The sequence below is a fragment of the Tamandua tetradactyla genome, chromosome X (genome assembly GCF_023851605.1).
Source record: "Tamandua tetradactyla isolate mTamTet1 chromosome X, mTamTet1.pri, whole genome shotgun sequence".
NCBI lineage: Eukaryota > Metazoa > Chordata > Mammalia > Pilosa > Myrmecophagidae > Tamandua > Tamandua tetradactyla.
The window spans coordinates 161,566,843-161,711,021 of record NC_135353.1 but is presented as its reverse complement, the minus strand read 5'-3'; the positions used below and the strand labels follow the sequence as shown (position 1 = coordinate 161,711,021).

Here is a 144,179-nt window from a genome sequence, read left to right as displayed (position 1 = left end):
TGGATGGATTGTATGGTATGTGAATATATCTCAATAAAATTACATTTAAAAATTTCTACCAAACAGTGGCAAAGTATGCCCCACAATTTAAACTCCAAGTGGAGTTTAGGTCTCTTCCAACTCTTCATCCAAGGTGAAAATTGACATGGTTAAAACAAAGTGGAGTTTTCAAATCATACATTGCAGCTACTCCTCCAAGATGTGGAGTTTGCAATGGGAGAAATGAAGAGTGCATAAACTGTTCTTCTCCCCAGAGCAGAGGCCAGTAAATGATGGCTCCCAGGCTAAATCCAGCCCATAGCCTGTTTTGGTATGGCCTAGGAGCTAAGAATGGTTTTTATATTTTTAAATGGTTGGAAATAATCAAAAGAAGAATACAATTTAGTGGTACATAAGAAGTATATGATAGTTCAGGGTTCATAAATAAAGTTTTATCGGAACATAGCCACACTCAACATTTTATATATCATCTGTGGCGGCTTGTGTGCTGTAATGGCAGAGTCAGGTAGCTGTGACAGAGACTGTATGGCCCACAAAGCTGAAAATATTTACTATCGGACCCTTTACAGAAAAAATTTGCCAACCACTGCTCCATAGGATCTTCTTTTCATTCACTCTTTTCCTCTCTTATAATCTCTTGGCCAGAACCCTGAGGCATCTCCCTCTCAGAAGATACACAAAACACATTCTCCTTGGAGGTGGCATTGTGTGGGTCTGCAATAGTCTAGATCTTAAACAAAAGGAGTTCTTGAGGATTAGATAGTCCCAGACCAGAGGAGGAGCTAGCCCTAGCCAGTGGTAAAGAGACAAGGCCTAGACTTTTGCCTGAGATGCTTTGAGTAGCCCATTTCTTTTAGAAAAATGGCCAGGGGGAAAGGTTAAGTAGGGGCAGGTAGTCATAAAAGATACAGGTTTGCAGCTTTGTGATCCTGTGCACCTTGGTTTGGCTACAAAAAGCATCCTAGCTGAGCCCATAGGTGATAAACAGAAACTCTCTGGAAAAATCTATAACCCCAGAGAGTGGGGATGTGAGCACTGCTGAGAAAAGTCCACATGGGCAGAAGGCCGTGCAGCAGGCTGTATTTTCAGCATTGTGGCATTGGGTGGGAGTTGTTGTAGAACATCAGAGCAATCATGGCGAGACCAGAGGTTTGCCTGTTGAAGATGTCTGTATGTTTCTGTGGCCCAATTGTCTCCAGATGCTCCAGCTTTGGGGGATAACTCTTCCCTTGAATACTCAAAGTACTTGAAAGTAAATCTAGTATTGCCCACTTGAATGGCAAGGAGTCCAATCTAACCAGGTACCCCTCCTAATGGAGGAACTGAATTTTTGGGCATTATGAAGCTTTTGCACGTTCTCCCTGTCCTTCCTGATTGCTGCTTGTCTCTTGCACACAAAGAGCATCAGGCTTCTCTGCTTGTCACCTCTTGCTTTCTGGTCTTCGGATCTCTGTGAAGCTACTGCCCTCTGTGAAGCTACTGCCCAAGACATTATCCCCCCCCCACGTATAAGTATCCCTTAAGTAGTAGATACAGATAGTGATTCACCCCATCCCCCTTGATCCCTTTACATTTGGGAACATGGTGCCCTCCAGGGTGATTTCACTCTCCATAGCTGGCACCTACGTCTCTTTGTAGGTGGGCCAGCCACAAGCTGCCTGAACCCATTTTGCCTGCATATGGAAATTTATGAATTCTCTAAGAACAGCCCTTAACCTAAGACTGATGAACAGAGAGGTATAAATACCCCAGCTCCCTCATACTCTAAGTGGGACAACTCTGAGCTACAACTCTTAATTATCTCCAGAGCCCCCCTGTGGGCATGAAACTTTTCTTGATATTGCATCCTTGACTACCTGCCTTCCTTTTCTGGTCCTTCTCCCCATTTCCTTATTGATTTTCTATGGTAACACTTTCCAAGAAAACGTTTGCTCAGGCTCTACTTCTGCAGACCCAATCTTAGTTGTACCCTCCCAAAGTACAGCTGCTCATAGGAGCTAGGCAGAAAAGGTGAGCTAATGTAACATAAAACAAGAGAAGATAAGTTAAAGTGAGTTAAATGCATGGGTGGAGGAACATTTGCATATTAGGTAGAAGTGTCCCTTATACAAAGACATCCACTCTCTCCCATTTTTCTTGAAAATTTTCACCTTGACGTTTTCTTTTTCATTTTCCTACTTTGGGGGGTGGGGGTGGGGAGTGAACCTGGATACAAATAGATACTTGTCCTCTATAAGAAAAACAGGACTTCACACTCACTGATAAACAGGACTTCACACTCACTCGCAGAACTGGTGGTGGCCCTGGTGAGGGTGTAGACCTGGAGAAACTGTGCCAAGTCCAAAGGCACGGACTCTCTTTAGTCCCAGCCAAATGGTGCCGTGGCAGAGGTCAGGTCCAATGTGGCCGTATTTTCTGATTTTGACAGAGAAGCCAGAAAAACAGATTTAGAGGTAAGTGTTACTAATTTTCCAAAGATGGTTTAAACCTGTATGTTTAGCACTTTGAAAGTCAAACAAGCCACAGCCGCAGGCCAAATTGGGCAGTTCCCAATGATATTGAACCAAATGTTTGGTGGTATTTACCAAAGCTTTGCTGAAGGATTGGAGCCCACTGTTCCAAATTATGAAACAAAAAGAGAAAATTTTAAAGTGGTGACTAGACGGGGCTGCTTCTAGAGTCTACGATAGCCCCCTCTGGCTTGGACCACAGCCAGGCTCGGTATTGGAAGGATCAGCTCAGCTCTGCCATGGTCTAGGACCATCCCCCACCCAGGGCCCAGGCTCCCCGCCCTTCACGGGAGCCCATGGTGGGGGGCCCCTCACCCCCAGGGGGCTGCATGGAGCATAGCCATGTTCTCCAGAAAGGCCATTTGGCTCGTGTAAAGACGACCTTGTACAATAGTGCACAGAGCAGACTAGCTTCCCCATGCCCCAAACTTATTCCTGCTTAAAAGAAATGCAAAAGATCTATTTTTGTGGTGCTTCCCAGAATAAAAGAATTGGGATTAATTTTCTTTCATCTCTTAAATAAATTGGAAAAAAAAATGTGGGCAGCCTCAATGTAGCTTTTAGTCTCTCCCCCTCCCATTTATTTATTATAGTAACTACATTGTTCATTTTGTAGGATTTCCACATTCTGGATTTGACTGACTGATCTCATGCTGGTGGGGTTGCTTCACATGTTCCTCTACCACATTTCCTGTAACTGCTAGCTAGATTTCAAAGCATGATTGGATTCAGGTTCAAATTTTCTTGGAGGGGGGTGGCAAGAAAACTTCATAGATGCAATGTACTTCCTGTACCTCCTAAGAGGAAGCTAGGATGTCTGCTTTTCCTAATTTCAGTGATGTTAAGATTGGGATGTGGACTCTGGTGTGGTCAGCCTTTTCCCTCCACTATAAAATCCTCATCAATTTCTCATAATGGTTTTAGCATCTACTGATAATCACTACCTAGATCCATTATTTCATTAGGGGTTGCAACACGGCAGTTGCCTAGTGCTGTTACTCCTGCATCTACAGGCTGTGATTCTTCTACAAAGAACATTCCCTCATCCCTCATTTGGTAACCCTGAAATGCATTCTCTACAAGAAATGCTTACATAGATGGAAAGACACAAAATACATATTGACCAAAACAAATCTGTGGATCTGGGCAGGAACTGTCTATAAAAAGGCATTTTTGAGGCAACTTGGGAGAAATGAATATAGACTGAAAGGTGATATTAAGAATGATTGCTGATTTGTGTTGACTTGATAATTGAATCATTGTCTTCTTTGTTTTTAGTTAAAGAAGTTGTAAGTTTACAAGAAAACCATGCAGAAAATACAGAGTTCTTATGTACACCCCCCCATGCATTTTCCCCATTAACACTGAATTAGTGCGATACCTCTCTTACAATTGATGAAACAATATCATTACTGTTATGCTATTATATATAGTTCATAGTTTACATTTGGGTTCACTGGGTCGTACAGTACTATGTTTTCTTTAAATTTTTATTCTAGTAACATATATAACCTAAAAATTCCCCTTTTAACCTCATTCAAATATATAGTTCAGGGGGGTTACGTACATTCACACTGTTCTGCTACCATCAGCACCATCCATTACCACAATTATCCATCACCCCAAGCAGAAACCGTATCAGTGAGCACTAATTCCCCATTCCCTCCTCCCAGCCCAGCCCCTGGTAACTTGTATTCTTGTTCCTGACTCTATGAATTTGCTTATTCTAATTATTTCATGTCAATGAGATCATACAATATTTGTCCTTTTGTGTCTGGCTCATTTCACTCAACCTGATAACTTCAGGGTTCATCCATGTTGTCACATGTATCACAACTTTATTCCCCATTCATGGCAAAGTAATATTCCATCGTGGGTATATACCGCATTTTGTTTTTCCATTCATGTGTTGATGGACACTTAGGCTGCATCCGTCATTTGGCAATTATGAATCATGTTGCTATGAACATTGGTGTGCAAATATCTGTTCGAGACCCTGCTTTCAATTCTTTGGGGTATATACCTAGAAGTGGGGCTGCCCAGTCATATGGTAATTCTATACCATACTTAACTTTCTGAGAAACAGCCAAATTTTCTTCCAAGGCAGCTCCACCATTTTACATTCCCACCAACAATGAACAAGTGTTTCTATTTCTCCACATCTTATCCAATAAAACTTGTTATTTTCTGTTTTCTGAATTGTAGCCATTCTGATGTGTGTGAAATGTTATCTCAGTGTAGTTTTGATTTGCATTTCCCTAATGACTAATGATGTTGAACATAATTTCATGTGCTTTTGGCCATCTGTATATCTTCTTTGGAGAAGTGTCTTTTCAAGTCTTTTGCCCATTTTTAAATTAGGTTGCTTATTTTTTTCTGTTAAGTTGTATTCCTTTATATATTCTGAATATTTAACCCTTACCTGATATGTGGTTTCCAAGTATTTTCTCCCATTCTATAGGTTGTCTTTTTACTTTCATGATGAAGTCCTTTGACACACTAAAGTTTTAATATTGGTGGAGTCCTATTTATCTCTTTTTTCTTTTATCTCCTGTGCTTTGGGTATAAAGTCTAAGAAACCATTGCCTAACACAAGGTCCTGAAGATGTTTTCTTCTAGGAGTTTTATAGTTTGGTTCTTATATTTAGGTCTTTGAACTGTTTTGAATTAATTTTTGAATATGGTATACAATAGGCAGTCCACTTTCATTGTTTTGCACATGGACATCTAGTTCTTCCTAGCACCATTTGTTGAAGAGACTATTCTTTCCCCTATTGAGTGGTCTTGGCACCCTTGTCAAAACTCAAATGGCCATAGATGAGAGTGTTTATTTCTGAACTCTCAATTCAATTCCATTGGTCTTTTTGTCTGTCCTTTTGCCAGTACCATACTGTTTTGATTACTGTCTTTGTAATGAGTTTTAAAGTCAGAAAGTGTGAACCCTTGAACTTCATTCTTCTTTTCAAAATGGTTTTAACTGTTTGGGGCCCTCAATTCTTCCATATAAATTTGATGATTGGCTTTCCCATTTCTACAAAGAAGGCTATTAGAATTCTGATCAGTATTGTGTTGAATCTGTAACTCACTTTGGATAGAATTAACATCTTAACAATATTTAGTTTTCTAATCCATGAACACACACAGTGACTTTCCATTTATTTAGGTTTCCTTTGAGGTCTTTTAGCAAGTTTTACAGTTTTTATTGACATTTTCTAAAGGTCTTATCTGTTAAGAGACACATACTGAAGTATTTAATAGTGAAAGTATATGATTTCTGAGATTTGCTTTAAAATTCTCCACCAAAAAAAGGGGGGGGGAAGAAAAAAAGTAGAAGCAGTAGATGAAACAATAGTGGCAGAATGACAGTAATAGTTGAAGCTGGCTGATGGGCTCATGTGGCTTCATTATGCTGTCTATTTTTGCAACTGTTTAAAAATTTCCAAAATAAAAATATAACACTATTTCTGCTTTAAGCCATCAAGTTTTGGGAAATGAAGTTGTCCTTTCTCAAAGCACCCCATTACATTTTCCTTATATATATAAGTTTCTATTTGCTACATCACTCTCCAAGATCAGGTAGTTTGGAGAGCTGATGCCATGGTCTGTCTCAGAAAGCTTTTCTAGGGGTTCTCTAGAATCCCCAAGAAATGGCCCAGGCTGCTCAAACCCAGAGCATAGCAGATACAAGGGCTGCATTCTTGAATTATACCAGGCAGCTGGGTGCAAAGAGATCCTTTTACACAATGTTCACATTTCCTTGGGACCTCCAGACACTAGCAGGGACTCCTGGGAAATACCTCCAACACTGTGGCAGGAGGTTCCAACCCTGTCCACACAGTTTATTACACTAGCACCGAGTTCCCAGACACTGGTTTTCCTCTCTGAAGGCAGTCCCACCTGTTCACAGATGTTCTTTGTTCTTTGGGAGATGGGAGGAGGAAGGCATAGAGGGAAATGTAGGAAGTCATATGTGGGACCACAATCTATCTGGAGAGAAAAGGGGAACATGTAAAAGGGAAATTAACAACATAAGTCATACTCAGCGGCAGACTGGTGATAGACACGCCTTTCCTCCTGCCTGTAAACGTACCCCACTCCCTAAGAACCTGAAAATGACATAATTTGTATTGATCTGGCTACCTGGGTTTCTCCTGATTTCTCTGCTTACCAGCAAGGTGAATTGGGCAGGCTTCTGGTCTTCGCTGGCCCTGTTTCCTGATGAGGAAATCATCAACTGATGGGGGCTGTCAGGTTCCTGATGGGGCAACTGGGAAGGATAATAGCCCCTGTGCCACCACTTGTTATGATGATCACATGTGAACGTGTATATAGAGGGCTCAGGAGAGAGTTGGGTACAGAGTAGGAGCTCATCGTGGTGGTTACTATTCTTATCCTACAAGTTGTCTTTCTCCTTCCTTGAAACTTATTCACAGAGTACAGCTTTGCCTTCACTTTCCCCTACCCATTGCCCTTACTGATCTCAGTGATATGGTAGTACATGAGAATCACCTGGGGTGGGGGGCTTTTAGAAAAATACTAAAGCCAGGAAGCCACCTCAGGCCAATTTACTCAGAAGCCCTGGAGGCAAGTCCTAGGGTCTAAACCATATTTTGGTAAAATTTTCTGGGTGGTTCTAATAGACAGGCAGAATGGTGAACTTGCCCTTACCCACGCCTAACCTGGGTCCTGAGCTCCCCTGGATCTGCTCTGGAGAGCCTCCAGGGGCCTACCTGCAAAGTCTGATGCCTTTTACTCATCACCCTTGATCTCCTGGAATTTGTTGACATGGTTGGCCACTTTCTTGAAACTCTCCCTTTCCTTTTATTTTTATGAGATTTCCTTCCCTGATCTTTCCTACTGGGTCTCCTTTGCTCCTTCTCATCCTCTCCTGCCCTCCTGCATGTAGTTGTTGCATGAAAATCACTCAGTTCATGAGTCCTAGTTCTGACCTCTCTTGTGAGCCTACTGTTGGCATTTCTTGCCATCTGTTAGACACACCAAGGGCCTCTCCAATTTAACCCAGCCCCAGTCTCATGATCAGAATCCTGGCTCTGCCTTTTATGAGTAGTGAGACCTTGGAGAAGTCACTTAACCTCTCTGTACCTCAGTTTCCTCATCTGTAAAATGGGTTTGTTCCAACCCAGCTCTTGTAGGGCTTGGGTCAGGGCAGCCTAAAGACCGAAGTACATGTCAGGCACAGAGTTAGACATGAATTTTATTAGGACTTACAGACAAGAGAAGATTCTTCCCGATGCAGCCAGTGGGAAATGAAAGTTAATGCTCCACAAAGGGGGTGGGAAGCAGGGTGGGGTGTGTGTGTAGGGGGTGGTACAAGGGCTTATAAGTATTTAGGACAAAGGTGTGAAAAAAGAGTTTCAGCAGGGTCTCCTGACACAGGAGTGTGGAGGTTTGTTATCAACAGTGATCAAGGGAGGGGAATTTTAATGCTTTGTTTATAATACCATCTGTACATTTCTCACAAACACCCCCACCAGGAGATCTGATGATCTTTCATTTTGGTCCCAGTCATTGCAGGCGGCTATGTGCAGTAACTTATTCTTAATATGGAGGGGGGGCCTGGGCCCTGGGTCTCCACAGGGGTTAACAACTGTATCTACCTATTGGGGTTGCTGTGAGAATGAGGATTAAGTTATTAATTCAGATAAAGGACTCAGACTTGTACCCGGCCCATAGTACTCCACTCGTGTTAGCTCCTGCTATTGTTGGTGTAAAGAAGGATTTTATAAAGCTTAACAGTAGCTAACTTTTCTTAGGTAAAGAAGGATTTTATAAAGCTTAACAGTAGCTAACTTTTCTTATGTAAAGAAGGATTTTATAAAACTTAGCAGTAGCTAACTTTTCTTGCCTAATTTAGCTATTTACATGTACTTTAGCTTCTGAATGATAGAAATATCTAGCAAAAGGATTTGTGTCCTTTTATATTCACTATTATGCATTTGGTGTGAGTTAAGGATTGTAAAGGAAAGAGTTATGGGCCCCATCAGGCTAAGAAAAACAACTTGGGACCTTCCGGGGTGGTTATCTGCCTCTCCCAACCGCCATGACTCCTTGCACCAGAAATGCTTGTTGTAAAAATGATCGTTACCTGCTTCTTGCATGAAGCAACACCTGTGACCCATGCTCAACCCCCACCCCCCTCCTCCTCCCCCCTAAAAAGCTTCCCCAAACCCAGGCTAGGGGCTCTCTGTTCCTGCATGTTCTGTGAGCCCCACTCATGTGTGGTAAATAAACCCCTTGCATGTTGCATGAGAGAACGTCTCTTGGAGTCCTCCTTTGCGTGGAAAAACTCTCGAATTCTTACATTTGGAGGTCCCACCGAGATCGGCTCTTAGTAAGGGGAGGCTCCAACAGCTCTTTCTCTCGGGGTAAGTGAGGCCGTTTTGTCTGAAGTACAATCGCTTAGTCTGTCAGACTGGCAGTGACTGTCGGAGAGTCGTGTGAGCACTCCCCAACCGCAACCGGCAGACGTGTCCAGGGGTTGCAGGTCACTCTCCCGAGGGACGCCTCGGGATTGGGGGACCTCCGGGGACGCCTGGAGGCTTCCTACAGGGCCGACTCTGATTCTGTTTCCCTTCTGACGGGGGGAGACTCGATCATAGTCATCAGGCCAGTCTGAGCTGTGTCTCTGAAACCGTGTAAACGTGGTGTGCCGGCTCTGTGTGTGTCTGTCTGTATTTGTGTGTTGGGAATTGTTTTTGTTTTACCGAAGATGGGTCAGGGAATGTCGACTCCACTTTCTCTGACCTTAAGACACTGGTCGGAGGTCAGGGAAAGAGGTCAGAATCTATCTTTTATTGTAAAGAAAGGCAAATGGCAGACCTTCTGCTCGGCCGAGTGGCCCTCCTTTAACGTGGAATGGCCTCGTGAAGGAGCTTTTCATCTCCCCTTGATTCGGGCCGTCAAGTCAGTCATCTTCCGCCCTGACCCGTATGGCCACCCGGACCAGCAGCCCTACATCATGGTTTGGCAGGACCTGTGTGAAAACCCATCTCCATGGGTAAAGCCGTTTCTTACTCCTCTTGGTCAACATGACTCTCCCTCTGTACTCCCAATCAAGGAGCTGGGTCCTTCTCAAGCTCCGAAACTCTATCCTTCTTTGCCTCCTGCAGTCCTACCGGAATCCCAATTGGATCTACTCCTCTTCGACGCAGGTCCTTCTTCCCCTCCTCCCTACCTGTTCTAGTTTGCTAGCTGCTGGAATGCAATATACCAGAAACGGAATGGCTTTTAAAAAGGGGAATTTAATGAGTTGCTAGTTTACAGTTCTAAGGCCGAGAATTAAAACAAGTCTATAGAAAAGTCCAATCAAAGGCATCCAGGGAAAGATACCTTGGTTCAAGAAGGCCGATGAAGTTCAGGGTTTCTCTCTCATCTGGAAAGGCACATGGCGAACACAGTCAGGGCTTCTCTCTCAGCTGGAAGGGCACATGGCGAATATGGCATCATCTGCTAGCTTACTCTCCTGGCTTCTGGTTTCATGAAGCTCCCCGGGAGGCGTTTTCCTTCTTCATCTCCAATGGACTCTCCACTTCGTGGTGCTGCAGCATTCTCTGCTCTCTCTGAGTCTCCAAAATATTTCCTCTTTATAGGACTCCAGTAAACCAATCAAGACCCACTCAAATGGGTGGAGACGTCATCCCTAATCCAGTTAAACAACCATTCTTGACTAAATCACATCACCTAGGAGATGATCTCATTAGAGTTTCAAACATACAGTATTGAATAGAGATTATTCTACCTTTAAGAAACGGGATTTATATCAAAACATGGCTTTTCTTAGGGGGCATATATCCTTTCAAACCAGCACACTACCCTTCAGCTCTGGTACAGGACTCCCCTTCTCTTAGCTCACCTTCTCCCTCCTCTAGTTCTCTCTCCCCACCCTCTTCCATTTCCTCTCTGCAGGTTCACCAAGAGACGATCCCAGATGAACCAGGACCGGCACATAGTACATGAAGCAGACGAGCACTAAGCCCATCTGATGTGGCGGTCACTCTCCCCCTCAGACCGTACGGGCCTCCAGTGGATGATGGACACAGGGGAGAAATGCCCGCTCTACAATACTGGCCCTTTTCCTCCTCTGACTTATATAACTGGAAAAATAATAACCCTCCTTTTTCCGAGGCTCCCACTAGGCTGACTGGATTGGTGGAGTCCCTTTTGTTCTCTCACCAGCCCACTTGGGATGATTGTCAACAACTCCTGGGGACTCTCTTCACCACAGAGGAGCGAGATCGGATCCTACTGGAAGCCAGGAAGCAAGTTCCTGGACAAGACGGGAGACCCACCCAACTCCAGCATGTCATTGATGATTGGTTCCCGCTGCGCCGCCCTAATTGGGACCCGAACACCTCTGAAGGTAGGGAGCATCTGTCCATCTATCGCCAGACTCTAGTAGTGGGTCTCCGAGCAGCCGCACGCAGGCCCACCAATTTGGCCAAGGTCAGAGGGGTTATTCAGGGAGCGGACGAATCGCCCTCAGTCTTTTTAGAAAAACTAATGGAAGCATACCGTAGGTATACTCCCTTTGACCCTCAATCAGAGGATCAAAGAGCCTCAGTGGCCATGGCCTTTATCGGCCAATCAGCTCCAGACATTAGACGCAAGCTGCAGCGCTTAGAGGGGTTGCAGGACCTAGCCTTGCGAGATTTAGTCAAAGAAGCTGAAAAAGTGTTTTATAAGAGAGAAACAGAGGAGGAAAAAGAACAAAGGAGAGAGAGAGACAGAGAGAGAGAGAGAGAGAGAGAGAGAGAGGAAAAAGAGTTGGTAAGAGAGAAAAGGAGAACGAAAGAATTAACAAAGATCCTGGCCACAGTAGTTGAAAGAAACACTGAAGGTAGAGGACGAGCTGGAGAAAATCCCTCGGGTCGGCGTTATCGTACCCCTCTTAGTCCAGACCAGTGCGCCTACTGCAAAGAAACTGGGCACTGGGCCAAAAACTGTCCGAAAATACGGAGGGGTACTAGGCCCCCAAATTGGCAACAACTGGCCACGTTGGCTCTAGAAAATGAAGACTAGGGGAGTCAGGGCTCGGCACCCCTCCCTGAGCTCAGGGTAAACTTTAATGTGGAGGGGGTACCAATTAATTTTGAAGTCGACACAGGAGCAGTAGTGTCGGCCCTCCAAGAACCTATAGGCCCACTCTCTACAAAAAGGTCCTTAGTGCGGGGAGCAAATGGCAGTCGCTACCGCACCTGGACTACCAAAAGAACCATGGACCTGGGGAAGGGGAAGGTTCAACACTCCTTCCTAGTTATTCCTGAGTGCCCTGTCCCGCTTATGGGAAGAGACTTCTTAACTAAACTAAGGGCGAGAATCACCTTCAATCCTAAGGGGCCAAAGGTGAAATTTTTAAACCCACTAGTAAGCCAACCTGTAATAACTGCCCTCACCTTGCCAGTCGAAGAAGAATATCAGCTGTACGTAAAACCAGAACAGCTCCACAGTTCTATTCCTCAGGCCTGGCTTGAAGAATTCCCTAATTCCTGGGCAGAAGTTGCCGGGTTAGGGTTGGCAGTCAATCAGCCCCCAGTAGTAGTGACCCTAAAGGCCACCGCCTCTCCAATTCGGGTAAAACAATACTACTTAAGCAAGGAAGCCCGGGAAGGAATCAAGCCCCATATAGAGAAATTCCTTGGCTTGGGAGTACTTAAGCCCTGTCAATCAGCCTGGAACACTCCCTTATTGCCGGTCAAAAAGCCAGGGACTAGAGACTATAGACCGGTGCAAGACTTACGGGAAGTAAATAGCAGAGTGCAGGATATACATCCTACGGTGCCAAATCCCTATAACCTGCTCAGCACTCTCCATCCTGAAAAGACTTGGTATACTGTGCTTGATCTAAAAGATGCTTTCTTCTGCCTGCCCTTGCATAAGGACAGTCAACCCTTGTTCGCTTTCGAGTGGATCGATCCAGAGACGGGATCCTCGAACCAACTGACTTGGACACGCTTGCCCCAGGGGTTCAAAAACTCCCCCACCATTTTTGACGAAGCTCTTCATAAAGACTTAAGCTCCTTCAGAATTCAGCATCCCAGAGTCACCTTGCTACAATATGTGGACGACTTACTGTTGGCAGCAGACACTAAGGAGGACTGTGAGTATGGAACCCGAAAACTGTTAAGTAAGCTAGCCACACTGGGGTACCGAGCCTCGGCCAAAAAGGCCCAAATCTGTAAAAGGGAAGTAATCTTCCTTGGATATATTCTTAAGAATGGAAAGCGATGGCTCACCGAGGCTAGAAAGAAAACTGTAACACAGATACCCCCACCCACGACCCGAAAGCAGCTACGAGAGTTCTTAGGGACAGCGGGATTCTGCCGGTTGTGAATCCCAGGGTTTGCAGCCCTTGCTGCCCCATCATACCCCTTGCTCAAAGGGAGCGCTGATTTCCAGTGGGGAATAGAACAGCAGGAAGCCTTTGACAGCATTAAGAAAGCGCTCCTGTCGGCTCCAGCTTTAACCCTCCCAGACGTGAATAAACCTTTCACGCTCTATATAGAAGAAAGGAGAGGCGTGGCTAGAGGGGTCCTAACACAGGCTTTAGGCCCCTGGAGGAGACCGGTGGCCTATCTGTCCAAGCGATGAGATTCAGTTGCCAGCGGATGGCCACGCTGTCTCAAGGCCATCGCGGCAGCTGCCCTCCTGGCAAAAGACGCAGACAAACTCACTCTAGGACAGAAGCTGACCATAATAGCCCCTCACACCCTGGAGAGCATAATCCGCCAGCCTCCAGATAGATGGATGTCAAATGCCAGAACTACCCAGTATCAGAGCATCCTCCTAGACAAAGACAGGGTGACTTTCGGGGCCCCGTCAGCTTTAAACCTGGCTACCCTGCTCCCGGACGAGACCGCGGGACCTGTGCTGCACACTTGCCAAGAGATATTAGCTGAAGAGACCGGAATCCGCAGAGACTTAAAAGACCAACCATTACCTAACTCGGAGGTAACCTGGTTTTCGGACGGAAGCAGTTTTCTCCAACACGGTAAGAGGCGAGCGGGAGCAGCGGTGGTCAGTGGGACAAAAGTTATTTGGTCTTCTAGCCTCCCGGAGGGAACATCTGCTCAAAAAGCTGAACTAACTGCCTTCACAAAAGCTCTAGAATTAGTAAAAGAAAAACGAGCGACTATCTATACAGATAGCCGTTATGCCTTTGCTACTGCCCACGTACATGGGGCAATTTACCAACAAAGAGGGCTATTAACCTCAGCTGGTAAAGAAATCAAACACAAAGAGGCTCAGACCCAATAACCATGGGTAATAAGCGAGCAGATGAAGAAGCAAAAGCGGCAGCATTAAGGGACCCTGCAAACTTGGTCCTAATAACCAAAGAAAACCAGCAACCCCCTGAAACACTATCGGAGGTTACACCCCAAGGAGAATCGGAAGCCCTAGCTTACATACAGCAGGTCCACCAGCTCACTCACCTGGGGACAGGGAAACTACAGCAGCTCCTGCAAGACCAGAGGGAATTGTACCCTCTGGCAGCCTCAAAAAGGAAAGAACTGGCAGATCGTGTAGCTAGAGAATGTCAGGCGTGTCAAATTGTGAACGCCTACCCCACCAAAGCTCCTAACGGAAAAAGACTAAGGGGAACTCGACCTGGGCAGTTCTGGGAAGTCGACTTTACTGAAATTAAACCTGCAAAATATGGACTTAAATACTTACTAGTTTTTATAGACACCTTTTCAGGATGGGTTGAAGCCTACCCAACTAAGAGAGAAATGGCCCAGGTCGTAGTCAAGAAGATTATGGAAGAAATTTTTCCCCGGTTCGGACTACCAAAGGTAATAGGGTCAGATAACGGACCCGCATTTGTAGCCCAGGTAAGTCAGGGTGTGGCCACGATATTGGGGATTGATTGGAAATTGCATTGCGCATACAGACCCCAAAGTTCAGGACAGGTAGAAAGAATGAACAGGACAATTAAAGAGACCCTAACCAAATTAGCTATAGAGACTGGCTTGAAGGATTGGACCATGCTCCTGCCTTATGCCCTGTTCAGGGCCCGGAATACCCCCTCTGCTCTCATGTGTAATCTAACCCCTTATGAAATCTTGTATGGAGCGCCAACTCCAGTCAAAGACATGTCCTCCATTCTAGAGATTAATAGTTCCCTCCATACCCCCTTGCTTGACAGGCTGCGAGCCTTGGAAAAAGCCCAGCGGTTCCTGTGGCGGCAGCTCTCCACCTCCTACCAGCCAGGAGACAACAGAACTCCGCATCAATATCAGGTGGGAGACTTCGTCTACGTCCGCCGCCACCAGGTACAGACTCTTGAACCTCGCTGGAAAGGACCGTATCAGGTACTCTTGACCACCCCCACCGCAGTCAAGGTCGATGGCATCGCATCCTGGATCCATGCGTCTCATCTCAAACCTGCGCCTTCGCCCTCTGAGTCCCAATGGAAACTGGAAAGGACTGATAATCCTCTCAAGCTGCGGGTTCGCAGGGTTACTACTCCTTCTCCTCCTTCCCCTAGGGGAACCCAATTCCAACCCGTATAAGCCTTGGAAATGGACAATAACCAGATGGGATGATGGGAAGACTATAAAAACTTGGGAGGGAGCAGGGGAGCCTTCTTTTCTACTGACCCCTTGTAATCTTACCACTCTGGGGAATGAGCCCTGTTGCGACCTGACCCCCATCTACCTATGTCCCACATCCAATCAGGGAAAAAGTTACTGTAACAGCCCAGGACACCATTATTGTGCCTACTGGGGCTGTGAGACTTTAGCTTCAAAATGGACAACCTTAGGCGACCCCTTCCTCAAAATAGGGTACCAGAAAACCTGTTCTAATCCTGGAAGCTTTGGGTCTGATGGATGGCCCGGGGCCCACCATGGAACTCATGACTGGCGATAGGCCTACAACAGATTTCTCACAAAACCCTTGCACTAAAATTTGGCTTAATATCACTAACCCCTCAGATAATAGTTGGATGTGTGTTGGTTTCTATATACCCCCGAATTCTCTATCATTCAGGGACAGAATTAAAAACTATACTATTAAGCCAAACCAGATACAGAAGGGAACCAATCTCAATAACCCTGGCAGTTCTTATGGGGGTAACCGCCGCTGCCGGTATAGGCACAGGGACTGCCGCCATTGTACATAGCAATCAACAAACCAGTCAATTACAGGCCGCGATAGATCAAGACTTAAACGAAATAGAAAGATCTGTCTCAGCCCTTCAGAACTCTCTAACCTCCCTTTCAGAAGTAGTTCTGCAAAATAGGCGAGGACTTGACTTTTCCTTAAAGAGGGGGGACTATGTGCAGCTTTAAAAGAACAGCGCTGTTTCTATGCGGATCACTCTGGTGTTGTTAAAGAGTCCATGACAAAACTCAGAGAGCGCCTTCGTGAAAGACAAAAAGAACGAGAGGCGCAACAGGGGTGGTTTGAATCTTGGTTTACTAAGGCCCCCTGGTTGACAACGCTATTATCTGCTCTCGCTGGGCCTTTAATTGTGTTACTTTTAATAATAACTATAGGACCATATATTCTAAATAGAACTATACAGTTTTTACAAAGGCAGATTGGAAGTGTCAAATTAATGCTCATCAGAGAACAGTACTCAATATTAAATAACCCAGAAAATCTCTAGGATTAGAGATATGTACAACAAGGAGTGGGGAATGTAAAGAAGGATTTTATAAAGCTTAACAGTAGCTAACTTTTCTTAGGTAAAGAAGAATTTTATAAAGCTTAACAGTAGCTAACTTTTCTTAGGTAAAGAAGGATTTTATAAAGCTTAACAGTAGCTAACTTTTCTTATGTAAAGAAGGATTTTATAAAACTTAGCAGTAGCTAACTTTTCTTGCCTAATTTAGCTATTTACATGTATTTTAGCTTCTGAATGATAGAAATATCTAGCAAAAGGATTTGTGTCCTTTTATATTCACTACTATGCATTTGGTGTGAGTTAAGGATTGTAAAGGAAAGAGTTATGGGCCCCATCAGGCTAAGAAAAACAACTCGGGACCTTCCGGGGTGGTTATCTGCCTCTCCCAACCGCCATGACTCCTTGCACCAGAAATGCTTGTTGTAAAAATGATCGTTACCTGCTTCTTGCATGAAGCAACACCTGTGACCCATGCTCGACCCCCACCCCCCTCCTCCTCCCCCCTAAAAAGCTTCCCCAAACCCAGGCTAGGGGCTCTCTGTTCCTGCGTGTTCTGTGAGCCCCACTCATGTGTGGTAAATAAACCCCTTGCATGTTGCATGAGAGAACGTCTCTTGGAGTCCTCCTTTGCGTGGAAAAACTCTCAAATTCTTACATTGGTTGTCATATTGTTATCTTCATCATTGTTGCTAGCCTCTTCATAGTGCCCTGCCTCTCCCACACCCAGCACCATAGTCAGATGCTCCACTAGGTTTATTCAGTGAAATGCAATATAAATTCAGAAGGCACATACCCAAATAGTTTATCATGAGACACAGAATTGGGTGAAGGGCGAGGGAATGAACATGTTTGGAGCCCATGCATTAATTCTCACAACCATTTTGGGAGTCAGGTAGTGTCATCCTCTGAAACTCAAGCACTAGAAAGATAAAGAAATTTGCCTAAGGTCACACAGCTGCTAAACAGCAGGGCCAAAATTCAATCCCAATTCAGATTCCAAAGTCCATGCTCTTTCTACTATAAAACAAAGATAAATGAAAACTCAATATGATTATAATCAGCATAGTTAGCCTTTTTTGGTAATTCAAACCTAGGATGACCAACCATCCAGTTTGCTCTGGGCTGAAAGGGTTTCCCAGGACACAGGACTTTCAGTGCTAAAACCAGAAGTTCCCAGGCAAAGCAAGATGAGCTGGTCACCCTATATAGTCAGACCCAGCCCTTCTGCCCCTCACCTCCAAAAAAGTACTCTTGGTCTAAATGACCTAAATATTACCTGACTTCGTCCACAGGAACGCAACCATGGGTAACTGCTAATTAGAGCAAATTAGTCATTTCTAGCTTCTCCAGGGAGAAAACGGTCTAAACCCACCATTGCCATTGAATTTTTTAACAGCTCTCCAGTCTCAACATGGGTGGGCCCTATATATAATCACTGTTTAATTAAACTTCCTTCTTGCTATTTGAATAAATTGGATGTGGGAGTGGATGCAATGCCATTGGAAATATGTGGAAATAAATCATGGCCATAAAAGAAAAAAGTGGTTGGAAATTCATGTGGTTGAAAGTAATAAAGACCAGAGCAATAGCAACTGGGAATGCTTTAGTTATTAAGCCAGTGCCCCATAGATAAAGAAAAACAACACTTTAAGAATATATTTTATACTATATATATATAATATTAAATATATTTCAAATATTTTAAGTAGTGGGTTTTTTAAGGGATTTTTAATAGGAAAAACTAAAACGTAAAGAGGCAAAAGTGTGTCAGTAGCAGGAAAAAATGCAAATTAATAAAGTTAATGCAAAAAGGAATTTTGTCACAGATTTACCTTATACTCAAGAGTGTTTCTAACAAAGCACATAAGAATTTTAACATGATATTCTTTGCACCTATCAAGTAAGATTCAGAAGTATTCACTTCCATCAAAGTACTCATTATTATTAACTAGTGTTTTTGAAAAACTTTTTATCAGTTAGCTCTGATCTTTCAATGTTAAAAGTTAATTTTCAAAAAAAGTACGATCACGACTCTTAGAAAGATATAAAATGAATGCAAGTTAAAGATTTTAGTTATCTCATCAATGAGGGAACTAGTAAGATGTTGCAAACTGCTCAAAGGAGAATCCAAAGAACAGGCACATTTGTCGATCTAGAATACTGAAATGGTATATAAAGGGTGGCAAAAGGGGCCTCTTCCAACAGTGGGGGAGGGAACTTCATTTCAACCAGGATGAATTTACATGTGTATAGACAGAAAGTGGTTCTGCATTGCTGCCAGAGAGTAAACTAGCTCAAAGACAATGAAAGGAAAGTATCAGAAAACTGCCAAGCTTGAGTTCTAAACAATGCATTGCTCTCCATTGAAGCACAAATTTTTCCTTACACCACCAAACCATAAAAGTATTTTTTGACAGTTTTCACAGGTACACAGTTGTGAGGGTGTTGGGGATCCCATGTCCCTGGCCAGTAAAGCCTTAGTTAGTTTATAATAGAAAATTGAACACCTTTGATCTTAGAGAGACAGGTTGTGGGTTTACAGATCATGCATAAAATACAAGATTCCCATATACCTCTCTATGATGAATACTCTGCATTTGATACTGATCAAAAGCAGTGTGTTCTCTGCCCAATGTGCGCAAATGGCAATTCCTGAGACACTGGGATTTCAAAGAGAGAAAGAGTTTATCCCTAGGCAGGAAGCAGGAGATCAAACTACTCTTCGGCCTAAAACTCTGTCTCCCTACACTGCAATAACTCTGATAGTTTTCTAGTATCAAAAGATGGCCGGGTTTTAAGTTATGAGCACCATGGCTCGAGATGAGGGTGTTAGAGATGATTTGGAATTGGATTGGGTTACACCTCTCACGAGATTGCCAAACCAAAGCACACATGAGTGTGCTGAAACCCCATTGTAACCATATCTTGCAGAACTCTGTCAAACTCTATAAGTGGCCAGCTTGGCATGCCCTTGGGGCAGAGCGCTGGCTTTCATTTCCCAGCTGCCTGCTATTGGGAAATATCTTCCTCTTGTCCAGAAGCCCCTATTTAAAACTCATGGATAAATATCTTCTGTCTGGCATGTTCTTTGCTCTCGGAATTCTGCTGGACTGGAACACTAACATGTCCCCTTTTAACCACATTCAGATATATATTTTTTCATACTGTTAATTATTTTCACAATGTGGTGCTACCATCACCACCACCTATTCCAAAACATTTCCATCATTCCAAATAGGACTCCTGTACATTTTAAGCTTTAACTTTACATTTTCTATCCCCACCCTTGCCCCTGATAACATATTCTAGATTCTGACGCTATGAGTTTGCTTATTCTAATTATTTCTTATCAGTAAGATCATATAATATTAGGACATGCCTTTTTTTAAAGAAGCTTCTTATGTTATAAAGCATTAACTCAATTCTTACAATAAACACCGGCTTTTCTATTTGTCATTGCATAGAAAATTAGATCTTCCGAAATACACACCTCTTTGATATGCTACTCAACAATATAAGTGAGCGATTAACTTTGATTTGACCCTCAAATTCCAAAGATGGGGATAATTTTTAATGTGGTTTATGGTGTATTGTTGTGGGAAAAGTATTGGGCCAGAAGTATGAAAACCTGGTTGATATTCTGATTCTTCAAGTCTTTAGTCCAAGGCCGAGGCTAAAAAAAGAAATTTAGTCTCATAAAAAAGAATTCCAACCCCAGCATCACATGCTCAGTTGGGCGCTTTCGTTGTACTTGGCACTGTGCGAAGGGTTAGGTATAGCGTAAATCATTTAACCTCACAATGACCCTTGGATATATGTTCTCCCTGTTTCATAGCTCAGGAAAGTGAGGAACAGAAATTTAACTTATCCCACATGATGCAGCTAGTAAAAGGTCCACCTTTAACCTCAGGTCCCCATTTGTGAAAATGACCTGGATCATTCACAAAGTCCCAACTAGCATTGAAATTTTGCATCGCCAGCCAAGAGAGTCAAGCCAAAACAAAGATGGGAGATGGCAGATAGTGTGGAATCTACTTCTTTAGAAGTTTGCTTTCCCAAACTCCAGTCTTATAATTCGTCATTTCTCATACCCATATCTCTTGTGAATGAGAATGGAAGCCAAAGTTCTCAGTTGGCCTCAAATAAATTTGAGTTGGCCAGAAAGGGAACGGCATGTGAAGAGAAGCACAGCATGGTGTCACGGGTGGAGGCCTGGCCCCTTCCTTTAAAGGTGGTGTCTCTAGTGTAATTCCCCTTCCACTCCTCTCAGAATACCCACTTTCCAGATGTCTCTTGTCCTGAAAGTATTCTCATCGGCCAGCTCCAACTGGTGAAGAAGTACACCATCCAACGCTTCACCTTTACAAAGAATTAATAGCAGTTTTAGATAAATCGCTCAGTTTCTGAGTCTTAAGAGAAGTGCGGTGATATTGATCTCGTACTTACATGTTTGGGACTTTCTCATTACAAGCAAATACAGCACACAGAATTCAGGGTGATGGGCTAAGCCTGGCTGCACTTCACTGGCACCAGTGATAGCCAGGTGACACCCACTGTCAAATGCAGGTCTGGTTCAACTCATTAAGTTCAGTAGGGAGTAGGAGGTGCTTAGCACCCCAAAACTGGAAGTAAAACGAACCAATACAGCACAGCTACTATAAAGGCATTTTTTCTCCTTTAAGGAGGAGGGATCTCAGGCTGCTGTACTGCCAGTGTTTGCACTTATATTCTTTTTCTGCGTTTCCTGATGTTGAACAGTCCCTTGATAAAGAACGCAGTAATATTAGGATTTGCACAGCTGTTTTGCATAAGCTCCAATGTCACATTTGAAAGACACGCATGGGACAATTAATACCCTTCCCCCATTTCTCAAAAGGAGACCAAACGGATGTTTGCTGTTAAAAAACAAAACAAAACAGTAAAAAATGCAGCTTTGAAAAGCATGTTTTTGAAAGCAGATGTTATTTAACAAAAATGATCCTAAAAGCTAACCTGGACCAGGGAATTCACTAAAGTCTCCAGTGCTTGTCTTTGTGTAATTAAATAAAGCCAAATTAAAATACAAGGCCTATTGTGTATCAGAAAGTTTGACTTAAAAAGATATTTTTACAACTAACAGTGTAGGTTCCATAGGTTTCCCTGCTTGTTTATTGTGTGTTTTCCCTTACTATAATGTCAGCTCCATTAAGCAGGACTCATTCTCCCCTCATATGCCTGCCTCGCCCAGTACTCTATAGATGTTGAATGACTAGCAAGCAATACCAATCATTAAAATCAACCGATAACAGTAAGCTTCAAACACAGCTAAATATTGCCGTCAGTCTTTGGCTAAATTGTTAATGCCTGAATACATGTCTGAAGCAATCACCTAAAATGTTTCCATGATTACTTCATCTTGAATGGAGCCCAGTAGCAAATATGGGCATTTTCTTTTCGGAGTCTGGAGAAGACTATTTAACCTCAACAAAAGGCTAATACATATTCTTTTTTCTGTTTAAACGAGAAAACTGTATCTAAGAAATAAACTGTATCATATTGTGTTCCTATTATAAGCTCTTTGTTGCATAAATCCTTGTCCCTGGCATACAAGCCATGTAATGTGTTTGATAGAAGAATGAAATTCTAGAATTATATACATCATGAGTCTGTCATTTAGGGAATTTATAGTGTACTCTGTTGTACTGAGAACAAAATGTAAAAGACAGGGTTTCCTCATTTTCACACCATACTAATTATAGATGTTTACAGGTTCGGTAAAATGAAAGGTGTGGGGCCAAGTAACCAGCTAGGATTAGACTTGTGGGTTTTAGCCTCTTGGTTGTGGTCAGTCTAGGATAAATGGGTAAGCCACATTGAAATGACCAGCTCTCCATCCAAAGAAGAGCCAATTTCTCCTGCTGTTCTCAAATCGGCTGAGGAAACCTTGGTGCTCATGCACCCAATAGAATTTATTTTAAATGAATTTAAAAATGAATGTTCTGAAGACTAAGATTATTTCCACACTAAAAAAAAGAATTCAACAGTGAGTATCCCCTTTCCAAATCTTCTATAAGATATAATTCAAGATTCAGATAGGAATTGTTCTTCTAGAATATAAGGGAGTCTTGTTTGGGGTTTGCCCCTAAATAGATGCTGAGCAAGGATGTAAGTGCCAGTAGGTTATTTGGAAAGTAATCCCGGGAAATAGTGTCAGGGGAATGGGGAAATGAGACAGGAAAGGGAAGGGAGCTAATAAAGCATGAATTATCAAGCGGTTTTCACTGTGGGCAACTGGGGGCTCAGTCTCACTGGGAAACTCTGTTAGTGCATGCTCGAGATCTCTCAGAACCAAGGGATAAGCTAGCTGGGGCGGTTCCCCACCAAATCCCTGTTCACCATTTGTGAAGGGCTGCTTCTGGGAATGAAAAACCTCAGTCAAAGAGTTTTGCAGTTGCTCCAGTTAAGCAGCCTTTGGCAATTAGTGGAGAATACAAAAAAGATATGGGTGCAGCACTAATGGCCTCTGCTACCGTGGGTTTTAAAAATTGGGATGGCAGAAAGAGCCCTGATCTGGTGCTCTTGTTCTACCCTCATCTCTATATCTCATTCCCACCAACACCTCAAGGCAGAGTCCAGGCTGGGGCTGGGTCATGTCTGGCCGTCAGTTTTGTCGTCTCCTGAACCCCATGATTGCGAGCCTTCCCTTCATCTCACATGCTAGTGGGCCTCTTCCTTCCTTTGCTTGAAATGGTCAGCGCAGGCAGCCAGCCTGTGCAAGAGGGCACAAGCGGAATGGGACCCTATTTCAGTGGGGGCCATTTTGGATGCAAGAAACAGAAACTCACTCAAACTTGCTCCAGTACAATGGATGTGTATTAAAAGGATCCAAATGCTCTCACAGAGGTGGAGGACAGCACGTAGATCCAGGCTTTCATGGAACAGAAGAATCATAAAATCAACTCAACGTTGAGCTGAAAAAGAGAGCTAGGGAGAGATGCAGCGATAGAGGGAGTTCTAGGTATATAAAGGCAGTTACAGTTATAGAGCACTATAGGTATACATATACAGCTACAGATGTGATAGCGATGGATAGAGGTAGACACATAGGAGATGGTATAGATACAATTATAGAGGTAGAGATACAATTATACAAATAGTGTATAGAGTTAAAGATATATGGGTAGATATGAAAAATACAGAGAGAGATGGAGTTATAGTTTTATCAATGTACCAATAGTTATAGAGAGACATAATTATCAATAATACAGATGTAGATACAGTGACCAGAAATAAATAGAAAGACAATAGATAAAAGAGATATGGACAAATATGGATATAGTTGCAGAGACAGAAATATTATTATGGATATAGTGATAAAAATAGAGTGATAGGGTTAAAGATACAGAGAAAGAGAGGTAGACATACAGATACACCTGGGGCCACACGGTCCTTGGGCATGTGCTGCCCCCTCAGTGTTTGTCCTTGCTCCTCCTGTGCCCCGTCGGTCACCCGCTGTAACTTCCGCTTGGGATATGCCTTTTTTGACTCATCACACCACCACCCTACAGCCCCCTGGAGAGGAGTGCCACGGCGCCATCACAGGCACAAGCTTCACTTCCTAATCCACTACTTCGGTGGGCCTGTGGGAGCTGCCTAACAAGGCAGGCGTCAGGAGATCAGCCGGGCAGCCCAAAATGGGTCTACTCCTAACCCCCAAGGAGCGGTAGAGGCCTCGTTCCGTATCTAAAGAGAAGGGCATGTTTGCACCTAAAAGCAGCAGCAAAGAAAAATACCCCCACAATAAAAAGGAGAAAGAGCCGCTGAGGTGTGAACATGAATGGAAATCCTTTATGCAGAGGTGATCGCAGGAGACGGCAGAAGAAGAGGCCCAGTGAGACAGAGAAGGGAGGGAAGCCATCAGAAGGGGGTGGATTGAGCAAGTGACCACTTGGCAGCGACAGGAGGGGGCTGGGGGGGGCTGTCCGCCAGCTCTCCCCAGTCAGTGGCTAATGGTTGCTTGGGGATTCTGCTGGGCGTTGGGGACTTTAAATCAGAGTAGCTTAAAATCTATGCTTGCCACGGTCACACAGGCCCAGGCCACAAAGTCCTAGCTCTTAATGATTCCCTCTGCTCTCCCTTTCCTTTCTTTGCTCTCTCTCATTGCCCTCCATCTTCCCCATAACCACTTTGGCCCAGACCCTTATCACCTGCTGCCTGGACCTACCTCCGCCCCCCGATTCTGGTCTCCAATGCACCCTCTTATTCCAGTGTCTTGGTGAGCCAGAACACACAGGATCATGACCCTGCCCTGTGTGAAGTCCCCCTGCATGATGTCGAAGTCCCTTGGCCAGGCCATGGTGGCTCAGCAGGCAGAGCTCTCGTCTGCCGTGCTGGAGACTTGGGTTCGATTCCCAGTACCTGCCCATGCAAAAACAAACAAACAAACAAAATACATGAGCAGTCATTTAAAAAAAAAAAGAATTAAGAGGTACCAAATCCATCTTTAGTAGGAGCGGTGATCAAGCAAATGTCCTGGAGTTTGGAGGGCAGGATTATGTGGTGGAAATACAAGGTCACCCGTAGTGTGTGACCTTGGGAAAGTCATTTCCCAGGCTAGAGCTGCATATTCCATCTGTAAAATGTGGGAATTAGTCCAGATCTGTGGTTCTGAACCTTGACTGCCCATTAGACCTGCTTGGGGAGTTCCTAACAGCTCCAGGCCCAAACCGTACCCCAGACATTAGAATCTCTCGGAGTGGGGTCCAGGCATCCTCCGTTTCAAAGCTTCCCGAGTGACCCATGTGCAGGCGAACTTGAGACCTACTGACTCAGGTGATCTCTGTATCCTCGCTACTCCGTGCCACTGCAGCCCAGTAGCAGGACATCACTTGGGGCCTTTTTAGAAATGCAGAAGCACAGGTCTCAACCGAGACCTATAAAATCAGAATCTGAAGAAGATCCTCAGGTAATTCGTAGTGATTACCGTTTGATAACCCCAGTCTAGAACCTTTTCCACCCAGCTCTTTCATGAAACAATATATTGCTTCTGAAAGTATTGATATTTCAATATAATTTCTGCTCTCAGCACCAGGCATATAAATGTCCCATCACATCTGTCCCATGAAGGGGAGTCTGAGTGGAAATAGGTTGTGTGTGTGTGTGTTTTGTAAGTAGTCTTATAAAAGGCACAGACGATTTTATGGGATTCCGAGCAAGGATTGCCTTTCCTTTGTACAAGGAGTCGGGTTCCTAGAGAGCAGCTGCCCGGGTCCTCTTCAAAGTCAGCGGCACCAGTGGGGTTCTTAAAAACACCTGCTGCACAAAACAAAACCAAACCAAATGAATCCCACCTGCCTCAGCATGGCCACTTGTATTTGACATTTTCTCACCTGGTCACACATTATTTCCAGGGTCCTTCTCTGTTTCTTACAGTACCTGGCAGTTCCTTGGTCCACAGTCTGCCCCCCACCCCGGGAATAACAGTTGGTTTGGCTGGGGAGTGTTTGAAGCTCCCTCTGAAGTCTCTTGTTCTAATGTTCATCACCTCCCTTACGTTACAGAAGAAGAGTAGTCGGCTCCTAAAAACGAAAGGGGAAACAGCACCAAAATGCTGCAACTAGTGCCATAAAGTGACAGAAAAATGTTAATCCAAGATGCTATCATGACCTTTATTAAGGTAGGGGTAAGAAGGCAGGACGGGCCCTCATGTTTTAGACAAATCATGTTTCATTAGGACTTTTTGCAATAATGATTTATTTGGAAGAGGGCATGGTTTGTATCTGAATATTTAGGGTGAAGAGGCATGTGCAAAGGCTCTAATAAATTTCTAGATATTAGGCTGCAGCCACTGTGGGGCCAGGACCATATCACCTCAGGGCTTACCAGCTGAGTAGGACTTTGAATGGCCAGCACCTCCAGCCCTTTGGCTGTAAGAACCTACTATGCCCTCAGCACGGTAGGCAGAAGTCCCAGGTATCAGGAGTCTGGTAGAAGCCTTCAGGCAATGACTGAAAAGACATGGTGTACAAACACCCCAGCTCCCTCGCCCTTGGGCTGAGTTCATTTGGGAGACACATGTTCTACTCCTGGCTCTGGGAGGTCCCCAGCAGCATGATGCTCCATCTCTCCACAATGATAACTTCATACACATCCCCTGCTGTCTTCCTTCACTTCCCTTATTCACCACCTCACACTCCTACAGGTGTTCTCTGCGGCTCGGGAATAAACTACTTCTACTTGAATCCTTGCTTCAGAGCCGGTGTGTGGGAAAATTCACACCAAGAAAAATTTTAGATTCCGTTTTCTCTAAGCTACTCACAAGAATAGTGTTCACACCATATACTCTTTCCTTCTGAATTTAGTATTTCCAGCAAATAAAACAAAGTTATGGAATGAAGGGTTCAAAGAGTTTTGATGGTGAACTTGAAGCGATCATCATATTACCTTATTTGTGAGAATCATTTGGCATGTGAAGTCACCAAGGGGTAAGAAGATGAGAAAGGGGATTTATGTAGCCACACCAGAGCCCAGTGGAGAAGGGCCCTGGTTCCTAAGCCTGGGTCTGCCACTTGTTAGCTGCGTGACCTTAGGCAAGGCCCTTGACCTCTCAGTTTCTTGATGGGACTAAAACGTCGGACCAGATGGTCCCTATGCATAGCGTATTTATAAGATAATGTATATAATGTATGTAGGATACTGCATATCACTGTTAGCTATAAACAGCTCAATGGCCTAACTGGTTATTGACAAAGGATACCGAATCCATTAGGAAGTCTTCAACTATAAAACAGTATCTTATGCAATAGTAACATCTGCTATGGCATACAGGAAGAATCTGCAGCAGGAATCTCCCCCATCCCACTTCTTCTCTCATCTCATTAGCTAGAAAGGTGTATGCCCATTATATAACCACAAAGTAAGCTTATAATCACAACAAATTTCCTTTCTGTCCGTACTCTTCTTCTTCATCATTGTATTTCTAGCCCTGATTCATAGGTGTATCAGCTAGCTGTTGCTGAGTAACAAACAATCACAATAAGCTTGGCATTGCTAATCTCAGGTGTCTATGGGTTGGCTAATATACTCTGGGCTCAGCTGAGTGGCTCTACTTCAAGCTGTAGGTCTGCAAATCAGGTTGCTCTGTTGCACCTATCCCTCATGGCCCTGGGACCCCCAGGCTAACTGGGGCTTGGTCTTCTCAGGTCCACAATAGAAGCTCAGTGTCTTAACACCTAGGCTTGCAATTGGCACATTGCAACTTCCACCCACATGCAAGCGGTCAAAGACACACACAACCAGGTCCGAAGACAAAGGATGAGGCCACTAGCTTTGCTCAACTTGTACCCAAAGGATGTGGCTGTAGGGAGTGGGCAAAAGGGAACCAATTGCTCATTCTGCCATAGTAAGTTGGGCTGTCAGAACAAAGAACATCTAAGTACCACAATGAATTCTCTGAACTTGTATAGCTTCACGTTTCTGCCATTAGTTTCTAATGTTTCAATGCCAATATCATCTCTCGGGCACCTGTAAATAAACTGGTGCAAATGACACGAGAGATGGTGTGTGGACCAAAGGAGCTGCCCAAGGCTGCGGAGACCTTCCATGATTTGAAGTTTGTGGAGGAAACCCCGGCAGAGCAGGAAAAAGCCAAACAGAAGTAAGGCACTGGCAAGATGAACTGCCTGCTGGGTCCCTGCTTTGACTTCTCAACTAAAGTTTTCAGTTCTGGACAGCAGGTTTCCCCGAAACCAGTCGCGGGCCTGAAATCAAGACGGCTCTTGATGACCGACAGGAGGAGAACGAAGCTGAGCCTGGGGGCGGATTCGCAGGGGCACAGGGAAGCGCGACTCGCCGAGAGCCGGGAGGACGGGGGGGTTGGGCTGGAGGCGGGTCCCGGGCCCCCGAGCCGCCCCTCCGCCCCCGCTCGCCCGGGTCTAGCTTCCCGGACAGAGGAGCGCCTCGCCCCTGGCCGCCAGCGCCCCCCGCCGCAGTGCCGGGCCTCCCCTGCCCATCCCGCGGGGGCCGCGCCCGGGAGCCCCGGGAGGAGCCGGAGCCCCGAGGGCCGAGGAGGGAGCAGGCAGCGGCTCCGCTGCGCCCCGGCGGCGTGGACCCAGCGAGGCCCCGCGCGAAGATGCCGCCGCCCTGGGGCCTCGCGCTGCCGCTGCTGCTCCCCTGGCTGGCAGGTGGACTAGAGAGTGCGACCAGGTGAGCGTCTGGCTGGAGACCCCTTCTTTTGGCACCCTTCCCCCCCCCCCACCCCGGGCCCTCTGGGCACCCCTGCGTGGGTGTGGGTGTGCGCGCTCGCGTGGCTGTGCGCTCCGGGACGGGATTTAAAGGCAGGATGAGGCTCGGGGCGCGCGCGGGCTCTCCTCCCGCGGCCCCTCGGCGGGGCTTTGCGCCCAGGTCCCTTCGCATCAGTGCGCCCCACCTGGCTCTGTCCCGGGGAGTCACAGGAGGAGGGAGGCGCGCACACCTGCCGGAACGTGTCTGCTTGGTGGTCTGCGGGTTTAGGGTCGGGCGCATGTGTGAGTGGGTGTGTGTGTGGAGGGGGTGAGTGGGTGAGGGGGGTGAGCGGGTGGACAGGTTAGGTGCCTGTGCGTTTTTGTTTTTTCCACTCTATGCGAAGGATGCCAACTGATCGTCAGTAGCTAGTTTTGCAGTGGAGGGAGGGAAAGAAACTGAAGGATGAATACAGACTAGATGAGCCTTTATCCGTGCCTGAACCTAATCCATGCTGGTTGATGAACTAGAAAGAAAGAAAGAAGCAGCTGTCAGATACAACTGACTCCTTCTAGCTGCTGTGGCAATTCAGAATCTGAAGCCATTTCCTTACCGTCTCTAAGCCCTGAAACCTGTTTTTGCAGAGGTCAGCAGATCCCTTAGTAGACACCCACCCACATAGGATTCCTGTGGGCCTGGCACTGTTCTAAGCACGTTGGCTATACTAGCCCATTTCCACTTCTTGACAACTGTGTAGAAGGCAGATGATCATATGAGGCACAGAGAGGCCCAGTAACTGGCCCATGGTAGCACAGCCAGTAAGTGGAGGAACTGGCCTTCCAACCCAGGCAGCCTTTTGGGAAATGCCCACTGGAAAAGATATCCTGCTTCTCAGGTTGTCATGTCTTACTTTCTGCTGAGGTGTCTGCTAGGGCAAAGTTTTAGCCACCTATTCCTGGGGAAAGCAGCATAAGACCCCTGGTTTGGTTCAGGCTTCTTCTACAGGAGAGCCTGACTCTCTTTGCTTGACTTACAGGAAAAATATTTCATCAGAGTCAGGCAAGGTATTAAGGGATTTTGAAATTCAAACAGAAGGAATCTCAAACCAGGTCCTCAGAATGAATGTATGATCGTCCGTTTCAATTTCCTTTTCGTGATAAAAGTGTGAGCAGATGCAATGTGCTCCTAATCACATTTTCCTTGAATGTTGTATTGCTAGAAAGCCCACATAAGACAGCTCAAGTGCCACTGGATGCCAGTATTAATAGTTCTTTAGCTGCCAGCAAACAGACAACCAGGAGCTTCACTTTCAAAATGCTACAAAATTAGGGTGGGCCACAGTGGCTCAGCAGGCAGATTTCTCACCTGCCATGCCGGAGACCTGGGTTCGATTCCTGGTGCCTGCCCATGTGAAAAAAAAAAAAGAAAGTTACAAAATTAAATTAAAAGCAGAAAAGTGCCCCCAAGCAGACCAAAGGATATTAAACTGGAGAATCCATGTCTGGGTTCTACGATCCTATAGTTTTCAAGATGTGAAACATGGTTTCCTTGCACATCAGACGATTTCTGAGCTGGGCTGTTTATTATCTGCTCCAGCACATCAGGGATGGTCAAGTTGCTCTCCAAGAACTGGCCAGGAATTGCGCTTCATCAACTCCAGATTCCCAGTTATGGACAGCACGTTTGCAGAGAAGGCAAGCCACCCATTGCAGAGGTTTACGCCTACTGGTTAACCCCGAGGTTTCACAATTCGTGGTAAAAAGCTGTGGCCGCTCTATAAAGGTTTCTAATGTGAGCCCCAATTTTTCTTTTCAATTGAAACCCTGCACTGTAATACTAGGGACCTTGAAGAGTATCCTCCTCTAAAATGGTGCTTGGTGCATGGCAGACACCCAGTTAGCACTCACTGAATGAATAAGTCGTTCTAGCAGCATGCGTTTGCCTGTTCTTATGCAGCAGAATTTGGCTTGAAGCTTAAACTGGACCTAGTCTGTCCAGTACGGAGCCCACAGTCACATGTGGCAATGGAGCATTTGAAATCTGGTCACTCCAAAATGAGATGTGCTGTAAGAGTAAGACAAACACTGGATTTTGAAGACTTAGTCTGAAAAAAAATTGAATGTAAGATCGCTCATTAATCATTTTGCATTGTTTCTGGGCTGAAATGATAATATTGTAGATATACTGCATTAGATAAAATATGTTGCTAAAATTAATTTCACCTGTTTCTTTTGCTTTTTTTTTTAATGTGACTACTAGAAACTTGAACATGTCATATGTACCTATTCTATTTCTATTGGCCAGAGCTGGTTAGAATATTTATTGATCTGAAATCCATCTCATTCATATGTTCCAGGTCCTGACCCCGGGATCTTTTTTCCTTGGGATAAATATGTTCTTAACGTTCCTATTCTTACGATTAAAGTTTGGAATAACTCCCTACCTACTGCACATCTCTGTTACACGTTATTTTTTTATGTTGAATTCAAGGAAAAATAAGGTGACAGATGGAGGAATGACTGAGGTCATGTTAGATATGCAACATGCGAAGGGGCCTGTGAACTGCAGAGCACAAGCTGTTGGGAATTGTTTCTTCTCCCAGCCCTGTTTCAGTTTCCTGTTGCGGCTGTAACAGATTACAACAAACTTAGTAGTTGAAAACAACACAGATTTAGTCTCTGATAGTTCTGGTAGTTAGAAATCCCCAGGGAGATTCGTGGGGCTAAAATCGATGTGTCGGTAGAGCCAGTACTCTCTGAGTTCCAGATCCTTGATTCTTCTAACTTCTAGAAGCTGCTGGCAGTCGTTGGCTTGGGACTCCGTCATGCCAGGCCCTGCTTCTGTGGCAGCAGTGCTTTCTCTCTGAGCCTGATTCATCCTGAGGTGCCTCTTACAAGGATTTTTGTGTTATTATCAGGCCCACCCAGATAATGCAGGCTAATCTCAGGCAGGGTCCTTAATTAACCACAATGGCAAGTCCTCTTTGCATATTAGGTATTCACAGGTTCCCGAGGTTAGCAGGTGAACGCTATTATTCAGCCCCTCACAGGAAGCCTAAGCGTTGAGTCTTTTGTTCTTGGCTTTATGGGCTACCTCTTAGTTTTTAACGTGATTTAATGATTCTGAGTTGGCGTATCATTCATTTCCTTATTTTTTTTTTTTTTTTTTTAACTTTTTTTTTTTTACTAATTAAAAAAAGAATTAACAAAACAATTAGAAATCATTTCAATCTACATGTACAATCAGTAATTCTTAATAACATCACATAGTTGCATATTCATCATTTCTTAGTACATTTGCATCGATTTAGAAAAAGAAATAAAAAGACAACAGAATAAGAATTAAAACAATAATAGAAAGAAAAAAAAAACAAAAAAAACAAAAACAAAAAACCTATACCTCACATGCAGCTTCATTCAGTGTTTTAACATAATTGTATTACAATTGGGTAGTATTGTGCTGTCCATTTCTGAGTTTTTATATCCAGTCCCGTTGTACAGTCTGTATCCCTTCATCTCCAATTATCCCTTCTCTCTTTTTTTTTTTTTTCTTTAATTAACGGAAAAAAGAAATTAACCCAACATTTAGAGATCATACCATTCTACACATGCAATCATTAATTCTTAACATCATCACATAGCTGCATGATCATCATTTCTTAGTACATTTGCATTGGTTTAGAAGAACTAGCAACATAACCGAAAAAGATATAGAATGTTAATATAGAGAAAAAAATAAAAGTAATAATAGTAAAATCAAAACAAAACAACACAAAACAAAACAAAAACCTATAGCTCAGATGCAGCTTCATTCAGTGTTTTAACATGATTACTTTACAATTAGGTATTATTGTGCTGTCCATTTTTGAGTTTTTGTATCTAGTCCTGTTGCACAGTCTGTATCCCTTCAGCTTCAATTACCCATTGTCTTACCCTGTTTCTAACTCCTGCTGAACTCTGTTACCAGTGACATATTTCAAGTTTATTCTCGAATGTCCGTTCACATCAGTGGGACCATACAGTATTTGTCCTTTAGTTTTTGGCTGGATTCACTCAGCATAATATTCTCTAGGTCCATCCATGTTATTACATGGTTCATAAGTTTATCTTGTCTTAAAGCTGCATAATATTCCATCGTATGTATATACCACAGTTTGTTTAGCCACTCTTCTGTTGATGGAGATTTTGGCTGTTTCCATCTCTTTGCAATTGTAAATAATGCTGCTATAAACATTGGTGTGCAAATGTCCGTTTGTGTCTTTGCCCTTAAGTCCTTTGAGTAGATACCTAGCAATGGTATTGCTGGGTCGTATGGCAATTCTATATTCAGCTTTTTGAGGAACCGCCAAACTGCCTTCCACAGTGGTTGCACCCTTTGACATTCCCACCAACAGTGGATAAGTGTGCCTCTTTCTCCGCATCCTCTCCAGCACTTGTCATTTTCTGTTTTGTTGATAATGGCCATTCTGGTGGGTGTGAGATGATATCTCATTGTGGTTTTGATTTGCATTTCTCTAATGGCCAGGGACATTGAGCATCTCTTCATGTGCCTCTTGGCCATCCGTATTTCCTCTTCTGAGAGGTGTCTGTTCAAGTCTTTTTCCCATTTTGTAATTGGGTTGGCTGTCTTTTTGTTGTTGAGATGAACAATCTCTTTATAAATTCTGGATACTAGACCTTTATCTGATATATCATTTCCAAATATTGTCTCCCATTGTGAAGGCTGTCTTTCTACTTTCTTGATGAAGTTCTTTGATGCACAAAAGTGTTTAATTTTGAGGAGTTCCCATTTATTTATTTCCTTCTTCAGTGCTCTTGCTTTAGGTTTAAGGTCCATAAAACCGCCTCCAGTTGTAAGATCCATAAGATATCCCCCAACATTTTCCTCTAACTGTTTTATGGTCTTAGACCTAATGTTTAGATCTTTGATCCATTTTGAGTTAACTTTTGTATAGGGTGTGAGAGATGGGTCTTCTTTCATTCTTTTGCATATGGATATCCAGTTCTCTAGGCACCATTTATTGAAGAGACTGCTCTGTCCCAGGTGAGTTGGCTTGACTGCCTTATCAAAGATCAAATGTCCATAGATGAGAGGGTCTATATCTGAGCACTCTATTCGATTCCATTGGTCGATATATCTATCTTTATGCCAATACCATGCTGTTTTGACCACTGTGGCTTCATAATATGCCTTAAAGTCAGGCAGCGCGAGACCTCCAGCTTCGTTTTTTTTCCTCAAGATGTTTTTAGCAATTCGGGGCACCCTGCCCTTCCAGATAAATTTGCTTATTGGTTTTTCTATTTCTGAAAAATAAGTTGTTGGGATTTTGATTGGTATTGCATTGAATCTGTAAATCAATTTAGGTAGGATTGACATCTTAACTATATTTAGTCTTCCAATCCATGAACACGGTATGCCCTTCCATCTATTTAGGTCTTCTGTGATTTCTTTTAGCAGTTTTTTGTAGTTTTCTTTATATAGGTTTTTTGTCTCTTTAGTTAAATTTATTCCTAGGTATTTTATTCTTTTAGTTGCAATTGTGAATGGGATTCGTTTCTTGATTTCCCCCTCAGCTTGTTCCTTACTAGTGTATAGAAATGCTACAGATTTTTGAATGTTGATCTTGTAACCTGCTACTTTGCTGTACTCATTTATTAGCTCTAGTAGTTTTGTTGTGGATTTTTCCGGGTTTTCGACGTATAGTATCATATCGTCTGCAAACAGTGATAGTTTTACTTCTTCCTTTCCAATTTTGATGCCTTGTATTTCTTTTTCTTGTCTAATTGCTCTGGCTAGAACCTCCAACACAATGTTGAATAATAGTGGTGATAGTGGACATCCTTGTCTTGTTCCTGATCTTAGGGGGAAAGTTTTCAATTTTTCCCCATTGAGGATGATATTAGCTGTGGGTTTTTCATATATTCCCTCTATCATTTTAAGGAAGTTCCCTTGTATTCCTATCTTTTGAAGTGTTTTCAACAGGAAAGGATGTTGAATCTTGTCGAATGCCTTCTCTGCATCAATTGAGATGATCATGTGATTTTTCTGCTTTGATTTGTTGATATGGTGTATTACATTAATTGATTTTCTTATGTTGAACCACCCTTGCATACCTGGGATGAATCCTACTTGGTCATGATGTATAATTCTTTTAATGTGTTGTTGGATACGATTTGCTAGAATTTTATTGAGGATTTTTGCATCTGTATTCATTAGAGAGATTGGTCTGTAGTTTTCTTTTTTTGTAATATCTTTGCCTGGTTTTGGTATGAGGGTGATGTTGGCTTCATAGAATGAATTAGGTAGTTTTCCCTCCACTTCGATTTTTTTGAAGAGTTTGAAGAGAATTGGTACTAATTCTTTCTGGAACGTTTGGTAGAATTCACATGTGAAGCCATCTGGTCCTGGACTTTTCTTTTTAGGAAGCTTTTGAATGACTAATTCAATTTCTTTACTTGTGATTGGTTTGTTGAGGTCATCTATGTCTTCTTGAGTCAAAGTTGGTTGTTCATGTCTTTCCAGAAACCCGTCCATTTCCTCTAAATTGTTGTATTTATTAGCGTAAAGATGTTCATAGTATCCTGTTATTACCTCCTTTATTTCTGTGAGGTCAGTAGTTATGTCTCCTCTTCCATTTCTGATCTTATTTATTTGCATCCTCTCTCTTCTTCTTTTTGTCAATCTTGCTAGGGGCCCATCAATCTTATTGATTTTCTCATAGAACCAACTTCTGGCCTTATTGATTTTCTCTATTGTTTTCATGTTTTCAATTTCATTTATTTGTGCTCTAATCTTTGTTATTTATTTCCTTTTGCTTGCTTTGGGGTTAGCTTGCTGTTCTTTCTCCAGTTCTTCCAAATGGATAGTTAATTCCTGAATTTTTGCCTTTTCTTCTTTTCTGATATAGGCATTTAGAGCAATAAATTTCCCTCTTAGCACTGCCTTTGCTGCGTCCCATAAGTTTTGATATGTTGTGTTTTCATTTTCATTCGCCTCGAGGTATTTGCTAATTTCTCTTGCAATTTCTTCTTTGACCCAGTCATTGTTTAGGAGTGTGTTGTTGAGCCTCCACGTATTTGTGAATTTTCTGGCACTCTGCCTATTATTGATTTCCAACATCATTCCTTTATGGTCCGAGAAAGTGTTGTGTAAGATTTCAATCTTTTTAAATTTGTTAAGACTTGCTTTGTGACCCAGCATATGGTCTATCTTTGAGAATGATCCATGAGCACTTGAGAAAAAGGTGTATCCTGCTGTTGTGGGATGTAATGTCCTATAAATGTCTATTAAGTCTAGTTCATTTATAGTAATATTCAGATTCTCTATTTCTTTGTTGATCCTCTGTCTAGATGTTCTGTCCCTTGATGAGAGTGGTGAGTTGAAGTCTCCAACTATTATGGTATATGAGTCTATTTCCCTTTTCAGTGTTTGCAGTATATTCCTCACGTATTTTGGGGCATTCTGATTCGGTGCGTAAATATTTATGATTGTTATGTCTTCTTGTTTAATTGTTCCTTTTATTAGTATATAGTGTCCTTCTTTGTCTCTTTTAACTGTTTTACATTTGAAGTCTAATTTGTTGGATATTAGTATAGCCACTCCTGCTCTTTTCTGGTTGTTATTTGCATGAAATATCTTTTCCCAACCTTTCACTTTCAACCTATGTTTATCTTTGGGTCTAAGATGTGTTTCTTGTAGACAGCATATAGAAGGATCCTGTTTTTTAATCCATTCTGCCAATCTATGTCTTTTGATTGGGGAATTCAGTCCATTGACATTTAGTGTTATTACTGTTTGGATAATATTTTCCTCTAACATTTTGCCTTTTGTATTATATATATCATATCTGATTTTCCTTCTTTCTACACTCTTTTCCATATCTCTCTCTTCTGTCTTTTTGTATCTGACTCTAGTGCTCCCTTTAGTATTTCTTGCAGAGCTGGTCTCTTGGTCACAAATTCTTTCAGTGACTTTTTGTCTGAGAATGTTTTAATTTCTCCCTCATTTTTGAAGGATAATTTTGCTGGATATAGGAGTCTTGGTTGGCAGTTTTTCTCTTTTAGTATTTTAAATATATCATCCCACTGTCTTCTAGCTTCCATGGTTTCTGCTGAGAAATCTACACAAAGTCTTATTGGGTTTCCCTTGTATGTAATGGATTGTTTTTCTCTTGCTGCTTTCAAGATCTTCTCTTTCTCTTTGACCTCTGACATTCTAACTAGTAAGTGTCTTGGAGAACGCCTATTTGGGTCTAATCTCTTTGGGGTGCGCTGCACTTCTTGGATCTGTAATTTTAGGTCTTTCATAAGAGTTGGGAAATTTTCAGTGAAAATTTCTTCCATTAGTTTTTCTCCTCCTTTTCCCTTCTCTTCTCCTTCTGGGACACCCACAACACGTATATTTGTGCGGTTCATATTGTCCTTGAGTTCCCTGATACCCTGTTCAAATTTTTCCATTCTTTTCCCGATAGTTTCTGTTTCTTTTTGGAATTCAGATGTTCCATCCTCCAAATCACTAATTCTATCTTCTGTCTCTTTAAATCTATCATTGTAGCTATCCATTATTTTTTCTATGTTTGCTACTTTATCCTTCACTTCCATAAGTTCTGCGATTTGTTTTTTCAGTTTTTCTATTTCTTCTTTATGTTCAGCCCATGTCTTCTTCATGTCCTCCCTCAATTTATCGATTTCATTTTTGAAGAGGTTTTCCATTTCTGTTCGTATATTCAGGATTAGTTGTCTCAGCTCTTGTGTCTCATTTGAGCTATTGGTTTGTTCCTTTGACTGGGCCATATTCTCAATCTTTTGAGCGTGGACAGTTATCTTCTGCTGCTGGCGTCTGGGCATTTATTCAGATTTCTCTTGGTGTTGGACCCAGCAAGGTTGTAATATTTTTCTGTGAAATCTCTGGGTTCTGTTTTTCTTATCCTGCCCAGTAGGTGGCGCTCGTGGCACACGTTTGTCTGCGGGTCCCACCAGTAAAAGGTGCTGTGGGACCTTAAACTTTGGAAAACTCTCGCCGTCCTGGGGGTTCGCTAGCCGAAGCGGCTTGAGCCGGCCCTCGGTCCGAACGCAGGGAGGGTTGCTGGTCGCCGCAGCCAGGGAAAGAGCCCGTCCGAATTTCCTAGTCGGCCCTGGGCAACAAGCGTGGCGGGAGGGCGCCAGCGGCAGCGGCCCGCCCGAGAGAGTGCACGTTCCCCGGGAGTCACGGGTTTGGAAGGGGCCTCCCCCACCCGTCACCGTTCTCCGCGGCCTGGGGGTTTCCGATCCAATTCTCTCAGTTGGTCCGGGGGCTGCGCGTGGTGTGGGCGCCAGCCGTCTTTGTTTCAGGGGACCGCCTCTCCAATTCTCCCAGCCGGCCCGGGAAGGGGGAAGGGAGTAACTCCGGCCGCTTGCCACCCCGCCCGGTAAGGCCCGCGCGCCTCGGCGATCTCACCCGAGCTGCTTCTCTCAGGCAGCCAGCCGTTCCAGGATGGGGTACGCTGTCTTTTTTATCTCTGTTGTGGCTTTGGGCGCTTTCTGTATCGTTTCTACTCCCCTAGTAGGTGTCCTGGAGAAGAAACTAAGATCCGCGCGTCTTACTAAGCCGCCATCTTCCAGGAAGTCTCCTTATTTTTAAAGGCAGAATTAATGGGTATCTACCCCAAACTCCAGTGCTGAATAATTCTAGGAAATAATCAGGAAGCATCCAATTGTGACAAAGGAATCATTTCAGAGCAGCTTTATTGCGATGGTTAAGTTTCACTGGCTTAGAAGCTGTCAACGTTCTATTTACACATAATTTATACGTAGACATCAAGGACACACAAACATTAAAATGAGAATACATATATTATATAGTCTTCATAAATCAGACTGGCTTTTCAACTGATATTATTGAGACTGCACTCTATTAGATTTTAAATGTTATTTCAATCAGTGCTCTCAAGAGCCCTAAGAAATAGGTTTTGTGTCTGTTTTAGTTTGTTAATGCTGCTGGAAATGCAATATACCAGAAATGGGTTGACTTGTAGTTTACAGTTCTAAGGCCATAAAAATGTCCAAACTAAGGCATCCAGAAAAAGATACCTTTATTCAAAAAAGGGCTGATGACATTTGGGGTTTCTCTGTCAGCTGGGAAGGCACATGGAGATGTCTGCTAGCTTTCTCTCCTTGCTTCTCATTTCAAATGGCTTCCCTGGGGGTATTTTCTTTTTGCATCTCTAAGCATCTCCATCTGTGTCAGCTCTCAGCTTTTTCCAAAATGGTTCCCTCTTAAAGGACTCCAGTAAATAATCCCACTTTGAATGGGTGGAGACACATCTCAGTGGAGACCACCTAATCAAAAGGTCCCACCCATAATTGGTACATCGCCATGGAAACAACTTAATAAAAAAAATCCCACCTGATCTACTCAGAGGACATGAGGGCAAGGACACAAATGGACATTTGCACACCAATGTTTATAGTAGCATTATTTACAATTGTGAAGAGATGGAAACAGCCAAATCGTCCATCAACAGATGAGTGGCTAAACAAGCTGTGGTATATACATACAACGGAATATTATGCAGCTGTAAGACAGAATAAAGTTATGAAGTATGTAACAACATGGATGGACCTTAAGGACCATGCTGAGTGAGATTAGCCAGAAACAGAAGGACAAATACTGTGTGGTCTCACTGATATGAACTAACATTAATGAATGAACTTAGAGAATTTCAGTTAAGAACAGAGGTCATCAGGAGCTAGAAATAGGGTAGATATTGGGTAACTGGAACTGAAGGGATACAGATTGTGCAATGGGACTGATTGTAAATATTCAGAAATGGATAGCACAATACTACCTAACTATAGCACAATAATGTTAGAACACTGAATGAAGCTGAATGTGAGAATGATAGAGGGAGGAGGGCTGGGGGCACAAATGAAATCAGAAAGAAAGATATAAGATAAAGACTGAGATGGTATAATCGAGGAATGCCTAGAGTGTTTAATCATAATGACTAAATGTACAAATTTAAAAATGTTTTTGCATGAGGAAGAACAAAGGAATGTCAATACTGCAGGGTATTGAAAATAGATGGTAATTAATATTTTAAAACTTTAACTTATGTGTGAGACTAAAGCAAAAAATAATTTGGTACAAAATTTATATTTTGACTAGTGTGTTTCCTAATATAACTTATGTGGACAGCTTAATTCAACACCATAAGTACATGGGACCTTGAGTAGGGCATAAAGTTTTGTAGGTTTGTCCAGAGTGATGCCTCGATAAATCCCAGAGTGATTTGAACAGTGAATAAAAAAGTATTTGCCAAGCCCCCTTGGGGCAATGGCGAGAAAGGGGGAAAACTCAACTTCTCCAAATGGAGAATTCTTGATCTTCTCACAAGCAGTGGGGACAACCAAAGCAATAGGTGGGGCCCTCAATCTGGGGGGTTGTTTATATGAAACTTAACCCCGCAAAGGATAGGCTAAGCCTATTTAAAATTAGGCCTAAGAGTCACCCCCAGAGAACCTCTTTTGTTGCTCAGGTATGGCCTCTCTCTCTGAGCCAACACAACAAGCAAACTCACTGCTCTCCCCCTCCCTACATGGGACATGACTCCCAGGGGTGTGGACCTTCCTGGCAACGTGGGACAGAAATCCTAGAATGAGCTGGGACTCAACATCAAGGGATTGAGAAAACCTTCTCGACCAAAAGAGGGAAGAGTGAAATGAGACAAAATAAAGTGTCAATGGCTGAGAGATTCCCAACAGAGCCGAGAGATTATCCTGGAGGTTATTCTTCCACATTATATAGATATCACCTTTTTAGTTAAGGTATAGTGCACATGTCCCAGGGTTATCCACCCTGAAGGCAAGGAAGCTGGGGTATTTGTACTTCCACCAGTCACTGGTTGAGGGATTCTGAGGGGTGGGTTCTGCCACTTTCAGCTCACGACAGGCAGAGCTGACTCCTGTCACTAGAGAAAGGTCTTGGGCATCTGTAAGTGAGACTGGCTTACACCACAGTGCATCATCATTTGTCAACTGGAAAGATGGGGAAATATCTCTGAGGAACGTGTGTTCCTAGTGACAAGTTCCTGGACACAACCCCACTGGGGACAACAGGGGCAGGACATGCAGGTGTCTTAAAATGAGCTCAGAAAAGAGAGAAACCTCAAGGAACCAAAGAACAAAATGTCTCCTGGTCTTGATTTTCAATTGAATGCAGACTGTGAAAACTAGGCCTCAAAAGCTCTTTCACTTTTGGGGGTTTTAAGCAGGGAATGTCAGAATAGGGGTAACCAGCTTGTAGCAGCTAGTGATCACAGCAGCACTGCTTCTTGATCCTTTAATATTGGTCGCAAGTGATAGAAAATGCAAAAACCTTGGCTTAAACAAGATAGACATGTTTGTCTTTCATGTAGGACTGGGTAGTCCAGGGCTGATATGGCACTCCATGGGCTCAGGGATACAGCCCCCTCCACCTTGTGGTACCACCAGAAGGTTTTCACCTCATGGTCTAAGATGGCTTCTTGAGCTCCAGCAAACACATCCAAATTTCAACCAATAGGAGGAAATAAATTGGAAGGAGAACATCCGTCCATCCTTAAAGCTGTGTTCTAGAAGTTGCACATGGTACTTCTGCCATTGGGCAGAACTTAGCTGCATGGCCACACCTTGCTGAAATGGAAACTGGGAGATGTAGTCTTGATTCTGAGTGACTCAAGGATAGAGTCCTTATTTCTAAGGACAAAAGGGAGAATAGGTATTGGGGGACCACTGACAAGGTCTGCCATGTGTAAAATATAGATTACATCTCCCATTTTACTGATGAGTAAATTGAGTTTTAAAGCAATGAATGATGAAGTGATTTGTCCAGACTCTCTTACATGAGCAAGGGGCACATATAGAGATTATGGTGTCTTCCGAGGGTAATTAAATCACTTTTCATCAACCATTATGACCAAAAAGATGGTGGTACTTCCAGGTTTGTTGGTTAACTTGCCAGGTCCCGGTGCATCGGTTCCAGTATTTAACCTCTTAGAAATCTGAAGGCCTTCTTTATGTCATTCAAATTAATTCAGTTCAGTTCAACAAATATTAATTGAACAGTTGATATGCCCAAACGTTCTCCTGAATGCTGGAGATGCATACCAGTCTGCCACCCCCACTAGATAACTATGTACAGCAAGGAAAATATCCCTTTTCTATGGTGAGGCAGGGCATATGGCTCCAGCTCCTTGCCTAGTGCCTGGCACATAGTAGATGTTTAATAAAAAACTGGTAAATAAATGAATGACCAAGGGAGGGAGGTGGAGCAGCAATTAATATAATATTACTTATATATAAATAGGATATATGTATTTTTTTAGTTGAGTGGAAAGTTTATCGGGAAATCTGTGTCAAACTCCATAATTTTAAAAATTATTTAAAACATTATTTAAAACATTAAAAATTATTTAAAACAAAATAATATAAAAGGTCAGAACATGCAGTGTTTTAAGATAAAACGCTAATTTTAAAAATTGCACCATGGTTATACAAACAATTATGGAAGGCTATACATTTTTAAATTACAGCAAACATTAAAAATGTCTAACAAATAAGTCTTGCTTTTGCTTTGGGGAAAGAGGTGGGGACAGGTATTTATTTTTTATTTTATTTACATATATTTAATAAAATATTTTCTATATGAGAATGCAAATAGTGCCACTTCTCTTGTAATTTGCTATAATACGTAAATTCACACAAAGGAGATGGGATACATAAAATTACAAAGATGCTGGAAAAGTAAGCCACACCACACCTAAATACACACGGACTTTTTGCAAAGACCATAACCACAACAGAAAGAATATCAGTTTTAGAAAAAAGAGCATTGCCCAGCCCCAGATACACACACACACATACACACACACACACGCCAACGCACACACACAAACTCTACTTTATTAATTACAGGAGGCTATAAAATATATCCAAATAATTGGTCTGAGTCTTCGTCAACTTTCCTACGTTAGTTTTAAAGTTCTTTCTCAATTATAATGGAATGTCTTAAGAATGGAAAATTCTTCCTATGTGTGTGGCTCAAACATGATTAGTTTCTTTATATGACATTCTATTTTGTACTTCTTTTATTAGTGTATGTCTATGCCTAAATTTTTAAAATTACAATTTTAAAATTAATTATAAAGATTTTCTATTTCTATGCCACAGTGCAGTATTTACATACTCTGGAGGACTGCTAAATTACAACCTATAGCTTTGGAAGCAAAAAAAAAAAAACTGATATTACTGAATGTATACCGGAATTTTAACAACGCGTTTCATTATATTTACCCTATATACTTTGATATTCTGAAATTTTGGATTAATTCACTGAAGATTTTATTTATTGAAAAAAATGTCCCAAATTTCAGTTCTATTGTTTTGCAAAACTGTTACTATAGCTTTTAGTTTGATTCTGACAGAATTAGTATTATGTAAAGAGTCCATGTGATTGCCAAAATAATATGATATTGTATGCAATACATAAATGTATCCTTCCCCATCACAGCTCTTCTCAATGGCGATGACACATTATATCTGGTAATTATTATGTTATCAAGCCTTCTGCTATTATAATAAGACTAGACCTGCATATATTCCTCTTGATGACAGACAGTAAGTCTATGAATCATTACTTTTACACATGAAAGGGAAAAAGTTAAGCATGATGGAATAGCATCAAAGCTGGTAATTCTTCGTGACTGCATTAAAGATAAGGGTTAATAAACACAGGCATGAAAACTAAAAACGCTTTAAAAACAAGAATTGTGAAGATATTTGCATATGTATAGCATGGCTCAGGTTATTAAAGCACAATGTGAATAATACATTATATTAATTCACAGTATAAACACACTTTGAGGAGTAATTTAAGTCAGGAGAAATAAAAATTCAGATAGAATATCACTTATCGCTATTAATACGTATTTTGTCATGTTATGTATATCAAAATATGTACATTGATGTTGAGCTCTTTTCAACCAAACTTTTTAACATAAATATTCAATGATTTTAAGAAAAGTTGACAGAGGTAGAATCTGTGTCAGTGTTCATGATTTTCAGGAACAAAGTACTTCTAACATTTCCATTACTGTTCTCTCCTTTTCAAAATCCGCATAGCCAACTCCTAGAAAGATTTCTTTCAAAAAGAAGTAAGTCTTTTTTGTTCTCATTCGTATCTTTCAGTTGAAATTTGCCTTTTTGTAACATCAAATTCTCCTTGTAATTGTGCCATTTTGGTTCGCAGTATGGTGTTTCCCTGGCTTTGATTAGCTAGTTTGCTTTCAGAAAGGGTATAAGTTCTCTTCAAGCATCTGAATTTCTGTGTCCTTCTAATGGGAAGTTAAATGAGAATGAAATTCTTTTTCTCTATTTGTAGCTAATAATGAGTCTAGGGTTTTAATTGTGTGTATCTCACTTGACAGTTGTTTTTTAAACAAGTCTGCAACTGAGTTTACATCTTCTAATGCCATTGCAGACCTCTCAAACTCAAGGTTTTGGGAATTCAGTTGTTAAATCATAATATCTTTGCCTGAATCAAGCTTATTGCGGAGCTCTCTAAGAGATGACAAGTCATCTAATACTCCTGCCGTCTTGTCTTCTTGGCCTCTAAGTTCTTCTAATCTAGACATGTCCTTTGCCATCGACAGGATCTGAGAGGCGTAAGCATGATGTGCATTTATGTCCTCCTAAATTTCTTTTCCTAGTAGCTCTTTGCTTTCTCGAAGGTGTCTTCTCTCCATGTCAAGGGAAAGAAGTTCAAGTTCAACTTGGTGGGCTTTGACCTCTCAGTCTTCAGCAGGCTGTGCAGCATCTGAAATCCACCCAACAAATCGTCATTTTCTTGTTCCTTAGCAGCCATTAAGTTCTCCCACCGTGACACTTAGGTGATGTAAATATGAACTCTGCTCTTCATTTCTTCTTTCTCTTGCACCACTACTTCCATTTCCAATGAGATTTCCTGTCTTATCTTGCCATTATAGCACGATCATCCTGTAATCTTCTGTTTTCCTTAAAAGCTGTTTCTCTAGATCTTCCAACATCATCGGGTTCTTTTGTGAGTTGCATCAAGCTGATGCCAGAGGCTGCTTAGCTCAGTCTCGATTATCCAAAGCACCCTTTGCCTGGTACCTAGATGATTCACATTCTGAGACTGTTATCTTCATATGAGCAATAGCTTTTTCTTTATTAGCTAGTTTTTCTTCTAAGTTTGCAATCCTTTCTGTCTTCTCATCTACAGTCTCCCGAAGAATTTCTTTTTCTTCATCAATAAATGACACCACTGGTCTTGTCATTACATTAGCTTCCTCATCCTGTGAAGTCATCTTAAGGTTGAATTTATCTGTTTTTCCTCCCAGTATTGTAATTTGAGCTTGGGCTGATTCAAGTTTACCTCTTTTCACAGAAAGTGGGCGCTGATAATCATCCAGCGACCCCTGGAGATGCTCATTTATTCTTCTAAGTGAGTTCATCTCTGTTTTCTGATGAGATGAGTCACCAGTAGCATGGTCAAGTTTTTGAGCTTGGAATTTGCATTTGTTCTCTAATGACTCTATTGTTTCTTTCATCGGTAACAATTTAAACCTTAATTCACATTTTTTGTTTTCCAGCTGTAATTTAAATTTTAAAAATTAATATATAAGTTATAAATTAGTACTTTTTGCCCTAGGCACTCTAATAATATTTCTGGAAGAAAACTAAAGAAATAAATTATACTTATTTTAAAATATTTTAAAAGTTATGTGTACACATTAGGTTCTAGATGTCAAATTAGGCATACTCATGTATTTTTCCCCCTTGATAACACTGAAATGAAAGAAAAGATACGAAAGGAAAGAGTGTATTTATAACATCAGTGAAAACAGGGAGGGAAAGCATTAGCAGTTAAAAAAATTTGAAGAATGTCTTCAAAATGGCAAGTAGGGGAGTTCCAGGAAGATGGCAGAACAGGACAGGTCAAGCCCACCCCTGCTCCAAGGAAGAGCTAGAGAAGTGACAGGAAAATGACCAGGACAGAGACCCATGGTGCAAGCGACCCGGGAGGGTTCCCCACACTACACAAGGAGGCCCTGGCCGAAAAAGCGGAGACGCAGAGAACCGGACACCGCCTAGCTAGTGCAAGCAGTCCAATGGGCCCCCTCCAGCCGGAGGCCGGAAGCCCTCAGGAGTGCACGGACAAGGAGACGGGGACTAGGAAGTAAGCCAAGCCGCATTCCCCGAACACACCATCCCTACCCATGCCGCCCCCACCCCGGCCCCCCTCCCCACACATCCCTGCCCCCGATATATGTATTTATATGTACATATAGCATTCCAAAAAATGAATATATACACTATATAAACATATAAAACATTCCCATAAAGTGTAAGTCTCCCTAGCAACTTGGGACATGACTCCCAGGGATGAGACTGGCCCTGGCATCCTGGGACTGACAATGCCTTCTTGACAGAAAGGGGGGAAAGAAATGAAACAAAATAAAGTTGCAGTGGCTAAGCAATTTCAAATAGACTTGAGAGGTCATTCTGGAGGTAACTCTTATGCAAGCTTCAGCCAGATATTGTAAATTGCCACAGTATGCCAAGCCCCAATCAACAGTATTCCTGAAAACTTTAAAGAATACCCTGGGCTCTATCCAAGACTCTAGCAAAGTTTTACTTATCAAGTTTATTTTTTCAGAAATGTAAAACCTCCAGATTGTGCCTATGCCAGAAAAGCCCTGAAACCTAGAGGTACCAGTCTGGCCAAGAACATCAACCAGTTTCCTTCCTCTACCCCATAATGTCAACACCCCTTTTCAGCATGGAGACATTAGAATGGTCATTGCCTAGATATCCCTGCAGATTGAGAGAAGGATCAAATGAGAGGGAGGAGTTATAACTGAGAAGTTAGGATATAACAAATGATTATGACTACTGAATCATTATATGGATACTTCTTTTTTAGTTTCTAGTGTACTAGAACAGCCAGAAGGAAATACCTGAAACTATCAAACTGTAATCCAGTAGCTTTGATCTTTGATAAGGATTGTACAACTATATAGCTTTCATCTTGTGATCATGTGATTGGAAAGACCTTGTCAGTGACATCCCCTTTACCCAGTATGTGGGTGGATGAATAATAAAATAAAGATAGCTGGAAGATGGCGGCTTAGTAAGACGCGCGGATCTTAGTTTCTTCTCCAGGACACCTACTAGGGGAGTAGAAACGATACAGAAAGCGCCCAAAGCCACAACAGAGATAAAAAAGACAGCGTACCCCATCCTGGAACGGCTGGCTGGCTGAGAGAAGCAGCTCGGGTGAGATCGCCGAGGCGCACAGGCCTTACCGGGCGGGGTGGCAAGCGGCCGGAGTTACTCCCTTCCCCCTTCCCGGGCCGGCTGGGAGAATTGGAGAGGCGGTCCCCTGAAACGAAGACGGCTGGCGCCCACGCCGCGCGCAGCCCCCGGACCAACTGAGAGAGTTGGATCGGAAACCCCCAGGCCGCGGAGAACGGTGACGGGTGGGGGAGGCCCCTTCCAGGCCCGTGACTCCCGGGGAACGTGCACTCTCTCGGGCGGGCCGCTGCCGCTGGCGCCCTCCCGCCACGCTTGTTGCCCAGGGCCGACTAGGAAATTCAGACGGGCTCTTTCCCTGGCTGCGGCGACCAGCAACCCTCCCTGCGTTCGGACCCCGGGCCGGCTCAAGCCGTTTCGGCTAGCGAACCCCCAGGACGGCGAGAGTTTTCCAAAGTTTAAGGTCCCACAGCACCTTTTACTGGTGGGACCCGCAGACAAACGTGTGCCACGAGCGCCACCTACTGGGCAGGATAAGAAAAACAGAACCCAGAGATTTCACAGAAAAATATTACAACCTTGCTGGGTCCAACACCAAGAGAAATCTGAATAAATGCCCAGACGCCAGCAGCAGAAGATAACTGTCCACGCTCAAAAGATTGAGAATATGGCCCAGTCAAAGGAACAAACCAATAGCTCAAATGAGACACAAGAGCTGAGACAACTAATCCTGAATATACGAACAGAAATGGAAAACCTCTTCAAAAATGAAATCGATAAATTGAGGGAGGACATGAAGAGGACATGGGCTGAACATAAAGAAGAAATAGAAAAACTGAAAAAACAAATCGCAGAACTTATGGAAGTGAAGGATAAAGTAGCAAACATAGAAAAAATAATGGATAGCTACAATGATAGATTTAAAGAGACAGAAGATAGAATTAGTGATTTGGAGGATGGAACATCTGAATCCCAAAAAGAAACAGAAACTATCGGGAAAAGAATGGAAAAATTTGAACAGGGTATCAGGGAACTCAAGGACAATATGAACCGCACAAATATACGTGTTGTGGGTGTCCCAGAAGGAGAAGAGAAGGGAAAAGGAGGAGAAAAACTAATGGAAGAAATTTTCACTGAAAATTTCCCAACTCTTATGAAAGACCTAAAATTACAGATCCAAGAAGTGCAGCGTACCCCAAAGAGATTAGACCCAAATAGGCGTTCTCCAAGACACTTACTAGTTAGAATGTCAGAGGTCAAAGAGAAAGAGAAGATCTTGAAAGCAGCAAGAGAAAAACAATCCATTACATACAAGGGAAACCCAATAAGACTTTGTGTAGATTTCTCAGCAGAAACCATGGAAGCTAGAAGACAGTGGGATGATATATTTAAAATACTAAAAGAGAAAAACTGCCAACCAAGACTCCTATATCCAGCAAAACTGTCCTTCAAAAATGAGGGAGAAATTAAAACATTCTCAGACAGAAAGTCACTGAAAGAATTTGTGACCAAGAGACCAGCTCTGCAAGAAATACTAAAGGGAGCACTAGAGTCAGATACAAAAAGACAGAAGAGAGAGATATGGAAAAGAGTGTAGAAAGAAGGAAAATCAGATATGATATATATAATACAAAAGGCAAAATGTTAGAGGAAAATATTATCCAAACAGTAATAACACTAAATGTCAATGGACTGAATTCCCCAATCAAAAGACATAGATTGGCAGAATGGATTAAAAAACAGGATCCTTCGATATGCTGTCTACAGGAAACACATCTTAGACCCAAAGATAAACATAGGTTGAAAGTGAAAGGTTGGGAAAAGATATTTCATGCAAATAACAACCAGAAAAGAGCAGGAGTGGCTATACTAATATCCAACAAATTAGACTTCAAATGTAAAACAGTTAAAAGAGACAAAGAAGGACACTATATACTAATAAAAGGAACAATTAAACAAGAAGACATAACAATCATAAATATTTATGCACCGAATCAGAATGCCCCAAAATACGTGAGGAATATACTGCAAACACTGAAAAGGGAAATAGACTCATATACCATAATAGTTGGAGACTTCAACTCACCACTCTCATCAAGGGACAGAACATCTAGACAGAGGATCAACAAAGAAATAGAGAATCTGAATATTACTATAAATGAACTAGACTTAATAGACATTTATAGGACATTACATCCCACAACAGCAGGATACACCTTTTTCTCAAGTGCTCATGGATCATTCTCAAAGATAGACCATATGCTGGGTCACAAAGCAAGTCTTAACAAATTTAAAAAGATTGAAATCTTACACAACACTTTCTCGGACCATAAAGGAATGATGTTGGAAATCAATAATAGGCAGAGTGCCAGAAAATTCACAAATACGTGGAGGCTCAACAACACACTCCTAAACAACGACTGGTCAAAGAAGAAATTGCAAGAGAAATTAGCAAATACCTCGAGGCGAATGAAAATGAAAACACAACATATCAAAACTTATGGGACGCAGCAAAGGCAGTGCTAAGAGGGAAATTTATTGCTCTAAATGCCTATATCAGAAAAGAAGAAAAGGCAAAAATTCAGGAATTAACTATCCATTTGGAAGAACTGGAGAAAGAACAGCAAGCTAACCCCAAAGCAAGCAAAAGGAAAGAAATAACAAAGATTAGAGCACAAATAAATGAAATTGAAAACATGAAAACAATAGAGAAAATCAATAAGGCCAGAAGTTGGTTCTATGAGAAAATCAATAAGATTGATGGGCCCTTAGCAAGATTGACAAAAAGAAGAAGAGAGAGGATGCAAATAAATAAGATCAGAAATGGAAGAGGAGACATAACTACTGACCTCACAGAAATAAAGGAGGTAATAACAGGATACTATGAACAACTTTACGCTAATAAATACAACAATTTAGAGGAAATGGACGGGTTCCTGGAAAGACATGAACAACCAACTTTGACTCAAGAAGACATAGATGACCTCAACAAACCAATCACAAGTAAAGAAATTGAATTAGTCATTCAAAAGCTTCCTAAAAAGAAAAGTCCAGGACCAGATGGCTTCACATGTGAATTCTACCAAACGTTCCAGAAAGAATTAGTACCAATTCTCTTCAAACTCTTCAAAAAAATCGAAGTGGAGGGAAAACTACCTAATTCATTCTATGAAGCCAACATCACCCTCATACCAAAACCAGGCAAAGATATTACAAAAAAAGAAAACTACAGACCAATCTCTCTAATGAATACAGATGCAAAAATCCTCAATAAAATTCTAGCAAATCGTATCCAACAACACATTAAAAGAATTATACATCATGACCAAGTAGGATTCATCCCAGGTATGCAAGGATGGTTCAACATAAGAAAATCAATTAATGTAATACACTATATCAACAAATCAAAGCAGAAAAATCACATGATCATCTCAATTGATGCAGAGAAGGCATTCGACAAGATTCAACATCCTTTCCTGTTGAAAACACTTCAAAAGATAGGAATACAAGGGAACTTCCTTAAAATGATAGAGGGAATATATGAAAAACCCACAGCTAATATCATCCTCAATGGGGAAAAATTGAAAACTTTCCCCCTAAGATCAGGAACAAGACAAGGATGTCCACTATCACCACTATTATTCAACATCGTGTTGGAGGTTCTAGCCAGAGCAATTAGACAAGAAAAAGAAATACAAGGCATCAAAATTGGAAAGGAAGAAGTAAAACTATCACTGTTTGCAGACGATATGATACTATACGTCGAAAACCCGGAAAAATCCACAACAAAACTACTAGAGCTAATAAATGAGTACAGCAAAGTAGCAGGTTACAAGATCAACATTCAAAAATCTGTAGCATTTCTATACACTAGTAAGGAACAAGCTGAGGGGGAAATCAAGAAACGAATCCCATTCACAATTGCAACTAAAAGAATAAAATACCTAGGAATAAATTTAACTAAAGAGACAAAAAACCTATATAAAGAAAACTACAAAAAACTGCTAAAAGAAATCACAGAAGACCTAAATAGATGGAAGGGCATACCGTGTTCATGGATTGGAAGACTAAATATAGTTAAGATGTCAATCCTACCTAAATTGATTTACAGATTCAATGCAATACCAATCAAAATCCCAACAACTTATTTTTCAGAAATAGAAAAACCAATAAGCAAATTTATCTGGAAGGGCAGGGTGCCCCGAATTGCTAAAAACATCTTGAGGAAAAAAAACGAAGCTGGAGGTCTCGCGCTGCCTGACTTTAAGGCATATTATGAAGCCACAGTGGTCAAAACAGCATGGTATTGGCATAAAGATAGATATATCGACCAATGGAATCGAATAGAGTGCTCAGATATAGACCCTCTCATCTATGGACATTTGATCTTTGATAAGGCAGTCAAGCCAACTCACCTGGGACAGAGCAGTCTCTTCAATAAATGGTGCCTAGAGAACTGGATATCCATATGCAAAAGAATGAAAGAAGACCCATCTCTCACACCCTATACAAAAGTTAACTCAAAATGGATCAAAGATCTAAACATTAGGTCTAAGACCATAAAACAGTTAGAGGAAAATGTAGGGAGATATCTTATGGATCTTACAACTGGAGGCGGTTTTATGGACCTTAAACCTAAAGCAAGAGCACTGAAGAAGGAAATAAATAAATGGGAACTCCTCAAAATTAAACACTTTTGTGCATCAAAGAACTTCATCAAGAAAGTAGAAAGACAGCCTTCACAATGGGAGACAATATTTGGAAATGATATATCAGATAAAGGTCTAGTATCCAGAATTTATAAAGAGATTGTTCATCTCAACAACAAAAAGACAGCCAACCCAATTACAAAATGGGAAAAAGACTTGAACAGACACCTCTCAGAAGAGGAAATACGGATGGCCAAGAGGCACATGAAGAGATGCTCAATGTCCCTGGCCATTAGAGAAATGCAAATCAAAACCACAATGAGATATCATCTCACACCCACCAGAATGGCCATTATCAACAAAACAGAAAATGACAAGTGCTGGAGAGGATGCGGAGAAAGAGGCACACTTATCCACTGTTGGTGGGAATGTCAAAGGGTGCAACCACTGTGGAAGGCAGTTTGGCGGTTCCTCAAAAAGCTGAATATAGAATTGCCATACGACCCAGCAATACCATTGCTAGGTATCTACTCAAAGGACTTAAGGGCAAAGACACAAACGGACATTTGCACACCAATGTTTATAGCAGCATTATTTACAATTGCAAAGAGATGGAAACAGCCAAAATCTCCATCAACAGAAGAGTGGCTAAACAAACTGTGGTATATACATACGATGGAATATTATGCAGCTTTAAGACAAGATAAACTTATGAACCATGTAATAACATGGATGGACCTAGAGAATATTATGCTGAGTGAATCCAGCCAAAAACTAAAGGACAAATACTGTATGGTCCCACTGATGTGAACGGACATTCGAGAATAAACTTGAAATATGTCATTGGTAACAGAGTTCAGCAGGAGTTAGAAACAGGGTAAGACAATGGGTAATTGAAGCTGAAGGGATACAGACTGTGCAACAGGACTAGATACAAAAACTCAAAAATGGACAGCACAATAATACCTAATTGTAAAGTAATCACGTTAAAACACTGAATGAAGCTGCATCTGAGCTATAGGTTTTTGTTTTATTTTGTGTTGTTTTGTTTTGATTTTACTATTATTACTTTTATTTTTTTCTCTATATTAACATTCTATATCTTTTTCGGTTATGTTGCTAGTTCTTCTAAACCAATGCAAATGTACTAAGAAATGATGATCATGCAGCTATGTGATGATGTTAAGAATTAATGATTGCATATGTAGAATGGTATGATCTCTAAATTTCTGTTAATTAAAAAAAAAAAAAGAGAAGGGATAATTGGAGATGAAGGGATACAGACTGTACAACGGGACTGGATATAAAAACTCAGAAATGGACAGCACAATACTACCCAATTGTAATGCAATTATGTTAAAACACTGAATGAAGCTGCATGTGAGGTATAGGTTTTTTGTTTTTGTTTTTTTTTTCTTTCTATTATTGTTTTAATTCTTATTCTGTTGTCTTTTTATTTCTTTTTCTAAATCGATGCAAATGTACTAAGAAATGATGAATATGCAACTATGTGATGTTATTAAGAATTACTGATTGTACATGTACATTGAAATGATTTCTAATTGTTTTGTTAATTCTTTTTTTAATTAATAAAAAAAAAAAACTGAAAAAAAAAAAAAAAAAAAAAAAGAGGCTCTGGACCAATCCCTGCTCAGCCAGGAGAGACTGCCCAATGCCTGCCTCCCCAGAGGGCTACTGCTTTTGTCTTAGGGAAATGATGCCCGGCTGGAATACCAGGCTGGAATCCTCATAGGACCAAGCCCACAGGGAAGGGAATAGGGGAGGAAGGAGGGTGGGAGTGCACAGATCTTGGGGTAGGCAAGGGACACTGAAGAGGTAGCACTGCCACCATCTCTCCATTCTTACCCATCCCCTTCCTTGCATTTGGGGAGAATTTAGGTATGGGGCAATGCCTGCAGAGGCTGAGGGGAAAGGACTTTCCTTTTGCCTGGTTGGTACAGTAAGGGCTACAATGAGCAGGAGGCTTGAAACCTGGCTGTCTTGCTCCACTGGTTTTGATAAGGAAGATAGCAGTGCAGGCTGTCATTTGTTTGCTTGTTTTGTATGCACTGCTCCCTCCACTCAGTCACTCATTTAGCAAACAGGTGCTGAATACTAGGAAGCAACAAGGCATGGCCCCTGACAGACACATAAGCAAGAGTAAACAAGATGAAAAGTGCCAGGAGAGAAAGCCAGTGTTCAGTGAGTGTATGCTGAGGAGGTCACGGAAAACCCAAGTTTCCACTGAGAAGGAAACAAAATGAGTCTAAACACAGTACAAAATGGATTTACTGTCAATTAAAATCATTCCTAATATTTAAGAAGTCCTTTATTGTTCTATAAACACCAATGAAAAGGGTAAAATAGTTGGAGAAAAGAAATCCATAGCACTAATTTGAAAGATCTCTAAAGTTGGTTATTGGTCACCATAGCCCATGGCTCTTGCGTGTTGCTTGCTTACTTTTCTGAAAGTATTAGATACTGCGTGTTGGCAGAGGTGAGACCCCAGCTGCTGCTCCTAATCCTGCTTCCTGCCCTCACCTAATTCCTGCTCCTATTGGTCGACATCCGCAGCCATGCCCCTGGCCCTGCCCTCTGCCCTGGGAACCAAAGCTCTCTGGAGGGGCTGTGTCTCTGATTGGCAACATAGTATGGGGGCAAATAGTAACCATGAGGTTCGGAGCAGATGATTCCACCTAATACATGCTTTTAAAACGGATTCATGATCATTTAAATTTTCTCACAAATGCAGCCTCTCCCCCACCCCAAGCTTAATCTAAAAAATGATCAATTTGGTCTCAGATAATCAATGGTTTACAGAATGCACTAAACTAATACAGGAGGTGATGGTGGTGGTGTCTTCTGGAAGGAGGTGACTGGTGAGCTGGGAAGGGGACGTGGGGAGGCACGCTGTCTTCTCTCCCACCTCTATGCTCTATACTTCATCAGGGATATGTTTCTGCCCATGGTGATGATTTCCATTCCTAGAAGAAGGTAGAGCATGTGCCATGAGCTTCCCAGGTGCCTTCATTTACTGCATAAGAGGTAGGCCCTGTGCCAGGGTCAAAAAAAAAAAAAATAAAAAAATAAAAAAATAAAAAAAAATAAATAAATAAAGATAAAAACCATTCCCATAAGAATACCAATAAAAGAGAAATTGATTCTACATGAGAGAGTCGGGAAAAATTGAAGGCAAGAAATGACATTTAAGCCATCCTTATATAGTAAATGTGAATGAGTCCACCTGATATGAAAGAGGGGGTAGAAGGCAAGTATTCCAGTGTTTAATATTGTATTAGTTATGGTTCTCTAGAGAAACAGAACCAACAGGGAAATATAAAATTTGCAAATATAAAATTTATGAAAGTGTCTCACGTGACCGTAGGAACGCAGAGTCCAAAATCCACAGGGCAGGCTGCGAAGCCGATGACTCCAATGGATGGCCTGGATGAACTCCACAGGAGAGGCTCACCAGCCAAAGCAGGAATGGCACCTGTCTCCTCTGAGTCCTCCTTAAAAGGCTTCCCATGATTGGATTTAGCATCACTAATTGCAGAAGACACTCCCCTTTGGCTGATTACAAATGGAATCAGCTGTGGATGTAGCTGACGTGATCATGACCTAATCCTATGAAATGTCCTCATTGCAACAGACAGGCCAGCGCTTGCCCAATCAGATGAACACGTACCACAGCTTGGCCAAGTTGACACCTGTCCCTAACCATGACAGTCCACCCCTTGTCAACTTGGCACCTATATATATATATATATATGTCACCTTAGACCATACTTAATTTCCAAATGAAAACAAATAAGCACACATTTTTTCTTTCACCTGACAATACTCAACTGTCCTGCATATAACTGGAAACACATTAAATCTCTCCAGAATAGGGTGCAAATCCTTGGGCAACATTCATTCTTAAACTTGATATCTTACAACTTAAATAGTATAACACAAACAAAACAGCATTACAGTCCTCGTTTCTGCAACTGATCACGTGGTTGAAGTTCATATTTATCACTACCTTCTTCCACTACCCATTCCATGTTCCCTTTCCCCTCAGCAAGCACTTCAGCTGGCCGTGGTTCTTTGCCTGGTGGGGTGACCCAAACCTTCATTCCTGAAGTCTCAGAGCCATTAGTGGTCCTGCCTGGATTGTGTTGTCGCAGTTTTCCATTGATTTTAATCACAGGGCATGGTAGTACTAATAGACGCCCAAGGGGATCTCCTATATTCCAAGAAAACTCTTCTTTACCTCCATTATGTAGTTGCAGTCCTACTTCCTTCTGATAGTCAGGGTCAATTACCCCAGACAATAATGTAATCCCCTTCTTGGTGTGTTGATCCAGAGGCATAAGTAGCCCAAAATGGCCAGGTGGCAATCTTAACTTCCAGTTCAGTGGTATCACTGTTGTTTCTCCTGGAGAAAGCACACCCCATTTTGGAACTAAAACCTGTAGACCAGCAGAACTCAGGGTAGCAGGGACAGGAAGCAAAAATTTTCCTAGTGGATCACTAGGAGTAATAGTGAGTGGCACCACACCCATTTCCACCCCTTCGTTCCTGGACCCATGGATCCTGGCTATGGGAGAAACAGCACCATACAGCGGATGCTGATTCAGAGCATACACAGCTTCCTGGAGAACATTACCCCAGCCTTTCAAGTTTTTGCCACCTAGTTGGCACCGTAATTGAGTTTTCAAAAGGCCATTCCACCGTTCTATCAATCCAGCTGCTTCTGGATGATGGGGAACATGGTAAGACCAGAGAATTCCATGAACATGTGCCCATTCCCGCACTTCATTTGCTGTGAAGTGTGTTCCTTGATCCGAAACAATGCTATGTGGAATACCATGACGATGGATAAGGCATTCTGTAAGCCCACGGGTAGTAGTTTTGGCAGAAGCATTGCGTGCAGGGAAAGCAAACCCATATCCAGAGTATGTGTCTATTCCAGTTAGAACAAATCGCTGCCCCTTCCATGAAGGGAGTGGTCCAATGTAATCAACCTGCCACCATGTAGCTGGCTGGTCACCTCGGGGAATGGTGCCATATCGGGGGCTGAGTGTGGGTCTCTGCTGCTGGCAGATTGGGCACTCAGCAGTGGCTGTAGCCAGGTCAGCCTTGGTGAGTGGAAGTCCATGTTGCTGAGCCCATGCATAACATCCATCCCTACCACCATGACCACTTTGTTCATGAGCCCATTGGGCAATAACAGGAGTTGCTGTGGAAAGAGGCTGACTGGTATCCATAGAACGGGTCATCTTATCCATTTGATTATTAAAATCTTCCTCTGCTGAAGTCACCTTCTGGTGTGCATTCACATGGGACACAAATATCTTCATGTTTTTAGCCCACTCAGAAAGGTCTATCCACATACTTCTTCCCTAGACCTCTCTGTCACCAATTTTCCAATTATGGTCTTTCCAAGTCCCTGACCATCCAGCCAAACCATTAGCAACAGCCCATGAGTCAGTATACAAACGCACCTCTGGCCAGTTTTCCTTCCAAGCAAAATGAACAACCAGGTGCACTGCTCAAAGTTCTGCCCACTGGGAGGATTTCCCCTCACCACTGTCCTTCAAGGACACCCCAGAAAGGGGTTGTAATGCTGCAGCTGTCCACTTTCGGGTGGTACCTGCATATCGTGCTGAACCGTCTGTAAACCAGGCCCGAGTTTTCTCTTCCTCAGTCAATTCACTGTAAGGAACTCCCCAAGAGGCCATAGCTATGGTCTGGGAAAGAGAAGGTAATGTGGCAGCAGGAGTGGAAACCATGGGCATTTGTGCCACTTCTTCATGTAACTTACTTGTGCCTTCAGGACCTACTCTGGCTCTATTTCGTATATACCATTTCCACTTTACAATAGAGTGCTGCTGTGTGCGCCCAACTTTATGGCTTGGTGGGTCAGACAACACCCAATTCATGATAGGCAACTCAGGTCTCATGGTAACTTGGTGGCCCATGGTTAAGCGTTCAGTCTCTACTAAGGCCCAGTAGCAGGCCAAAAGCTGTTTCTCAAAAGGAGAGTAGTTATCTGCAGCAGATGGTAAGGCTTTGCTCCAAAATCCTAAGGGTCTGCGTTGTGATTCTCCTATAGGGGCCTGCCAAAGGCTCCAGACAGCATCTCTATTTGCCACTGACACTTCCAGCACCATTGGATCTGCTGGATCATATGGCCCAAGTGGCAGAGCAGCTTGCACAGCAGCCTGGACCTGTCGCAGAGCCTCCTCTTGTTCAGGTCCCCACTCAAAATTAGCAGCTTTTCTGGTCACTCGATAAATGAGCCGGAGTAGCACACCCAAATGAGGAATATGTTGTCGCCAAAATCCAAAAAGACCCACTAGGCGTTGTGCCTCTTTTTTGGTTGTGGGAGGGGCCAGATGCAGCAACTTATCCTTCACCTTAGAAGGAATATCTCGACATGCCCCACACACTGGACACCTAGAAATTTTACTGAGGTGGAAGGCCCCTGTATTTTTGTTGGATTTATCTCCCATCCTCTGACACGCAAATGCCTTACCAGTAAATCTAGAATAGTTGCTGCTTCTTGTTCACTAGGTCCAATCAACATGATATCATCAATATAATGGACCAGTGTGATGTCTTGTGGGAGGGAGAAACGATCAAGGTCTCTGTGAACAAGATTATGACATAGGGCTGGAGAGTTGATATACCCCTGAGGTAGGACAGTGAAAGTATATTGCTGACCTTGCCAGCTGAAAGCAAACTGTTTCTGGTGGTCCTTACTAATAGCTATTGAGAAAAAAGCATTTGCCAGATCAATAGCTGCATACCAGGTACCAGGGGATGTATTGATTTGCTCAAGCAATGATACTACATCTGGAACAGCAGCTGCAATTGGAGTTACCACCTGGTTGACTTTACGATAATCCACTGTCATTCTCCAAGACCCATCTGTTTTCTGCACAGGCCAAATAGGAGAGTTGAACGGGGATGTGGGGGGAATCACCACCCCTGCATCTTTCAAGTCCTTAAGAGTGGCAGTAATCTCTGCAATCCCTCCAGGAATACGGTATTGCTTTTGATTTACTATTTTGCTTGGTCGGGGCAGTTCTAGTGGCTTCCACTTGGCCTTTCCCACCATAATAGCCCTCACTGCACGAGTTAGAGAACCAATGTGGGGATTCTGCCAGTTGCACAGTATGTCTATGCCAATTATACATTCCGGAACTGGGGAAATAACTACAGGATGGGTCCGGGGGCCCACTGGACCCACTGTGAGACGGACCTGAGCTAAAACTCCATTGATCACCTGGCCTCCATAAGCCCCCACTCTGACTGGTGGTCCAGAGTGACGTTTTGGGTCCCCTGGAATTAATGTCACTTCTGAACCAATGTCTAATAATCCCCGAAATATCTGATCATTTCCTTTTCCCCAATGCACAGTTACCCTGGTAAAAGGCCGTCAGTCTCCTTGGGGAAGACTTAGAGGAAGGTTAACAGTATAAATTTGTGGCAGTGTAACAGGTTTCTCCCCCATAGGGACCTGGCCTCCCCTTCATTCAAGGGGCTCAGGGTCTGTAAACTGTTTCAAGTCTGGAAATTGATTAAGGGGCCGTGACTCTGTGTTTTTGTAATTCAGGTTAGACTTCTGTTCCCTTGACCTAGAACTCTTTTGTTTATACAGCTCCAACAAGAATTTAGTAGACTGCCCTTCTATTGTATTTCTAGGCACCCCATGATTTACTAGCCAATGCCACAAATCTCTGCGTGTCATATAATTTTGATGCCTCCTTTGAGTTTGTGGTCTATTATAATAGCCGCGTCTACCCTGTCTTTGGTGATTAAGTGCTGCCACCTGGCTTCTGCCAAGTCGGGATCCTGTCATCCCCATTGTGTTTAAGGATTCCAGCTCAGTGACAGCAGTTCCCACAGTAATATCTGACCTACAGAGAAGTGCAACCACAGAGCTCTTGAGGGATGATGGTGCTAGTCTCACAAACTTATTTCTCACTGTTCTGGTAAAAGGTGCATCCTCTGGACATTCCTGGGGTGTAAGAGCAGGCTTTGCATGATAAATCCACTCTAACATCCCAATCTCTCTAAGCCTCTGGATCCCCTCATCTACATTATACCAGGGCAGTTCTGGCATTTCAACCTCAGGTAATGTTGGCCACCTTTTGATCCATGTTTCAACCAACCACCCAAACAAGCTGTTAACACCTTTTCTAACTACTCTAGCTATAACATTGAATGCAGAATCTCTGCTTAGTGGGCCCATATCAATAAATTCAGCCTGATCCAGCCTTATATTCCTCCCACCATTATCCCACACTCTTAAAATCCATTGCCACACATATTCCCCTGATTTCTGTCTATATAAATTGGAAAACTCACACAGTTGTTTTGGAGTACAACGTACCTCCTCATGTGTGATACTTTGTACCTCATCTTTAGGGGCCTGTTGGGACTTTAGTCTAGTTATAGGTCTAGAAGAAATGAGGGGTGGTGGGGGTGGGTCATGAAAAGAATTAGAAATATCTTCCAAGCCATTTGCTTCAGGGCTTTCATTTGCAGTTTCATCTGGTGAAACAGGATTAATAACTCTAGGGCTAATCCCTTCAGGAGGAGGTTGGGTGGCCAATTCCTCAAGGCAGGCTGGAGGTGGGGCGGCTATGTCCTCAGGGCAGACTATTACAGGGTTATCTAAAGAAGGCTCAGCATGGTCTAGGGTTTCAACCTCACCCCCAACATCATTATCAATCCATATGTCACCATCCCATTTTTCAGGGTCCCACTCCTTTCCAATCAATGCCCTCACTTTAACGGCAGACACCATGCAAGACTGAGATTTCAGTTTACGTTGTAAAGTTGCTACTCTAACAATAAGATTCTGAGTCTGATTTTCAGAGATCTCAAGTCTACGGCTACAGGAAATAAAATTTTCCTTCAGGATACTCATAGAAACCTCTACATCTTTCAGACGGCACTTAAGCTTCTTGTTTGAAGCCTTAAGCCCATCCCTTTCACCCTTTAATGTAGACAGTGTATCTAACAACAACCAACCAACATCTCTATAACTCTTATTTCTACAAAACTCTATAAAGGTGTCAAAAACGTTATCCCCCAGAGTCTGGCTTCATACAAGCGAAGCATTAGGAGAATCGAATGATGATATTTTGACTATCTCCTTTGCCAACTCAGTCCATGGATTGGGAGTGTCATTCTGATTACGGGAATCAGAGTCCTTAGTGTCTCTGAGCCCAGTCAGAGTAGAAAACCATTCATAAAAACCCATTTTTAAGATTCTGTTCCTTAAGAACCACTCCTGGTACCAAGATGTATTAGTTAGGGTTCTCTAGAGAAACAGAATCAACAGGGAACACTTGCAAATATAAAATTTATGAAAGTGTCTCACGTGACCGTAGGAACGCAGAGTCCAAAATCCACAGGGCAGGCTGCGAAGCCGATGACTCCAATGGATGGCCTGGATGAACTCCACAGGAGAGGCTCACCAGCCAAAGCAGGAATGGCACCTGTCTCCTCTGAGTCCTCCTTAAAAGGCTTCCCATGATTTCATTTAACATCACTAATTGCAGAAGACACTCCCCTTTGGCTGATTACAAATGGAATCAGCTGTGGATGCAGCTGACGTGCTCATGACCTAATCCTATGTAATGTCCTCATTGCAACAAACAGGCCAGCGCTTGCCCAATCAGATGAACAGGTACCACAACTTGGCCAAGTTGACACCTGTCCCTAACCATGACAAATATATAGTAGGCATTGCATAGGAATGAATGAATGGATAGATGGATCGGTAGATGGATGGATGGATTGGTAGATGGATTGATGGAGGGATTGATGGTTCGACGGCGGTAGATTTGCAAAAGGAATTCCATGAGGAAAGGCACTGGCCCAGATGCCTGAATTGGCCAGAATCTGGGGTCATGAATTCAGTGGCTGCCAAGAGGCAAGAAAGGCAAGCTGGCACCAGGCTGTGAGGAGCCTGGTATATCGAGCCAGGGAGCTTGAACTTTATTCTGAGAGCAGCAGAGAATAAATCTGGGCATTGCAGTGTTTGCATGCTTTAAAGCTAACATGGTTACAAACAATTCATGCATGGCCTAGGATTGTCATTAAGGTACTGAGCCATAGTTCAGTTTAATCAGTGGCCTTTGTTCTTTCTTAGTGAACATAATAATAGCATGCTTATAATCAGTGGCATCTCAGACTTGACAAATGAAAAACTAAATATCAGAATAGTAAAAAGCTTTCCAAAGATCATCCATCTTGCTCTTCAACTCTTCTCTGTGCTTGGTTTCTGGGCACCATGTGTAGCAGTTATGAACTGCCACACAACAAAATATTCTAAACCTCGATAGCTTAAAACAGCAACTATTTGTTCTCTCCCATGTTTTCTGTGGGCCAGGAATTCAGGAGCAGCTTAGCTGGGTGGGGCTCAGGGGTTCTTCCAAGGTTGCAGCTAAGCTGTCTGCCCGTGTGGCATAGTCATCAGAAAGCTTGACTCCGCCAGCAGATCCGTTTCTAGTTTCTCAATATGTGGCCCCTCCAGGGGGCTGCTTGAGTGTCCTCATGACAGGTCAGCTGATTTCCCCCATAGCCAGGGATCCAAGAGAGAGAGCAAGGGAGAAGCCACAATGTCACCTACATCCTAAGCTCCAAAGCAACCTGCTGTCACTTCCACTGTATTCTATTTCCTAGAAGCAAGTCACTTTGCACAGCCCACACTGCAGGGCAGGGGAACAAGCTCACAGAAGGGAGGCATATCAAAACATGTGTGGGCATATTTTAAAACCACCGCACCACACATTCTAATTTTCCTTCTCCCACACTGGTTACTCTTTCTCAGCCTTCTTAAAGTTAAAGTGCTGGGTTTCCACCTGTTTCTTCCTCATCTACACTCTCCAATCCTCGCACGTTTGGTGTCATCTGTATGCAGGTGACTTGAAACCGTCACTCTCAGCCCCAGGCTTCCTGCTGCATTCTTGACTTATCCATTGGCATGTGTCACTGAGCTGAGGACATCCAAAACTGACCTCTGAATCATCTCTCCAGAACTTACTCCCCACCCCGCATGTCTTTCTCCCCATCGCAAAGCAAATAGCATGCAAACTGGCTCAAGCCAAAAACCTGGGCGCCCTGCCTGACAACGCCCTCTTTCTCCCCATTCATATTTGGTCTGCGCTAAGTCTTGTCACCAACCAGGTCTCAAGTCCATCTCCTCCTCACCCTCTTGACTGCCACCACCAGGCCACACCATCATCACCTCTCCCCTTTGCTTCCTCTCTTGCCTGCTCTGGTCCATGCCCCAAATTGTTTGTCTTAAAATTGAAATCCAATCATGTCAGCCCTCTCCTTAAAACTTTCCAAGGATTAAGCATAGAATCCATTCTACTTAAAATGACATAATGGGCTCTGTTTGATCTAGCCTTTAACTACTTCTCTAAACTCATCTTGTGTCCTCCTCCATGTTCTCTCTGAATGAATGAATGAATGTGACAGAGAAGAAATGCTTCAGTTCAGTGCTTCAGTTGCCAACAGAGGTAGCTGTCTTGATAACCCTTGCTTTACTGACTGCCATCCCTTCCCTGTCTCACGTCCCCTCTCCCTCATGGATGTCCCCTTCTAAATGAACCACGTGCACTCAAATCCTGGCCTCAAGGTCTGCTTCCTGGGAACCCAAACTAAGGCACTTCTCCTCCCCAGTCTCCACCCCTGGGCTTGGAAGATAAGTGGGAGAGATAGAGAAAGCAATGGAAAGTTCCAAGTTTTGCCTGAGGTCTGCTTCTATCCCTACCAATCATGATGTGGGAGATTTGAAGGCACATCAGCATACTCCGGTATAGGAGAGTGTGAGAGCCTGTGCCAGGTTTTGCTCAAATCTCTACACCTTTGGAAAAATGATGCTGCTTTGGGTCTCCTTGGGCCTGTCAGACTTGGACTCCAACCCTTGAGGGTGGGTGGGAACGCACGGCTAATTGTAACTGCATAAGCACAGTGGGCCTGCCATAGTTGGAGCTATTATGAAAAGAAAACAAAACCAAATGAAAACCCCCTCATGATTGGACCTTGTTATCCTCATTTAGAAAACGTTCATTCTGTCTGCTTGGCAATATTTAAGCATATTTAAACATCAGCAAGAGAAGTTTCGACTTCTCAATTTGTCTTGGAGAATACGATGAAGTTTCCTGGAACCTGACCATAAGCAAGCATCTAGGAATCCTGGCACAGTCTGTTTTTTTGCAGAAATTAAGGAATCCCATGAAGAAATTCTATACTACTTACACAATCCCTGGAATGTTTTCAAATGAATTTCAGATGTGGAACTGGCGATTTTCTCATTAATCTGATCAATGTAGACAGCAAGCTGTATAATGCATTAAAGGACCTCTGGCCAAATTTCAGCATTGAGCTCAGACTCGCACAATTCAGGGCTTCCTCTCCACCGGGACTCGCTCGTCTACATCCCCGCATCCCTGCCTCAGGACTGGGTTCTCTGGGCCATCTATATGGCAGACATTGTCTAGGAAAAGAGACTGAGAGAGAGAGAGAGAGAGAGAGAGAGAGAGAGAAAGCAGCTGGCCATCCCAGCCAGACCTCCCAAGGTAGCAGAGGATGTTGGTAGGATGGATTCAGTCCAAGATTAGGTCATTACCTTCCTAGGCTCATAAATTTCTTTTTACTGATGACCCTGGGTTAAACAGGCTCCGTGGGTTGGGTCTCTCTAGCCAAATGCATGAAAAGTCATTTATAGCCAGAAATCTATTGAATTTCAGTGAAAGATATTACGCCTTCACTATACATCCGTGATATTCCAGAATATACTGGCCCAATTTTAATTTTTAAAAATCAATTGAAAAAGAAACATTGAAATATATACACATGCTTCACTAAATATGGAACTCCATGTAATTCGTCTTGAGAGTGTGGTATGTTTTTTGGAATGAATGGTTCACAAATAAGGAGAAAGCATTGCACACTAGCTTTTCGTTTAGGGAAGGAATGGCTCCAGGAATACTACTGTGTAGGTCAAGCTGGAACTTCTGTACGAGACCGCCTCAGGGCAGGAAGACGGGAAAAGTGGACTTCCTGCCCGCCTCACCGTCCTGGGCCGGTTGGGGCGACTCACTGTGAGCCTTCACACCGGGCACGCTCCATCTTCCTCCAGGGCCGCCACAGAGCCCTGGGCTGCTGGGAAGGGACAGTGCGGAGGCAGTGGGGGCCCGGCCTGCAGGAGGCCCACATCCCGTATGCCCGCACTCCCTTGGCCAAAGCTAACTGGCCCAGCTGACTGGCAGGCGGCTGTGCAACTTTGTGCCCAGTAGACAAAGACATTGTCCTGGGGAGCACTCGGCCTTCTCTTCTACAACTGTTAAGTTGCAGTTAATGAAAATACAGCCCTTGGGCCCTTTTTTTTATTTTAACGCAATTTTATGGATATATATTGTATATTCACATACATGTAGTCATCCAAAGTGTGCAATCAAGGGTTCATAGTATCATCATATAGCTGTGCATTCATCATCACAATCAACTGTTTTTTCTTTTTTGTGAAAAATGACATATATACAAAAAAGCAATAATTTCCGAAGTACATTGCAACAATTAGTTATAGAACAGATTTCAGAACAATTCCACAATTTTAGGTTTTTACTTGTAGCTGCTCTAAGATACTGGAGACTAAAATAAATATCAATATAATGATTCAGCAGTCATACTCATTTGTTAAACCCTACCTTCTCTGTATAACTCCAGCATCACCTTTGATCTTTCTCCACTCTTTAGTGTATTTGGGCTATGCCCATTCTAACTTTTTCATGTTGGAGGGATCTGTCAATCATACGGGGTAGGGAGATGGAACTAATTGATTGATGTTCTGGAAAGCCTGGCCTGTCTGCATTTCAGGACTTATCTGGTCCAGGGACCCATCTGGAGGTTGTAGGTTTCTGAAAATTTACCCTACTGCATGGAACCTTTGTAGAATCTCATATAAAGACCTTGGACCCCTTTTGACATAAAAATGGCAATTTCATATGGCCCACCCTAACAGTTTATGTCCCTTATTCAGGTATCAAAGCAATAGGAATATTGAATTAGGGATGGGAGAGCTAGTTAGCAGGCGTGGAATTAGAGCAAAGGGCAGGTAGAAAGAAAAGCTGCTGGGAAAGCAATCTGGATCATTTATTATCATTCACTTGGAACATCACACAAGAACTGTGTAAAAATGAAAAGCAAACTTTTTTAGCAGGTTTTAAAAGATTTCACGAGCTAATGTGCGTCATTATTAGCAATTCTGTCCACTAGTAATTTTTCCTTTTTAAGCTAGTTTTCATGGCCAGCTGTGGAATTTGATGATTAAATCAAATCCCAGTTGTGGCTGGCCTTTTTGAAGTTGCCTTTTACAACCGGTTGAAACATGGGCGGCACACCTACAAATTAAAAGGCACGTGGCTTGCTGATGCGCTCCTCTGGTTCTCTGATGGGTTTTCCTGCAATGGTTTTCAGGTGGTTTAGTCTCCTTTATTAGGAAATACGCTGCACCCACAGAGAACTGGAGCTGAAGTGAGGTTTTCTGATTTGTCCAAAAATCAGAATCCATTGTATAGTTCTAAATCGTGAGTTGATTCCCAAACAACCATTGTTTCCAGCTTTAAAATGAAAATGAATAAAAAAAAAAAAAGAAAGAAATAGAAACGAGAGTAGGGCTGGATTTGATGACAGACTTCTGTATTGTCTAACAGAGCAGTAATACTAAGATGCACTCATAACTGGGGAAGGAATTCTTGACAGTGGATGAGAAACCTTACTTTATTAACAAGCTTTTGGTGGTCCGAATGTTAGCCATTAATGTTTTGGAGAGTTTTACAAGTGGCACTTTGTACAATGTCAAAAATGATGACTCGGGAGAAATCGACACACCTCAGGTGGTGGGTTCACCTTTTCACCTGAAGGCAAGCATGTGGAAATGATAAAGCTTCTTTCTCTGGAGAGTTGTGGTAATGTGCAAACAGTACATGAATTTCATCTTCTGGTCACTTTCGCCTGTTAGCTAACCCCAAGCAGTATTCTTCTCAATCCAAAGTCATTGACTGACTTTTGAAACAGGTTTGGTCATTTGTACAAAGGATCCTGGGTTCTTTCAACAAAGTTTCTAATTAGGGTTTTTAAGACAAATCACGTTTCAACAAATTTCACTTCATTTTTTGTGTGATTCCCCCCATCTCACATCTCTGAGATCTTGTTCAGTTTTGAGTTCACCCTACTTCCACGGAGATGGTCCCGTGTATATCCTTGATATTCCCAACTGCTGGAAATCCTTCTAGAGCTTGCCAGAGCCTTCAGGATGGACAAAATGTTTTGCCCGGACACATGGCCTTTTCTGTGGGGGCCCTGCTTATCTGCTCACCCTTTCTCCACCTCACCATTCCCCTCTGCTTCCCTGCCCACTCCCTTGCTCCAAACACGTAGCACTTTCTACATTCAAATTTACAGGCCACTAACTCACTGTGATCTTAGCAGCTTCATCCTTAGCAAAGGCTACTTTCTTCACCTGCAATACCCTCCCTACCAAACAGCTCTCTCCCACGACATCTGGTAAGCACCCCTGTCACCAAAACTCATATCCTTCAGGCCCTGTTGTCTCTTGCAAACCTCTTGCCCACCTGTCTCATCCGAGGAGCTCCTGAGAGCTCATTAAGTTGGAGTATAATTATCCGTTCACTTGCCAATCTTTACTCCCAGGATGGAAGTCCTTTATGGGCAGGGGAGGTTCTTCTAGTCTCTGTGCCTAGCAGTGTGCCTGACATGTGGTACCTGATAAAATTTAGGGAGGACAAATGGATAGACGGATGGATGAATAGTTTGGTGACACGTGTTCCCCTGGGGCTTGTAACTGCAAAGAAAAGTCATCCGGTCTTTCTTGGCCTTCGTTTCACGTGTGAAATGATTGGTTGAAACTTGTCGCTATCTAAGGTCACTTTCCTTAAGGTGTAATTCTATGATAATCTCCCCTGGCAGGAAAATTGATTCCCACATACATAAAAAGACTCAAGTGGAAACTGTGGCAGTGATGAGAACGGGACTCGTAGACGTCCAGCTGCAAAAAAGCAAAACTGACCAAGGGCCCAGGGCTCTGGAATCCGCAGGTCATTTGAGTGGAAGCCACGCCTCCCCCGGGCTCCTCCGGCCAATGGCTGAGCGCGGCGGGGCTCGGGAGGCACGCCCCTTTGTGGAAAACGCGGCTCCAGGACTGGACTTCGTGCTCTCCTGGACTATACCGTCTGCCTGTGTCCAGTGGACTGTGAACACGTGAGAAGAAAGACCAGGGCTTTTCCTCACTGTATTTACCTAAGACAGTGCTTGGAACCTAGCAAGTGCTGATAAAGGTTTTGCTCTAAATCAGTGGGTCTCAGCTGGGGTGATTTTTGTCCCCCAAGGGACATTTGGCAAAATCTAGAGATAATTTTCGTTGTGACACCTGGAGAAGGGGGTGCTCCTGGCATCTGGCGGGTGGAGAGCTGGGGGTGCTGCTCAACATGCTCCCACGCACAGGACGGCCCCCCATAACAAAGGATTAAGGGGCGCCAAGTGGCAATAGTGTTGAGGTGGAGAAACCCTGTTGTAAATGGAGTGGATGACCGGAGAATCCCTACAAGTGCTTCCATTGGACGATGAGAAAAAGCCAATAATAAGATCATCCTCATATTAGGTGCTCTCAGTTAACGAAACGTCCAACACCACATCTTTGTAACTCTGAGCCGAATGAATCACCAAGTTCAAAGGAGAGGCAGAGTGCAGGGGGGTGGGGGTGGGTGGTGGGCAGCCTGCACGGCTGTTGAAATGCCCGACCTTGACTAAGATGTGATTAACTTGCATAAAGTTCAGTCCTGCAAAAGAAAGCCTGTGGTAAAACGTGCATTCTTTGTTAAAAGGCCCAGGCAACATTTTGCAGTGTATTTAATATGCAGCCAGCACCCTCACAAAAAGATACAACTGCACAAACGTCTTCCTCCAGAGGCGGATTAGCAGCCCACACTGACCGCAGGGACACATGCAGCCGTCTGTGTCCATTGCCAACACGGCCTAGGAAGCACGGCAGGGCCAGCTATCCATTAGTCCTCTATCAGGCTGCTAGCTCTGAGGGTCGCAAACCGCAGCCTGGGGGCCAATGAGGGCAGTGGTCCACGAACCAAGAACAGTTTTACATTTGTATGTGGTAGCAGAAAAATCCAAAGAAGAAGAATATTTTGCGACATGGTTAAGGTATATGAAGTTCACATTTCAGTGGCCATAAATAGAGTGTTGTTGGCAGCCACACTCATCCTCTTTTGTTTTGTCTCTGGCTGGTTTTATGCTGCAACGGAGTTGAGTAGTTACAACAGAGACCTTATAGTCTGCGAAGCCTAAAATATATGCCATCTGGCTCTTTATGGAAAATGTTTGCCGCCCTCTGCCCAAAGAGTCAAAGAGTTTAGCAAATTGTGTTTCCAGAAGGCCACATGATCCCGGACACCTGGTTCTGGTGAGAATGCCACTCGGCACCATTGGGTTTGAGTTTCCTCTTTTGTAATATGAGCAGGCTTAGTGAAGGGGTCTCTAGGGCCCTCCCATCTCCTAACAGTCCATCCCATGCAGAGATTCCAGTTTGATCAATGGTTCCCAGGTGGCCAAAGGGGTAAAAGTGCAATGCTGTGGGCTGTGACAAAGCTACCAGGCCAGAGAGTAGCCTGCCTGCACTCGGAATTGAAACAGACATAGAACTAGACAGTCACTGTGTCTAAACAATGCAGATTTGAAAATTGGCATTCTAGAAGGTTCCGTAACATACATAAATTTTTAGCCACTTTGACGTACCCTAGTTTTATAGATTCTGTAACCCTTTTTTTTTTTTTAACCCTGGGGAAGAAGGGAGTGGACAAAACCAGTTAGTGGGAAGGCTGGCAAGTGATGGTGGCAGATAAATTCAGGTTTTCAACATCTAAGCTCGCACTTCTGGTGTTCGTGGAAATTAACAGGGTAGTGGTTATTTCTCCTGTTCATTTAGTAGAAAGGAAGAGTCTCAGTTGCCCTTTCTGTTTTCTCAGTACTAACGTGATTCTTTATCTGCAGTCCAAGGAATCTTGGGTTGCCTGTACCTGCCCAACAGCCCGGGATCTGTCACTACGGAGCCAAACTGGCCTGCTGCTACGGCTGGAGAAGGAACAGCAAGGGTGTTTGTGAAGGTAACTCCGTAAAAGCTCAGACCTGCCCTGCCCCCGGGTACTATGTTAGGGTCCTTGGGTTTCTATCTATGACACCACAAGCTAGTGCCAATTGCCAGCAGACTCCCCAGCAGAGGAACATGGAAAACTACGAACACCCAAGGCCTTGGTTTCTAACATGTGAAGTATATTTTAAAAGCCTTGTCAATTATTTCTGTGTTACTGCCTTAATAAGTGTGACTGAGTTATTGTTTTTTTATGTTGTTTTTTAATCTGGAGAAATTTCGATGGGCAAAAATAAGGCCATGGACTTTTCCCCTCTAGTTATAAAGTCAAGCCCCTCAAAAAATGTTTTTTCCAACTGATTTCTAATGTACGTTTTAAACTATGAATGAACTCAACGGTAGGCTTCAGTCACAAACAAACAAGTAAGCATTTTTCACTTGATACTTTTGTTACTTGATTTTTTAAAATGCAGAGTGCCAGTTTCCAAATGCTTTCAAAGGACACTTGCACAAATGCAAAGACTTCAGATATTTTTCTTACTGTTTTTGACAGATTGCAAACTAAGGAGCCGTGGTTTGCCTCGGATATTGTTTCTCAGACTGCGTGTTAGGAACTCAGAGAGAGGCAGCTGATCATTTTCAGGGGGCTCGGGGAGGGCAGAGGTGAACATGGAGTTTTGTGTCATCTGGCATTTCAGTGGATTTCTATAATGACCCACGCTTGCAGTGTAATGGGGTCAAGTCCGCTTTCCTGCTGGCTGCCTGTCTGACTGGGTAAGCATCCCTTCAGGGCAGGAATCTGGTCTCACTGTCCCCGTGTCCCTTGCAGTGGCAGAGGCCAGAACCTCAGTCCCTCATCTGTTAAGTGGGAAAGTACTACTTACTGTGTGTCCCATCTTACCCAGTACTTACTGTATAAGTACTACTTACTGTGTGTTTTAGGCATCGGTGTGGCTCATTTTGGATTTTAAACTGTAGCATTAAACTGTTAGCTCTTTTTAGGAATGACAGCGCTGCCTTCTTTTTGCTGGTCTGTCCCTACCCCCAACCTCTTCTTTAGCAGGTTCAAATATGTCTGAAATCTATATAAGACGCTGATCGAGCCCTCTCCATGGACAATATTAAGTAAAGCTTTCCACCACGACAGTTTTCTTGTGATGAGGTGGTAAGAGCATGAAGATACTAGAACAAAATATCTGAAGATCAACACTACCAAACTAGATGAAGAAAGTTAAACTGTCCCCCTGGGACCTTTGTCAGTTAAGAAAAGGGCTGGGGGTGGCCCTCCTAGTTTTTGATCTGATTTATAACGTCACGATCAAGGGCATTGTGTTGAGAACCAGCCTGGCCTGGCTGACCTTGGGCAAAGTATGTAACCTCATAACCTCATAATCTCACTAAGGCTCCATTTCCTCCTCAGCCACACAGACAGAATGATACCTACTTCAGAGGGCCGGGAGTATAAGCACGCATGTGTGCTCATTACCGGGCATACACAGAAAATAGCTCAGAAATCACTGCAGATTGGGAAAGGACCACTAACTCTCAGGCCAGACTAATGGCAGTGAGACTGCCAGGTGACAAGGGGATTACCTGTAGCTTTGTTTCTTTTCTAAACACAGCAGAACACATTTTTATTTGAAGTCGGTCAGGTGGAAAGAGGCAAAAACCATGTGGCATCCTTGATTTGGGATCTCAACAGTAGCATGATCCTTGGCACTTACTGTCCTAAAACTTGTAAAACCCTGTAGGTGTCTGGTGAATAAATGAGAGCAGGTTTTGGTCTCCTGGAAGGGCTTTCTTGTGACTGGATCAGCGCAGTTAGGCTCCCTTACCCCCAGCCAAACCACATTCCCTGTGCTTTGTGGCCTGTATAATACCATAGGCATTAAACAATTTAAAGCAAAAGGTTAAAAGAGCAAGTGCAGAGAGTGCCAGCAAAATGCTCACCGTGCACGTTTTGCAAGCTGGAGAGATTATCAGCAGCCCCGCTGTCCCAGTCAAACATCCAGATTTTAAATTGCAGTGATTTTTATATCTGAAATCTGTGTCATGTTTTCTCCAATTTGCATGATCCTTCTTGACGGTAAAGTCGCCTGTTCCTTGCAGCACCATATAACGGGATCATTTGTCCTAGATGGCCCAGCCTGATTTCTAAACCAGGGTGTGGTCTGCCTGGTAAGGAGACCAGGATGTAGGCCGTCCTGCCTGAACAGGCAAAGCCAACTCCCAGACACTGAGACCCCAGTTCCCCAGCCCTCTGCCTCCACACTGCCCCTTGGCCCTTCCTTCCCCGTGAGGACCTGCTGCTCTGGCATCCTGCACTGCCCAGACCTGTACCCAGCGCAGGCACGGGTCAATTCGTGTTCATTAACCTTAAAATGTGTGTCACTTAGCGAGATGGAATAAAGAGTGCCTACAAACAAATCCCTAGTGCAAAGCTACAGGTGCAAGAGTTTGACCAGGGGTGGGGGAGGGGGGGATTGAACAAGAGAGCTTTGCTTTGTCTAGAGAATGCTTAAGTCTTAGCACTCAAACTAAATTTCGCTTGGCTGTGGATTGGAGGTTCAAATCACAGATGCAAAGTTAGTATAAATTGAAAACGTCTTTCTGGAGTGTCAGCCTGATATTACAGCAAGGATATTATTCTGAAATTGTCCTGGGTTCTTGGGCATTTACTCTGGGCTCTCCTATCTAGACCACATTGGAAGTCAGTTTCTTCCGTGCTTTAAAAAAAAAAAAGGTGTATTTTCATAACAACTGAACTTAAAGGTGTGTCTCCAAGTACATATCCATAACAAAACAGTTGCTGGAAATCAAATTCTTTCTCCTTTGTCTTCCAAAGTGGAAGAGTATTGCTGGCATCTTTCTCCTACTATCTGTTCAAAAGTTCTACAGCTATTACTTCAGTCATTATTCAAAAATATTTGAGTCGCCAACATGTTCAAAGCGCTTTGTTGCAAAGACAAAGTTTTAAGTCCCTGCCCTAGGAGACACTTAGAATCAAGGAATGGATAGAAATCAAGGAGAGAAACCAAATATATGTCTAATTATTGAATAAGATGGAGACATTCCGCGGGGGCTGAATCTAGTTCACGGACAAATCACTTGCCAGATCTCAAGGGTGGAGACGGAGCCGAGAGGCAGCGGGTGGCCCTGCCCTCCAGAACGGCCCGTGGACTTCTCTGGAAAACCGCAGGCGACCCCTGTGTGCGTGTCACCGTGCTAACTGCTGCTCTTGTATCCTTCCTCAGCCGCGTGTGAGCACGGATGCAAGTTCGGGGAGTGTGTGGGACCCAACACGTGTAGGTGTTTCCCAGGATACACCGGGAAGACCTGCAGTCAAGGTCAGTGCGGCAGGCCGGGGTCGCCTTCCAGACCTCCAGAACCTTCCGCGGCGAGGTTGCTGCTGCGGGGCTTGTGACACAGGACAATGCAGGGCTTCTCAGGGCTTCTTCGAGGGCTAGATGTTTCACTCAGTCTCTTCTCCTTGAAAAACGTGAAGTCTTTCCAGTGTTTTGGTGTGTCTCCATCTTATTCAATAATTAGACATATATTTGGTTTCTCTCCTTGATTTCTATCCATTCCTTGATTCTAAGTGTCTCCTAGGGCAGGGACTTAAAACTTTGTCTTTGCAACAAAGCGCTTTGAACATGTTGGCGACTCAAATATTTTTGAATAATGACTGAAGTAATAGCTGTAGAACTTTTGAACAGATAGTAGGAGAAAGATGCCAGCAATACTCTTTCACTTTGGAAGACAAAGGAGAAAGAATTTGATTTCCAGCAACTGTTTTGTTATGGATATGTACTTGGAGACACACCTTTAAGTTCAGTTGTTATGAAAATACACCTTTTTTTTTTTTAAAGCACGGAAGAAACTGACTTCCAATGTGGTCTAGATAGGAGAGCCCAGAGTAAATGCCCAAGAACCCAGGACAATTTCAGAATAATATCCTTGCTGTAATATCAGGCTGACACTCCAGAAAGACGTTTTCAATTTATACTAACTTTGCATCTGTGATTTGAACCTCCAATCCACAGCCAAGCGAAATTTAGTTTGAGTTTTTTTTTCTTTCAACAAGCTTATCGTGTTTTTTAAATTACCAAAGTTATGTCTGTTGGTTATTTTTTAAAATCCAACAGTGCAAAAAGGACATATATTTTAAAATGAGATTCTCCACCGTGGTCCCTGAAGTAACCACAGTTAGCAGCTTGTTTCACGCCTTCACAGTCCTTTTCTATGAAAAAACCAACGTAAGTATTTCCTATAGGCATCTTTACATGTTAACCCATGCAGACCTACCACGTCCATTTTAAAGCTACACCTTGTTCCATAGTGTGCTTGCTTTAATCAGTTATATAAAAATACCTTCTTTAACCATTGTTGTTTACATTGTCTCCAGTTTTTCACCTTTGTAAACAATGATGAATTGAACATCACTCTATACACACTCCTGCACCTTTGAATGAGTATTTTTATAGGATAAATATCGAACAATGGAGTGGTTGGGTTGAATGACTTGCACATTTTTATTTTATTTGATATAGTTTGAAAGGCAATTTATGACATTTGTCAGAAGCTATTTATCTGAAGGCATTAAAGTTCATTTATAACATCTAGAACAGTGGTTCTCAACCCAGGTGATTTTGTCTCCCAGAAAGAATTGCCGGATAAAATATAGATGCCCAGTTAAATTTCACGTTCATATGAACAACAATTAATTTGTTAGCATACCGATGTCCCAAATGTGGAATGGGCCATGCATGGACTAAAAGAGCATTAGTCATGTCTCAGAAATGTAAATTCAATTGGGCATCCTGTATTTTCATTTGCTCAGTCAGGCATCCTGACCCCAGGGGCCACCAGGTAATATCTGGAGACCCTTGGAGAAGGGGGCTTCTGGCTGCTAAACACCCCCCAATGCACTTGGACCACCCCCCAGCAAAGGATGATAGGGCCCAAATGCCAATATTGCTGAGGTTGAGAAACCCTGCTCTAAATGTTATGTTGAATAAAAATATCTTGTTGGAGTAAAAGGTCTGGTCTTTGCTATAAAGCAGTGGTTCTCAATTGGGATGATTTTACCCCCTAAGACACACTTGACAATGTCTGGGGACATTTTTGGTTGTCATTACTGGGGGGGGATGCTACTGGCATCTAGTGGGTGGGGGCCAGGGACACTGCTAAACAGCCTGCAACACAAAGGACAGGCCCCAACAAAGAATGATCCGACCCAAAATGTTAGCAGTGCTGAGGCTGAGAATCCCTGGCATAAGGAAACCTGCAATAATTAAGAAAGAATACCCAGTCCTATAATGAAGTTGAGCAAAGAGCAGCAAATCAAAATTCCTCTGCCCTTAAGAAAGCTTCTAGGATGCTTGGAGAAGGGCATGTGGAGTGAAGCACTGCAGGCACCTTGAACCGGATCTCTTATCTCCTACCCCCAGCACTGAGGCCAGAGCCCCAGAGGTGCTTCTTAACTCCAAATCCAAACACCTGAATGAGGTACGTTCAAGAAGCCTGCTCTCCTAAGTAATAATCCAGCTGTGCCCCTCCCCAGGGATGGCATGCCAGAAAACTTATTTTTTATAATCTAGAGTTAGTAACGTCCACATAGTTTTGCAAACTTCTTTAAGTTAATGTTTGTCCTGTGAGCGTCTTAGCATGAGATTAAATATAGCCTTACATCTCCATCAATAGCTGACTGGCAGGGCTCCTCCTAGATGGGTGTGAGTTGGGACAGTTGAGCCAGTGCAGGGTCCACCTAAGACAATCACACTTGAAAGGGGGTCGTGCTGTTGGCATCTGTCATGGGCCACTTAAGAGGTCATTAAAGGCAGAAATATCTAAATTGTACATGTCTGCCCTTGGTTTTGAAGTATTATATGCACAGAGCTGTGCATATATTGAAAATGTACAGCTCAGTAAATTTTCACAAGCTGAACGCCCATATAACCAGTGTCCACATCAAGAAACAGAAGCTTAACCCCCTAGAAGACCCTTCCCCCTTTCTAGCCACTCGTTCCCTGCCCACCCCTATCACCCACCCCCACCCCCACCACAGGAGCCATATCTTGACCTCTAACACTGTAGATTAGTTGTGTCTGGTTTTGAACTTCACATACCTGGAAGCAGACTGTAGGTACTTGTTTGTATTCAGCTTCTCCAGCTCAGTATCATGTTGGTGAGATTCATCCATTTTTGTGTGTCGGTGTTTGTTCTCATCACTATATGATATTCCACTGTGTGAATATACAGTTCATTTATCCATCCGTCCTTCAGTTGAGAGATGTTTGGATTGCTGCCAGTTTGGGGCTATTATGAATTGTGCTACTATGGTGATTTTAGTACACCCCTTTTGGTGAGCATATATCTACATTTCTGTTGGGTGTATGCCCAGGAGTGGAATTGCTAGGTCCTGGGTAAATATAGAATGAGTTCCGCTAGATTCTGCTGAACCAGTTTCCAAAGCGATTGCTCCAAGTTACGTTCCCTCTGACAGCGTCTAATTCTGGTTGTCCCACATCCTCCCCAACCCTTCAGAATGGAGTCAGAGCCCAGGGGTGGGTTGACAGCCCAGTGGTCCTTCTGGGTGCTGAAGTCTAGTGTCCCACATCAGGTGACCTTCCTGTGTTCTCTGACTGACCCCTGCAGATGTGAATGAGTGTGGGCAACAGCCCCGGCCCTGCACGCACAGATGTGTGAACACACACGGCAGCTACAAGTGCTTCTGCCTCAGCGGCTACGTGCTGCTGCCAGATGCCACGTGTGCCAGTAAGTTCCAACGTCCGCAGTGGTCTTGGTCAGCCTTTGGGGTTTGGCTTTGACCATTTGATGCTTGGGGAAAAGGTGACGTGAGTAATTTTTAAAAAGTCTCTAAAGTCACCCCACGCTGAAACATCTGTCGGCATTTACTTGCATATGTGTGTGGGGGGGGGGGGTGTTGAAATACACACAATAGGAAAGTCCCATTTCAATGTGTATGTCTCAGTGGAGTTCAGTAAATTCACAAGGTTCTGCAACCAACAGGACTCTCAAGTTCCAAGACATTTTCATTTCCCCCAAAGCAAAGTTTAACCCCCAGAAGACCCTTCCCCATTATCAGTCACTCCCCTTTCCCCTTTCCCACAGCTGCTCATCTGCTTTCTGTCTCTATGGATTTGCCTATTCTGGGCACTTAACTTTTGAAATGCAAGGACTGACTTGGAGGAAAATATGTATATTTTAAAATATTATGTCATGATATGATATATACCTTTAAGTGATATATATATATATGCATTTTATATTAAGGGTGTGTTGGGTTTCTTCATGAAAGTAAGCATACGGAACAAAATAAGCATATTGGCTGAAGGAGCTGATAAAAATCTGTGCAGGGATGCTGCATATATTTGTAACTGTTGCCTCTTATCTGCCTTAATATGCCCTAACATATCCAGACATCTCTCGTTCTTGCAAGCCTTGCTATTCTAACCCCCTGCCTAACAACTCCTGAGCATATATCGCACCACCTTTTCACTTCTTCTTCATTAGACCATGTACACTCCTCACCTCACCACCCATTATAATATTCAACACACCTCCTAACCAATCCACATCCTATACGACACCATACCAGCTGCCCATCAAAGTTTCTTCACCCCTAACTAACTCCCCCTCACCAACCCTATATATTCTTTGTGTGTCCTCCTGTCGGGGTCTTAGCCTGTAAGCCTTGCCAGCCAGCTAAGTCCCGCGAGCCCTATGCAATAAATTACTACTATTATTCTTTAGTCTCGGTTTATTGTGCTCGTGCGCCCTCCAAACCTTCGAGCCCCGTGGTCTCGGCTGACGCCGCTCTCCAGCCGAACCACATCCGAGGACGAGACCCCAGTGCGGTCGGGCTAGGCAAGCCCCAAGCCGCACAGGGACATCAGTTCTTTCCACCAACTACCTTTCTCACGCCCCTTGCCTCAAACCCAAAGAAAGGCTAGAGGCTCTAGTTGGAAATACATTCCAGCTCACATTCCTGAAATGAAAAGCCCTTCTATGATAAAGAAAAGCCCCTGTCCTGTGGGAGGGTAAGAGTCTATATCCTTTCATTTATTGAAAGGGAAGGCTTTTCAGGTTTTCTGTTGCAGTGGAGAGGTGAACCCGCATGCCCAGCCTGCCTCCCCATCTCTCTTTCCCTCCCTCTGCTGCAAACCCTAACAAGCTCGGAGCCCCCCCGTGCCTTCTGCCAGCTTCCTAAGGCTGCAGAGCCGCGTGGACTCTGTGACCCATGTGGGCTTTGCTGCGGTGATAAAATTATATGGTCCGGACAGTGTGACAGTGGCGCAGTGGCAGAATTCTTGCTTGCCATGTCAGAGACCTGGGTTCGGTTCCAAGACTGCCCATGCCAAAAAAATTTATATGGTCCTTGCTCACTGCTGCCCTGACTCCTCCTTCTTCTGTCCCTTCTTGGCAAAGTGCCTCCCATCACCAATCATCCAGATCATCCATTAGCAAGCAAGCTTAAAAGATAACACAGGCATTTGAAGTGTCTTTTTATAAATCCTTATCGCTATAAATTAAGCAGACATCTATACAAAATGAATGCATGGCCTAATGACTTCTTATAAGGCAAGCAACATTGTAACCACCACCAAATAAAAAAAGATGTATGCTAATGGATGTCTGTGGAACATTCCATGAAAGCCTTAACAGTGCCAAAAAAAAAAAAAAAAAAGGAACTTACCCCAAATGGAAAGATAGAATTAGGTTAATTTTGAAGGTTCATTTTAAAAGAAAAAATCTAAAGAAAAGAGGAGAAGAAGGAAGAAGCTAGTATAACCATGAGTAGGTGTTTGTTACATTACCTCGACCTGGGTCTCTATCCCTCTATCCTCTTTGTCTGTTTCTATATCTGTATGGTGCTGTCTGTGCCTCCTGCTTATAGCTCAGAGGTAGTCCTGGCCCTCTCCACTGGCTGCTGATTTTATGCTCTCTGGCTCCTTGAAATCTCTTTCATCCTGCTGGGTGATTGGTAAATTATGGAGAAAAGTAGATGGAAAGAGGATCTCCCTATGTTCCCCTGCAGTGGATATTGGGCAGGAACCAAATGAGCATGTTAAACCCATGTACTTCCGATCCACACAAGCTAGACCCCTGGTAAGGAAATGCATTTAATAAGTATGATATATTCAATAGCAAGTGATAGAAAAATCCAACTAAATTACTCCATTTAACACAAACAAAACAAAACTGGAGGCAGGCCCTTTCAGGTTAGCTCAGCAAAGATGCAGCCTTTGCCATGCTCAGAGTATTGATTTCATTCTCATGCTCATGGCCTCCTGGTTATGCTATAACAATAAGGCTACCCCAGCTCAGGTATTATGCAAGGTAGGCAAGATAAAGGGAGAAAGGCATGATGCCAATCAAGGCCTCTTTCATGCCTGTTCCTTTTGCCATGAAGCAAAATCTTTTCCAGAAACCTTACTCCCTCTGGCAGACCTATCTTTACATCTCTTTGGCCACTCCTTGCTGCAAGGGAGGCTGGGGAGAAGACAAGTGTCTGGCTTTCCAGCTTTAATGGTGGAAAGTGGCAAGAGAAAAGGGGTCCAGAATGGCTTTCAGGCAGCTGATCAGTTGTATCTCCCACCTGTTTTAATACAGACACCTAAAGACCAAGGCTCAGGACTCTGGTGACTCTCATTGAGGCTAAGTATCCGTGGAAAGAGATCCAGAATGGACTCCTCTATCCTCATTACTTGGGCTGATAACCTACATAGGAGGTTGTGTTGTCACCTGTAAAGGCTAGTCAAGTGATAAGGCCAAGTGCTAGAAAGAGATTTCGGTAACTGTGGGGTCCATGCCCTACCTAAAGACAGTCAAATTTAATAATAATAATATTAAATTTAATAATTATTATTAAACAAATTTAGCAGTATTAATATGATAATAATGTTGGCATCAGCCAACAAAAGAGGCCATGGGTGGGATTCAGCCGCAGCCTCTGGTTTACTGCCCCTGCCTTACATAGCTCGAGTTCCATTTGGCCTCCATTCTTGGACTTAAACAATGGTGCTTATCCCACAGTGCCAGTCCACCTGTTACATTTAATGCCCCAGAATTCAAAGACAGTTTCTCAGGAGGCACTTTTTTTTTTTAGCATCTCGGGAGAAAAAAGGCTAATCTTTGGCTGCTCTCTCAGACTCTAGGACGTGCACCATGAGGAACTGCCAGTATGGCTGCGAAGACACGGAGGCAGGGCCACGGTGCCTGTGTCCATCCCCGGGACTCCATCTGGCCCCAGATGGAAGAGTCTGCACAGGTAGAATAGCAGGAATCGCCTCCCCTTCTCTGCCTCTGCCCTTGATGCCCCCAATTACTGAATTCCTCCTTTCCATTCATCAGAGTCTGCTTGTTGATTAGCCACTGCATGCTCCTAAAAGTACAAATTTTTGTCCATTTCTTAGATGACCTTTTTAACCATATATGCTCTAGATACACTTTGAGTGCTGGAAGGAATACCTCTATATTATTTTTTTTAACTTTTTTATTGTATAATATAACATATATACAAAACAAAGAAAGAAAAAAGCACTAAGTCTTCAATGCACTCTTCAACAAGTAGCTACAGGACAGGTCCCAGAATTTGTCATGGGCTGCCACACGATCCTCTCATATTTTTCCTTCTAGCTGCTCCAGAATATAGAAGGCTAGAGGGCTTAAATATTATTTTATCATCACAATTGACTTTTCTTTCTCTTTTCTGTGACAAACAACATATATACAAAACAGCAACAAGTTTCAAAGCACAGCACAACAACCAGTTGTAGAACAGATCTCACAGAGTTTGGTATGGGTTACAAGTCCACAATTTTAGGTTTTTACTTCTAGCTGTTCAAAGGCACAGGAGACCAAAGGAAATATCAGTTTAATGATTCAGCAGTCATACTCGTTTGTCAAACACTGTTTTCTCTGTATAACTCCACGATCACCTTTAATCTTTCTACCCCACTCTTTAGGGGTATTTGGGCTATGGCCATTCTAACTTTTTCATATTAGAAGGGGCCGTCAATAATATGGGATAGGGGATGGATCTGTCTGATGATCTGGAGAGGCTGGGCCCTCTAGGTTTCAGGACTTATCTGGTCCAGGGACCCATCTGGAGGTTGTAGGTTTCTGGAAAGTTACCCTAGTGCATGGAACCTTTCTAGAATCTTATATATTTCCCTAGGTGTTCTTTAGGATTGGCTGGAATGGTTTTCGTTGGGGTTTGACAAGTTATGGTAGGTAGCAATGTCTAACTGAAGCTTGCATAAGAGTGACTTCCAGAATAGCCTCTCAACTCTATTTGAACTCTCTCAGCCATTGATACCTTATTTGCTACACTTCTTTTCCCCCTTTGGTCAGGATGACATTGTTGATCCCATGGTGCCAGGTCTGGATTCATCCCTGGGAGTCATCTCCCACATCACCAGGGAGACTTTCACCCCTGGATGTCATGTCCCACGTAGGGGGGAGGGCAGTGATTTCACTTGCAGAGTTGGGCTGAGAGAGAGTGAGGCCACATCTGAGCAACAAAAGAGGTCCTCCAGGGGTGACTCTTAGGCATACCTATAGGTAGGCTAAGCTTCTTTGCTACCTACATAAGCTTCACAAGAGCAAGTCTCAAGATGAAGAGCTTGGCCTATTGATTTGGGAGGAAAACCTCTATATTATTTTGGATTGCCTACTGCCTCTGTGAAAAAAAGGATAAAGGAAATTTTATTTTGGCATCTTTACCCTGAATATTTTGCTTCAATTACCATGCAATAAAGACTCTACTGTTATTATTGTTATTTGATAACTAAGATCCTAAGGCCACTGGCCTTTATTCTAGGCTCTGGCTAATATTTCCCGGAGAAATGTATTTACTTAGTTTTTTAAATGTAAGGTCATTGAAAATAGTGTGCATGACTTCTACGTTCAGTTAGCGTGTAAATAATTCTACATTGTCTTTAAAGCCGGCTCTAAATCATAGGAACACAGAATCCCATAATCAATTCTTCTTAAAAAAAAGTGAGGAAAATGAGTCAATTATATTAAAGCAACAGAAAAAACCTTCATTTATAGCATTCTGTTTAGTCTAAACGATGCCTTAGAACTTTGGCCTCTTGCTCTCCCTTGTCTTATTGGGTGTCTTAGTTTGGGTCCTGCAGAATCTGAGCCTGAGGCAAAGGCTCAAGAGCCAGTGGTTTACTTGGGAGGTGATCCCAGGAAAACTGGCTGAGAGGTAGGGAAGGGACCCAGAGAAGGGAAGACAGCCAGTGTAAGGGGAGTTCAACAAGCAGGCTAGATGAGCTGTGGGCACCCTTGGGAGCTGAGGTCACCGCCTCTGAGTTGTTCCTCTGGGGCAAGGACATTCCTGCCCTTCATTGATGGAGCTGCTCCCGGGGTGAACTCCCCAGCATTCCCAGCCTGCCTGGGTGGGCGTCGCGGCAGTCACAGGTGCAGCAGCACGCAGCCTTCTGCTGGCCTGGAGATGTGGAGAGCCGGGGCGGTCACCCCCAGATCACCCACAGTGACCAATTCAACACCATATTTGCTTTGAGCCTTGGTTCCCTTGTGGATTGGAATTACGTTCACCCTCTGAATTATATGTAGTCATAGCACTAAGTTATATTGCACAGACTGTACATAGTATGTAGAGCAAATGAGCAAAAAGCATTAGTAAGTGATGCCAAACCAAGTCAGAACATTGAGAGAGTTCTTAGTCTTTTTCAATTTACATAACTGAACACTTATGTAAAGTGTGATTTACTATTCTGACTTCTTCACTCCAATTGAAATGTTTTCCATTTCAGAGAGTGGCTGTTTATCTGAACCGTACATATGTGGATAAACTGCCTTTAGAAAGCTCGGCCATAGATCCTAAATCAGTTTTTTTTAATGCCCATGTAAATTCAAATTTTGTCTCTACCCTTTGAAAGTAATCAAATATTTAATTAGGTTCACAGAGTTTCATACTCTTTAGTAAGATTTATATGACAAGACTAATTCTTGACCAATTGATTCCACATTTCTGCCCACCTCTTTGATTTGGTGGCTGCCACATTTGTTGGCAGGGAAAGATGATGTGCCTGCAAGGGATTGCCAAAATATGCTTTTCTTCAGTTCAACACGTATTTATTTTAAGAATGCAAGGGGAACTGTAAACCAGCTCTGAACTTCATGTTTCACCACAGGTCCAAAATGCCATAACGTCTATTTGATTCAACATCTGAAAGATCTAACAAAGCCTGAATTTTAATGGTTTGGTCCACATGGCAGTCAAGCCTATATAACATGACTCTCAAAAGGAGCGATGCCTGTTGCTTGCTAAAGTGGCATCATCACATCATTCCACTCAACTCACAATTGATGTATAATTAGATCCCTAGAAATTGGAGTGCGAAACCACATTTCTGTCTTTGGAGCCCATATTGTAGGAGCTTTGGAGGAGTTTGCTAAGGAAAGAACTCTTTTTTATAAATGGCAAAATTTAAATGTTTGTGTATTTGGTTTGCTTGCAGTTTACCTATCTGATTCTACCTTCACACATGGTACATGTTATATATACAGAGCTGGGGGCAAAATATTTATTCATTCAGTAACCTTTAATGTATTTGTACCAAGTGCCAGACATCCAGTCAGTGTCCGGGAAGAACCAGGGTCTAACTGGAGATGAGAGAAGATGGGAATATAAATAGTGACATTCCGGGAGAGAACCCCTCTAAAAAAAGATGTCCAGAGTGATATTACTACATAAAGGGAAGAGTGATGAGCATGCCTGGGGGAATCTAGGACATTTCATGGAGATATGATGGCACTAGAATAGCCAGAGCTTCCAGGCTAAGAAACTCGTGTGTGTGTGTGTGTGTGGTTTCGGGTGGGGGGTACTTTTCCTGCTGGCCCCGACATTTTCTGATTCCATGCTCTAGATATTGATGAATGTGCCTCTGGGAAAGCCATCTGCCCCTACAATCGAAGATGTGTGAACACATTTGGAAGCTACTACTGCAAGTGTCATGTTGGTTTTGAACTGCAATATATCCATGGACGGTATGACTGTGTAGGTAAGTTTTGAGCAGCAGCTTTTCCTCCCCACACCAAACCTGCAGGCTTTCTCTACGGATGGGTCGATGCCAATTCAATCTGTTAGTTGAACAACCTACTGTTTTTAGGGCCAGCTTAACACCACATCAAAAGTCATGTTTTTAACTTCCTGTCATTTAGGAAATCCTGATGACATGAATCATAAGAAGCCAGGTCAATAAAGATTTGAAGTAAGAAGCTTTAGTCTATGTAGCTCTTTTATTGGAACAAAATAGCTTGGAGTGGTTTTTGAGGGATTTTGCTGGCATTGTTCGTTTTGTTTGTTTATTTGTTTTTGTATGCTGTATGGTGGGGTCACGTTTCACTATTTTTCCATGTGTGTATCCTGTTATTGCAGCACCATTTGTTGAATTTTTGTTTGTTTGCTTTGCTTGTTTGTTTTTTGGAAAGTGCATGGATTGGGAATTGAACCCAGGTGTCCTGCATGGCAGGTGAGTATTCTCGAGAATTCTACCACTGAACTACTCTTGCACCCCCCTCATTTGTATTTTTGGTTCTGTCTCCAGGGCCACATCTAAAGATATGAACATAAAGCAGTATTCCATTTTTGATAAAAAGACTAACAAGGCCTCCCTACTCTTGATTAGTGATCTGTTCTTCTTTTAATCAGTTAATGATTTTTAAAATATTTTTATTGTGAAATATAACATATATGCAGAAAAGCGATGGATTTCAAAGTGCATTTTAACAAGTAGTTATAGAACAGATTCCAAAGTATGGTATGGGTTACAGCTCCACAATTTCAGGTTTTTCCTTCTAGCTGCTCTAAGACACTGGAGGCTAAAAGAAACATCAATATGATGATTCAGGAGTCCTGCTCATTTGTTAAACCTGACCTACTCTGTTATACTCCCCCTTCTCCTTTGATGTGATCTGTTCTTAAGTGTCCGTGAGGGGGAGGAAGGCACTTTGCTCTTTCACAGTTCAGCCTCCGAAGCCCCTGACAATGGTCCTTTTCCGCCATCCCTGAAATGGCTGTCTGATGACAGGCGGGTGTCCGCGGGCTCTCAGCCTCACCCTCGCGGCGCTCTTTCTTTGTCCCCAAGCGGAGGGACTCCTGGGCGCGCTGTGGCCAAGAGGAGTGGGGTCGGTTTGGAGCCTGCCGTGCTTGCCCATTGCCCTTGGGAGCGTAACGTAAGACGGGGCCGCCCGCTCCGAAACGAAAGGCAGTCCTGGCTCCCTGCGGGCTCCCGCGCACCTCCCTGTAGCAGAGAAGTGCCCGGCCCTCCCAGACGGGAGGGCTCAGAACTCCTAACAAAACAAAGGGCGTGATACGCCAGGAACCACTGACCCCACAGCCAGAGGCACGATGCTCACCGGGGCCTCCCGAAGGCCCATCACCTCCGGAAGCCCGTGATGCTGCCTTGCAGGAATGTGATCCTGTCCCCCGGAGACCCGGAGAAAGGGTCAGCGGGACAGAGTGGGGATTCACATGCAGAGAGTCCAAAGAAAACCAATCTTTCCGATTTTGAAACTGAGTAAGATTAGCGTCTGAGCTCCCTTTGTAGGTAAAATAAAGCAAAAGGCGATTTGGTGGGCCTGTGGCTACAAATGCAAAGATAGAAATCGAGATGGAGGACAGGGTAAATGAACCTCTCACTCGGGTGGAATTCAGCAAATGTGCCAAGTCTAAACCCCGCAGACAAGTTTAGACCAGCCTGCCCCTCACTCCCAGCAGTGTTCCAACAAACCGCTGTGTGTGTGTAAGTTCAGATGACGTCAGTGGTTCCTGGCGTATCACGCCCTTTGTTTTGTTAGGAGTTCTGAGCCCTTCCAAATACGGAATTTATTTTGTGATAGTGCTATTTAGTTCTAAATTAGAAAGGTAAAAAAAAGTTCGGGAGAAAAACTAAAGGGCTTATGGATTTTAGTAGCATCGATAAGCAGGAGATAGAAATTTGTGTGGGGGCAGAGAGCTGCAGACATACTCCCTGCATACCTGGTGCCAGGCAAAGCTCAGACACTGCCAGCATGCCAGGTACTTTGAACACTCTCTGTTTTCAGGCACCACTTGGTCTGTTGGGGGCGTTGAGTGGCTGGCCCTGGAATTGCTCAAGTGTAAGGGATAGTGTTTGGACAAGCTCCGGTACCACGAAGTTGTTTACTGGAATGTTCCCATTTTTTAGATATAAATGAATGTGCTGGGAAAACCCATACATGCAACTGCCATGCCAATTGCCTCAATACTCAAGGATCCTTCAAGTGTAAATGCAAGCAGGGATATAAAGGCAATGGACTTCAGTGTTCTCGTGAGTAACATTTGGTCACAGTGTCTTGGCTATTCCAGACAAAGCATTCTCTCCATATCTCCTTCTTCCCTTCATTTCTTTATGTATATATGTGTGAGTGTGGGAGGTGGGGGGGGCGCAACGTTTGAAGTTAACTGGACTTTGCCTCAACCTTGTGTCCTTTGCTAATATGACCATATCTCCAGCACTGTCTGGATTTTTAGGCACTAAACTTAAAGAACAGCAACAGATCTTGATATTTTTCTGATCACAACATGCTTTCAAGTACTGAAAATAAGACTTAAGGACAAAAGACCCTAAGCACAGGTATCTCCTAGGATAGGCTAGGTTATGCTGCATTATCAAGTGATCCTAAAATGGCAGTAGCTTAAAACCACAAAGGTTTTTAAACGAGGTGAATCAGGAGTTTTTCCAGAATGCTCAACCAAAAACAAGTGTAATGAAGTTGATACCATTTTCTGTCATCCTAAAACCTGGATTCACTCTTTTAAAAAATAAGAAAAATTTTATTGAGAAATCATCACACACATACAGTCCATAAGTGGTGTACAATCAGTGGCTCACAATATCATCCCATAGTTGTGTATTCATCACCATGATCATTTTTAGAACATTTGCATCACTCCAGAAAAAAAAAGAAAAACTCATACATCCCCTAACCCTTACCCCTCCCTCTCATTGACCACCAGTATTGCAATCTACCCAAATTTTTACCCTTTATTCCTCCCTATTATTTATTTATTTTTATCGTTATTTTTTTACTCATCTGTCCCTACCCTCAATAAAAGGAGCATCAGACACAAGGTTTTCACAATCACACACTCACATTCTAAAGGCTATATCATTATACAGCTGTCTTCAAGAATCAATGCTACTGGAACACAGCTCAACAGTTTCAGATACTTCCTTCCAGCCACTCCAATACACCATAAACTAAAAAGCAATATCTATATAATGCATAAGAATCACCTCCAGGATAACCTCTTGACTGTTTGAAAGTTTTCAGCCACTGAAACTTAATTTTGTCTCATTTTCTCTTCTCCCTTTTGGTCAAGAAGGCTTTCTCAATCCTATGATTCCAGGTCCTGGCTCATCCCAGAAGTCCTGTCTCATGTTGCTCGGGAGATTTACACCCCTGGGAGTCATGTCCCATGTAGTGGGGAAGAGAGTGAATTCACCTGCCAAGTTGGCTTAGAGAAAGAAGTCACATCTGAGCAACAAAAGAGGTTCTCTGGGGGTGACTCTTAGGCCTAATTTTAAGTAGGCTTAGCCTAGCCTTTGCAGGAATAAGTTTCACAGGGGTGAACCCCAAGATCGAGGGCTCAGCCTATTGATTTGGTTGTCCCCACCACTTGCAAAAATATCAGGAATTCCCCAAATGGGGACATTTAATATTTCCTCCTTTCTCCCCAGTCCCCCAAGGGGACTGGGCAAATACTTTTCTATTCACTGCTCAGATTACTCTGAGATATTGTAAACCCTCTTTTTAATGTAGAGCAGAGAGTTCCATTGTTCTTGCTGGTGAACTCTTTAATGCTTATGTGTCATGCCTATAAATTTATAAACTGATGGCATGGCAATTAAATGTCACTGCAATTAACAGCCACTGCAACAATGAAGGTTTATTTCTCACTTGTGCTATACCCAGAAAGAGCCATTGAGGGGAGAGATCCTTAGCAACCCAGGCTTGCAAAGACCCCCACCATCTTACAGTCCCCCGGTCCCAACCTGAAGCCTCCAGGTTTGTTGGGAAAGAAGCATGGACAGTCATACATTGGCTCTTAATTAATCCAGTCTGGAAGTGCTGTGCACCCCGAAAGAGAAGAGAACCAGAAATCATGGTAGGCATCTGGAATGTCTGCCCAGGCAAGTTCTCAACTGTTATAGTGCAGTCACTCCCCTGAGAAATGTCTTACCATGTCTCAAAGTCATCGATGCTCACCCCTCTGTTCCTGTCCCTCTTAGCACTGGCTCATCATGTGACTTGGCTTGCTTACCACTCTCAGCCAACCCTCCCACATACCCCTTTGCACAGTTCCCACACGTTCCAGTAAATATGGGGACAAGTTGTACCCTGACCTCTGTCACATCCCATACCCCCTTCTGCTCAATATCCCCAAGGTCAAAAATGGTTGGAACAGAATGTCCACTCAGTCACAGCAAAAATAAACTTTATGTACCTTGATAGACGTTCGGGCACATACCTGTGAGAGGTTCACAGCACCCCAGTGGTCTGTGGTTGAGTGCTGCTGGAATATAATCAAAGAATGGAACCAAAGAAAATGAATCTGGAAATCAAATTCTATGAAGAAATTCCAAAAGAACTGGGCAGCATTTCATTTGGAAAAAGAAAAGTGTGGAAAAGCATAAATTCTGCCTGTGAATACTTTAAGAAATGTGAAATAAAAATGGTTCCCAAAAGCAGACTGTGCCAGTTTGAAGCTATTATGTACTCCAGAAAAGCCATGTCCTTTAATCCTCATTCAGGACTGCTGGGTGGGAGCATTTTGATTGTTCCCATGGAGATGTGACCCACCCAATTGTGGGTGGTAACTTTTGATTAGGTGGTTTCCATGGAGATGTGACTCCACCCATTCAAGTGGGGTTGTTTACTGGGGCCCTTTAAGAGGGAACCATTTTGGAAAAAGCTACAGAGCCCACGCAGCCAGAGACCTTTGGAGTAGAAGGAAAATGCTCCCAGGGAAGCCTTATGAAATGAGAACAGAAAGCTAGCAGACTTCACCACATGCCTTTCCAGCTGAGAGAGAAACCCTGAACATCATTGGCCTCCTTGAACCAGAGTATCTCCCTGGATGCCTTAATTTGGACATTTTCATAGCCTTGCCTTAATTTGGACATTTTCACGGCCTTAGAACTGTAAATTTGCAACTTAATAAATTCTCCTTTTTAAAAGCCGTTCCATTTCTGGTATATCACATTCCAGCAGCTTACTAACTAGAGTGCAGACTAAGAGCAGTGGGTCATTCTTTCTTAAAACTGGTCACCATGTATCTAACAGTGGAGTAGGGAATGCCACAGAGTAGGAATACTTCACTGCCATAGGCTTTCAGGCAGGGTGCTCTGGGAGAGATTACTAGGTGAGCTGGAAATTGGATTAAATATTACCCTATCTCCAACAACTTGAGGCTGTGGTTTCTATCCTTCTGTGTAGATGTGCCCATGTGTTTCAGTTTCCTTTGGCTGCTCAAGCAATGAGTCGTTTTAAACAATGGGAATTTATTAACCCACAGTTTTGGGGATAGGAGAAAGTCCAAATCAAGGTGCCATCAAGGTGAGGCTTTCTTCCAGAAGACTGGCATTCTGGGGCTGGCTGCTACTGATCCTTGGTCTTTGGCTGTGCAGTCACATGGCAAGTACAGGGCAGTCTCTCATGGACTCTCCACTCTCTTTTGGATTCCACTGACTTTAAACTACTTGCTTCCTGTGGCTTTCTCTCTCTCTGTCTGAATTCCATTCTGCTTATAAAGGACTCTGGCAATAGGATTAAGACCCATCCTGACTGAGGTGGGCCACACCTTAACTGTAGGTCCCACTTACAATGGCTTCACACCTACAGGAATGGATGAAGTTTAAGAGCATGTTTCTTGGGGTTCATACAACTCTAAACCACCACACCATGATGTCCTGAAACTTTATTCAAAGAGAGGGAGAGACTGAGTGTGCAGGGCTGGGTATGGTTGGGTAGTGGGGAGGGACTCCATAGCCTTGGGAGCCTCCAGAGAGGAAATGGAAAAAGTCACTTCTCCATATTGGATGAGTGGTCAAATGACCTGTACTCAAGGCTCCTTCATGCCACCAAAATTGAACATGTATATTTCAGGGTGGCTTGTATCAGGCTGAGTTGTGTATTGGTCAACAGCTCAGGCTCAGGAGCTAGAAATTTCAATCTTAGTGCTGCCCCATACTGCCTGTGGCCTGCAGCGAGTTTATTAACCTCTAAGAGCCTCAGTTTTCTCCTCTCCAGAATAGAGCTCATGGCAGTGCTGTGGCAGGTGCTTGTAACAGGCCAGTCCACAGCCCCTGGGAGGTTCCCGTGTCTGCCAGGCTGCGGTAGACAGTTCCAGTCACATCCCTAGTGCAGGGCACAGAGGACTCGCTCCGTTTTGTGGCCTCAGGGCTTTCTTTATCAAGGCTGCCTCATTCCTTGCAGGTGTGACCCAGAAATGAAGTCTCCTAGAGATAGCCCTCAACCAGTAGGGGATGGAAGTCAGTGGATAAAGACCCCAGCTTCCCTTTGGCAGGGTGGGACAACCAGAAGTTTGTTCTCCATTGTCTAACAGACGTCTCCAGAAGATTGGGCCCCAGGTGCCAACAGCTGTAACCTCATTAAGTCACCATTCATTGGTTCTTCTCTCTTTCCTTCTCACTGTCCCCGCAGCCTTCTGGGATCACCTCCCGAAAAAACCTCCTGCACCCAGACCCTTGTCTCAGGCTCTGCTTTGCAGGGACCCCAGACTGAGACAAATACTTCTCCCGTAGGTTCCTTATGAGGTTTAAAGGAGATGATGGAGGTAGAACACTTGGCTCAGCTGGGCACATAGTAGATGCTCAGTAAAATTGGCTGTAGTTATTATTTATCACCATTGTTATCATTTCAATCAGGACTTCTGTTAAGAGCCAGCTACTCTCTACTCTGAAAGTCTGTAGCGGTAAATGCAAGAAGGCCATGCATACAAAAAGAAGCTTCCATTTGTAAGTGGGCTACTCCCCTCCCCATACCCACCCCCACCCCCAGGCCTTAGAATCAAAGAGATTTGGAAGAACAGCTAAAAGTAAACTTGGAACCATCTTTCTTCCTGATCATCTGACCCCATTTAAACCACCACATGTTATTAATGTCCAAATTAGGGAACATCTTTAAGAGTGGAATTAAGTAGTTGTTTGCAGCCTGTGTTTTATATATTTTATTATAAAAACACAGTATTTTGACATTATAAATCCCACAGTAACACAAACATTGCTTATGTCAAGAAAACTTTTGTTTTTCTTTGACCATCCAACTTTAAGTAGGTTTAGGGGTAAAATCAATGTCCCTTTATTCTTTGAAACCTCAAACTCATCACAGTGTTATATCTGATATCTGAAAACCATGCATTTTGTTATTATCCGTTCTGCAGCTGACTCATTTCTTGAGTCTTTCACTAAAATATTTATTTAAAGGGAAAAAACATAACTTTGGGTCATTCACTCCAGTATTTGCTCAGCCTTTTTCATTTTGCTTTAACTCTCTCTAAAATAAACAGCCATGTTTCTATTGAAAACTGATCTGCTCTGAGAAGGCTTATACCCATTGTTTAAAGAAGGATTGCCAAACTTTGCTGTTAAGTACACAGGAAAGTCATGAAAACAAAAATGAAAGAATTGCGTCCAATTAGTATTCAGCATTATAAAACGTCATGCGGCAAAATATATTTGCATGCATAGGAATAGCTATTGTACTAATATATAGTATTGATTGCAACTTTTATTGTGAATTCATTGTTCTGCAAAAGTCTAGACACTACAATCAAAACTTAGGCAGTACCCTATTTGGAGAGTGAAGCAATAGTGACTTTAGGAAAGGAAACAACGCAGTTTCGTAAGCAGGAGCACCGTCTCTGGACTCAGATGAACTTGGCCTGATTTCTGGCTCCCGAGCTGTGGTGGATGGAATGGTGGACCCCAGTTTGGACATGGCCTTGGTCCGCATTCTGGTGCATGTGGACCCGTTGTGAATGAGAGCTCTTTATGATGTGACTTCAGTTAAGGTGTGGCCCGGCCGAATCAGGTTGGGCTTTAATCCGAATTACTGGAGTCCTTTATAAGCAGAATGGAAGTCACACGGACAGAAAAGAAGCCATGGGAGCAGCCGGAAGCTGGAAGCTGGAAGCCAACGCAATCCAGAAGAGGAGGGAGGAGACACTGCCATGTGCATTGTCATGTGCTGGCTAAGCAGAAAATACCAACCCTGGGACGAAACAACCCTTCTAGTGTCTGAAACCGTGAGCCAATAAATTCCAGTTGCTTAACCAACTCATTGTATGATATTTGTTTCAGCAACCAGGAAGCAAAAGCACCAGCCTACAGCCTATAGGCCGAGCACAAACTGTTGAAACTTTTCAGTGCTTCAGTGTCCACATCAGCAAGCTAGGGATAATAGTATCTAGCCTTTAGTATTGTTTTGGAGATTCAGTGAACTAATCAATACATAAAAATAAATGCCCATATAAAGGGCTTAGCTCTGGCCTAGAATATATGAAGTGCTCAATACCCATGCACCAGCAGTAGGTGTAATAATGGAAAAGGCATCTGTTCCAAACTTCATCACTTGTTCCTGTTGGAAGGCAGCTTCCATAGTCATTAAAATTATGTTTATGACTTAATTCAGTTTTTATACAGGATATTCAAGAACACAGGTTTTGATAAAACCAGGCCATTCCAGTTTTTTTTCCTTTCAATTATAATATAAATATTAGAAATTTGGAAGAATGGCTGGAATTTTTTTTTTAATTCAGTAAATGATTTTAAAACATTCTGGTGCTGAATTCTAAAAACAATAGCATATATATATACATATATATATCATGATGACTGTGTGTCAGGCACTAATCTTTGTAATTGGCATGCATTCACTCATTTAAATCTCACAAAAATCCTACACTTATTCCAATTTTATAAGTGAGGAAACTGAGGCAAAGAAAAGTTAAGTCCTTGTTTGAGGTCATAGAGCTAGAAGATGTGGGAGTCAGGAGTCCAACCAGGAAACCGGGCTCCGGGGTCTGGGCACTTAAACACACTAGATGTAGGGGGTGTTCCATGGCCAATGGCCAATCCTCTGTGATGAGGAACTTTCTGGTCTCCCTCCTTGGCATACTCTCCCGGCTCAGCTTTTCTTCCACACTAGCCCTTCCCTATTTCCTGGGCCTGATAGAACAGTGCACCCCTGGTCTACAGTTAAGTCTCTCCTGCCAGGACTGTGTCCAAAGCTCCTATTAGTAGGGGCTTTCTCCCGTCAGCTGGCTTGAGAGCACCTAATGAACTTAACTCATCATGGTGAATGAATGTGAAAGCCATATTTCTGCTGGGTAAGATTGTCCCACATAGTCCTGATCTTCTATAAATAAAGTCTTATCCCAGAGATGAAATTCAAATGAGGATTTTTCAAGTAAGCCATTAACGTAGAAGTTTTTGACAAAGCAGATCTTTAGAGAAAACTCAAATCTCTCCCAAGAAAAATTTCCAACTTCATCTCTATAGAAGACCTACCTGTGAACCTGAAGGCTCTGGAATTCCCATTTTAATGTCAGAGGCCTCTCGGGGATCCTCCTACTGCAACTTCTTCCCACATTTTTATATTCTGGAGAAGATGATGCAATAATAAAGACTACTTTTAAAAGAAAACAATTATCAGTCATGTCAAATTTGAAACAGAAATACTTAGATAGACAAGACCAAATATGCTCATCCACAGTCAAACATATATATGTCTTTAGACTGCATTTTCATCCTTGTGCCAGCTTTCTCTTTTCAAAGGGAGTGAAATTGTTGATACCACATAAGATAAGATGTTTTTGTTTTTTCCTTTTCTACAGGAAATCTCCAAAGCAGAAAATGAAAGCAGATGTTTAGGGCTGCCTGGTATGGGTTGAAACTCATTTCTAATTATTTATTAAAAGTCCTTAGTTTTATGTTACTGATTGCATAAAGGAAATTTGCAGGATATGAGTGTTTTGTTGATTTTTCATGCTGGATGCTGGGATTCAGAGAATTGTATTCAGGTCTATATATGACCGGCACATTACAATCAAAAGATAATGTGGGAAGATGGTGGCTTAGTAAGACGCGCGGATCTTAGTTTCTTCTCCAGGACACCTACTAGGGGAGTAGAAACGATACAGAAAGCGCCCAAAGCCACAACAGAGATAAAAAAGACAGCGTACCCCATCCTGGAACGGCTGGCTGGCTGAGAGAAGCAGCTCGGGTGAGATCGCCGAGGCGCGCGGGCCTTACCGGGCGGGGTGGCAAGCGGCCGGAGTTACTCCCTTCCCCCTTCCCGGGCTGGCTGGGAGAATTGGAGAGGTGGTCCCCTGAAACCAAGGCGACTGGCGCCCACACCACGCGCAGCCCCCGGACCAACTGAGAGAATTGGATCGGAAACCCCCAGGCCGCGGAGAACGGTGACCCCGTGACTCCCGGGGAACGTGCACTCTCTCGGGCGGGCCGCTGCCGCTGGCGCCCTCCCGCCACGCTTGTTGCCCAGGGCCAACTAGGAAATTCGGACGGGCTCTTTCCCTGGCTGCGGCGACCAGCAACCCTCCCTGCGTTCGGACCCTGGGCCGGCTCAAGCCGCTTCGGCTAGCGAACCCCCAGGACGGCGAGAGTTTTCCAAAGTTTAAGGTCCCACAGCACCTTTTACTGGTGGGACCCGCAGACAAACGTGTGCCAAGAGCGCCACCTACTGGGCAGGATAAGAAAAACAGAACCCAGAGATTTCACAGAAAAATATTACAACCTTGCTGGGTCCAACACCAAGAGAAATCTGAATAAATGCCCAGACGCCAGCAGCAGAAGATAACTGTCCACGCTCAAAAGATTGAGAATATGGCTCAGTCAAAGGAACAAACCAATAGCTCAAATGAGACACAAGAGCTGAGACAACTAATGCTGAATATACGAACAGAAATGGAAAACCTCTTCAAAAATGAAATCGATAAATTGAGGGAGGACATGAAGAGGACATGGGCTGAACATAAAGAAGAAATAGAAAAACTGAAAAAACAAATCGCAGAACTTATGGAAGTGAAGGATAAAGTAGCAAACATAGAAAAAATAATGGATAGCTACAATGATAGATTTAAAGAGACAGAAGATAGAATTAGTGATTTGGAGGATGGAACATCTGAATTCCAAAAAGAAACAGAAACTATAGGGAAAAGAATGGAAAAATTTGAACAGGGTATCAGGGAACTCAAGGACAATATGAACCGCACAAATATACGTGTTGTGGGTGTCCCAGAAGGAGAAGAGAAGGGAAAAGGAGGAGAAAAACTAATGGAAGAAATTATCACTGAAAATTTCCCAACTCTTATGAAAGACCTAAAATTACAGATCCAAGAAGTGCAGCGCACCCCAAAGAGATTAGACCCAAATAGGCGTTCTCCAAGACACTTACTAGTTAGAATGTCAGAGGTCAAAGAGAAAGAGAAGATCTTGAAAGCAGCAAGAGAAAAACAATCCATTACATACAAGGGAAACCCAATAAGACTTTGTGTAGATTTCTCAGCAGAAACCATGGAAGCTAGAAGACAGTGGGATGATATATTTAAAATTCTAAAAGAGAAAAACTGCCAACCAAGACTCCTATATCCAGCAAAATTATCCTTCAAAAATGAGGGAGAAATTAAAACATTCTCAGACAAAAAGTCACTGAAAGAATTTGTGACCAAGAGACCAGCTCTGCAAGAAATACTAAAGGGAGCACTAGAGTCAGATACAAAAAGACAGAAGAGAGAGATATGGAAAAGAGTGTAGAAAGAAGGAAAATCAGATATGATATATATAATACAAAAGGCAAAATGTTAGAGGAAAATATTATCCAAACAGTAATAACACTAAATGTCAATGGACTGAATTCCCCAATCAAAAGACATAGATTGGCAGAATGGATTAAAAAACAGGATCCTTCTATATGCTGTCTACAGGAAACACATCTTAGACCCAAAGATAAACATAGGTTGAAAGTGAAAGGTTGGGAAAAGATATTTCATGCAAATAACAACCAGAAAAGAGCAGGAGTGGCTATACTAATATCCAACAAATTAGACTTCAAATGTAAAACAGTTAAAAGAGACAAAGAAGGACACTATATACTAATAAAAGGAACAATTAAACAAGAAGACATAACAATCATAAATATTTACGCACCGAATCAGAATGCCCCAAAATACGTGAGGAATATACTGCAAACACTGAAAAGGGAAATAGACTCATATACCATAATAGTTGGAGACTTCAACTCACCACTCTCATCAAGGGACAGAACATCTAGACAGAGGATCAACAAAGAAATAGAGAATCTGAATATTACTATAAATGAACTAGACTTAATAGACATTTATAGGACATTACATCCCACAACAGCAGGATACACCTTTTTCTCAAGTGCTCATGGATCATTCTCAAAGATAGACCATATGCTGGGTCACAAAGCAAGTCTTAACAAATTTAAAAAGATTGAAATCTTACACAACACTTTCTCGGACCATAAAGGAATGATGTTGGAAATCAATAATAGGCAGAGTGCCAGAAAATTCACAAATACGTGGAGGCTCAACAACACACTCCTATACAACGACTGGGTCAAAGAAGAAATTGCAAGAGAAATTAGCAAATACCTCGAGGCGAATGAAAATGAAAACACAACATATCAAAACTTATGGGATGCAGCAAAGGCAGTGCTAAGAGGGAAATTTATTGCTCTAAATGCCTATATCAGAAAAGAAGAAAAGGCAAAAATGCAGGAATTAACTATCCATTTGGAAGAACTGGAGAAAGAACAGCAAGCTAACCCCAAAGCAAGCAAAAGGAAAGAAATAACAAAGATTAGAGCACAAATAAATGAAATTGAAAACATGAAAACAATAGAGAAAATCAATAAGGCCAGAAGTTGGTTCTATGAGAAAATCAATAAGATTGATGGGCCCTTAGCAAGATTGACAAAAAGAAGAAGAGAGAGGATGCAAATAAATAAGATCAGAAATGGAAGAGGAGACATAACTACTGACCTCACAGAAATAAAGGAGGTAATAACAGGATACTATGAACAACTTTACGCTAATAAATACAACAATTTAGAGGAAATGGACGGGTTCCTGGAAAGACATGAACAACCAACTTTGACTCAAGAAGACATAGATGACCTCAACAAACCAATCACAAGTAAAGAAATTGAATTAGTCATTCAAAAGCTTCCTAAAAAGAAAAGTCCAGGACCAGATGGCTTCACATGTGAATTCTACCAAACGTTCCAGAAAGAATTAGTACCAATTCTCTTCAAACTCTTCAAAAAAATCGAAGTGGAGGGAAAACTACCTAATTCATTCTATGAAGCCAACATCACCCTCATACCAAAACCAGGCAAAGATATTACAAAAAAAGAAAACTACAGACCAATCTCTCTAATGAATACAGATGCAAAAATCCTCAATAAAATTCTAGCAAATCGTATCCAACAACACATTAAAAGAATTATTCATCATGACCAAGTAGGATTCATCCCAGGTATGCAAGGATGGTTCAACATAAGAAAATCAATTAATGTAATACACCATATCAACAAATCAAAGCAGAAAAATCACATGATCATCTCAATTGATGCAGAGAAGGCATTCGACAAGATTCAACATCCTTTCCTGTTGAAAACACTTCAAAAGATAGGAATACAAGGGAACTTCCTTAAAATGATAGAGGGAATATATGAAAAACCCACAGCTAATATCATCCTCAATGGGGAAAAATTGAAAACGTTCCCCCTAAGATCAGGAACAAGACAAGGATGTCCACTATCACCACTATTATTCAACATTGTGTTGGAGGTTCTAGCCAGAGCAATTAGACAAGAAAAAGAAATACAAGGCATCAAAATTGGAAAGGAAGAAGTAAAACTATCACTGTTTGCAGACGATATGATACTATACGTCGAAAACCCGGAAAAATCCACAACAAAACTACTAGAGCTAATAAATGAGTACAGCAAAGTAGCAGGTTACAAGATCAACATTCAAAAATCTGTAGCATTTCTATACACTAGTAATGAACAAGCTGAGGGGGAAATCAAGAAACGAATCCCATTTACAATCGCAACTAAAAGAATAAAATACCTAGGAATAAATTTAACTAAAGAGACAAAAAACCTATATAAAGAAAACTACAAAAAACTGCTAAAAGAAATCACAGAAGACCTAAATAGATGGAAGGGCATACCGTGTTCATGGATTGGAAGACTAAATATAGTTAAGATGTCAATCCTACCTAAATTGATTTACAGATTCAATGCAATACCAATCAAAATCCCAACAACTTATTTTTCAGAAATAGAAAAACCAATAAGCAAATTTATCTGGAAGGGCAGGGTGCCCCGAATTGCTAAAAACATCTTGAGGAAAAAAAACGAAGCTGGAGGTCTCGCGCTGCCTGACTTTAAGGCATATTATGAAGCCACAGTGGTCAAAACAGCATGGTATTGGCATAAAGATAGATATATCGACCAATGGAATCGAATAGAGTGCTCAGATATAGACCCTCTCATCTATGGACATTTGATCTTTGATAAGGCAGTCAAGCCAACTCACCTGGGACAGAGCAGTCTCTTCAATAAATGGTGCCTAGAGAACTGGATATCCATATGCAAAAGAATGAAAGAAGACCCATCTCTCACACCCTATACAAAAGTTAACTCAAAATGGATCAAAGATCTAAACATTAGGTCTAAGACCATAAAACAGTTAGAGGAAAATGTTGGGAGATATCTTATGGATCTTACAACTGGAGGCGGTTTTATGGACCTTAAACCTAAAGCAAGAGCACTGAAGAAGGAAATAAATACATGGGAACTCCTCAAAATTAAACACTTTTGTGCATCAAAGAACTTCATCAAGAAAGTAGAAAGACAGCCTTCACAATGGGAGACAATATTTGGAAATGATATATCAGATAAAGGTCTAGTATCCAGAATTTATAAAGAGATTGTTCATCTCAACAACAAAAAGACAGCCAACCCAATTACAAAATGGGAAAAAGACTTGAACAGACACCTACCAGAAGAGGAAATACGGATGGCCAAGAGGCACATGAAGAGATGCTCAATGTCCCTGGCCATTAGAGAAATGCAAATCAAAACCACAATGAGATATCATCTCACACCCACCAGAATGGCCATTATCAACAAAACAGAAAATGACAAGTGCTGGAGAGGATGCGGTGAAAGAGGCACACTTATCCACTGTTGGTGGGAATGTCAAAGGGTGCAACCACTGTGGAAGGCAGTTTGGCGGTTCCTCAAAAAGCTGAATATAGAATTGCCATACGACCCAGCAATACCATTGCTAGGTATCTACTCAAAGGACTTAAGGGCAAAGACACAAATGGACATTTGCACACCAATGTTTATAGCAGCATTATTTACAATTGCAAAGAGATGGAAACAGCCAAAATATCCATCAACAGAAGAGTGGCTAAACAAACTGTGGTATATACATACGATGGAATATTATGCAGCTTTAAGACAAGATAAACTTATGAACCATGTAATAACATGGATGGACCTAGAGAATATTATGCTGAGTGAATCCAGCCAAAAACTAAAGGACAAATACTGTATGGTCCCACTGATGTGAATGGACATTCGAGAATAAATTTGGAATATGTCATCGGTAACATAGTCCAGCAGGAGGTAGAAACAGGGTAAGATAATGGGCAATTGGAGCTGAAGGGATACAGACTGTGCAACAGGACTAGATACAAAAACTCAAAAATGGACAGCACAATAATACCTAATTGTAAAGTAATCATGTTAAAACACTGAATGAAGCTGCATCTGAGCTATAGGTTTTTGTTTTGTTTTGTTTTGTTTTGTTTTGATTTTACTATTATTACTTTTATTTTTTTCTCTATATTAGCATTCTATATCTTTTTCGGTTATGTTGCTAGTTCTTCTAAACCAATGCAAATGTACTAAGAAATGATGATCGTGCATCTATGTGATGATGTTAAGAATTAATGATTGCATGTGTAGAATGGTATGATCTCTAAATGTTGGGTTAATTTCTTTTTTTCCGTTAATTAAAAAAAAAAAAAAGAGAAGGGATAATTGGAGATGAAGGGATACAGACTGTACAACGGGACTGGATATAAAAACTCAGAAATGGACAGCACAATACTACCCAATTGTAATGCAATTATGTTAAAACACTGAATGAAGCTGCATGTGAGGTATAGGTTTTTTGTTTTTGTTTTTTTTTTTTCTTTCTATTATTGTTTTAATTCTTATTCTGTTGTCTTTTTATTTCTTTTTCTAAATCGATGCAAATGTACTAAGAAATGATGAATATGCAACTATGTGATGTTATTAAGAATTACTGATTGTACATGTAGATTGGAATGATTTCTAATTGTTTTGTTAATTCTTTTTTTAATTAATAAAAAAAAATCTTAAAAAAAAAAAAAAGATAATGTGGGACCTTTGGCATAGTAGATGAAACAGGCCATCTGGAGGTCAAGAAAATGAGTAATGATGCTTTACTTATATTAGTACTGGTCGGTTTTGTACCTATAACTGCAGGCTGGCACAGTGATCAACAACTAGAATATGCCATTGAATATGCTACTACCCCATTGGGCTACATATCCCAAAGGAACGGATTTGCCAGGGCACTCTAGTATTTCCATTGTCAGGCTGGGATTCCCCAAAGTAGGTATTGTCTAGGTAGCCCTGTAGATTTGTCCCAATATGATGTTTGAAAAAAATAGCTATGGCTATATATGTTGAATCATATAAAACTGCCAATCATGGGCCATTTGTGATCTACAAAAATGCAATTTATGGTTCAATGTGAACATGCCCAGTTTTCCTTTCCTTTTCTCGCTCCCCTTTGATTGCTTCACCTCAACTGAGTACTATCTAAAGTTAAATGATTTTATGTATTGAATATTTACAGAAAGGCTTCTATATTTATGGTTTCAATTCATTTCCTGTATCTCGATACTAAATTAAATTACTTTTAAAAATACACCTCTAGATTGATTCCTCCATCCCCTAGTGAATCCTTGGGGGGGGAATGTTACTGTAGAAAAACCCGAGAGGTAAGAAAGAGATCATTTAGTCCACCAGCTTTGTTTTGTAGATGGGGGATGGGGTGAAGTTAAGTGACTTGCCCCCAATCGCTCAGCTACCTTAGCAGCAGAACTAGGATTTGGGGGTAAAATATATGAATGACTCCTTTTCCAGTTCGATTTCCGTGTTAGGTTTATTACTGCCTGAGAGTTAGGGGTTAGTTTTGTCTAGACTGGTTGAAATTCTTTGGGATCTAGAATCCAGAGATATATGTCCTTTTTTCAGGGATATATTCATGGTAATTATGACTACCCAACTGATGCAAAAAAGTAGTTAATTTTTAAAAATTAAAAACACAGGGTGCATGGATAGTTCAGAGGTTAGGATGCCCCCTTTCATGCGGGAGACCTGGGTTCGATTCCCGGACCATGCACCTCCTCCCCCCACCACCACCAAAAAAAACCCTCACAGATCTTTAAAATCAAATGTATTTTTTCTGTTATAAAATATTTAGGCATGTGCTAGTCTGAGACTAAGCAAGAAAGGTTCTGATAACACCTGGCTTAATTCACTCAATTCTACTACTTGAATATACCTGAAAGGAAAAAAAAGGGAGTTTACAACAATTTCATTGCCTAATAACAAAATTATTAAAAGAGACTGGGGTTTCATTAGAAAAGTTTTCTTTGCAATGTTTTAATCTCTTCTGTTTACTTCCTTCCCCATCATTGCGCTGATTCAATTTATACCAGTAGTAGAAAAATAAACGCAAGAAGTCCACAATATTTTGGGTAGCCAAAAGGAGAAAATGAAAGACTTTGAAAGCATATATGCTGGTAATGAACTATGTAGCTTTTACTTTGAAATCAATCTAAGGCAGTTATGACAAAAAGAGTATGAGTGTGTTCATATTGGGTATGTTCACACTGAACCATAAATTGCAATTTTTGTAGGTCACAAATGGCCCATGATTGGCAGTTTTATATGATTCAACATATATAGCCATAGCTATCTTTTTCAAACATCATATTGGGACAAATCTACAGGGCTACCCAGACAATACCTACTTTGGGGAATCCCAGCCTGACAATGGAGTGCCCTGGCAAATCTGTTCCTTTGGGATCTGTAGCCCAATGGGGTAGTAGCAGGTATTTCACTAAAGCAGTAATGGAACAAAACCAAAGTGTGTCCTCTAACTTCTCTCCTCTCACTACCCTAATTAGATGCAAATATAGTTCTTCCTTAAATAGCAAACTGTAGGGCCTATTATGAGTCGATTCTGGAAGCATTCCCTTGCTACCCTTTAATACCTTTAAAATGCTCCCTTTTAATGAGTGATCTAATTATCAAGCAATTTGGAGCTTTTTTCCTTTTTGTTTTAGTTATCCCTGAAAATTCTGTGAAGGAAGTATTCAGAGCACGGGGCACCATCAGAGACACAGTCAAGAAGTTGCTTGCTCACAAGAACAGCCTGAAAAGGAAGGAACAAAGTAAAAATGCGATCCCAGAACCCCCCGGGACTCGTGACCCCAAGGTTCTCCAGCACGAAGAGAGGGTGCCCGGGGATGGGGACGCCAGTGGAGAACAAAAAGGGAATGAGGAGAGAAAGGAAGAGGGGCTTGAGGAAGAGAGAGGAGAAGAGAAAGCTCAGGAGAACCACGTGGGCCAGGAGCAAAGCCTTCGAGGAGATGTGTTTTGTGAGTATCTCTTTTGTTATCTTATCCATTTTAGAAGAAATGAACTGTGGTTCCCCCTGGCAAATGAAAGACGAAATATCAGTTCCACCACTCATTACAATAGGTTCTGCCTTAAGTCCTAAAAAGCAGGGTTCTCTGTAAAGTCTGGGAACATGATCGTCTTCCCCAGTTAGTAAGTCAAAGGAACTGCTATGGGAAATGAGGAGAGTATGTCTTTTTCCCTCTGGGGAGTTCCCTATCTGATTCAGACCCGCTCTTTCACTCCCAGCCAAGGAAACCTACTTCTCCCCTTGAGCCCAGTTGTCTGGGTGCCAAGCCCTCCACACAGGGTACCCCCAAGTCAGAATAGTGCTCTGCCGAGCCCTGCCATTTGACCTCTTGAAGGTACTTTTTATGCTATGTGAAGGAGGAATTTCACTGTTGTGTAGTTACAATTGAAAAAGCCAAAATAGATCATTATGGGGGGGGGAGGGGAAACATGTCATAGCTTACATTTTCTGCACAAACTGGATAATTGCCATCTCCCCATTTTCAGTGGCTGTAGTAAAAACCCACCTTGAGTCTCAGCCCCTCCGGGATGGGCTCCACATTAACCGCCCTGGACCCCCTACGCTGAGACTTTTCCAGTTCGTACTAACTGGGCATTTGTTTTTCCCTCTGAATCTTGCCTTGCCTATTCCTTGTTCCGTTGATCGCATATACAAATGCCAGTAGGATTGAGCCCAGTGAAAGGTGATGGGCCCACCCATCCAAGAACCAGCATGCTGATGCTGTCACCTCCCTTAATAGGTAGTGAACATTTCAGGAAAGCATATTTCCAAGACCTGGTGACAAGGAATGAGCCAGTAGTATAGATGCCTGGTCACCTGGGGGAAGTTCTGGAGAAAAACAAAAGGTGTTCTCGATGAGAAAACTGGAACCAATGGAAATGATTTGGAAATGCTAAGGAAACACTGCACTAATACAGTCTATAATTAGAATACATGATAAAACTCTCTTTGTAAAGTCATTCACTCATACCATAAATGTTTTTCAAGTGCCTACAGAAGTAAACCAAACAGGCAAAAATCCCTGCCCTCATGGAGCTTCTATTCATTATTCAATAATGACTTGTAAACTGGTTCATCAAATTAAATTTCTTCATAGTTCACATAGTCAGGTGTTAAGCCAAACAACAGGTGTTTCAAAATATTTTCTGGTTACTATACAGGTTTTTAAGAAAGAGGTTGAAGTCAAATCTTTATTCCCCACCCAAATTATATGAGTACGTTGCATTTCTCTACTTGCTTCCCATATAAAGAAATTTTAAAACCCTATCACTAGCAATAATTTTCCAGAATTATTTTTAATGTTTTGATATTTTAATGTTTCCTATAGTGAGGGCAAAAACAGCTGTGTTACTAACCATTTTTACTTATTGAAAATATAATAGCATTAAAAGGAGTTTCACAAGAAAAAAGTTCATCCATAATTCCAATGACAAAAATGTACTCTTGTTTGTTTACCATATTCACTGCCATTTTTTATCCAGATAGTAAGTTGAACCATATGAAAGTATATTCATATACACACCTGCAATGGTGCACTGAACATATTCATCATTTTTTACAGTTATAATCATAATGCTCCTATAATTTTATATTGGGCTTTTTCCACTTATACCTTAGATATTTGCCACATTCATATATGATCTTCACAATTGCTCTTTAAATGTTTTTCTTTTTAAATTTTATTACTAATATATTATTACAACATAAAATTTATAAACAAACCGCTTATACAAAAGGTGGAAACAACTCTTGGATAAATAACAGATGGATGAACAAAATGTGGTCTATCCATACACAGGAATATTATTCAGCTATAAAAAAGAGTGAAGTCCTGATACATGCTACAACATGGATGAGTCTTGAAAACCTCATGTTGAGTGAAATAAAACAGACACAAATATTGAATGGGTTCACTTATATAAAATATCTAGACTAGGGGTTGCACGGGTAGTTTGGCGGTTGGAAGGCTTGCCTTTCATGCGGGAGACCCAGGTTCAATTCCCAGACCATGCACCCCCCCCAAAAAAAAAAGAAATCTAGACTAGGCAGATTCATAGAGACAGACTGTAGATTAGAGGTTACCAGGGTCTAGGGGGAGGGGGAAGTTACTGCTTAGTGGACAGCCACTTTCTGCGGGGTCGGCAGCCGAGTTTTCTCGCGCTCCGCCCGCCTGGGGAGGCCGGGGTTTGCTAAGTCCCGGTCTCGAGGGGTCTCCGCGCCAGCAAACGGGGGTGGCGATGATCAGTCGCCTCCGGGGGGCTCGAACTGGTTTCGGAGCGCGCGCAGTCGACGAGAGAAAATGACGACCACGGGACCAGGAGGAGATAGCAAGTCTGCGCACCAGGACGTTTATTTGTGGAAGTACAAGGGTTTATATAGTGGTAAGGAGAGGGTGGAGATAACTGGGAGAAGGGATGGTGTTTGATAGTGATTGGTTAGGTAGGATATGTGTTTGTTTCCGATTGGGCGCGGGGTTTGCACGTATAGTTATATCAGTATGATAATGAGTTAAGCAACATTATAATGTGTGGTTAGCTTTTGTCCTATCAGGTATGAGAGGCAGGATGGTATGCTATGAGGTGATATATACGGTTACTATGCTATCCTATGAAGAGGTAGCTAGCGTGTGGGGTGATATACTTGTCATAGGTTGCTGGGCAGATAGCTGAAAGCTGGGGCCGTTTCTAAAGAGGAAGTTAACTGAGGCCTAGTTTGGTCAAGAAGAATCTGAAGCCTAAGGCCTAGAAGTATAAGTATGGCTATGTATACAACAACTTTCTGTTTAGGGGTTATGAAAAATCTTGGAAATAGATAGTGGTGATAGTTATATAACATTGTGAATGTACTTAATGCCACTGAATTGAATACTTAAAAGCACTTAAAATGGCGAATTTATATATCTTTAATCAAGATTAAAAAGTCACATATAATCTTATCACCCTATCAAAGATATTTTCACAGGCATTTTCATACTTTGTCTATTAATATACATAATATGAGTTAGTCATAGTTGTACCCTAAATAAAACTGTACATTTTCCTGATTTCAAGTTATTATATCATAAGCATTTTTCCACATTGCTAATATTATAACCTACTTTTCCATGTCACAATGAACATTTTAATGGCAATATAATAATTCTGTATTTCCAGCACTAAAATTTCCCTGATATTCCCAAGTCGTTTATATTGGTTCCAGTTTTTCAAAATGAGCAACACTGTAAAATTAAAAAAAGAAATGGAACATCAGTATTGCTGGAGAGGGGGTTGTTTGTTTTCCTGTACTATAAACTGTCAGTGGGACCAAAAGGCCAAAAGGCCGTTTTTCTGTACTGATCCAATATCTGTAGAGAGAGTCATAGACTCTCAATAAATATTCCTACCTTCTATCCTCATGCCTCTGATAATTGGAAATGCAATCTTAGAAACATGTCATAAAGGCTTTGCAGTTCAGCCCAGGTTTGGGACCCACATGATCTTTAGCTTCTGGGTCTCATTTTGCCCTACACCCATGACAGTGTAGACACTAGGGATATTGAGATCCTGAAGTTATTAAGATTTTTTTGGACAAGTTACTAAAAGAGATGTACGTACGGAGATTAACTTCAATTGCCTTTGGTAGAAAACTGGATTACTTCAAAGTGCAGTTAACTTGGAGTGCTACCCCATCTGCGTGAATTAGGAAAAAATGCTCTCCCATATTAAAACCACCATAATAACACTCAACTCAGGCAAGGAGCCTCAATGGATACTAAAATCATTGGATGGAAAACTATTGGGGAGCAAGATATTCATACAGTTTCAAAGTATCTCACAGCCTCACCCCATAGATTACTTAATAATTACAGAGGAGAAAAGGTACTTTTATAATGGAGAAACCAGCAGACACTGCCTAAACCAATGATCAATCTTCACATCACCAATTATGGGCAGACTGACACATGCTCTCAGTGAGCCCCACTGAGAAGCGAGCAGGAGTCCCTTTGTGTACTGCTGACACACATGCTCAACCTAAATCTAATCCCAAGGGAAAAAAGCAGTTGACATATGCTGGTCTTTCTTTTCAAAACTATCACTGTCATAAAAAAACAAAAACAAAACAAAAGCTGGGAAACTGTTCTAGATTAAGGGACACTGAAAAGACATGACAATTAAATGCAATGCCTAATTCAGGATTGAATTCTAGATATTAAATTTAAAAAAAATAAGCTTAAATGACATTACTGGTTCAATTGGGGAAATTTGAATATGGACTATTTATGGATTATAGTCTTATGTTACTGCTAAATTTCCTGGGTATGACAGTAGCATTGTAGCTATGTAGGAGTGTGTTCCTGTTCTCAGGAGGACGTGCACACTGAAATATTTAGGTGTGAAGTGTTGAGATGTGTATGGGGAATTCTCCAGTGGTTGGGGGGGGGTGGAGGGAGGGAGGGAGATGGTGAGAGGGGGACAAGTGACAGAGGCATTGGTTGCAGGCCTGAGGAAGGAAGGAACCAGAAACATTGGAAGGGTCCATGTGGCTTCTATTACTTACCCAGGAGCCTGAAACTGAAACCTGGCAGTGTTTCTGAGCATTATAAGATGATGCCAAATAGTTTCAGAAAGACAAGAGCATGTGGTGTTTACTCAAATGTCTGCATTCTCCTGCGGGGCAGGGCGGGGTGGGGCGGGGCCTGCGTGAAGGTTGGCTGCAAATCCTAGCATTTCTTATTCTACCAGACATCTGAGCATTTACAACTTAAACACGCCCTACCGTTTCTTTTAACTCACCACGTAGATTTCCTAGAGACAGTTGAAAGCAAGACACTGGACTTTTGACAGACTTGCTTTCATTTGCTCTCTTCTTAAAATGCTCTATTTTGATAAGTTTTTACTTTGTTTTCGTTAAACGTTCAGGAATACGCTGTGAGATTCTATTAATGTGTTTTTAAGTGTTTAAAGAAATAAGGAGAATGCTAAATATCATGGTTACACAGTAGAGCTCTAGCCTCCTAAACTGGCATCTTTCCGTTTAAGAAAGGAAATATTTAGTGATCTTTTTTAGGTATAAAATGAACGCATAGTCATTGTGGAAAATGTAGGGGAGTGCTTAAAGTTACAGAAGGAAACAAAAAGAAAATTCACATGCAACCCCACCTCCAGAGAGGGGTAACCACTTGTAACCTACCTTGGTGCATTTCTTCTATACGTATGCATTCTCTTGCACACTCATGTGTGTCTACATCTGTGTGAGGTGCCATGTGTAAGGAGGGCCAGCACAGCCTGATGGTTCAGAGCCCTGGGACAAGTCTGCCTGGTCTCCAGTCCCAACTCTGCCCCTAATTAGCTGAGTGACCTCTGACAACTTACCTAACATCCCTCTGGAGGTCTTTTGTAAAATGTCCCTCAATTTGGGTTTTGCCCGTGATTAGACTGGGATTATGGGTCTGGAGGCAGAGTGCCACAGAAATGAGATGGCACTCTCATCATGTGACATCGGGGCTGCGTGCTTACCAGTGCTGACGTTTGGCCACCACTGACGCTTGGATAAGGTAGCATTTGCAAGGTTTCTCCATAAAAAAGTTACCCCCTCCCTTTCCTTCTCTTATTCTTTGGAAGTAAGTCACTAAGTGCAGCCCACATCCAGGGGAGCTCAAAATGTATGTTTTATTTGAATCAAGACAGTATGTGTTATTGTCAGTTGTGTGGTCTGACCTATAGTGTTTGTAGACTTTTTTTTTTAGTATGAGGCTAAGGTTTAGAGAAAGATATGGGGAACCAGTTACTCTCAAATCCTATAGTGGAAGCACTAATGGGTACATTTCTGGAAGATATTTCTGCAGTTACTAGGGACAGCCCTGAAAATGGCCGAATGCACTGACCTAGAAAGTTCACTTTCAGGAAGTTATCTCAGGGAAATAATCCTGGTTGGGGGCAATGATTTCACCTACTAAAATGTTCTGGGCATTATTATTTACAGTGACAGAGAAATTAGAAAACACCTAACAGGGTTAAATAAATAATGGTACAGCAATATCGTGTAATGCGATGTTGACATTTGACATGATGATAGGAAGAGAGGCTGACAATATACTATGAAGAGAAAAAGTGTTTTACAGGTGATATGTACAAATAGGATTCCCTTTTAATGATAAACTTGCACTTGAAAGGAAATACACCAAAATAATAGCAATAGTTATCTCTGGGTAGTGATGTTTAGCTCATTTTTTTAAAAGTTTACGTAACAAATAATAAACATTATTTTGGTTGTTTGGAGTGGAATAGGGAAATTATTCCAACAATTTCTGAGCAATTATATTAATAAGTCATTCCCACTGCTTTCGAAAGGAAGCTGGTACTTGGGACGAGTCCAAGGAAGGGAAAACTTTTTTAGCAGACCAGCTAAAAAGACCATGGATGGGTTCATGTGTGCGCTTTGCCAGGTGTATGGCCCTGAGGGCTTGGTTAGTTCCAATTTTCAAACTCAATGTCTGTTACATAACAGAAATATCACACTAAATTGAATCACTTCCAGTTACAACTGTCATTTCTATTGAAAAATGCATTTGTGCTGCTGTAGTGATCCAAGGTTTAAACAAAGATTATATGAAGGTTATAAGATACAAATAGTCTTTTAGTTTGCTAAAGCTACCAGGATGCAACACACCAGGCTTTTAATAAGGGGATTTATTTAGTTAAAAATTTATAGTTCTTCAGGGGGAACGCAGTAGGTTTCATCTGAGTTTCTCTGTCACATGGGAAGGCCCACAGCGACCTCTGCTGGCCTTCTCTCCTGGCTCCTGGGTTCCAACAGCTTTCCCCAGGCTATTCCTTTCCGCATCTCCAAACGTCTAGACAGCTGCGAGTGCTGAGATGAGGTATGCTGAGCTGTTGTGCTCCCTTCTGACCTCTCTCTTTTAAGCCCCAGCTAATTAAATTAAACCTCACTCATTGTGGAAGGCACTCCCCTTAGCCGAATGCAAATGTAATCAGTCATAGATGAATTTCACATGCTGATGATTTAAGTCCACAGTAACAGAACAATGGGGCATCATCACCTGGCCAAGTTGACACCTGAGCCTAACTACCACAAATACCATTAAAAATATAAGAAATATTCAGGTTATTGGGGTGAGATAAAAGGAGGAGGGAGCCATGGACTAAGGGAAGGCACATAAAAGTCATTGACCTAACAATTAAATTATTATTTAAATGATTTAACATTTAAATACTTTGTAGAAAAAAATGTAGAATTTGTCCATTTTTGTTTTCTGTGGTCTCTTATTCACTGGAAAAAATAGTATTGTTTGAATCATGCTTGTGTCATTTAAAATGGTCTAGGTTGCCTTATTTTTAGTTGTATTACCTGTTGCCTAGTTGGACTTCAGACTGTATGCCATGTTTCTGTCCTGCTCTCTAGCTGTAGTTTCAAGCTGCTGAAGTTCAGATAGCCTGATTTATTATGGTAGATAGCTGATGTAATTTGACTTACTTGAAAGTACATTTAAAGTGTACTTTTCCATCAGTTCTCCTCTATAATATGATATTGTTGCAAGGATAATATTTAGTCTATTCTTTAATGGGGAGGATCATCTCCTCTATACTGATTTGAACAGAATTTGAAGTCCCTATAATAAAACATAAATAATAAAACATGAATACCTTAATTTAGATAGGGTAGACCTGCATGCCTTCTTAAATATATGGGTTTTGGTTTTTTCTTAACTGGATCAAGTGTTCTTTATTAGCCCCTAAGGTTAACAAAGTGGGTGACTTTGATCTGGTCTTGGTCCAAAGGAAAGTGCCACCATCCAAACTGGAACACAAAGGTAAAGGACACTTTCCTCCAAGTATATGTTGTCACACATTATCCTATGTTGTTTTCGTTTCTTCATAGGATGAAACAATTGTTTACAAATCACTGATTCATTCATAAATGCTCCAGGGAAAATTGTTACATCATGACACATAGTGTTGGTATTAAAATCATAGGTAGGTCCTTGTGTGATGAATACTAACGATTACAATATAGTAACGCTGGTTTTTTCTCTCTAGAGTGAACAGGTGAAGCAGACCCTGTGTGTAGAAATGGAAGAAAATTACTCATTTGCTTCAACTCTAATGCCTGAGGGCCCATGACCCCCAAATCACCATGTACTGAAATCTGGCACAGGGTGCCTATATCAGTTACCTACTGCCATGAAAATGCTGCGTAACAAGCAACCACACACACACTCAGTGGCCGATAGCAATAAAAACATTTTTTTTCTCCTCAGTCTGTGGGTTGACTGGGCCGTTCTGCTTCTCTGAGCTGGGTTGGCTAGGGCTCACCCATGTGTCTGCTGACTTGGTTATCTTACTGACCTGCTCTACATGCCTGGGGCCTCAGCTGGGACAACTGGGCTCACTCAGCTCTGCTCCACATGCTCTCACATCTTCCAGCAGGCTAGCCCAGGCTTGTTCTCAAGGGACCATGTCAGGGCTGCAAGAGAGAGGGCAGAGGTGCTCAAGGCCTCTGGACGTCTAGGCCACAAACTGTACAATAGCACTTCTGCCATATTCTCTAGGCCAAAGCAAGTCACAAGGCCAGCCCTGACTTAAGGGGGTGGGGGGTGGGGGGTGGGGGTGGTAGGAGCTACAAAGTCATATTGCAAAAGGCATGGATACAGGGAGGGGTAAAAATGGGGGATTGTTTTTACAATCAATCTACCAAAGCCTCATAACCTGGAATTTCATGACCATGACCCCTAACTTCCTCAGTTTAGCACTTGCCCTACCCATGTCAAATTACATGTGGCTTCTCTGCACAGATATCAGGGAAAAGCCACTTTATATATTTATCCCTTTCACTTGGTGTAAGTATAAAGGCCTTGACCTTCTCTTTCTTTTTCCAACTTCCTCTTAATTCCCACTACACATGCCCTAACCTTGTGCTAATTTGATTCTCTTTGTGTTTCCCTATGAGTACTGGCTTCGTTTGCTGGCTGCTGAAAGCAGATACCATAAAATGGGTTGGCTTAACGATGGGAATGTATTAGCTTATAAGTTTTCAGTTTTGAGGCTATGAGAATGTTCAAATCAAGGCATCATTAAGGCAATGCTTTCTTCCTGAAGGCTGGCTGCCAGCCATCCTGGACTCGTCTGTCACATGGCAAGGTGTATGGCAGCATCTGTTGGTCTCTCTCTTCTCTTCTGGGTTTCGCTGCTTTCAGCTTCTTGCTTCCATAGCTTTATCTTTCCCTGTGTTCATCCTGTTTATAAAGGACTCCAGTAAGAAGATTAAGACCCACGCTGGGCCATATCTTAACTGTGGTAACCTCATGAAAACCTACTTACAATAGGTTGACACTCATAGGAATAGATTAGCTTTAAGAACATGATTTTCTGGTGTACATAGAGTTCCAAATCGCCACAAGTACTATCTCAAATTCTGTCCCTTTGATTTATAGGACTGCTTTACCATGAAGCAAGTACCTCTGTAGTTCATTGCTCCAAGTTTGATCTGTGAAGCTTCTCATGCAGACCCCCCAAAGGCTAGCACTGGACTCATGACCCAGCTCCTGCAGGCCTTCTGTTTCCTTCAACGTTTCTCCTAAGTGTTCTGTTTTTCATTTCTCTGCATCAAATGTCTTATTGCCTATTTTCATCTTTAGGGAGAAAATGTTTCACACTTGCCCAATAGCAAGGAAACTGAGATATCTATCCACCCAATTGCCATCCATCGTTGTTGAGGACTCTTCTAGGCAAGTAACTCCCCAGCATTCCAGCCTGCCCTGCTTGGGCCAAGCACGCTCTGGCCAGAGGGCACCTTGACGCAGAGAGTTACAGGTGCTTGCAGTGGAGAGCCACGTGCCCGCCAGAGGATGTGAGGCTGTCAGGTGCTGGTGGCCACCAATAGCAACAAATCACTCACGAGCCTCAGTCTACTTGCTGAAAATGGGTCTGAATTACAAAATTTTTATGACAAATCAAAGAACAGGATGTATGTGAAAATATTTTGCAAATTATAATGAGCCAAATATCAGCGGCCGCCACTTTCCTCCCTAGCTCTTCCCTTTCCTTTCTATTCCTTTATTCCTCAGCATAAATAGCTAAAGCCCCAAAATCAGAGCAAGAGGCAGCTATAGATAATATGTAAATAAATGGGCATGGCTACATACCAATAAAACTTTATTTACAAAAACAGGGGATGGGGAAAAAAAAGAATCGAGCTGGGCTAGAATTAAAAAAAAGAAAAAAAAACAGGTGGTGGGCCTGGATGCTAGTTTGCTGACCCTAATCTACATAAAAGTAACCAAGGGCACTGGTTCAAATTTATACTAGCTGATTCAACTTATATTTCTCCGATGTCTCTAAACAAGGTAACCACCCTGCCATAAACAATAACAACTTAGAGACGGGTGTGTGCCAGCTTATCTGAGCCCACATAACGGTGACAGATTTCTAATGGGAATGTTGGAATGTTTAATCACTTACGTGCTAAACAAATCTTGGTGAGTCATGGACTACATGAAACTTATTGGCTACAGCCAATCTAGAAAGTTCTGGGAAGGTTTTCACTAGTTCATTTGGGTGGGAGAGGTTTTATTTTCTGGTCTGAATTTTACAAACAGTTGCTTAAATTCTCTTTTGCTTTGCCCGTTGGGGATCTTACCTATTACTTATTAAAAAACAACAAACAACTAGCTTTGTTTTCCTGTGTGTGTTTTGTGTTGTTTTGTTTATTAAAACCACAATAGAATTTGTTGAGAATGGCTTCACAGATTTAAACAGAAACAGGGCATCTGGTTTGATGCTGCTGTAAAGGGCCTGTTGCCCTGCTCTGAAAGCAGAGCGTGGCCTTCCAAGGTGCCAAATGGTAGCTGTTCTCTTTGGCTCTTAATGGTGATGAGAAGCGCACTCTTTCTCTCATCACATTTAAATATCTCAGCTGCCTGCAGCTTTGAGCATGGGGTCTGTGACTGGAAACAGGATAGAGAACATGGTTTCGACTGGAATCCTGCTGATCGAGATAATGGTATTTAGATTTCAGGTTTTTCATGTTTCACAATATAGCAAAGGCAGAGAATGTTCTTTGGGGCTGGAAGGGTTATGTTCCTGCCATTCAGAAGGTCAGAGTTGCTTGGCATCTTTGGACACCTTTAGACTTTCTGCAGATCCCCCCTGAGGGACGACTGACTAACTTGATACAGCACAGATTCTCCTCCTCTCATCCCTCTCCCACTCCCCTGTCCTCACAAAGGGCGCTGCAGCCAACCTCTTCCCTCCTCACTCTTCTGCTTTGAGAGAGAGAAGAGCTAGGTGATTCATTTGTGATTTGGGAGCGTTCGGAAGGAGGTAGAAAAAAAGTTTTGCCTTTTCCCCAATTTGCCCCCCATGATGATCTGTAGTTTTTATTTTTATTTTTTGGTGGTGGTGGGGAAATATATCTTGAAATGAAATAAATAGGCCCTCCAAGATTCAGAGTACACACGGGACAAGTTTCACCAGTTTGGAGACAATGTTTGGAGAAGCTACCTTGCTGAAAGCTCACCTGAGTTTCTCCTTTCCTCTGTCATCCCATCTCCAAACTTATGTTGAATAGATCTATATCGCAGGGGATCCCAGAAGGCTATTTCAATGTCTTGGCAACTCACACACTCAGCGATGGCTCACGTGGGCCTTTCCGTGAATGGGCAGCCCCCTGCCTATAAGCACCCACTCCTGCCAGTGGCCCCGGTTCCCAGCATCTGCATCACTCTCTTGCAGCCCTCCTCTCCAGCACCCCCACCAGATCTCTAGTTGGGCTTGTTTTCCCCACAGAGTTAAACAAAACAAAGAAACATGGGAGGAACCAGCACTGTTAGAAGGCTAGGACTCCAAGAACAGCTCGAGGTGGGTGCTAGCAGGGAGAGAAGGGGCAAGCTGCCCCAGAGAGCCAGAGAAGAAGAGTCTAGCTGGTAGGGTTGCCAGAAAAAGTATAGGGTGCCCAGTTAAATTTGAATCTCAGATAAACAATGAATACATCTGGGACATGTCATTTATCGAAAATTCAAACTTGGCTAGGCAACTTGCATTTTTATTAACTATATCTGGCAACCCCATTAGCTGGGTTAAGAGACAGGACAGTTGCTGAGCCAATGCAAACGAAGTCAGTTTTCCAGGTGGAAAGGACTTCAGTCCTCCCGATAGAAGACCAGTTCATAGGGCATTTCAACTATGCTAGGCTCACTCTTTACAATGCCCTCGCTGACTGCAGTTTCCTTCTCTTAAAGCTGTTGGCTATTATATGACAATTCCGGCCTGGGTGGGACACAAGAAGGACACCGGCAGATTGAGACTTCTACTCCCCCACCTGCAGCCCCAGAGCAACTTCTGTTTGCTCCTTGATTGCCGGCTGGCGGGAGACAGAGTGGGGACACTTTGCGTGTTTGTGAAAAGCAGGAAGGATGCCCTGGCGTGGGAGGAGGCCAGGAGTGAGGATGGCAGGTGGAAGACAGGGAAGACCCAGCTGTCTCTAGAGACAGACACTACCAAAGGTGTAAGTGGAATACAATTGCTGAGCTAGATTTTTACATTAGTTTTCAATGATTTAACAAACAAAACAGAACAGGACACTTAACTGAAGTGCGGAGGCAGGGGGAATGCAAAGATGAGTGAGGCTGGCTCCCTACGCTTAAAGAGTTGGCATTCTGGAGTGAAACAGGCAAGGTGAGTAATAACCACAACTTAATAATAATACTTGTCATGCCCTAGTGCATATCACATTCTATGAAGATTATCTGTTGTTAACTAACTAACCTAATAACCTCCCCCAAACCAGGCTGTAAACTCCTTAATGTGTAAAAGAGTATCTTGCTCATTTGTCTAACATCCAGCACTTATCACAATGAATGGCAACTAGAAAGTGACTGAAATGTTTTCTGAACTGAACTGAGAGGGTGGGTTTTGGGGGGGGGTCTCCAGGACCACCCTCAGGTTCATTGTTTGCTGGACAAACTCACAGAACTCAGAAGAGCTTGTATGCTCATGATTGCAGGTTATTACAGCAAAAGGATACAGATAAAATCGGCAAAGGAGAAAGAGACAAATAGATGGGTAGAGAGACAGGTTGACGGGTTGATGGATAGATAAATAGAATGACACAGCAGAGGCGGCAGACTATTAAAATTGGTGGATCTGGGTCTCTGTGGGTCGAGGGGCTAGGGATATGTTGGAGTTCTCTGTGTGAGATTTGGGTTATTTTAGTAGCTGTCCTGTAAGTTTGAAAGTACTTCAAAATAAAAAGTTTTAAAAACATCAGCAAAGAGAAAAGGTACACAGAGCAGTGTCCAGGAGAAACCAAGCACAAGCTTCCATCGTCCCCTCCCAGTGGAGTCATAATTCTCCCGGCAACAAGGTGTGACAACTCTCCATGGTATTGCCAACCAGGGCAGCCCACCTGAGCCTTGGTGTCCAGGGTTTTTAATCCCCCACGTGACTGACCTCGGTTACCCAGTCTCTTGGTCCTCCAGAGGTCAAATTGAGACTGTATGCCCCAAGGCCATATAAATCACATTTTTAGCTTGAACTATCTGGTGTAGCAATAGCCCAAGGCTCAGATAAACAAAGATACTCTTTTCAGGCAGGATATTCCACAGATTTGGAGGTCATCTCCCAGGAGTCGGGTCAGGTCATCTCCCAAGAGTCGGTCATCTCCCAGGAGTCCTCGGAAAATGGCAGGGGGTGGGGTGGGGGGATGGACAACCCAGAGCTGCTAAATTAATCCTTCACTTCACAGCGGGTATAAAGAAGGAAAGGGAACAGGGTTATGATGGGAGGTTGGTCGATGGGGTCAGATGCTCAGGAAGAACTACTAGGATGAAAGTGGCCAAAAGGCCCTCAGGTGGCTGGTGACCTTTATGGGGTCATTTCTTTGAAGGGGAAGGAGCAAAGGCCTCAGTGTAGAGAGATGAGGAGGGAAAGGAGCAGAACTCTGGGAGCCACCACTGTGGACTCTTGTGAAAAGTTGGGTTGAAGTAGGAAGGAGAGAGATAAGGTGAAATCTAGAAGGAGATGGGTGAAGGGCCAAGGACCATCTGATGGTGATGAGGGGGAAGAAACCTTAGTAGACCCATGCACTGGGATTCCAGTTGTGCTTTGCTTGGGAAACATGAGGACTTGTTAATATAAGTAAAATCCTATGGCTTGGTCAAGAGCCGAAAGCCCAGTCCCTAGGTTCCAATGTTAAATTTGACATCTTTTCATTTACTTATTACCTTAGCAGAACATCTCATTTAAAGTATAACAGAAGACATAACTATAAATGAAAGTATAAGGTGGTCCCGAGTTAATGAATTTCCTTACCATCCTTTCCCTTGCAGTAAAAACAGCCTGTGCTTGTTTAGCTCTGACATACCCGTTAATTCTAGTGTATTCTCACTAGAACACACTTGAATCACTCCAAATCCAATCCACCGGTTTACACTATTGCATTTGTGGCATGATTTGGGGACTGTGGCACTGAGCCATGCTGTATACAGATGACATTCCCTGCTGGAGAATTGAAACAGGCCTCTGCCCAGCATTCCTAATGACTGCCATGCTTACTGAATTTATGTGCTGGGGAAATATTTTATAGATTTATGGTAGCTTGGAGATAGTGCAGGAGAATGTATACCATCAAAACAGTGCTTTCTGAAAATGCCTGATTTTGAAAACATGCCCCCAGACAACTTGGCGGGCGAGCCCATTACACCATAGCACTGCCGATTTCAGAGGGACAAGCTGGGGCCGGATGCAGGCTTGTGTGCCCTGAACATCCTCAGTCCTAGGGAAGCCTTGATGGGGGGTGTTGTAGATCCAGACTGACGCATATGTTCTAGTTCAACAGTGTCATAGTTGGCTGTTCACACTGTAATATTGATTGCAGTGTCATCTTTGCAGCGGTTGCTCTTACTCTGCAAACTCTGTAAACTCGGGCATTCCGAGATAAGTCAGAGCTGAGCGGGTTCCGGGGCCACGTGGGTGCAGAGGGTGTGGCTGTCAGTGACCGCCAGGAGGAAGAGAAGATGGGCTGCCCCTCGCTTAGTGCCTGGGCCACCTGCAGCCTTTCAGAGGCTCCAGTTATTGTAGGGACAGAATGCACCCCCCCCCCCAACTCTGAGCTGAAAATGAATATCACTCCAGCCTGATGAAATGGGGCTTTGGATTCAGATATAATTTTTGTTGTTGTGGGGGTGGGGTGGGTGCATTTTGAGGATTTTTATTTTTGTTTGTATAGTGAAAATGCTTATGCTGGTATGTTCTATTTCCTGATTTCTCCAGAACTTGACTTGTTCCTGATTAACAATATTTCCATGATTTAAATATCTTAACCTCAAAAGAACACATTGATTAAAGGCAGATATTGGGACATAACATATATTAAGAAATTGAGACTAGAAAGAGACTGAGAAAACCATTTAACTATCATATGAATAAACTGAAGTAGCTATCTTTTATTTTTAAGAAATCTGTTTTTCTCTGAAAAGATAAAAACGCCTAAATACTTAATTGTACCAACGCATTAAGTATATTTTACTTACACATTTTTTACAATAAAAAGCAAGATTTGCAATGCACACATGTTTTTTAATGGAAAAAAATCAAGAATATAATTCCATTTGCCTAGGAAATTCTTATCTCAAGATAGCAGTCTGGTAACCTCACTTATCAGGGCCTGTAGTAGGATTTACAGAAACCCAAGTTGCAGGCTGGTGCAAAAACTCTTTAAAAGATCCTTCAGCATCACCTGGCATTATCTATTTACTGTGGCTGTGCATCTGCCTTTGTACTCTATTTTGGCATTTCCCTAGAGTATCTCCTGCTCAGTCGTAAATGACCTTGTGTCATGACATTTTTGAGACCTTTTCACGCTAAATAGCTTCTGACAGTAATTTTCAATCCCTTGGTTAGGATGCACATCACCCTGGGCACATTTCACAGCTTGGGCTGTGGTGACATTCTCAGCCTGTGGGAAATGATGCCATCATCACACGCTATGTACCATAGCCTGACGTTGCTTGATTATTGTTGCCTTTTCCGCTCTCTTTCTCTTTTAAATATAATAATGAAAGCAATTATTTTAGAACAATTCTATTTTAAATGTTTCTAGGGTTTGTACTCCTAGATAAACTATTTTTTCTAAACATTTTTTATTGTTACATATAACATATATACAAAAGAGCACTAAATTTCAAAGTACACTGTAACAAGTAGTTATCAAACAAATTTCAGAGTTTGATACCGGTTACAGTTCCACAGTTTCAGGTTTTTCCTTCTGGCTGCTCCAAGACACTGGAGACTAAAAGAAGTATCAATATAATGATTCAGCAGTCCTACTCATTTGTTAAATCCTATCTGCTCTGTTATAACTCTCCTCCTCCTTTGATCTTTCTCCCACTCTTTAGGGGTATTTGGACTCTGCCAATTCTAACTTTTTCATGTTGAAAGGGGTTGTCAATAATATGGGATGGGGGGTGGAACTAGTTGATGTTCTGGAGAGGCTGGGCCCTCTGCGTTTCAGGACTTATCTGGCCTAGGAATCCATCTGGAGGGTGTAGGTTTGGATTCAGATATAATTTGAGAGAAATGACCCAAAAGTATGATCTCCCTGAAAGTGGGTCCCTTCTGAGAAGACTTAGAAACTTCTATATCCAGTTGCATTATCACTCACGGCTCAGTAGATTGCTTCTTTCCATCAGTTCTCAAGAAAATGAACCCAGGGAGCCTGAAAAGCAAATGAGAGCAGCCTGGGGAGTGGATGGTCACAGGCTCTCTTCTCCCCCCTGCGCCCCCCTGAGGTCACCCTCTTCCCTTGGGCGGGCCGGGGACAGCTGGAGACAGCTGGAGACAGGGCTGACAGCTCTGTGGCCTTGAAAACTATTCTGTGATTATTTATGAGGAAGGAAAAGGAGGCTGTTGGGGATGTTTAATGGTGGCATGGTGGCATTATTTTAAGTATGATTCACAACAGAACCTTCTTTGAAATGCCAATTTGTTGCTTTTGAATTTATTTTTTAAAGTTTCAAAAAGACAAAATGAAATTACTATATTGAAAAAAAAAAGTAAAGATTCATTATCACACCACAGTAGCAGGAGTGCTTTAAACTTTGCTTTTTACTTTCCTCAAAAAGACATATTTTAGTCTATTTATAACCACAGTCTGCATATGCAATTGTTGAATTTCATTTTGCTGGAATACATGTGCATGTCATTTTAAAGAAGGAGACCAACGTGCTCCAAATTAAATGGAATTCTCCAACATTTTTGTTCTAGGGTAGTCTTAATCATCTTTGAATCAGAGTTGTTTTGCTATTCTCTAAATCTGCTCATTTCTGGTATTGAGAATTACAGAACCCGCTTGGTGTGTTACCCTCTTATGATGGAAAGAGATATTTCTCCCTATAGTGATTAGTATTTAATAGGTACTTCATAAATTGTAGCTATTACTGTCATAATTATTGCATTAAAAAATATCGTATGTGGGCGGACCACAGTGACTCAGTGGCAGAGTTCTCACCTGCCATGCCGGAGACCTGGGTTCAATTCCCGGTGCCTGCCCATGCCCCCCCCCAAAAAAATATATATCTTATGTGTTTTTTATTATAAAATGAATATGTACTCCTTATTTTTAAAAACATTACATCATTGCAGAAATTTATAGACATTCATTCAACAAATGTTTATTTTAATAATATTTGCCTGAAAATATTTTTGGATAAATAGATGAACATAAAATAGTTACTATATATCCTCAATTTTGTTAAATGAGTCCCTTCTGTTATTTTCTGCCCAATTTGAGCATAATTTTCTTATGTACTCTATACATTAAAATGTCTAAAATGTAAAGAAGTTTGCTTCTCCTTTGATTATTCATAAATGTGTTAGATAAAATGATAATAGCATGTTAATGAAATATTTTTCCACATATGAAGGTATTGACATTCCAGATAATTTCCAAATATGTACACCAATATTTTAAGAAAAATAACTATTCTACTACAAATACAACCAAAAGCTCAATATATCAAAACAATTCCCTTTTCACCACATAGTTTTTTAATTTGTTTTGCACCATATAGTTCTTTTTATTTTAATTTTTTAAAACTTTTTACTGTTAGTGACATATCTACAGCTCAAAATTTCCATTTTCATGACTTTCAAGTATACAATTCAGTGCTAGTAACTACATTTATTATATGGTGCTACAATTGTCACTATCCTTTACCCAAAGATTTTCATCATTTCAATCAAAACTCTGTACCCATTAAGCACCCAGTCTTTTTCTTTATAACATCCCTATGTATTACGTCAAACGGATGGACTTCACTCTATAGTTCTGCATTTGGTGTTCATGGGGAATATTAAATTTCTTCTAAACTGTTTCTTAAAAAGAGAGCTAGGGTGGTGCGACGGTGGCTCGGTAGCAGATTTCTTGCCTGCTATGCCTGAGACTGGGTTCGAGTCCCTGTGCCTGCCCAGGCAAAACAAAAAAAGAAAGAAAGAAAGCTAGAGTGCACTTTGGTTTTGGCTCTCCCCACCTCTTTACATGAGTATTCCAAAATTTCATATTCAATCTTAGTCTTCTCAGCTTTACGGAGCTTTTGAGAAATGTTTAGTGTTTCAGTGACCCTGTCTCTCTGAGTCTAACTCTCTCGGTTTGGACACCACTAGAAATCCTAATCTTCATATGTATTCAGTGTAGAAGCCTATCCCTGTGCCCTGGGAACACATGAGCTTTTAAAATGGCGATTCAATATTCTGATTGTATCACTGTTTTGACCACTAGGAAATAATTTTTTATTCTTTCTCCATAGTAGATCATTTTTGAAGCAGAACATGGCAAGGGGGAAGCAGGCAAAATTGCATTGGATGGCGTCCTGCTGGTTTCAGGCCTGTGCCCAGACAGCCTTCCCTCTGCAGGCGGGCGAATGTCGCTGTTGGCCTTTATAGCTTTATATTGGGCTCTTTATTGCAATTCTCTGGTTTTTGCTCTCACATTGTAGCAGGCAGGCCTTGCCCTCTTTCTGGTTTAGCTGTGCTCTCTGTGGAAAATCCCCCAACCCCCTCTCCTTGCAGGCAAGTGAGATAAGGTTCATTTCCTGGTATAGAAACCCCCTCCCCTAGCCTTCAGGAACTGGTAAAAATACACATAGGCAAAAGAAGACATTCCTGGGGTGGGGGCCCCTCAACGGTTCAGCTCTGGGCCATTCTCAGCTTAAATCAGCCAATTGTGTACCTTGTCTTTATCATGTCAAAAAGTCTATAAAAGCTAAGGTTGCCTTTTGTTCGGGGTCAGACTTTTGAGGTGACTTAGCTGGGCCCTCATGCGCACAAGCTAATAAAACCTGCTTCCTGAAACTGCGGATCCTTAGTCTCAGCCTGTTCTAACTTTGCGGAACGTTCCTGGAGGCCTGTGGCCTCGTTCCTGGTTTTCGCACTACAACATCATCGATTCTCCTCACCCTCATTTTAAAAATACAAACTGGAAAATGGAAATGTACCAAAAGAAATATTATTGTAAGATGCCTGTCTTGTAGAATATATGCCAATATTTGCTTTAAATATAGTACCATTGTGTTGTCTCATTCGTCTCTGAATTTGTAAAGCGTAGAAATACCAGTTTGGTCCCCCCCCACCCCCAGTATATCTGGTTTATCTACAGGAACTGATGAACTTTGATACATTCATAGAATAACCCCCCAAAAAACACAAGGAAATGTTTACCTGTGAAGACTTTTATAGCACTTCTTGCAAACTGTAATGTCACGGATATGCTTTTGCCTTGAGTGGCTTCACCTGATGTTTTGCAGTCAAGCTCTGTATTTAAACACTTTGTAATAATAATAGCCAAATAGTCATCTTGTGCATGGTCTAAATTTTGATAAGTAAGTAAATGTATTGTCGACTCTGTGTTTAGTCATGTGTAGTAGTATTTGTCTTTATGGAAAATGTAGGTTTTATTCTTTTCTTTATGAAAATACTGTATATTCTTAAAATATTGTTTCCTATAACAAGAAAGCATGACTGATTTATTAGGCCTCACAACTGCAATGCAAATTAGCCTAAGTCGTTGAACTCAAGGCCTTCAGAGAGTTACCTAAAAAGAAATCAGCAGGACTCAAAAAAAGACTGATTGCTTTCTTTTCTATTTCTCCTTTCTTCCAAGTTCAAGAACAGCTTTGTGTGGTAATGACCCCTACGAGTGTATTCCGGGCAGAGACCAGCACTGAATTCTGTTTTAAGATTATGGGTCAGAAACAGGTGCAAGACTGCTCCCTAAAAGTACGTTCCCTGGGCATTTGCCCAACTCCACCCAAGGAAAGTAAGGCTTGAGCAGTAGAAGGAAGAAAAGACAGAAGGCAGTTTGCTTGCTCAGTTTTAAACTTTGTGGCCTCACTCTTTTTTTTTTTCTAGTTTTTAAAAAAATATTTTTATTGATAAATCTTCACACACATACAGTCCATGCATGGTGTACAATCAGTGGCTCACAATATCATCACATAGTTGTGTGTTCATCACCATGATCATTTTTAGAATGTTTGCATTACTCCAGAAAAAGAAATAAAAAGAAAAAACCCTACCTCCCATATTCCTTGCCCCTCCCTCTTATTGACCACTAGTATTTCCATCTAACAAATTTATTTTACCCCTTATTTGCCCTCTTATTTGTTTATTTTTTACCCATACTTTTTTACTCATCTGTCCATACCCTGGATAAAAGGAGCATCAGACACAAGGTTTTCAGAATCACACAGTCACATTGTAAAAGCTGTATCATTATACAATCATCTGAAAGAAACTTGGCTACTGGAACACAGCTCTACAGTTTCAGGTACTTCCCTCCAGCTACTCCAATATACCATAAACTAAAAAGGGATAGCTATAAAATGCATAAGGGTAACCTCCAGGGAAACCTCCTGACTCTTTGAAATCTCTCAGCCACTGACACTTTATTTTGTCTCATTTCTCTCTTCCCCCTTTTGGTCAAGGCTTTCTCAGTCCCTTGATCGTGGCCTTACCCTTGACGTCCTTTTATACTAAAGCCCATATTAATCCTTCTTCAACAATATTCTCTTTAATACAATCAACACCTGTGCTGCCTTTAAAGCTGTTGGCTTCTGTATCATGCCCATGTCTGGTTCACACCTTGGACACATAGAGAAATTTTTAAAAAAGAAAAAGCTAACTGATAGCGACTCCCGTTCTCAGTGCCCAAGGGAATTGGAGATCAGAGTTACAGCTTAGAATAAAAGAAGATGGAGGGAAGAACTTGTCATGAAGGACAGTGCCCCAGTGATTCAGGTTAGAGGAAGAGACATTGAATCAAAAACAAAATAAGGAGGCCTGTGAACCATGATATATATGGATGAAAACACAATGCATGAAGCTAAGTGGAATTCAACAGTAATATTCCATGTTTCTGGAATATATCTTAGACTTCTGGTTACCTACCCAATGTCCATTCTCACCTCTTTCTTTACCAACATAAACATATATTGGGGGCAGTGGGGGATAGGTGGGGGAGAGTAACATACTCACCTAAAAGACTGCATTTCCCAGCAAATGGTGGGGAGGAGGTATTGAGATGTAAGCTGAAGACATTGGTGAGGCTTCCAGGAAGGATTAAGGGGGCTGTCTCAGCTGCCAGCCCCTTTTGCCATTTCTCTTCCACCTTCCTGCTGGCACTGCGATTGTAAAGGCAGAAACTTTATGCTATGGATGGGGCAGTACATAGCTGGGGGAAGCCTGAACCCCTGAGGACATTGGAGAGTCTCTACCCGAGTCCCAGACCACTCACTATTGGGTGTTTTATTAAGTGAGAGGAAAATATTCCCTCTCTTGGCCTAATATTTCAAACAATGAACAATCCTGATCCAGGTGGCCACTCCCTCTGACTCCTTGGGGCTACCACTGCCATCCCCACCACAAGACAGTGGTCTTCAGGACTTACTTTTTGGACCCTTCAGTGCCAGCATATTATTTGAATCTTGATTGACAGCCTACAGTGTCATCAAGCACCAAATGATACTTGGGTTCCTTTGGGTTACCCAAGTTCAGGTAATTCAATCATACACCCATATCTGTCATCCTTGGCCACCATCTAAGGTGCAAACCCCTCTCGTCTTGCATCCTCTCCCGTGCACTCATCCTCACACTGGTATGTATTCCTCCTCCTGACATAAACTCTTACTAGAAAGTACCCTCCCTACCACACCCTCTGATCCTTCATTGTCTAGTAAATTAATGCCCTTCCATCTTCACCCAAGTCACAGATCTCTTCCTCCATCTCTCCTGCTTAGCTGAAATCAGGCTCTCTCCCAGGGACACCTCTCCCCCTGCAGCCTGATCAGATGAAAGCTGCTCATCTACCCACACGCTGCATCAAGCAAAATCTGGAGTTAAGAAGTGTCTTTTTTTGCGGGTGAGAAGATGGCAGCAGGGCCGCCCAAATCGGTGCTGTTTGTATGTCTGGGTAACATTTGTCGGTCACCCATTGCAGAAGCAGTTTTCAGAAAACTTGTAACTGATAAAAATATTTCAGATAATTGGATCATTGACAGTGGTGCTATTTCTGACTGGAACGTGGGTCGGTCACCAGATCCAAGAGCTGTAAGCTGCCTAAGAAATCATGGCATAAAAACAACCCATAAAGCATGACAGATTACCAAAGAAGACTTTACCACATTTGATTATATACTGTGTATGGATGAAAGCAATCTGAGAGATTTGAATAGAAAAGGTAGTAAAGTTAAAAACTGCAAAGCAAAAATTGAGCTACTGGGGAACTATGATCCACAAAAGCAACTTATTATTGAAGATCCCTATTATGGGAATGAGTTGGACTTTGAGGATGTGTACCAGCAGTGTGTTAGGTGCTGCAAAGCATTTTTGGAGAAGTCAGAGTAAAGCTGCAGCTGTTCATTGCTGAAGGCCAACAATGATTAACATCTTACAGTGATGTTCTAGATTTTTCAGTGTGTTAAAAATGTAATGTTTCATAGCTCAAGACCACAACTTTTGTTTCAATTGACTCATTTATCTTAAAAAATAATTGTAGCTGAAAATCAATGTTGTGTTTGCAGAAGAATTAATAAAATTCTCTGATTGAGCTTATGGGGTACATTAAATGTTCTTAAACAAATGGGACCTCTTCTCTTGCCCCAATTACAAAAATAGTGAAACAAACAAAATTTAAAAAGTAGGACAAACAAAAAAGTAGAACCACAAAACACAATGTTTTGTGTGTTTTGTAACAATCGTTTCTTTTCAGTGTTTAACCTTAAGATACTATCCATGGGCAACTAGCCTTCTAATATGCTTAATTATGATCTTAGTAAATAATTAAACATTTCTTTCAGGCCCAAGTCAATATTTGAGCCCATTGAGACTTTTAAATAATCTACCTCTTTAATAAGACGATACGTATAACTTGATGGACAAATGTCTTCTCTTTACCTATACTACCTCTTTTCTCTTACCCCAGGGCCTTTTATTGAATTACATACTACCCTAGTTATGGGTTTTCACAATCTTGATAGTATTTTGATTCACACATACCCAGAGTGCACATTTGTATGTTAAAAGGAGAGGAATAGAATAATTTATGGTATAAATCTTTAGCATTAGTCTTAATTTTTCTTTATCTAGTTTATTTCATGAGGAAATCAACTTTTTACTCCCATTTGGACCACGTTACCTCTGAAAATTTAATCTTATCCAGAAAGGACACTGTATACTGTTTCATCATACGCTCACTTTGACAAATGTGTCTGCTTTGTGTGCACATATAACCCAAATGTCAAATATTATATATTGGCTTATATGGGAAAAAAATAGTTTAAAAAGCTAGAAAAAGAGAAATCTATTATGTTGAAGTCCTTAAATATGTGTCATGTTCTTTTATCAGTGTTTCATTTATAGGTAATTACTCTGTGCTTTGAGAGAATTGTATTTGGCTATATAGCAGAAAAGGTTGTTTTCAAAATAAACTGGGGAGTATAAAAATACAACTGAAAAAAAAAAAAATCTGGAGTTAAGGCAGCATCCTCCTGGCTCACCCTTGTTCATGATCTCTTATTTCTCTACTTCCATCTAAAAGCCTTTTGTCTTTCCTAGCCACTGCCATCAGCTACTGTGGTGACATCCATGCAAATGACCCATCCAATACCCTCACCTCCCCGTTCTTGGACCTCCTCTGGTTACCATCACCTCCTCCTCAGTCACAGTGCCCATGGCCTGGCCTTGGACTTGATCATCACCTGAGCATAATCCCCTCTGCGCTCTTAAACTCTAACATCCCACTGGTCCTTCTGACTTTCTCCTTCTTACTCCTCTATACTTATTCTTTGACCTTTTTAACACTCCCCCCCCCACCCCGTTCCCTGGGCATCTCCATTTTCTCCCCATCTCTTAGCTTCCTCCTGGTTTCACTTCCTTCACTCCTGCCAGCGCCCGTCGAGGCCCATACTCCTGTGTCTTTCCACCATGGCCACCAGGCAGAGTCCCAAACCAGATCAACCCAACTGGCTTCACTTCTCTATTCCTGCATCTGGGTTGCTAAGCAGTGGTAGAGGAAATGACACAACTGTGCGGATTGGTGCTTCAATAAAACCCTGGTCTTCAACCTTCTAGGGTCCCTGAGAGCTCCTCAAGTTACTCATCACCCAGAGGGGCTGGCCTATTTGCTTGTATACACCTGAGAAGGGTTCATCAGGATTTCCTATGTCCTCCGGCCTTAGGGGGTTTGTATTAACATACTGCAGTGACGATGGTGCCGGCCTCCATTTTGGCCTCCCCTCTGAAGCTGATTCTCAGCCCACTTCCTGTTCCCCCGGCTGTGTTGCCAACTCCGTCAGGGGAGGGGACAAAACCCAGCACAGGCCTCACCACCTCAGGCTGTGCAGTCCTGGGCCTGTGACAGCCTCTTTTCCAAAGAATACAAAAAGGGGCGGTTGTGTAACTCCCCTTCAGGGAACACCACCCCTCCCGTTCCCAGCCTGAAGGCTGAAGGCTGACCCTGACCTTTGACTAGGCAATTTACCCCAGGAGCGGTTAGAATTTGGGTCAGATCAAGACTGGATCTGCAAAATCCCCCAACTCTCCCTCCATTATCTCTGAAAGTCAAAACGAGAAGGTGATGCTAGAGTCCTGATGCTGAGTCGTTAAGTATTTGCTGTTAATGAAGACAAGGACACAACTGAAAATTTGAGCATTTCCAGGAATATTTGACGATATTAGGCAACATTTTTAGATGTGCTAACACTACTGTGGTAATGTAACTGAGAAATCAGGATTTAAGGGATGATTGTGATTAGTGAATTATTATATAGATGTTCCTTTTTGTTTTCTGGTATATTGGAGTAGACAGAGGGAAATACCTGGAATCTTTAAATTGTAATTCAGCTGCCTTAATATCTGAAATGATTGTAACAGCCCTTATCTTGTGCCTTGTGACTCCCTTTATCCAATCATTTTCTTAAAGTAACTTGTAGGGCAAAGGCCCTAATGCTAATGGAGAATTTGAAGTCAGCTGTTAACTGGCTTTAGCTGAGAACTAACTCACCCTAAGTCCAAAGTTCTCTTGATTACCGAGACTGGATCTAACCAAAGTGGATCTAACCGCCTGACATGCGCAGTAGCTTAGACCCTAACCTACAAGTCACCCAGACCTCATTCCGCCATTTTCTTACACATGTTCTGTGATTAAGCATGTAATCCATCTGCGCATGCTCAATAATCAGATCGCCTCTAATTACATCATCTGGGGCCACTGTGCTCATTATCCTAAACCCTGCCCATCTTTTTCTCTAATGAAACTATCAGAATTACTGCAGTTCAGGAAGACAGATTTTGGGCCACTGGGTCGTCTGCCCTCCTACTATGCACCTAATAATAAACTCTTTCTCTCTTTGAAACCCCGGGGTCTCAGGAGTTGGTTAGTGAATGTGTCAGGCAAAAGAATCCATGACCTTTGTCCAGTAACAGCTATGTGGCTTTTTAAAAGAATTCTTTCCTTTAGAGATACACAGTAAAATATTTAGAGATGAAATGAAATGAAATCTAGAATTTGCTTCAAAATAGCATGGGAGGGGGTGTGAGGGTAATTCAGTGGTAGAATTCTCACCTGCCATACGGGAGACCTGGGTTCGATTCCCAGCCCATGCACTTCCCCCCAAAAAACAAACAAACATAAGCAAACAAACAAAAATTCAACAACTGGTGCTGCAATAACAGAATACTCACATGGAAAAGGAATGAAATGTGACCCTGAGTATACAGCATACAAAAATAATAATAGCATGGGAGAAGGGGAAGTGGATGAGATCTAGATTAGGAGTCAGAAACATTTTCTGGAAATGCCCAGAGAGTAAATATTTTAGGTTCTGTGGACCATATGGCCTTGGTCATAACTACACACTCAGCTCCACCATCATAGCTCAGAAGCAGCTCTATAGATAATCCATAAATGAATGGGAGTGGCCATGTTCCAATAAGACTTTATTTAAGAACATGTAGCTGGCTAAATTTAGCCCCCAGGCTGTAGTTTGTGGGCCTCTCTGATTGAGATGAAACAAGGCTGGCCCTGAGTTGGTCACTGTTGAAATTGGGAGATGAGTACATGGGGGCTTATAATTCTAATTGGTCAACATTTTCTATGTTTCAAATTCTCCACAATGAAAAGTTAAAGAAGTGGACAAGGAAGGAAATATATCATACATTTTTAAAATGACTACTGTAACAAATGCTTAAAATAAAAATAAAACTGTTCAGAGCAATGTGCATTAAACCCATAGGTGTCTGTAAAATGTCCTCTGATTAGTCCCCTGGCATTTTGGAGAATCAGTATGCTACTCAACTTCTCTCACTCTTCAAAGCCAAGATGGCAGCTGGGACTTGGGCAAAACAGAAGACCCCCTTTGGCTCCAGCACTTGATGCCTTCCTAAGAGTTCATCAACCTCCAGCTGGGCCCAAAGTAGCTCAAATTTTCTGAACACTTATTTTTTCTTAGGGCCACAAAATACTTGTAGGATGACTAGGGAATATTTTTACCCAGAGATGTTCTCAGATGTAAAGAACTGTGAAGGGTCTGACATTTTACCTTACTTGCAAGGTGACAAGTTAGCCTGTCATTGTTTCATAGATAGTGGTAGAAAACATGAGACTGCTGGCTCGGAGATCAAGGACTTGATTATTCCAGGCCCAGCAAATGCCATGAGCTTCGTGCTCATACCAGTTCCTCTTATCCCTCCAAGTCCCACAGTGTGGGGGGCAAGGCAGAGGGGGGCCCAGGGGCAGGCTGGGCTCACAATTGGCTTGTGCCACAGCTGAGGGATCCTGAGTTTGAGGAAAACCCAATCTTATAAGGGAACTGATTGCAAACTGTCCAACCTTTGCCCCAGAGGGAGAAAATATCTTTATTATCTTGGTTAGGAAACAAATCTGCCCTCTGGAAGGAAGGCTCTATCCTCCAGACTGTTCACTGTACAAACACCCCTGAAAAGATAGTCCATCACAAAAGCAGCCAATGCCTTTGCCCAGAAGATGAGTGGAAACACAAGAAACCCAAGGAGAATATTGCCTCCAGATATAAAAAATTTGCCTTCCTGGGATGAGTTAGATGAGGTGATAAAAGAAAGACTGGGTGGGAGTGTTGGTTCCTTAGGACAAGTCTGTAACATTGCAAGTAGTGTTCTCACTCTTGATACAGGCATAACTCACCTTCTCTTGAGTGAAGGGTGCTACTGCTTTCCGGAACATACTTCCCCAGATCTGCTGCTTAAATCCTGTTCCAATCAGACCATAAGATACAGGTTATAATTTCTGCAAAATAAACAGGGACTGAAATCATTCCACATTTTAAGGAAAAACTATCAAAGTTTTGAGCATGTTATAATTTGATATTCTCCTCCAAAAGTAGTTATTTGCTGTGGTCAAATATCCTTGCCATCAAGTATACTTTTAGAACATTTAAAATATTTTGGAAACCTGATAGGGTGAATTGGATAATATCTCTTTAGCAACATTTTGAGTAAAACCTGTTCCCAGGGAATGTTGAAAGCTACCAGGCCGAGAGTCCAAATCACCAGTACTTTTATCTCAGTACAGTAGTATTAAGTGAGTTTTTAAAAACTCCTTTGACATTTCCGAGGCCCTCCACAAATGTCAAGAAGGCTTAGACTGGGCAAGCACACAAAAAGCCAATGTAAATCAATTCAACCTTTTTCTCTTTAACTCAGACAGTGACTGCAAATGTCAAATAATGGCACTCTTTCCCCATTCAAAGTAGTGTGTAGGGCCGCTCATCGTATCCGGTTGGGGAAGGGGAAGGTAGCGTGTACTCTGGCGTTTTTGTACATGTGAATAAATAAGGATTTCATTTTAAGGTGGAGAATGGGGCTGCAGATTGGAATAGTTTTTTTATGACCATTTTAGAATTCTTACTTTTTTTTGTATGCTGTATGGCGGGGTCACATTTCTTTCTTTTCCCATGTGAGTATCCCGTTATCGCAGCACCATTTGTTGAATTGTTTGTCTGTTTGTTTTTGTTGCTTTCCTTTATTTGTTTTGTTTTGGGGAAGTCCACGGGCTGGGCATTGAACCGGGATTTCTGCATGGCAGGTGAGAATTCCACCACTGAACTACCCTCGCCCCTCAGAATTCTTACATTTTTAAATGCCATATCTCTGCTTCATAAAATGTCTATCATGTACTTGTACACCAGTATTCATAGCAGCATTTTTCACACGAGCCAAAAGTTGGAAGCAATCCAGTTTCCATCCACAGATGGGTGGATGAAAAGAATGTGGTCTAGCCATGCGCTGGAATACTACTCAGCCATAAGAAGAAATTAAGTGCTGATACATGCGACAGCACCGGTGAACCTTGAAGATTATTATGCAAAGTGAAAGAAGCCACACCCAAAAGGATCAACAGTGCATGATCCCTCTTATAGGAACTATCTAGAAGAGGTAAATTCATAGAGACAGCAAGTAGATTAGAGGTTACCGGGGCCGGGGTGGGGGCAGGGTAGCTGGGAGGGAGTGCCGAATGCGTACAGGACGGTGGTGATGGTAACACAACACGCTGAGTTTACTAAAGGCCACAGAAATTCACACTTAAAAATGGTTAAAATGGAAAATTCTATGAATTTCTGTAATTGTACGGTGCATGGAAAAAAATCCATTAGAAGATTTGTAAATAGACACACTTTGAAAGCCAAAATTATGTTGAGGGCAGGGGTGCTGGCCTGGAGCTGGGAAGGGCTGCCCTCAGAGGCCATGGGCAGCGTGGCTCGCAGGCGGCTCGACTCACAGCTGGGGTGTCAACAGGAGAATATCCAAGGCTCCTTTAAAACTCAGGAATCCAAAGTTTATTTTGTTGTTATACGAACATTTTTTTCTAAGATAGAAATGTTGCATATGCATAGTTTTGGTAAAAAAAAACTAATAGCCTCTGTATACCTTTAATCAGTGTGGGAGTGTAGCATAAATGATTTGTTTTCCATTTCTAGGTTGCTGCGGCTTTGTTTACTTGTTTGTTATAGTGCCCTCTACCCTGTGGCTGCTTTCTGTAGCATGAAGAGTGCTGGATTGAATGAAATTAGGCAACAGCTAATTAGAGTTTCCTTCTCAGTAATTTCTCTGAGTGTCTACATGTTTATTTCACTGACAGTCTTGCTCAAAACACATTGAGAATGGTCTTTTTCCATACAAAAATCATATTTCAATGAAATATGCTAAAGAAATGAGAATGAAAAGACTAATGCTGTTTGTGACAATGCAAACAAGTTTCAAAAGCATGTCATTAGGCAAAAGAAACCAGAAAGTACATACTGTATGGTTCCATATATGTAAGGTTGAATATCAAGCAAAAGTCCCCTATGGTGGGGAATTTCTGATATTCTCATAAGGAGTGGGGACAACCCATTCAATAGGCTAAGCCTTCAATCTTGGGGTTCACCCCTATGAAACTTATTCCTGCAAAAGAGAAGCTAAGCCTACTTATAATTATGCCTAAGAGTCACCCCCAGAGAACCTCTTTTGTTACTCACATGTGGCCTCCCTCTCTAAGCTGACACAGCAAGTGAACTCACTGCCCTCCCCCTCTACATGGGACATGACTCCCAGGGGTGTAAATCTCCCTGACAACGTGAGACAGGACTCCTGGTATAAGCCAGGACCTGGCATCATGGGATTGAGAAAGCCTCCTTGATCAAAAGGGGGAAGAGAGAAATGAGACAAAAGAAAGTTTCAGTGGCTGAGAGATTTCAGAGTTGAGAGGTTACCATGGAGGTTATTCTTATGCATTATATAGATGTCCCTTTTTAGTTTATGGTATACTGGAGTGGCTGGAGGGAAGTCCCTGAAACTGCTGAACTGTGTTCCAGTAGCCCTGATTCTTGAAGATGATTGTATAACTATATAACTTTTATAACATGACTGAGTACTTGCGAAAACCTTGTGTCTGATGCTCCTTTTATCCAAAGTATGGACAGATAAGTAAATAAATAAATAAATAATGGGGGGATAAAAGGTAAAAATTGGGTAGATTGAAATACTAGTGGTCAATGAGAGGAAAGGGTAAGGGGTATGGGATGGATGAGTTTTGTCTTTTTATTTCTTTTCCTGGACTGATGCAAATGTTCTAAAAATGAGCATGGTGATGAATACACAACTATGTGATGATATTGTGAGCCACTGATTGTCCACCATGTATCGACTATGTGTGTGAAGATTTCTCAACAAAAATATTTTTGAAAAAGGGCAAAAAAATTCTACATTTTGATCTATTCAAAAAAAAAAAAAAAACAACTCTATCGTGTAGAAGCTGGGACTGTGTCTACCCCACCGGGGTTGGGGTGGAGGGGTCGGGTGACTGGTGGTGATCATGATGGGGGCTTCTGGGGGCTAGTGATGCTCTCGTTCTTGATCTGGACGCTGTTTTCATGCACTGCACACTCATGATTTGTGCACTGACTTTTCTATACGTGCTACACTTCTATAAAATGTTACTTCACAAAGTAAAAATATCACCTCCCTCTCTGCTGTATCTTGTCGATCTGACACTGTGCCAGATGACATCAGACACCTAGAACCCAACTCTCCACGCCAGGCGGGTGGTGACTGACGTCACGCGGGAACGATGTGTCATCTAGCCACCGACTGACTCGCTTCTCTTGGGGACGTCCCCTGGCCTGCGCGCCAGCAATCGATGCACGCTGGACACAGCAGGCTGCTAGGGCGGGTGGCACTGGCCTGGGGAGGGGTGCGCCCCCAGCCTAGGACCCGCACCTTCCCCACCTCTTTTGGTCATTTTGGACCGTGATAAACGTCTCTACATCCTAAAATCTTTTTCCTTCCTGAGATGTGCCCAAGCTCCAGCCCCCCATATCCCCTGGCGAACCCTAGAGACGCTTTCACCCTAGCCCACGGCAGCCTGCGCTTTTCCGCTCCTCCCGGCGATCTAGCGGCGCCCCCTGGCGGTGGCCCGGGCGCCAGTCTCCAGGCGCTCCCGCTGCCTCTCGGCTCCGCGAATCCTCCCGGGAGCCTGAGCACTCAGGCTTCTCTCTGGGTTCCCAGAACCTTCCTTTCGGCCATCCCTGAGCGCTTGAAGAATCCAATCATGCAGACCTTTCATTCCCTCCCAGCAACTGGAAAAGCTACTGGGTGGAAAGGCCCAGGTCCTCGAATAGCGTTTGAATGGCTTCATCCCGTTTCTTCTCTTCCCTTTTTTTAAATTTTATAATTAATTAAATTAGGAAAGCTGTCTATTTGAGCAAGGGAGGAAACAGACATTCATTTTAAAAACAAAACAAAACAAAACAAAACAAACATCTAGTAGAACCAGCAGAGAAGGGGTGCAGTGTGTGTCACCCCCTTTGTACATCTGAGCCAGTGCCAAGGCCTTCTGCTGACGGGGAAGTCGCCCTGACAGATTTAAATTCCCAACCCATGCCACATGAAAACCGCATCCATACCCCTGGCCAAACGAGGATTTCCAAGTAGGAAAGCCTATAAAGAGGTACGTTTGACCAGATTCACAGCAGGGCATCTTCGGGACCCGGTCCCCACGGGGGTCAGGCTAGCACCTACCCCAAGTGGTCCCCCAAAAGCCACAGGGCCCTTGGACCTACGTCTGCGAGGCCACGCGGGAACTGGCAGGTCAGAAGAAACCCCAAGTGAGCACGAGGAAGGAAATCCCGGGACAAGTCGAGACTGGGATGGCGCCGTTGGTAGTTTTCTCCACTTGTTAAATCATCAGTTGAACTTGTGCTACAATTCATGATCTGGGAAGATCACGGAAAACACTTATTACAGAAGTATTCAGGCTCAGTGATTTAAAACAAACAAACAAACACCACCACACTGGCTTTTATCAGACTTTCTTCCAATTGATTTATTGGCACCTATAAAATAGGACAGTTCATGGAAACTATTGGTGCAACTCCCGGACACAGCCGCCCAGGCCGGCAGTGGGCTAATAATACTGTTCGGGGTCATGAAATTAGTATCTCATATGTTTATTACAGGGGAAGAATGCATATTTAAAGACAGTCACATTTCTGAACAAAACAAGTAGTGATTGCAGGACGGCAACAGAGCTGTAGGCTGGAAAGTCTCAAGGTTTTAGCATGTCAGCAAGAAGATTCCACGCTTCCATTCCAGAACCGAGCTTCTCCAGCGCCAGCGAGTAACGTTCATGACAACTCTGAGCTTCGACGAGGCCAAGGCCAGGTGGCCCCCAGGCCAGACCACGGGGCTTCATTTGGGACCTGAGCCAGGAGAAATCTTATGTCTGGTTTCGGTTTCAGGGATCTTGTGCCTTCCGAGCCTGTTGGGTTGTCAACTCCAGGTCCTGCTCCACCTGTCGACCCCCTCACTTGACATCCCTTTCCTCCTTTTCTCGGTGAGTAAGTCTGCTCCACGGCTGATGGCAGTTGGGCCCAGGCCACCCAGGGTCTCTGTCCTCGTCCAGAGGGTCACCAGCCCCTGTCGAGTCTTGGAAAAACAGCAGCTGCTGGTATTCCAGGCCACCCACCACGGTCAGGTGTGGGTGAGTGGGCGGGAAGGGGGCTGTGTTCAAGCCCCATTTAGGGCCTCCTGGCTTCCCTGGAATAAATCCCCCTGTTGGCCAGATCCCCTTTGGACAGGTTGAGATACTTGGTTTTCAGAAACTCTTTACAGGAGATTGGATTAGCCTCTTCAAAATCTTCAAGTTCAACATCTCTAAAAAGTGACCCGTGGGGTCCTGATGGACCTTGCTTAGTACATTTCCCCTTCGCAGAGCCTAAATCATCTGGAAATCAAGGTTCCTGACTTGGGGGAACAGGCTGCCACCCAGGTGGTGAGGAGCAGGTGGCACCTGCTATCCCCGTGGACCCAGTCCGGCAGCAGCCCCAGGGCTGGGACTCCTTCCACCCCACAGCCCACGATGTCCACCCCAGGCCCCACTGCTCCTCCATGCCACTGGCCTCGCCCCACTTCTTTTTAACTTTTTCTAATTAAATGAACTTTCGAAGAATCTGTAGGATCAAAATAGTAAAAGTGTGTGGTTGCATCACCTCTGAATTTTCCATCCTATGATAAGCACCAAAAAGTGATCAAAGCCACACTCGTTGGGCCTCATCATCTCTCTGTTAACTGGTAACCAGTTGCTATAAACCTGCAAAATGGACAAATGGCGTGGACAAGTAGAGCAAGAGATCTGGAAATGACCTAAAGATTACTACAGGTACGAGAAGATATTAAGTGGGGTTTTTCCTGACTCCAAGTTTTGTCTGAGGCCCCAGTGCTCAGCGCAATATTAAGAGATAACTGAGCACGATATTAAGAGATACAAGGCTTACTAAATAGTGAACCCAAAACTGCTTCTGTCACCCATGGTCCTTGGCCTGTTTTCAGCTTATGAACAGAAGAAGGTGATTAAAACCCAAGAAGAAAGTTGTTAGAATTCTGGAAGCTTCCTTTTCTCCCCCCAAAGGCAAGTGGACAAGGACTTGGTGAGAGCTCTGTGCTTCCAGGGCATGGTGGGTGCAGAGCTGTTGGGTTTCTCCCACGGACGGAGTGTACCCATCAGGCAAGAAGCTCGGCTTGGGTTGTCTTGGGAGGACCTTGCCCAAGAGGCCTGCCTGCAGGTGAGGTGACCCAACAGAAAAAGGGCTGTGCGGGATGAATCTCTAGTAGCAGGACCTGGGTGGTCAACCAACTGGTGTGTCACCTGCACCAGGGAATGGGTGAGTAGGGGGCCCCCAGCAAGGGGATCTCCAAAAACTACCCAAAGGTGAGCCCCACAGAAAGAACAAAAGAGGAAGCATTTGCACATCAATACTCAGAGGGATCTAATTCCAGTCATGTCACTAACTGTATTCATTTCCTGTGACTGCTACAACAAATCACCACAAACTAGGTGACAAAACAACAGAAATGTATTCTCTCATGTCTCTGGAGACCAGAAACCCCCCATCAAGGGGCAGCAAAGTCACGCTCCCTCTGGAGGCTCCAGGGGAGGAACTTCCTTGTCTCTTCCAGCTTCTGGTGACTCCAGTTGTTCTTTGGCTTGTGGCTGTGGCACTTCCATCTCTGTCTCTTTCTTCCTGTGGCCTTCTCCTGTGTGCCTGTGTCTTTTCCTCTTCTGTCTCTTAAAGAGTCCTTGTCATTGGACCCAGGGCCCACCCAGATATTCCAGGACGATCTCATCTTGAGATCCTTCGTGTAATTAAATCTGCAAAGACCATTCATCCAAATAAGGTCATATGAATAGTTTTGCAGGGGTTAGGAGGTAGACATATGTTTTTGGGGGACCGTCATTCAACCCACTATATTAATCAGATAAGACCTTTGCACCACTCCTTCCTCCTCCTGCCCTACTCCTGAAGAGAACAAAAATAGCAGAAGGAGTGGGAGAAAAGGTACAACAAGGAAAGTGAAGAAACTGGCCCCCATGTCCTCCCATCGCTGGACCACAGAGCTGCTGGTCACAACTAAGCCTAGAGCTTTCAGTTGGATGAGGGACTGACATTTGCTAGTAAATCGGATGAGACTTTTTAATGACCTAAAAATAAAATTGTTCCTTTACATTTGAAATTCACTGGAAAAGTATAGAATTTGCTTAAGCCTCAAGCTCTAGCCCTGGAGCAGAGAACCTACAGAATTTGTTTCAAGACAATGGTGAGAAATAATGCTTTCTTCCTACTTACACCTGTCCAATAAACAAGATTCAGAGGGCCCCACTTTGTTCTTGTGATAGAAACTGTTTTTTAGCAATAGCCGTTTGAAACTAAAGTCTCTTAGATTACATCCATGATGGATCTGCAAGATTCTAAGAATTTTACAAAAAGAACTGGTGTAATACATACAATGGAATATTAAGCAGCTGCAAGAAGGAATGAAGTTGTGAGCCATGCAACTAGGTGAATAAACCCTGAGGATACTATGTTGAGTGAAATAAGCCAGAAACAAAACCACAAATAGTAATGCCTCACTAATACGGACTAACTATAATGTGCAAACTCTGAGAATTGAATTCAAGAGCATGGGTTATCAGGTTGGGGCCTATATTTAGGAGTTGTAACTGTTATTTCTAAATTCCGACATACTGAGCTCTTTGTGTATAACCTGGTCATTCCTTGGAACTTCCGTTATCTGAATGACACCTCAGAGCTAAGAGTTCTCCAGCTGTAGAAGTGAGCATTACCCCATACAGCAACTGTTTAAAAAGCTGAAAAAAAGATCAGACTTCAGTTAGAAATATGAATGAAGCTGGTCTGATTAGGACTAAGGTAAATCAGACTAAAGGGTAAAGTATGATATTAACTGTGTGAGACCAAAGGAAGAGACGTTTGTTTGGTGCAAAATTTATATTTTCTGTAGCACACTTTCTAATTTAATGTATATGGTCAGTTTATTCGAACACCATAATTACAGGGAGTGAGATCTTGTTGGTTTGTACAGATTAATGTGATGTCCCGATACATCCCACTGTAATCTGAGCAGAAAATAAAAAGTATTTGCAAACTTCCCATGAAGGACTAGGGAAAGATGTGGAAATATTAAACTTCCCCACCTGGAGAAGTCCTGATATTCTCACAAGCATTGGAGATTACCAGTTTAATAGGCTAAGCCCTCTATCTTCTGGCTTGTCCTTATGAAACTTACTCCTGCAAAGGAGAAGCTAAGCCTACTTATAATTATGCCTAAGAGTCACTCCCAGAGAACCTCCCATTGCTCAGGTGAACTCACTGCCCCCCACCCCACCATGGGACATGACTCCCAGGGATATAAATCACCCAGTCAGTGCGCCCAGGGATGAGCCTGGACCTGGTATCATGAGATGGAGAAAGGCTTCTTGACCAAAAAGGGGAAGAGAAATGAAACAAAATAAAGTTTCAATGGCTGAGAGATTACAAATAGATTCGAGAGGTCACTGGGGAGGATATTCTCATGCACTTATATAGATATCGCTGTTTAGTTTCTAGTGTACTAGAATAGCTAGAAGGAAATATCTGCAACTGTTGAACTGTGATCCAGCAGCCTTGATCCTTGAAGATGATTATATAACTATATAGCTTTTATGGTGTGACCATGTGATTGTGAAAACCTTGTGACTGACACTTTCTTTATCCAGTATATGGGCAGATGAGTAAGAAAATAAAGACAAAAAATTAAAATGGGGAGAGATAAGGGGTATGGGGTGTTCTTTTTTATTTTTATTCTTTTTTTTGGAGTAATGAAAATGTTCAAATGTTGATTATGGTAATGAATGCACAACCATAGGATGATACTGTGAACCACTGATTGCACATTTTGGATGATTATATGGTATGTGAATATATCTCAATAAAATTGCATTTTAAAAAAAATGAACTGAAAAGAGAAAGGCACCGTTGGGCCCACGGATCTTAACACTGAGGACTCATTCTGGAAGTAATGGGTCCAAAGTGCACCCCTTCATAAATTAGGCATGTGGACAAACGCTCTGAATAGACATTTTCCCAAAGAAGATATGCAAATGACCAATTAGCTTCAGAAAATATCCTCAACATCATTAACCATCAGGGAGAGGCGAGTCAAAACTACAATGAGATTCCACCTTACACCCACTAGGATGGCTGTTATCACAAAGACAGATAATAAGAAAGTGCTGGCAACATCCAATCCAGAGCAAAACCCTGCTTCTTTGAACCTTCCCCCATATCATCTTAGAGTAGGGAACCGGCAAAGAGGAAGGGTGCCACATTGTCTATTTTAACCATCACTGGTTTTACTGGGCCCTTGAAGGGCATAGAATGTGCACAGACGAGGAGCCCAGGATGCAGAGGGCTACTTAATGAGCGCCCACTACTTTCACATCAACTGATGCACGATACATCCAGGGGTGCAATACATGCACGCTGAACTAACTTAAACAGATGATTCACAATTACGTGCAAATTTACAGCAACATCTAGCCTAAGTGAGCACTGTCTTGACTGTCTGGATTGGAAGCAGAAAGAATAAGTTTTAGAGTAGATCAACGCACCGGCTGCCAAAACAGTTTAACGGGGTTAATTTCTTTCGGTTTCGGCCTGGCGCGCGACTCTCCGCCCCCAGCCGCACCGCCTCCTTCAGGGAGCCGCAGAGGCAGTCACCGACAGCTCTGCGCAGGCGCCATTTCCCTAGCAAGCCTGCGCGGGTTCCCAGGGGCGTGTCCTCTGGAACGCGGGTTTGGAGTGGCGAAGGTGTCACAGTCCCGCCCCGCCCACCCAGCCTGGGGGCCGCAAGGTTTGTCGGGACAAGGGAAGCTCGCAAGGCGCCGGGCTCCGCCTTCGCTCCTCGGTGAGCCACGCCCCGCGCTGGTCAGGGCCGCTGTCCGCGCGGCACGGCGAGCCCTCGTTTCCCCTGGGAGCCCACCCTCGCTCGGAGAGGCTTTCCTTGGCCCTGGACCCCGGGACGGCTAGGCCCGAACGAGCCCCCGCCTCTCCTTCCCCCTGCGGCTGAGGCGGCCAGGGTGGGCCGAGCCCTCGGGGCCGGGGTTAGGGGTGCGGGGGGAGTGGCTGCGGCTTTCGCCTCCCTCCTGGTAGTGCTTCGACCCCACCCACCGAAACCGTATCCCGGGCCCGCCCCATGCCCTGGCTACGACTTTGCTAGCGATCCTCCCATAGGGGAAGGGCCTAGCGCCATAGTGCCCGGCCCTTCAGAAAATGGCGCCGCCCCTAGCCATTTGTGAGCTCATTCCTCTCCTGGCCGGGAGGGGCTCCGGGCGGAGCGGGGGCGGCCTAGGGGTGGGGCTAGAAGCTGCTGTCTCTTCAGATCGTGAATCTGGCTGCTGCAGCTCTTTTTACCAGCTTCTGGAAACCTCTTTCACTTTCGTTTTTGCTTTCGTGCTTCTCAGAGTTTGGGCAATATTAGGACAGATATGTGCATTTTGCCAATACTATCTCAGTGGGTAATGTTTACAAGCTTTTATATGCACAAGTATGTCGGGCCTACTCTTGCTGGCCCTATATAAACCCGAGTTTAGTCATGTATTCGGAAGTTAGAAGTGTGAGTCATCCATGTTAGTGTATGGTCCAAAAAGGTCTTCACTAGCCACATATCACCAGTGAGTACTTGAAATGTGGCTAGTCCGAATTGAGATGTGCTGGAAATGTAAAAAGGCGAATTTTTGAGAGTTAGTAAGATAAGGAAAGTAAAATATAATTTCTTACATCAAGCATATCTTGAGATGACAATATTTTGGACACACTGGGTTAAATAAGGTGTGCTGTAATTAGTTTCTTCTGTTTATATGTTTAATGTGACCACTAGAAAATTATGATTGTAAGTTATATATGTGGTTTGCATTATGTTTCTGTTGAGCAGCACTGCTCTAGAAAAGGGTCAATAAATTACGGCCTGCAGGCAAGAGTTTTATTGGTTCATTCATTTAAACGTGGCCACTGTTGACCAGAGCACCCAGAGGTGTGTAGTCCACACTCAGACTGGGTGTACTAAAAAGCCTAAAATATGTACTGTACCATGGTGTTTTATAGAAAACGTTTGCCAACCCCTGCTCTAGACAGTGCTTGGTATGTGGTAGACATTTTTAACCCTTGTAATCACAGACCTGTATAATTAATTGTGAGATTGTCTCATTTAATTCTCATTAATCCTAGGATATTGGATTTTTCTCCATATGTTAGAAATTTGAGCAAATTGAGGTACAGAATGATCAAGAAACTTGCCCAGATGCCCCATACTGCTTACTTGTGGGGAACTGTACCTACTTGACCCTCCTTCTCCCAAATGGCTTGACTCCTTGGGCCCACATGATGAGGCCACTGTGGGTACCATGGCTCCAAGGAGTTTTTTTAAACTAGAGTCGAGATGGGTTGGTCACCAGGGGAGGATCTTAGGGGTGTTGTGCTTGTGCAGTGAGTATAAGCAGGCTGGTTCTTAGTGAAAAGAAATAAAGCTGATAAGCAGAAAGGAGAGAGAGCAGCCTGGATGCTTTTCACTCATTAACAAAATATATTTGTTGAGTAATAGTAGGCTCTGGCCAGGTAGCTCCCAGGTGTGTATTGGTGACTAAAACAGATGTGGTTCTTCTCTTATGGTTCTTATAGTCTTGCAGAGGCAGACAAAAAAAATATTTTAATAAGATCTAAGCATCATGAAAAAACAACGTGTAGACTATTTGATATGTTTAAGCAAGTTTTCTCTTCTGTAAGATGGAGATGCATTTTTCGCATGTTCACAGTTGTACAACCGTCATCATAACCAATTTTAGATTTTCACCACCACAACCCCCCAAAAAACTCATACCCATTAGCTGTCTCTCCCTTTTTCCCTCCACTCCACTGTAACCTCTACCACAGCCTGAGGCAAGCACTAATCTACTTTGTGTCTCTCTAGATATGCCTATTCTGGACATGCCATATAAATGGAATCATGCAATATGTGGCCCTTTGTGACTGGCTTCTTTCACTTAGCATAATGTTTTCATGGTTGGTCCATGTTGTAGCATGTATTAGTATTTCATTCCTTTTTATGGCCGGATAATATTTCATTCTGTGGCTATCCCATATTTTGTTTCTCCATTCATCTGCTGATGGACACTTGGGTTGTTACTGCTTAGGGGCTATTATGAATAATGCTGCTGTAAACATTCACGTACAAGTTTTTATGTGAACACATGTTTTCATTTCTTTTCAGAAGATATACCTAGTAGTAGAATTGCTGGGTCATATGGTAACACTACGTTTAGTCTTTTGTTCATATAGTTTTACATCCTGCTTTTTTCCCCACCTAACATTGTATAATGACCATTTTCTAAAAACATGATTTTAAAACGTTGTATTATTATCTCACTCTAGGAGTATGCCATAATTTTTTTTAACCATTCTTCTTTTGGGGGGGACCTTTCAGGTGCTTCTAAGTGTGAAGAAAATTTTTTACATATACAGCTTCCACATCTCTCATTTCTTTAAATGTGTAGAAGTAGAATTACTGGCTAAAAGGACATTATGTCTTATGATACTTGTCAGATGATTTCTAGAAAGATTGCATTACTTCTCCCTGTGATTGCTTCAAAGTTGTTAGCCTGTTTGTGTACGGTGATGGTTGTCTTATATCAGACAACCATCTGATGGTTGTCTTTATATCTAAGACAGATGGTTGTCTTTATATCTAAAATAGGAGTTAATAGGGTTTTGAAAAGGCAGGGGCCCTGCCATGAGATGCTTATATTCAAATTTAGACCAGACAGACAAATTTATATCCAAGGGTATTATGCAGGTAGGGTTATGTACATTATGTGGAAGGAAAAATGGACTGGTTAGATAAAGCAAATATTTGCCTGCTTAGGATGAGATTCACACAGAAATAATCAGTGAGCAATTTTTTACACTTCAAAATTATTAACACCAAACTCTGGTCTCAGGCCCAGTTAGTTAGTCCAAAATCACAAATAGGCTGGATTGCTGTGTCTGAACCTTGACCCTGTTGTTCATGAGACTCGGATGTCAGTATGGTGATGGCCTGTTGACTTTTGGAACCAACACGAGTGATGTCATAATGTCAGACTCCACAAACTTGTATCCTGACTTGGCTTCAGCTGCCTGCCAGCCTCTGCTACCTTATAATTTCTTTAGGTGCCTTGGAACCTTAGAGTTCCCTTGCCTTGTTACAACTCATTCTTTTATATTCAGAAAAGCACCACTTAAAGATAATAAAAGCTAGTAAGTCATTCAGTGATATAGCTGAATATGGGGAAAAATCATCCAGCTTTGCCCAGCATTACCACATCAGTGCTGACACTGATCTGCTTTTCATCCCCAACATTCCATCCCAATGAATTGGCTGATCTGGATCTAGATCTAGATATTTTTGTGTAATAGTGGAGATGGAAACATTATAACAGATCATCCAGCAAGAGTTTTTTCTTATGAAAAAAATGCATGATTACATCAAGTAATAAATGCATACAAAGATTTAGACAGTTTTAGTCATTTTTCTCCAGATGTTCTGATCAGCTTACAAGAAACACAGAACTGAAAAGTATATAAGGTTTTAGTATGAAAATTTGGGGGAGTCATTCTTAGGTTTCAGGGGTTGCTCTTCCTTCTGTGTTTATAACTTATGCGCTTTTTACCTGACTTTAAAGCACTAATAGTCATGCAAATGCTCAAGCAAAAAAGAAGTTATATTAAGCAAAAATATGTTAGCAAATTGGGCTTGCTAACCAAGCCAAGTGTGCTGGCAGTGTTTATTAGAAACAGAATCCTTAGAATTGTATTAACTCATGAAAAGACCAAA

The 144,179-nt window shown here is 42.6% G+C and overlaps 2 protein-coding genes and 2 pseudogenes across 3 annotated transcripts in view; 3 read left to right on the top strand and 1 right to left on the bottom strand.

The window, feature by feature from the left end:
• The first annotated feature begins 28,253 nt into the window (after positions 1-28,253).
• On the top strand, positions 28,254-121,408 carry EGFL6 (EGF like domain multiple 6). The gene is made up of 12 exons (XM_077147037.1): positions 28,254-28,341; positions 69,395-69,507; positions 72,746-72,838; positions 76,149-76,268; positions 79,666-79,785; positions 83,420-83,554; positions 85,721-85,843; positions 102,056-102,370; positions 110,150-110,230; positions 113,317-113,418; positions 114,656-114,921; positions 121,223-121,408. Exons 1-12 carry the CDS (start codon positions 28,268-28,270, stop codon positions 121,406-121,408), a joined length of 1,728 nt encoding a protein of 575 aa, XP_077003152.1. The 5' UTR covers positions 28,254-28,267.
• LOC143671046 (centrosomal protein of 135 kDa-like) lies at positions 43,543-64,531 on the bottom strand (annotated as a pseudogene).
• A 3,407-nt stretch (positions 121,409-124,815) lies between the features above and the next one.
• Positions 124,816-125,562, top strand: LOC143670408 (low molecular weight phosphotyrosine protein phosphatase pseudogene; annotated as a pseudogene).
• Positions 125,563-140,141: 14,579 nt separating this feature from the next.
• The window catches only part of TCEANC (transcription elongation factor A N-terminal and central domain containing), a 19,214-nt gene continuing 15,176 nt past the window's right edge, over positions 140,142-144,179 (top strand). For both annotated transcript variants that reach the window (XM_077146779.1, XM_077146780.1), the window contains exon 1: positions 140,142-140,219. The gene's annotated coding sequence lies outside the window, so the exon portion shown is untranslated. The remainder of the gene's footprint in view (positions 140,220-144,179) is intronic.

Bases quoted from the DNA above. Each gene is read 5' to 3' on its own strand.
- EGFL6 (XM_077147037.1), top strand. From the start codon at position 28,268: ATGCCGCCGCCCTGGGGCCTCGCGCTGCCGCTGCTGCTCCCCTGGCTG. The intron at 76,269-79,665 runs GTAAGTTCCAAC...CTGCTCTCTCAG, and splicing joins GCCAGATGCCACGTGTGCCA to ACTCTAGGACGTGCACCATG. The intron at 102,371-110,149 runs GTGAGTATCTCT...GTTCTTTATTAG, and splicing joins CCTTCGAGGAGATGTGTTTT to CCCCTAAGGTTAACAAAGTG.